This window comes from Peromyscus maniculatus, chromosome 19 (genome assembly GCF_049852395.1).
Source record: "Peromyscus maniculatus bairdii isolate BWxNUB_F1_BW_parent chromosome 19, HU_Pman_BW_mat_3.1, whole genome shotgun sequence".
NCBI classification, from domain to species: Eukaryota; Metazoa; Chordata; class Mammalia; order Rodentia; family Cricetidae; genus Peromyscus; species Peromyscus maniculatus.
Genome location: NC_134870.1, coordinates 35,455,753 through 35,599,931, shown reverse-complemented (window position 1 = coordinate 35,599,931; position 144,179 = coordinate 35,455,753). Strand labels below are relative to the sequence as shown.

General features: G+C 37.7%; 3 protein-coding genes and 1 pseudogene across 13 annotated transcripts; all 4 read right to left on the bottom strand.

Annotated features, from left to right (window-relative positions):
• Positions 1-9,037: 9,037 nt before the first annotated feature.
• Positions 9,038-22,797, bottom strand: LOC102922557 (serine protease inhibitor Kazal-type 6). Of its 2 annotated transcripts, XM_076555192.1 has the most exons (5): positions 21,665-22,797; positions 18,966-18,988; positions 12,653-12,727; positions 10,314-10,429; positions 9,038-9,269 (listed from the first exon to the last, which is right to left on the bottom strand). In XM_076555192.1, exons 1-5 carry the CDS (start codon positions 21,720-21,722, stop codon positions 9,224-9,226), a joined length of 318 nt encoding a protein of 105 aa, XP_076411307.1. In that variant the 5' UTR covers positions 21,723-22,797; the 3' UTR covers positions 9,038-9,223. The 2 variants fall into 2 exon arrangements, with proteins under 2 accessions (XP_076411307.1, XP_006977738.1); XM_006977676.3 differs by lacking the exon at positions 12,653-12,727.
• Positions 22,798-45,197: 22,400 nt separating this feature from the next.
• LOC143269576 (heat shock protein HSP 90-alpha pseudogene) lies at positions 45,198-49,325 on the bottom strand (annotated as a pseudogene). The gene has a single exon (XR_013046073.1). The product of XR_013046073.1 is annotated as a heat shock protein HSP 90-alpha pseudogene (transcript).
• Positions 49,326-58,511: 9,186 nt separating this feature from the next.
• Spink14 (serine peptidase inhibitor Kazal type 14 (putative)) lies at positions 58,512-64,360 on the bottom strand. 7 transcript variants are annotated; one of them, XM_076555189.1, is made up of 5 exons: positions 64,251-64,360; positions 63,248-63,370; positions 62,361-62,404; positions 60,645-60,781; positions 58,512-58,835 (listed from the first exon to the last, which is right to left on the bottom strand). In XM_076555189.1, exons 2-5 carry the CDS (start codon positions 63,315-63,317, stop codon positions 58,790-58,792), a joined length of 297 nt encoding a protein of 98 aa, XP_076411304.1. In that variant the 5' UTR covers positions 63,318-63,370; positions 64,251-64,360; the 3' UTR covers positions 58,512-58,789. The 7 variants fall into 7 exon arrangements, with proteins under 7 accessions (XP_076411304.1, XP_076411302.1, XP_076411305.1 ...); XM_076555187.1 differs by lacking the exon at positions 64,251-64,360 and adding an exon at positions 64,216-64,238 and having other exon boundaries at positions 63,248-63,367; XM_076555190.1 differs by lacking the exon at positions 64,251-64,360 and adding an exon at positions 64,181-64,200.
• Positions 64,361-78,427: 14,067 nt separating this feature from the next.
• Positions 78,428-136,983, bottom strand: Spink5 (serine peptidase inhibitor Kazal type 5). 3 transcript variants are annotated; one of them, XM_076555182.1, is made up of 32 exons: positions 136,845-136,983; positions 135,644-135,669; positions 131,431-131,555; positions 129,676-129,757; positions 121,020-121,147; positions 119,185-119,248; positions 118,395-118,522; positions 117,056-117,122; positions 113,733-113,860; positions 112,087-112,174; positions 111,050-111,177; positions 109,736-109,814; positions 108,309-108,436; positions 107,578-107,626; positions 103,965-104,092; positions 101,721-101,808; positions 100,771-100,898; positions 100,182-100,245; positions 97,091-97,215; positions 94,640-94,733; positions 93,328-93,455; positions 90,421-90,493; positions 89,607-89,734; positions 89,366-89,444; positions 86,933-87,060; positions 85,767-85,839; positions 84,791-84,880; positions 84,555-84,682; positions 83,878-83,977; positions 83,053-83,183; positions 80,437-80,528; positions 78,428-78,717 (listed from the first exon to the last, which is right to left on the bottom strand). In XM_076555182.1, the coding sequence occupies exons 1-32, from the start codon at positions 136,897-136,899 to the stop codon at positions 78,665-78,667; spliced, it is 3,105 nt and encodes a 1,034-aa protein (XP_076411297.1). In that variant the 5' UTR covers positions 136,900-136,983; the 3' UTR covers positions 78,428-78,664. The 3 variants fall into 3 exon arrangements, with proteins under 3 accessions (XP_076411297.1, XP_076411299.1, XP_076411298.1); XM_076555184.1 differs by having other exon boundaries at positions 78,428-78,720; positions 80,438-80,528; XM_076555183.1 differs by having other exon boundaries at positions 129,676-129,754.
• Between the last annotated feature and the right edge of the window lie 7,196 nt (positions 136,984-144,179).

Here is a 144,179-nt window from a genome sequence, read left to right as displayed (position 1 = left end):
CCTCTCTGAAGACTCTAGATAAATTCTACCTTTTTTGTGTTATTTAATAATATATTTCTCAAATTTAATTTCCCCAAGTGTGTTTAATACTTATTCCTCTTGGGAGTTTTCTAATCACTCTTTGCATGTGAAGGTGTCCTCTCTAGAAGTGATGTCTGACCCTCTAAAGCAGCAGTTACAAGCTGGGTAGTCATGGATTGGACTCAGCCCATAGCTACTCCACCTTATCTTTGATGCTACAGTTTTGTTTTTATGATTAAAAAAAAAGCAACCTAAACCCAATGCTAACAAGAGAGGGAAAAAAAACATTAAAATTTTAAGAGAAATATAAAAATAGAGATAAACCAAGTAATACAGATAAAAAGTAAAACCCAAACTTATTTCTCTGAGGTGAACAAATTGGTAAAGAGTGACTAAAAATAAAAAGAGAAAATCTAAAATCAGATTTAAAAGTGGAAACATTCCTACTAATTTATAGAAATGAAAACATTATAAGAGACTATAACTATATTCTAACTAGTATATAAACTAAATGAAACATGTAAGTTTCTAGAAATACATAATCTACCAAAATTGAATTATAAAGAAATAGAAAATGTGACTGAAGATATTTCAGTAAGCAGATTTTTAAAAAATATTTATTTATTTTATGTGCATGTGTGCTGCATGTATGTCTGGTGACTATGGAGATCAGAACAGGGCTCTGGATCCCCTGGAACTAGAGTTACAGGATGAGCTGCCATGTGAGTGCTGGGAACTGAATCCGGATCTTCTTGATAAGCATCAAATGCTCTTTACCCCTGAACCATCTCTCCAGCACTGTGAGGAGATTTTTAACCAACAATTGAAACCTCCCAATAAAGAATAGTTGTGGATCAGATCACATAACAAAACTGATTTAACTATGTAACTTTAGATAGTTCTACAAAACAGTTCAAGAAAAATTAACACTACCCCCCCCAAACATTGAAGACGAAACAGAGTTATTAGTCTGATACTAAAAATGTGTATGGATAGTACATAAAGAGATTCAAAAATTATTCCATAAAATACTGAAAACCATATTCAACAGCATGTTAAAAATACAAGCTCACATTTTCTATTTCAAGGTCAGCCTGTGCTGCATATGACTCCACAAAGAAAGTATATTGAAATTTAACTAATGACTTTTATGAGTCAAATGCATTTTCTGATTACATTCTACTAAGGAGGCATATATTATTAACGGATTTTTATATACTAAACGTTCCAGTATTCATGGATTAAACCCCTTGAGAATGGGAATGTTTTTCATTTTCTGTCTTGGAAAGTTTGTTAGCATAGACAAGCTGCTGATTTTTACATGTTCATTTTGTGTTTTTTTCTTCATTTTTGAGATGAGAATATAATTACACCATTTTCCCCTTCCCCTCCCTCCCTCCCTCCCTTAAAACTCTCCCATATACCTATCCTTGCTCTCTTTCAAATTCATGTCCTCTTTTTTCATTCATTGTTGCTACATGCATATATGTATATGTTTATACATAAGTATTCCAAAATATAACCTGCTCATTCCGTAAAATGTTACTTATATGTGTGCTTTCAGGGCTGATCATTTGCTATTGAATAGCCAATTAGTGTATCTTTCTCTGGAGAGGACGGTTTCTTCTGCTCTCAGCATTCCTTAGTTGCCTGCAGTTCTTATGTAGGGTTGAAACCTCAATGGGCCTTCCCCTGTCTATTGATGATGTCCTTATTCAGGTCATGTTTAGGCAGTTATTTTAGTGAAAATTTATAGGTATGGCTTCTCACATTACTAGAAGATACAATCTCACAGCAAGTTCCCTGATTTTCTAGTTCTTACAATCTTTCTGCCCGCTCTTCCAAAATGTCCCCTGAGCCTTACTTGTGGGAGAGTTTTGTGAATGTATCCTCTGGGACTGGTCTCGATAACTCGGTATTTTGATGGTTGTGGTTTTCTGTAATGATCTTCATCTGTTGTAATGAAAAGTTTTCTTGACAAAGAGTGAGGATTATACTTATTTGTGAGACTAAGGACAAATATTTAGACTATAGTTAGAGATCCTGCTGATTTAGTAAAGTGGTGGAGGCAGGTTCTTCTCCTAGATCCATGATGATTCATTAGTCATTGGAGAATTTTATACAAAGTGTTTTGATCATATTTATTTCCCTCCCAACTCATCCTAGAACTTCCTTCTCCCTATTCATTCAACTTCATGTTCTCTCTCTCTCTCTCTCTCTCTCTCTCTCTCTCTCTCTCTCTCTCTCTCTCTCTCTCTCTCCTTTGCTTTGGGGCATGCCTTGGAGTGTGGTTGATATTCCAGGCACTATAACATTAAAGAAAATAGGCTTTCCCTCTTCTATCAGTAGTAATAAAATTCCAGTCACTCCCTTGTTAAGGGTGGAACTTCCTACTCATTTCCTTCTTCCGTGCTGCAATTTTGCCTCTCTTGAACTTATGCAAGACTTGCTCATATTGGAACCATCTCTGTGAGCATTCATACGTGCAATTACCCTGTTGTTTCACGAAAACACTAGTTTTCTTGAAGTTAGCTACCACGTCTGACTCTTAGAATCTTTCTGTCCTCCTTTTCCACTGAGAGCCCTAAGCCTTGAGGGCAGGGCTGATACAGATATCCCACTTAGGGCTGAACATTCCAAAGTCTCCTATTCCCATACTGACATGTTTTGGTTTTCTGTGTTTATTGCCATCTACTGCAAGAAGAAGCTTCTGTTATGAGGGTTGAAAGATGCCATGGGTATAGCAATCAGTCATTAGGAGTGCTTCCAAAGTTAAGTTTATATAGCACAGTGTTTCTCAACGTTCCTAACGCTGTGTCCCTTTAATAAAGTTCCTCATGTTGCGGTGACGCCCCAATCACAAAATTATTTTTGTTGCTACTTTATAGCTGTAACTTTGCCACTATTATAAATATTAATGTAAATATTTCTAGAGATAGAGGTTTGCCAATGTGGTCACAACTCACAGGTTGAGAACCACTGAGGGCCCATGACCTATCCAGTCATAGGTTTGTGGTCTCATTGACAGAGTCAGGGATGGGTTCCTTTTCATGTAGCAAGGTCTTAAAACATAAAAATGAGCCAGGCGGTGGTAGCACATGCCTTTACTCCCAGCACTCAGGAGGCAGAGGCAAGTGGATCTCTGTGAGGTTGAGGCCAGCCTGGGCTACAGAGTGAGTTTCAGCACAGGCTCCAAAGCTACACAGAGAAACCCTGTCTCGAAAAACAAAAAAAAAACAAAACAAAACAAAAAAACATAAAAATGTAGTTGGTTACACCCTTAATGTTCATGCCACGATTGCACAAGTAAGCATATATTTCTAGGCAGGTCATTATTGTACCATGCAGCGATCACAGCTGACTGCTCTTATCCTCTAGTAGGGTGCATAGCATCTTACAGCATTATGAAAGTTGCCAAGAGGAGATGAAGCTTCCAGTTGAGTACTAGCTAGATTTGTCTATGTTCTATGACTTAAGTATATGGGGACTTCAGCAAAGTGATATAACTATCAAATTCTGGATATTGCATTAGTAATATTCTGTAATGTTGGGGCTGGGGGACTATGAGACCCCATTGTCCAAGAACTGAAAAAAAGGCAATCATTCCTGGTAGTGAGGGTTTTATTTGGGATTTTTTAAAAAGTATGAATGACTCCCTAGAGTTGAGATATAGTAATTAAATCACCCAGCATTATAAAATGATCTATCTGAATTTTAAGTCTCGTTGATGTTTGTTTTGTGAAATTGAGGTCCCTAATATTTGATGCAAAGATATTTGCAATTGTCATATCATCTTGATAGAGTGTTCTCTTTATTAGTAAATTTTGTCAGTCTTCAGATCTTGCAACTAATTTTGGTTTGAAATTTACTTTATCAGCTATCAGAAGAGCTGCAGTAGCTTGCCTTCAAGTTCCAATTTCTTGATAGTTTGAATTCACCTTTGGAATCTCAAGCTATGGGTATCTTTCCAGGACAGTGGATTTGGAGAAATCACAAGTTGGGTCTTGTTTTCAGTCTGGTCAACTACTCTTCATCCTTTAAATTCTATGTTCAGATTGTGTCTAGTTAAAGTTAAAGCTATTATTGACAAAAGTTTGTTAAGTCCTGTAATCTTATTGTTTTTCTGGGTTGGGTTGATTTTTGTTTGTTCCTTTCTATATCCTCTGTGACTATTAAAGTTTTGCTTATTTATTGTGTTAGATGCGATGGTTTACTTAATAGATTCCTATGTCCCTCTATTCCTTTCACAAACTTTATTCTGGTCTTTTGTTTTTTTTTTTTTTGGTTTTTCGAGACAGGGTTCCTCTGTGTAGCTTTGCGCCTCTCCTGGGACTCACTTGGTAGTCCAGGCTGGCCTCGAACTCACAGAGATCCACCTGGCTCTGCCTCCCGAGTGCTGGGATTAAAGGCGTGCGCCACCACCGCCCGGCTTATTCTGGTCTTTTGTAATTGAGATATTCTCCCTCTTTCCCTCTCACTGTTTTTGGCAAATAAACCAACAAACAAATAAAGTGTCTTTTATTGTGAAGACCAAGGCATCATAATGGAAATATTTTGTTATGTTTATCAAAATACTCCAGTATTTTAACTGAATATAGGATTGTTGTTTCATTACCTAATTTCTGACCAGCAGGGCAGACTTCTGTGTACTAGACTTTCTTCTTCTGTACATAGATAGCATTCTTTTTCACTCATGTTGTGACATTTCTTATTTATTCTACTGACTTTGTCTTCCATTGTTTCTCACCTTCTCCTCATTGTCCTGGATTCAATCCATGTTTGTATTATTTTTTTTAGACTATTGATTGTTTCTAAATAGAAAATGTTTGAAATCTTCATTTGGCATATTTGACCTATTATAGAACATTTGAGTTCATCAGTTGAAGATTTGTGATCTTTTTAAAAGGGGGTCATGTTACTTTGTGTTTCATTTCTCTTGATTCCCATGTGGTTGTTGGCACATCTGTTGATTAGAATGCCTCTTCTGGATTTTGAAGGATTCTGTTCTTATGGATCAGTTTACTCTTCAATTTTAAATTCTCAATACCACACAGCAATGAGGAAGCACAGTGTTCAAGAGGACTTAGTCCATCTTGGTGGGGAAGAAATGGCAGTAAGAAGATGGAATAGCTGGATATACTATCTTCACAGTCAGGAGGCAGAGTGCTAGTGCTAAATTCATATACATATAATTTTTAGTAAATGGATTGGTTGCCATTATTAATAATGAGTTATTTCAAGCTCTCTTTTACTATTTTCTAGGACTTTATTTTCTCATATTGCATCTTTTTTTTCTTATGCTTGTGTGTATATTTCCCTTTAAAAAACCATTAAATTGTTAGGCTCTGCAACACTCCTACACTAGAGCTTAATCATTGACATACTGAAGAGATTTTTTTCCATGTAGTTATGTTAGATAAAACTGATAGCTGAGAAAGATGTGACTTGGCAACAATGGGAGGGAGTAATCAATATGCCCAAGAGCAGTTAATGATCATGAGTTTGGCATAATCTGTTCCTGACAATGTTCTCCTTCTGATTTGATGGTATGGTGATAGACACGAGAACGGAGAGCAAATGAATTAATTATTTAGAATAGGGAGTACAAGTCATACTTGAATGAGTATGCTTTGTCCTGAACATCACAATAATGGAAGCTTTTTTCCAGCAAAACAAACTGATGTATCTTATCCTAATAGCTGAATCTGTCTTGGTGTATAAGAGAGAGGTTGTGATTTTCAATTTGAATATTTTTAATTAAAGAATTAAAAAATACAGTAATAATGAAGTAATTTAAGTTTTTAAAATTCTTTTGATATTATTCAGTCATGAAGTAATTTTTGTAGAGAACATCCATGCATGTGGATTGTGATAACATGCATTTATTTTTAACTTATTTTATAATATGTGTTTAAGACATGATATGTCTTCATATGCAAATGCATAGAAAAACAAGAAACTACATTGAAAGATTATATATGAGCCACTCTCTATGATTACATGCATGTATAAGAATATTTATAATCCATTCTTTCAGCTAATTTTCACTGTCAATACAAAGTTACCACCACAGTCTATATGAACATTAAATCCTTAGGATATAACTCATCTGCACAAGCAAAATCTTAACCCTTTGATTTCCTTCCTCCTGTTTTTTCTCCTTCTTAACTCTAGTAAGCCACTTTCTATTCTGTGTTTCTACTCTATGTTTCTATTTGCTTGAATTTTCCTAAGAATCCATTTGGATATTTCCTTTCATCTGTGGCTTAAATTAAATGACAGGCATCCATGCCTATGCATGTCATAGTTAAGACCATTAAGTGTTTATATTCTTAACATAAAAACCATGAAATTGATAATGTATACAACCCTTTATTAAGGGTTAGCCAACAGAATCACAGTGCTTCTATGAAATGCATTTTCTAAGGAAAATCCATGTCTGTCTCTCATTGGAACCTTCCCCTCCAGATATTACAGATCTGTCTCAGTTATCCTCACACTGAAGACTCCTTCCATCCACCGACATGTCCTTCCTGAAACATTTCTCACATCATCATCTGCTGAACAACCTACTTCTTCTCTCACACAAGTTTCTCGCCTGTTTTAGTTCTATTACATATCCTATGGCACATTTCATAAGCTGTGTTTGAAAATAGGGGGGAACATTTACTGTCTGGTTCTAAACTATTTTTGAGGATGTAAAGAAAATATATAAAAACAAAAGCAGAAGATGAGAAATTATATTTCTTAGGAGGAAAAGGCATCAAATATTAGCAATCAAAATTTTTTATGTTAGAATTTTACTGAGTAAAATTAAAGTAAGTAAACAGCATGATTTTTCATGAAAAGTTGTAGTTTAGCTTACAGACACCAAGGGCAAAATAGTTATAAAGAGTTCCAATAGTGGTATATAAAAAGATGATAGATATTCTAAAAACTATTACATCATGTATGAAATAAAAATTCTATAGGAATGTAAGTATTACTATGCTGTAAATGGTGACCAAACATAATAATCGCAGGCACTGTATATTACCTCTGGTTACATATAAAATGTTAAGTGAGTAGCATGCATTTTCTTATTCCTCATAATATAAGGAGGAAATTTGTCTTCATTTTGTAAGTAAAAAAAATAATGATAAAGAAGCCAAAATGTTTCATCTGAATCTAACCTGGATCTTGACTAGATGTAGTGTTTCATGCCTATAACCCTAGCATTTTGGAGATTGAGGCCACACATAGGTAAATAACTTTATAATTTTTGTAAGAGTCAAGATCATATTGTGTTCCATGGACTGAAGTCCCACTTTCTTATTACTGTATCCCAATTATACTTATATAGTTATTTTTATGTATCAAGGGGATAATATTTAGACATGGAAGCACATGCTTATATGCTTTTCCTTGCACAATCTAAATCATTTCTTGGATCTTTATCTAGTCCCTCGTAACATTCCAGTCTGGCAGGATTTTCTTTGTCTATATTCATAAAGGGTAAACATCTACATGTCTCAAAGATATTTGGAATTTTAGTTGTACTTATATACTTATTAATTGTGCTGGAGAACAAACACAGGGCCTTCTTCATGCTGGGCACGGGCTCTACCAATGAGTTAAATCTTCTGATATAACTAGTCATAGTTTAAAAAAAAATCTCATCCATCAAAGTCAAAGCCAAAGCCTGGAAAATAACCACCATGCAACACAATTTGGGCACATTATTCTCTGCCCTGGTCACTTGCTGTTTGTCTACTCAACAAAATCTTCCTCAGCCCCATTGTATCAACTAGAACAAACTAGGCATTCATCAGCCTTAAGGAGTGTGACATAGCTTCTCCCTTTGCTCCTCTTCAAGACATTTGCTTGGGCAATTCTATCATCTCCAGGTCTTCCCAGTAACAGTAAACATAATATTGCCATTTGCTACCATTTCTCCCTAAGAATTTTTGTACCCACATTAACAGATTCTTATGTTTTTCCTGTAGCACATATTGCATCCTATCTTACTACATTTTTATTTATATTTATTGCCTCTATTTTCACTTTATTTTTCCATTATTAAATGTAAATCCAATTAGTTATTGAAGAAGTATTGGTTCTTCTTACTTCCATTCATAGGTGTTTTCATAACTTAGGACAGAGTCTATTCTAGACTAGACACCCAGGAAAAGGTTTTTAGAAGTGTGACAGTCATTACATGGAAGTGAATCTTGATATGTGGTTAAGTGATTTTATCCTCAGGAGGGCATTGTTTATAAATATCACATTCTAGTGGATAAAAGTATCCAAGTGACTGGTTTCCAAGATTTCCATGCTGATTTCTCAGAATGAGACGAAAGTTACGCATGAAGATTGTGGGTTTTCATAGAACAGAGTAGCTACAATGACGTATGGCTAGCTTATCAAAAGGACTCTTGTAATCTTCAGTTTTTTTCTAATTGGAACTGATTTCTTTTAGTAAGTAACTAAATTACTGTAAGTCTTTGGATTCCTAATGATTTGTACATTTCCCCCATTCTACAATGAAGTTCTCTTTTCTTTAGGAGATTTTTTTCACATATTCTTTATTGAATAACAAACATTTGTTAAATATTCACTGTTCATTTTGAGCCTTTCTTTACTTCTTACTCAGAGGCCCTCATAATGTTTTCAGGAGGCCAAATACTTTGTATATTTAAATATTACACAGTTCAAATACTCTATTTCAAAAGTAGTTGAAAACAAACTCCATAGATGATCCATGTTTTGCTTTTATGTAAAATATCTTTACTGAAATTGAGAAGCACCAATATTTTGTGATCTATTATTATATAACATAATATAGAATAACATTGATATTAGCTTTATTATCCACGAGAATTCCAAAAGTGAAACAGCTGAGACATTTTTGCAGGACGGCATTGTGATGGATAGTGTATTTTGATGAGGGAAGCAGGGTTTTTCCTCAAATTAATGAATCAAGTGCAGTATACACTGCTGTAATAGCTTCTTATATTAATCCCAGACCAACAGGTAATCAGTTCTGCAGAATTTACTTTATTGAAAAAGTAAAGGAAATAGACCTACTGACCTACGTAAGACCCACACAGAGAAAAAGTTGTTTAATTTTTTTTTATGAATTTATGGGATTTGCCAGAGAAAAGCAAAAGCAGAAATCAAGGGTGAGAGGATAGGCAAGCTGGCACTAAACACCAGCTCTAATTCAGCATTTCCCATGATGTTTCAGGTTGATCTTCCCAGAACTTTTCCTGTTTAAAAAGAAAGGCAAATATACACTTAGTGCAGTATCGTCAGTGTTTGTCACATAGCCCACGGCACTTTTCAATATGGCAACACCCACCAATTATTGGTTTCTGTTGGTATCTATACTGCTATTTGCACAAGTTAATTGAATCCCCCTATCTAACTGTGAAAGGAATGACTCTTAGCTGAATCTCAGCTGTTAATCCTTAGAACTCTCAATACCCGTTACTCATAGTTGAAGAGTGGAAAGTAGATGGGTGGAGAAATAATGCCAATAAAGAATAAATCATAGTTCTGTCCTGGCGGAATATTTAAGAAAATGAATGAAAACTTGAAGCATTTTGCATTTTATAGCAGACTGCAGATGCAGGTTTTATCAGGTGTATGTCCTTCCATTCATTCAAATCTCATCCTAAACCCCAAACTTATGCTGAGAAAAATTTGCTATAAATCGCATAGATAGGTTACACATTAATGTGTTAATTACATATTGAAATAATCGTTGACATTTTAAACTATTTTTTTAAGTAAAAAAAAGTAGAGCTAAAAAGATGGCTCAGTGTTTAAGAGCACTGGCTGCTCTTGCAGAAGAGCCAGGTTTGAGAGTCCCAGAACCATGCCAGCTCACAACTGTTTGTAATTCTAGTTCCAGGGAGTCTGATAACCTCTTCTGGCCTCCCTGGCCACAAGGCATGTACATGGTGCACAGACATACAGGCAGGTAAACACCATAAAATAAAAATGAATATTTAAATAAAATGAAATGATAGAAAGCATAAGTATTATTAAAGATAAATTGTTATATGCAAAACGTATTACAAAGAAATCCCCAAATGCATTATGATAAGTACAAAGTAGTTAAAGTGTTTTGAAATAATATGTTTATTCACTTTTGAGACATGTGTTTTTAATCCATTTTCTGAAAGTAGATTTTTTTCAGTCTTCACAGGAGATATGGATAGAAAATGCTGGGCTAGCTCAAGAAAATATTAGTCTAACTCTGGAAGTTTATGCTCACAAGACATAGGTGTGGTGGGAACAACACTTACACCAATGCTTTGCAGAAGGCACATTTATTTCCATATGTCTGGCCATCAGAGCCACAGAGTGGATCAGATTCCCGAGTGCAGAAGGTCTTGGGGTCACGGAACTCACCACAATTAATCTACAAATGGAAAAAGAGCATCACTAATATCATATCTAATAGACGAGTGACTTGGCCAGAAGCTTAACATAATGCATCCTGAAACAGGTACTTAAGTAGAGCGTTTTATTTCATTGAGACTCTTTATTAAAGATATAGGAACTTGAAAAATACATTATTATACTTAAGAGTAGATTAATAAGGTCTAATGCTGTAAGACATTTTATTCTAACATTAAATTGGTGTTGTTGAGAGTAGTTTTGAATAATATATGCCATTTCTTTCATAACATGTACTGTGTTAATGTACTCTAATAGTATGTCTGCATACAATCAAAACATGATGATCCTTGAAGTGGAGTTTATAGGCAGTAATTGAAGTGTCTTAGCTTTTCCTGTGAGTGCAATACCCTTTTATATACTGAAAACAAAATTTGAATGTCTTTACACTAACTTCTAAGAATCTGTTTGTAGAACTTGAACTTTGCTGACTACTATAGTAATTTATTAATGGTCCCCCTAAACTTCTGTGTTTAGAAGAATCTTGAGGTTTCATCAGACTTATGAGAACATTTGCTATGTCTAATTAAGAACAGCTATCACAGAAATGATGGAAGTATTTACGTTAACAACATATCCTATCCATTACACTAATCAAAAATAATTTCATTAGTAGCAGCAAGGTGATTGTCAATGCAAGAGTAATAGAATTAATATTTGGTGTACTTTCATTTTCAGAATATTAACAACATGATATCCATCGAACAAAACTTCTTCAAATATCAGGAACAATGGAGTGATATTTACAGATAAACAGAACTAAATCTTGTTTTACTTACACTGAAATAATATCCTCAAGCTCTTTGATATCTCCATAAAAGTTAGTCACTTTCCAAGATAATGCTTCATTTGAACCTGTACTATCACTGAGAGCTATGTTGAGTTATATTGGACAGCAGGGAAAAGAGACTAGAGTAATTCTGGAATTGAGGGCCTTACCCATGCTTGAACATACCACTTCTCATTTTGGGGTCCAGAATTTCCAGTAATCTATGTGGTTGAGTAATAATACATCCTTATTGAAAGAATTAGACTCAATGTCACTTTGTACCCTTGACTACACCTATGACCAGGACACACAGATTTCATTAATATTGATTATCAGTTTTAATGAACAATATAAATGTTATAGGTACTAAAATTTTATTGTATGAGAATTCCAGTTAACTGAGTATATTTTAGCTGTTATTGCCACAAAACAAACAATGGCTAACTATTTGAGGTAATCGGTATATTAACTTCACCACAGTAACATTTTATCTAAGTTACCCTATAACTTCATGTTGTATACCTTATATACAAATTTATGTTTTAGAAATAGGATAGAAGTGAAATCTATGAGGCTTGACAAGAGAAATCCTTTGTTTAAGGTGGCAGATACCACTATATACTGACAAATTTGTCTGAATTTCACATGGGAAAATCTTCAGTGAGATAGTCATACAATTGTGTTTGACAAATAAACATATACATCAAGTTTAAGGTGCTTGAGAGTATCAATTGCATATTTTTGTTGAAATTTGGCATCTTATTATATTGTTGAAGCGAGAGAGTGTGGTGCTGACTTTCCTCTCTGTGCTGAAATACAAACTCATCTTCTTATGTTCCTTCCACATCAATAATCGTTGTTTTAAAATTTCAAATGGAATTAAATCTAGAAAATTTAATTTTCTCAACACACATTTGTCTCAGAACTTTATGTCATTTAAATCATTATCATACATGTTCACAGCTATATCCTGTTATGTGAATGTGAACTGCGGTGCTGTCTTTGATATTTCATTTGTTCCACAAATGCTCAATGAGTAACCGAAGTATAGAAGGCACAGCGCTGGATGCTGGTCAGAAAAGGAAGTGGTGATAAACAGTCTTTCAGCAAGCACAGCATTGACTCTTCATTAGATAGGAGAGAAGAGATGATGTAATTGCAGCACCGTGTGGGGCAAATGCCACAGGAGAAAAACACAGCTTGTGTACAAGTTGAGCAAAAGGTAGCTCAGCTTTTTGCGGTACTAGGTATATTAACGTTATCATAGTAACATTTTTATCTGTGTTATATAACTATATAACTTCATGTTGTATGCCTTATGCAATAATTTGTGTTTTAGAAATAGGACAGTAGTGAAATAGCTGAATCCAGGATCTTAGACACGAAGAGAAACAAACAAACAAAAAAGTCTCTTACTTGAAAGAGACGATGCCTCAACACACCTTTCCCTGGCAATCGGCTCTCTGATTTTGTGATCCAGCCTCTTTTGTCCTTTGGAAAGCAGATATAAAGACAGGTACTTGGGGAGAGTGTTCACTTTGAGTAATTCTCATCCCCCCAGTCCTCCTCACCTATCACCTTCTCCTGCTCATTGGAAAAAAAGACTAGGAAGAGCAAAGGGTTTTAATAAACAAATTCACACTTATCAGCTGGCATGTGAGCAAGCTGCCTCAGAACAGATAGCTCTCACACTGCTAATTAGTGGATGCTTCAAGAGCCCTGCAGTGAGCTGAGAATCATGTTCTAGAACTTTTTCTATTGTTCGTTATATTGTCTTAGGTGAAACAATTCTTGTGTTTTAAATTACTTCAATGAAGAAAGCATGCCTTAAACACCTGCCATGACTTGTTCTCAGATTCTCAGGGTTGTCTTAGAGACCAAATATGGCACAGGAATTTGTATTGTTATGGTGGAATGTTCAAAATGGTCCTGGACTGCCTTTTTATTGGAGGCTTCTTCTTAAGGAAGCTTGGAGATCTGTTTCCATTCATATAGTATGATCTTTTCCATCACTGGTACTCTCCAGTGGCCTTTCTAGCTTAGATGGTCTGAGAAGTAACTAGGACTTCTTTCAATAAAGCTGTTCTGTCTTTAGTTCTTTAGCTGGATGAGAAATATGATCCTCCTTGCCTCCATGCTTCTTCTAGATCTAGAGAAGCCTCTGCATTCTCTGAAAAGTTTAAACCAGATCACTGGCATCAGAAGAACCTAGGGATTACAGAGGCACCAAATGATAGTGTAGTTATCAGGAAACCCCTTCTATAAGACAGCATGGAGGGAATAGGAGGAGACCATAGCTCCCACCCCATGAGGAAAAACACTAAGATGTATTTATTATTGGCATGCCTTTCTTTTGCCTGAATTCCTTCTTTTTAATTTAATTGTAGAGTCTTGAATGACATTCAACCGATAGGCTTCTTAGTGGAAGTCAAAGCAGACCTAGATTTGGGGAGATGGTAGGATTATCTTCTCTCCACTTAGGTTCCATTTTTGGAGCATTGGGGGAGTCAGGAGAACTGAAATGCCCTCTGGATCTAATGAAAATACATCCAAAGAGTTGTGCTTAGGAGGTTGGGCCCCCAAATTGAATTAGGCTGAGTTGGACTTGAATTTTGCTTCTCATACTTATTAGCTGCATTACATTGAGTTTAAATTTCTAACATATGCATCAAGAGGCTGGTAATACCTATCTAGTGGGATCAATGTAGTAAGTCTTCCTACAAAAGCACTCTGTAAAGTATCAAGTTCCACGTGAAATAGTGTTACAATGAACAACAGTCAGGTAAATTGTATCCTATCCCAGAATTTTATTTTAATGTTGTTTGGATTGCTTTCAGATTTAATAAGAAATACCATTCAATCTTCTTTGATATTTAAGACTTCTATGCATCATTTATCCCAGTATTTTCTTCCCTCCTTCTCCCCAACCTGATCCCTCCTGTTTCTAAGACTGGAATTGGGGGAGGGGGGGCGGCATTTGGGATGAGGTAGAATCCTAGTGCAATGGAAACTTCATGAAATCTATGAGAGTAACCCTAGTCAAGACTCCTAGTATTGGGGGACATGGGAGCCTGAACTGGCCAACTTCTTTAACCAGGGAAGGTCTCAAGTAGAGGGATTGGGACACCAATCCCACCACAAAATTTTCCATCTACAGTTTATCCCATCTGCAATGTTCTGGGCCTAGAACCTAGCAGAATTATTATCAATGAGACCAGAGAGACTTCATCCAACAACTGAGGGGAGCAGATGCAGAGTCCCACAGCCAAGCATTAGGCAGACCTTGGGGAGTGCTGTGGGGAGGGGGGAGAGTGGAGGGGGGTGGGAGGAACCAGAGGGGTTATGGACACCATGAGAACATAGTCCTCAGAATTTATTTATAGGGACTCATGGGGGCTCGCAGAGATCAGGGAGCCTGCTAAGGGTCTGACCTAGGTCATCTGCATATATGTTATGGTTGTATAGCTTGGTGTTCTTGTGGGATTCCTAACGATGAGAGTGGGGACTGTCTCTGACTCTTTTGTCTACTTGTGGGACCATTTTCCTCCTACTGGGTTGTCTTGTCCAGCCTTGATATGATGGTATGTGCCTGGTCTTACCGTAGCTTCTTATGCAGTGTTTGGTAGATCTCCCTGGGAGAACTGATTTTTTTCTGAGGGGAAGAGGGGTGGTGGATCTTGGGGAGATGGTTGGGGGGGTTGAGAGGATGAGAGAGGGAAACTGCGGTCGGGATGTAATATATGAGAGAAGAATATATATAAAAAACTACCAGGGCCTTGGATATCAAACTGAGTATCGGCCTGCCCTCTTGTGGTTCTTCAAAGAACTGTTATTTCCTAAAAAATTTGAGGAATGGTATGACATTTTAGTACTCAGATTTATTTGCTGAGGCAATAGAATTGCTTACTTTCATTGAAATTTGAGCACACATGCTCATAAAGTCAACTAAAGACTAGGGATGAATAACATTCTAATCATTTTAAGTTTACAGATCAAGCCAATCTAGAAAATGGTATCTTTTCCCCTTTGCTGAAACACATTTCCAGACAATTCCAACTCCATCCTTTTATCAACTCCAGTCTTCTTAACCCATTACTCTCTAGACCAGTGATTCTCAACCTGTGGGTCATGACCCCTTGGGGGATAAAATGACCTTTTTACAGGGGTCACCTAAGAACACTGGAAAACATAGATATTTACATTACAATTCATAACAGTAGCAAAATTAGTTATGAATTAGCATTAGGAAGGTTGAGAACTACTAGTCTAGACTAGCCTTCCACTTTTATGTGCCTCTGTTCTCTTAGAAGTGATCTCCAAATATAATAGTTATGGGAATACTTACTAGCAATAAAATTTATACTAGTCCTTATGATATGTACAACTCTTGATCACCAAAATCTTTTTAAAACTTCTAGATATATATAACATTTCCCTTGTTTTTCAATTGTTCCTTTTGCTTTTTCCCTCCTTAATATTCCCTCTAAGAATATATATATGTATATATATATGATACTATGATACACACACACACACACACACACACACACACACACACACATATATATATATATATATATATATATATATATATATATATATATATATTCTCAAATAATATTGATTCATCCCAGGCTTTTACTTTGGAATTTTCATTAATAATCAAATTTCTAATTTTCATAAGTCAGAGGATTAAAACACCCCAATTACTAGTTTAATTCGTAGTTAAGAATTGTTTATTTCTAAAGCACCTCTTCTTTTCCTCTCTACTAGACTTATGTTCTAATTGTTCCATTTTCATGAAAGTGCCTTTCTTCAAATTCCTCAGCCTGCTCTCTGACTGAAGCTGTCATTTTTTCCTTTAAAATGTCCTCTTTTCTTTCTTTCTCAACCTCACTTCTTTGCTAATTCCAATGTACTTCCTGTAAAAGTCCTTAGCATTTCCTATCCAGACCAATACCATCAGTTCGGATCTATATAAGAGATTGCCTACTGGTATCAAATAATTTCTACATATGGAGAAATGTTATTTTAAACTATAGTGTTCATCATATGTCTTGCATAAAATAGGATGACAATAATCATCACATCAGATTTGCTAAAGAATAGTACTACTTGAAGCCTTTTACAGAGACTGCATGGAGGCTCTGTATTGCTAATTACAGCTAAGTCAATATGGACTCAGCAGTCCTGGGACTTGATTTCACCCACTTCCTGATGCTGAGAGACTTAACCCACATTCTCTTCACCAAGCTTGAAAGTTTAGTTCCACCTGTGGTTACATTGTGGATACTCTCTAATGCCTCCAAACTGCATTTACGTATTGTCAGTACATTAATTTTAAAACAAAGGTAATTGGGAAGATCCAAGAACATCAAACTCATCTTAGTGGTAGAATGCTGTGTTACAAATGTCCTAAAATGAATCAGTCTTTATCATAAAATGCAATAGTTATGCCAAGGAGCACAACAGAAAAAACAGTTCCTAGGGTCACATGTTTAAATGGCTCTTTAAGGGTAAAACACCCAAACTTCCAGCCTGGAGAGTGAAAATAATAGGAAAGTAGAAAACATCCCTTCTTTCTGGAGCTTAGGCTTGTCTGTCTGGTATGGTATTCATTACATAAACTAGGTTAGCCTTAAAATTAGATGATCCTCCTGCCTCATCCTTCCCAGAGCCAAGGTTACATGCCTGGGTGTGACAAAAAAACACGACATACCATGAAGAATGGTTGTAGAAGAATGGGAAATTTGTAAAGACCTACAATTAGGAGTGTGCACTATAATCTCCCAGAAGATGCGTCATGGACAAAATTCCTGGCATGGGAAGAAGGACTTGAGTGCTGGAGGAAACCCGCCTTCCCTTTGGCTTGGCTGGGTCTGACTTGAGCCAGCGTGTTCCTACCATCAGTAATTCCTTCTGCCCCACTCTCCCTTTGGCCATGAAGCAGGAAGAGTAAGTCCACTTGGGTGTGGTCTCAGAGGGCAGAAACTTCCTTGTATTTTATAGTTCCAAGGCAGCAGCCTTGGCAGTGCAGGTGTGGTTCACAATGATTCAAATATTTAGTTCAGGAAGAGGCTTTACATAGCACTGGACTCAACCTTCATCTTAAAATGTGAAAACGGAGGTAATGATAAGGGAAAGATATCAACCAAAGCACATAATGAATAACTGTCAATTAGATTTCATTCACCTTGACTGTCTTCAAAACGAGTATTTCACAGTCTGGCTTGGTTGCTGTTATTTTGTTTAATTGCTAGATTTTGTTCTGTGTTTGTATCATCTATCATCTATACAGTTGTTTAGAATGCAAAGTCAAACTCCTTAACAATTCAACTGTTACTGACTGTCCTACATGAGGATCTGTGTATTTAGAAAGCATGCCAAGTGACCTTAAAGCAAGCAGACCATAAGACTTTGACTAATGTAAAAGAACAGGATAAATAAATGACAGATATTACATGACCAATACAAAACACAATTAAACTCTCAGAAATGAAAATCCCAAGAAAGAAAGTGACCTAAAGGTTAATGAGAAAACTGGGGTTAAATTTCAGATTCATGTGCAATGCTTCTATTATCTTATTTTATAGCTAAATGGAATATGAAACACATTGGCTGAGTCTTAGGACCTTTGGGTTTGCTTCTAAGTTTAGTATAAGCTGTAGCATGACACTTATTTGAGTATATACATTTTAGGATATGCAGTTTCATAGAAGAACACAAATACATATGAGTTGGCTATATAAATTACAAGACACAATCACTTTTAGATGAACCTTAATTTATCAGATGATAAAATAAATTCTTACGAATACAATGCACACAACAGAGTTAAAAGTTAATTTTTTAACTTTTTTTTGCATGCCCAGTCAGTTGGCAACACTGTCTGAAAAATTTGATCCCAAGAATTCTTCGACATGCAAGAGCTAGTACTCAAATCAAGTTGAAATGCCCAACAGATGGAGAAGGACCAGCAGGGCAAACAACACTTGTTCGTAGAAGTTTTCAATAGTTAGATTAAAAAAAAAAAGTACAGAAAAATTGCTGTTGAATAAATCTAAGAGAAAAAAAAAACCCTTATGAAGAAAATCTATGCCCAGTTTTAACCCCAACTTGCATTTAAATTTGAATGCTGCAGACTGTGTATCCTTTATACACAAAATTTTGGTCATTTCTTATTTTAGTAAACACGAAACAACCAAACAAACAAAAACCCCAAAGACCTCTCTTCTAACTCTATTCGAGTGAGTTAATTACAGATCAGAAACTAATGTATATAGAATGCTTACAATTTTCCAAATGATTTGCCTGGCTTCTGCAGTTTAATGATAACTGTAATTCTATGGGGTGAATTAGTGCCTAATTTTACAGCCATGGTATTTGTAACATAGAGAACTGAGAAATTCTTCAGCTCAACAGCCTGGTTGCGTTGCAGATAGAACATAAACTTTCTGTCAGACCCATCCCATATTTGTGTATAATCACAGCACCCTAACAATGAATAAAAATACAGCTTTAAGCTCCTTTAAACTTAAAATTGTATACCATGAGAAAATGTAGTTGAAAAATCTCATTGCTTCATCTGATATCTCAATTTGGCCTTTCTGTTCAATCCCCCTCCCCCCCCCCCCCGCTTCTTTCACAGCATAGCCACACCTCTTTTTAGCCATAGAATAGCAGCCATATTCTACTTAGGGCAGAAAAATACAGACAGACGGGTACTCACCTTCCCTTCTTGACCAAAGGCACCTGAAAAAAAAAAAAGCACAAATTCCAATCACTGTAATTTCTGAATGTGTAGAGGTCATGTACAAATTTAGCCAAAATATGCACACATCTTTCAGGCTGTTGGCCATGTCATGAAGCCTCAATATGTCTTATTTTCATGTCCGTTCACTTCTTCAGGAGCAGTAGACTATGAAGGAACACATATGTTGGGGGTTAGGATTAAGAGAATGATGAAGGTTTAAGAACTAGAGATCAATGTCACAGGTTTGGCCTCACTTTTTGTTTACTATGGGAATGATTTTATCATCTTTGGCAGCACATCATAGAAGTGGAGTTGGAAAGAATCCTTTAACCAATATGCCAAGATGCAGTCCTTGTCTTTGCTGTCAAAAGCATGTGTCATGGACACTGGGGAAGTTAGCTGTTTAGTGAACTCGGGATTGCTTTTCTGTCCTTACTGAAACTCAATTTTAAATATATGACCCAAATACAGATCGTGAAAGACCAATCATTCCTCTTTCCATGACTCATTTTTTTTATATCTTCTCTATTTCTCTAAATTTCTGAAGATGGGTCCCTATATAGTCTCCTCATGCTCTTCTTCCTTCTTAACATTAGCATCCATGGTTTTAGATGTGTGATGTTTTTGGTGCAGCTGAGAATGTATCAACACCTTTCATGTATGTAAGCCCAAGACTTATTCAATGAGGAAGAGGAAGTACAGACAGATGCTACTGCCAACATAGGCCAGTACTCAGGCATGAAATGCAGATGTTCTTCCAAATGCAGGGTAATAATGGTTGTAGGATAATTCGCAACTTGTAAATTTTATATGGGCCTCACTGTCTCTTTATGAGCTTTACCAACAGCACTGATTCATAACTGGCACAGTAAGTGATTATTATGAGTACAAAACCTTCTGCTACACTCTTTGAAAGTTATGTTATGAACCCAGACATGCCTAGGACTCTGCATTTTGTAAATTCTGTCAGTGATTTTTATGGTCTTGGAAAATTATTACAATATTCAGTCAATGTTTCACTTTGAAAAATTTATACTGGGAAGAGGAAGGATTTGCCTACTGTTGCATATCTAGGAAATGGCAAGGCAGGAGCAAGATTCATATTGACAATACTTAAGAAAAATTACTTTTTATTGTATTTTAATTATGGCATTAATATAAGACAATTGTTTAATGTTTATTATGTCTCAACTACTATGTCAAGCTCTTTATATCAATTTTCTCATTTATTTCTCCATATAAGAGTAGTTATTCTATATTTTCATTTAACATATGAAGAAAAGAAAACTCAAATGTTAGAGGTGAATAATGGAAATGCTAGGACTTAAATTAACTTTCTCAGTTCCAGCATTAGCTTCCTTGAGCCTGTTACTCCCATAAATGACATCTGCTGTGTCTAGGAAGCATCCATGCTCTGGAGAACTCAGTACATTTGTACACTAGATCTTGTTAAAGTAAGTTCATCTCTACAAAGATAACCTGCAAAGGATGACAATTGACTTCAGGGGCTAAGTTTTGACATAAGTCCAACTTTCTGCTGCCTCACAAAATGTTTTTGAGTAGTTTAATTTTAAGTAAGACTTACTCAGCAATGTTACAGGAATCTTTCATCTACTTTTAATATTTTTTTTACAAGAATTTGTTTCTGTAAATATGACTAACTTGAATGAGCTTTCTCTATCAACTTAATTTCACTGCAATTAAAAAAAACTTCATCAACTTGAAAACTTTGATGGCAACAAAGTTTATCATCTACTGTCCCAGAAAATGGAACATCATCCATGGAAATCCACTCCTTACCTCAAGCCAAGCTTAGTCGCATCTCTTTTCATTCACATAGCAAACAGTATCTAAGAGGATATATAGGACACCAATGGGAAAGGTAGGACTGACATGGGTCAATTTACCCACATGGACACTATGTCCACTTACTGACAGATAAAGAAGATTCATCAAGGATTCCTTTGGCCTAGAAATGTAGTCTTTTCATTTCCAGATGAATGTTACTTTACAGTGTGACTTTGAACCATCTCAGGTGATCAAATGCATATCTGTTGCTCATTCAAGTGGTCCAAGATATTGCCTGCTCGAGGAATAATTTTCGTTTCTTGTTGCATATGCTTCTTTTTTCCAAAGCTCCATAACTTCTTTTAAAAGCTTTCTATACTGAGTTTTTACCCTCCCCTTCCTGTTTCAATTTCAATTTCTTGAGTCTCTTTGAAATAACAAAAAAGAACAGGAAAGTTTTTCTGAAAAGCCAAGATTAGTTTTAAGGCCACTTATTCATCTTCTAGATTGTACTTACAAATAAGCATCAACTGTGATGTCTTTAGGACCTCAATAAAAATTATACATTTCTATTGACTTGGTATAATTTCCTTTTCTGCATAACAGTTTATTACATGAAGAACAGGGTTATGAACTCTTTATAGGAGAATCGAGGTGATCTATAGCAGTCCTTAGTGCAAGCCTAAAGCAAAGCATATGCTCTGGGAATGACACTTATCATCCTTACCAGCATCATTATCATCATTACTACTGTTATCATCATCATCATATTCTTTCTTAACTGAGTTCATATAAAATCATTAGCATCTTGAAATCTAAGGAAGATCTACACTTCTCCTTGCTGGTTCCATGTAACTATGGGATATTAATTCTAGGGAAAAACTTACCTGAGAAAAAGCAGAGAAGAGCCAGAGAGAGGAGCAGAAAGACACCTGCTGTTTTCATGGTGTCAGTTAGCTCACTCAGATCAAGGCTGCTTTGCTCAGCTTAGGTTCTCTGTCAAGACACTTCCCAAGAAACCTAGAATAAACATTCAGACTTATATATATATAGAGAGACAGCATTAAAGGAGTTGGAATCTCCACCTTCTTTATAAAAATCACCTTCTAAAACCATGTGCAGTCCTGTACACTTTAGGCGTTTATGAGGATCATCACCAGCTTAAAGAAATGCCTCATGTGGCCCATCAATCTTAAGAAGAAAAACAATTAGGTGAGTCACACCTTAGATCTTATTAGTGGAGGATGCTATTTTCTTTCAGTAACCTACATTTTCCTAGCAACCAATACATCCCCCTGCTTATTCCCCGCAAGGCTCCACTATATTAAAAGGGATGACTCACAGATGGCATTCTACTTCTCCTTATGTCTCTTTCAGACAGGTCCTATGTGTCTGTGGTCCAGATGAGTAACCACAGGGGAATGGAATTCCTGGGTGTAGCTTGGATTTTTCCAAGTCTTCAAGATGTACTTGAAGGAGAGAGGTATTCTTCATTGTCGCCAGAACTTTATCAGAACGAACATTTCAGAGCAGGAATAAGCTTGTCAGTTTAAAAATCACTGCTGCAGCCAAATGGCAATGATTTCCATTTTTTAGTTAAAAACAAGTCAATGTATTATTTTCATTTTGTTAAAAATATTGAGAAGTTACTACATTGAGAATTTGAAATATAGAATATTGAATATTTTCTTAATTCTTCAAAGTAAAAGTGAAAGTTATAATGGATAGCCTTGAGTTTAAAATCTTTGGTAATATGTCTTTAAATAAGTTAAATGAATTTAGTAAGCATATGACATATCAAATGGTAAGATGCCATTGAGAACAGAAATATGAACAAAGAGAAAGTTATACTCATAGTTGGAAATTCTGCCTTGAAACATTATGTACTATTTAAAATACACTGAGGTAAATTATAACAAAATAAAATATAGGAAAATTATGTAAAATGTGGCCAGTTGAAACATGGGGTATTGGTGTAATCTATTCAGAAGTAAGCTATATGTTGTATGTCAAATAATTTCTTTTCTTTTCAACATTTAAAAATGTACATATCACGTGTACCATTTACCTCAAGACATTTGATTTTCTTTTGAAAATTACTTGAAAATTTGAAATTGATAACTTCAAAATCTAAGATAGATCTTATGTCTTTCAAAATCATTGATGGAATCTATTGGATTTGATAATCAGAATATTTGATCAATAGGAATTATAATTGTGACAAAAGTAATTATTTTCATAGCTTTTCTAGTAGTTATAAGAAAAGAACAATGAGGATGAAAAAAAGTCAATTTTGGTACATAAATGTTACCTTGCATAAACTTTGACCTAAGTTAATATAATAGTGATTCACCTAAAATGTGAAATATAGCTGCTTGAATTGTTTTTATTTTTGAGACAGGGTCTCGCTTATGTAGCCCTGGCTGGCTTGGAACTTACTATGGAGACCAGGCTGGCTTCGAACTTACAGAAATCCAACTGCTTCTGCCTACTGAGTGTTAGGATTAAAGACACTTGCCATCATGCCTGACTGGATTATCATAAATATTATTTTCTCTATTTTCCACTCAACCCAATTACACAGTGTTTTTATGCTTAATAACTCCATGGTATAAAGTGCAAACATAAGTTTTGCTTCTAGATATGTGCATGCATATTCTTATACCATATATTATATGATTTGAGGAAGATTCATTGAAGCCTCAGTCTTAACATTTCCTGGAAGAAAGATCTAGATGTGTAGCACAGACAAGCCTCAAATTCATGATCCACTTGCCTCACTCTCCTGAGTGCTTGGGCCCTAAATAAGTGCTATTACACCTTGCCATACTCTTTAATGGGGTTCTGAGTCACATTCAGGTATCTTATGCATCTTTATTTGTTTGTGACAGAAATGCCTATAGGTCTCTTTGTTGTTTTTGTTTTTCTGTTTTTCATTCGGCCTTTTAATTTGCTTAGACTTGATCAAGGTGAGTGATCTCTCCTGACTTTGTATGAATTATCTATAAACACAGCATCTTGGAAATCATCAATGTCACTTCAAAAATATTGAAAACAATGAGTATTCCATTAACTTATCTTCAAAATTACTATTGATATCTATTTATATCAATATTCATTTTTATGACATAGCAATAAGATTCTCACCTTTGAAAAATGTTTGGCATGGATATGTTTTTAATAAAAAGTACATGGATTACCTGTCACTCTGATCATTTCCCCCTGTTTATTACCATATGTTTTGATCCTAGCCGAGTAAGAAATTCTCCTGAAATAAAAAGGCTTATAGTTTCCCTTTTATTTATATTATATCCCTATTCACCAATTTTAACCATAGTGCCATCTTTGCTTGTAATATTGTTCTTATTTTCTTCAGGATAGATGAATGACTTCATTACATAGGAGTAAAATGACTTGCCACTGCCAAAATGGTCAGATACTATTATAAGAGTTGACACAGTCAGTGGGTCAGAACAGAGCATCCAAGAAATTTTCAGTAGATATAAGAGAACTCAACACACACACTCTCGCTATATATATACAATATGTATATACAAACATGTACATACATGTTTATTGCACATATATGTATATAACAGTGGGGCCACACCCTAATAGAAAATTAGCTCTCCTTCTCTCAGCAGTTATCAATTACCAAAAGCTCCTCAGCTAAAGCTGGGACTTGCCCACTTCACCTTCATGCTGATATTTTGTCTAATTTGAGTTTGCCCAGGTCTTGTGTCTCCTACTTCAAACTCTGTGCATTCATATGTGCAACTTCCCTGTTGGGGCTGAAAAAATATACTATTTTGTTGTGGTCGTCCACTGCCTCTTGTTCTCATAGTCTTTCTGTCAACTCTCCCACAATGTTTCTGAAGCCTTTGGAGGAGGTAGTGTGATTCAGCTGTCCCATTCAGGACTGAGAATTCCACAGCCTATTATTCTTTGCCCCGCGACCAGTTGTGGAACTCTGTGTTAATCTACATTTACTTCAAAGAGAAGCTTCTGTGACGAGGTTCAAGAGATGCACTCATTTAGGAGTACAGTGATAAGTTAGTGAGATGAAAAATGACACAAATGCTGGTGTGGATTTGAACAAAAGAGAATATTTGTTAATAACTGGTAAGATTATAAGCTCATGCAGCCACTGAGCCAATCAGTGTAGTAGTTCCTTTTCTAAAAGTTAAAAATACATCTACCAAACAGCTGTACCATTCCTCAGCATATACCCCAAAGACTTTATGTCCTATTGTAAAGATACTTGCTCATCCATGTTCACTGTTACTCTATTTAAAATAGCCAGAAAATGAAAATAGTCTAGATGCCCATAAATCAATGAATGGATAATAAATATTTGGTACATTTACATAATAGAATATTATTCATCTGTTAAGAAAAGCAAAATTATGAGACTTACAGGTAAATGAATGGAGCTAGAAATAGTCATTCTGTGTGAGGCAACCCAGCTCAGAAATACAAATACATGTTTTCTCTCATTTGTGGATTGTGGGGCGTTTACCCACCAACCCCACAGCTCCCCAGAGTTTTCTTGAGTGCGAGCAGCAGGAAATATTAGATAGAAGGATTTATTGCCGAGAAAATTGCGAAGAGAAACAGACAGAAAATAAAGGATAGCCTTGAGAGGGCCTGGAACCTTTTCCAACGGGCCCTGACTGTCTCTGCCCCAGGGTTTTTATAGAGACGCCAAGGGGTGGAGCAAAAGACCTCCTCCCCCAGCACAGCCAAGTGCAGACCATCTCAGACACCTACACTCAGGCCTGTGGTCCTGATCACCCTCTATTCAGACCTGCTGGGTAAAGCCACGAGGAACCCAAGAACAGGCTCCCACAGTTGATGTAAGCTTTGAATGTTTCAATATGTGTGTTTCATTTGGAATACTCACAGAGGATAGGAAACTAGTAAAAGCATAGGTCAGGACTCAAGGGAAGAAAGCTAGAACAAGTGATATGAAGTGGTAAGGAGTAATAATGGAACAGGAAGGGTTAGGTGGGATGGGGGATGGGAAGCAGAGTACAGTAGAAAAAACAGAGAGGAATAAATAACACTAAGAACCTTCTGGAAAAGTCATATGAAAAACTTCTATGCAGAAACTATAAACCAGTACAGGTATAAAATGTGTCAAACTAGAATTCCTCTATAATAGGGAAAGAATGTTACAATTAGACACCACAGGATCACAGATAAAAAGTTCACTGCCAGTCCTGGATGACCTCTATTAGAGTTGTTGGCCAGTGAGTTCTCATAGATCCCCAAATCTTGCTGGCTATTGCTGTTACTCTTGGTTACTCTCCAGAATTGATGGTAAATCCCTGTTGCTGAAGACACCACATACCTGAGTCATAGAACATGGAGAAATCAAGCTGTTGCTGTCTGAAAGCTTCATTGCTACTGGCTAGCTTTCCTAGTGCTGGAATGTGCTATTCATACTATCAAGAGAAGAAAAGTAATCATCACTCTTATCGAGCTGTAAACACTGTGAACTTCAGTAATGACCGGCCTGGCAAGGTCTATCTGAAGCAACAGTGGCATGAATATCAAGGGAATGAACCACCTTTTGGTTGGGTTTGGAACCCACACCTGGCACCATTATAGGTGTCAATATCCTGACGTTCGATAGGTCATAGGCCTAGTATTAAACTAACTGCCTATGCTATTCTTTACTTTAATCAGTGCGTGCCTAAATTCTGCATACTAAACGAACCAAAGTTTGTATTACAGTACTTTCCTTAGAACATTTATTTTCAAAGGCAAATATTATGAAGTGGTATTATCAAACTTAACACTGGCTTAATAAATCTTATTTTACCTACAAAATGGTTTTAAATTATTTCAAAATAGCCCATGCCTTGGCCCTGGTGTGGTGGTGCATGCCCTTAATCCCAGCACTTGGGAGGCAGAAGCAAGCATATCTCTGGGATTCTGAGGCCAGACTGATCTACGTAGCACGTTCCGAGACAGAAAACACTATAGAGTATGACCTTGGAAACAGTAGATGATGACTTAAAAATTTAATATAAATATATAATGTAATATTAAGAAACTATAAATAAGACAGAAGCATTCCTAAAAGTATTGGAGTCCTTAACTGCAATAGCAAGAGTCAGCTGGTGGTCAGGGGAGCCTGCCTCTTTTAAGTCTACTTTGGCTCCATTTGCTTGTCTTATTTGTTACAGATCACCGAAAGACTGAATTTGACATTCCCCCCCTAATTTTCACCTGTTCTCATATGTGAATATGTAGGCAACTAAAGTCAAAATTGAAGGTTAGCCTTTTACAATTTCTGTATTTTCAGATTACAATTCTCTCTGTGTCTAATTCCTGTAACCTATAGCATTCATTTCTAATCCTTCCCTCCTATCTTCCCTTCTGTCCTATTTCATAAAGATCAAGGTATCATATATTTCATTACTTTATCCATAGTAGTAGAAATCATGTTACATCATAAAGTTTTCTGTATGTAGAACTTCTAGAAATTACTCAATGTCTTGAAACAGCATATTCTGAGAAAAAATTCTACTTCATACAACCATCTCTTTTGTCTCAATTTATTTTGTTTTAATTTTTATGCTAAATTGTTTTTATGTTTTCCTATTTATTCTTGAATTTACTTATTTATATAATTGAGATAGATTTTCATTTTATATTCATACCATCTAACTAGGCTTTACTTATTTTCTTCCTTTTTTTTTTTTGGTTAGGAATTGAACCTAGTATCCTGTGCACATCAGGCAAGCTCTCTTATCAATGGACTACATCTTCAGCCTTTTTTTTTTTTTTTTTTTTTTTTTTTTTTTTTTTTGGTTTTTCGAGACAGGGTTTCTCTGTGTAGCTTTGCGCCTTTCCTGGAACTCACTTGGTAGCCCAGGCTGGCCTCGAACTCACAGAGATCCGCCTGCCTCTGCCTCCCAAGTGCTGGGATTAAAGGCGTGCGCCACCACCGCCCGGCATCTTCAGCCTTTTTAAAGAACTTATGATTTGTTGCATTGTTACTATTAACATTTTGTTGTACTGGGGATTGAATATAGGGCTTGAAAAGACTGAGCATGTACTCTATCACCATACTAAACCTCACAGCATCTATCTATCTATCTATCTATCTATCTATCTATCTATCTATCTATTTACTTATCTCCATACTTATTTATGTTGACATGTTAGCTATTGAAGCCAGGAACTTGTGCATGCTATCCAGAAATTATATATATATAATGCTTAAATTTCTGATTTTTAAATCCAAATATTTCAGTTTGGCATTAATTCAGAATATATTCAAGAAAAGACTATTTTAATATAGGCTTAGAAACATAATAAGGGGATCCTACAATCTTTAGATTTAAAAAAAAGTAGGTAAAAGTATTTTTTTCTTTTTGAATGAGGTAATTAGACTGGTAGACCTGTATAATATAATAGTTACATAATAGACTTGACCTTCTTCAAGGCATTAGATAAGGATTCCCATGATATAATTGTGAGTGAACAAAGATAGATAAGGTGACTACAATAAATAATAAGAGCACTGGGTCAGTTACTCCATTCATTACTAGAGTAATGAATGAAACTTGGAGGAATAAATGTTTGAGACAAGTAAATCCTTTTAGCAGACTTAAATGAAGACAGAAATCAGGCATTAAAAATCTCCCTTTATGGCTTGTTTTCTTGACTTAAATGGATAGACTTTAACTTTGTTTTCTTCATTTTGTGCAGTCTCAGTACACAGAGGTCTTTTGGACTGGACATAGAATCATATTTTTGAGCTTTGAGTAAAATTTATTAATGAAAATTTTCAACAGAGTGAAGGCAAGGGCACCTACATTGCTATAAAAATAGTCTAGGTAGACTTCTGGGAGCACACAGAAAAGATTTGAAAAGAGGATCTCACACAGATATTTACACAACCACACTCATGACACATTTAGTCATAATAGCTGAAGCACAGAAGAAATCCAAGTGTCCTTCAGTAGATGAGTGGGTAAGCAAGATGTATTGTATATGTCCCCCCCCCACCACCACCACACACACATACCCACCCACAAGGGACACAAAAAAGGGATGGTATGATTCCACTTTTAAGAAATAGTTATAATACCCAAAAAGCACATGCACAGAAAGTAGAAGAGTGATTTTCAGGTCCTTAAAGAAAGAGTAATGGGGCTTACTATTTGATGGGTATAATAGCAATTGTAGGATGTGAAAGTTTTCCAGGGACAGTTCATAGCAAATGCCCACATGACAAATATCTGTGAAGACAATGAACTAACTGTTAAACTACAAATTTAAATTGGTTAAGATGGTGTATTACGTGTTACAAATATTTTTGTATAAATTTTGAAAGGTCCATGTTGGGAAGTAGAGGAGGTTCAGGAGGATGTGGCTGGATCCACTGTCATGGCCATTCACTTTCCCCTTTCTAGAATTTTCATCACCAGGATCTACAGAGGCTAGTTCTGAATTGCTTTGATGCTATTTACTGGCTGCATCATGTTTGGTAGCTTCATTTACAAGATAAGACTAATGATTTGATGGGGGATTGTCTTTCTACATACTGCAAATATGTGTTTCTCTGATTGGTTGATAAATAAAGCCGTTTGGCCTATGGCACGGCAGTTTGGAGGCAGGCAGGAAATTCAAAGAGAGAGACAGAAAGAAGGAGAGAGGAGATGTCAGCGAGCCGCCCATGGAGCAACATGTAATGTGACACAGGTAAAGCCATGGAACATGTGATGATAGTTATGGGCTAATTATTTAACATTTGAAAGGTAGCTAGGCTTGAGCTATGGCTATGCAGTTAGAATTAATATAAGCCTCTGTGAGTTTACTTGGATCTGAGCAGCTGCGGGAATACGGGGTCATGGGGCCCAGGCAGGACTGGAGAAACTTCAAGCTACAATGATTTTGACAGTAAATTATAAATTTGTATTATTTTTTCTTTTAAATTCTACCAATTTACCCAAATGATTTATGACCATCAATGTTATTGAAGCAGACATGCTGTCTTTTAATATGTCTTAATTTGCTAATCTTTTGATGAACTTATCTAAAGCAGTCCTAATTTTATATACTGTTCTTTGAAGACTGGGTGGTTTTTATAGGTTAGTCTGGGTTCTATTATTCAACATCCTCACACTAATTTGCGCATATGTTGGATGTTTTACTTATAACATTGAGTTATTCCATACTCAAGGGATCTCACAGATTAGCAAATCTGGTATAGACAATATGTACCAATATAAAGCAATACTTTCAGAAAAAAATGTTTTTCAAAATGCCATTTATGTTTTATGAAAACATAAAGAACTAATTATTTTTGCCAAAATGGTGCCCAGAGATAAGGTTCAATTAATAAATAAGCAAAAGACACAGTTGCACAATTGTCATTTTTGAAAGACATAAGGTTCTGTGTCAAAGTGAGCCTGGAGTAAGTAAAGATGATGGATGACGCTGAAGAGGAGGGCTAACAAGCTAGAACCATGCGGGAGGCATGCAGATATGGGGAGACTCATGGTTACATGAACACCAAATAGTTCAGCAGACTGGAACATAGGATACTTGGCAACAATGAAAAATCAGTTGCCACTAGCCAGGAGCAAATAGATTCAGCATGCCATGCCAATCACAGAGTGGACATTAGACCTCAGTAAAATGAGAGACCCCTTGTCATCAGAAGCACTAGGAAGTCTTGCTGGCATTCTGATCTGCCACCCTGAGTTGTAACACTGAGTCAGACTTTGGAAAGTGTGATGAGGATAAACAAGAGTAAATTGCACAAAGGTAACAATGTGGAAAAAAGGAAACAGCCCATTTAAATGACTGGCTTTGCCCAGTCCCTTTGAAGCTTAATTATAACTATCAGAGGAAGCCTCTTAAACGCTTGCTAAGACACAGCAATGTGAGGAGGGAAAAGTTTGCCAAAGGATTTTAAAGTCTCCGGGAAGCAGTACTGCCCCTGTCAGGTGATTTAGCTCAAACAACTCTTTAAGAGGTTTGCCTGAATCTTCAGAAAAATAAAAATAAAAAGATACTGTAAGGATTTTTAGACATAAGATCTTAAAAATCCCATTATGTCTTCCATACAAATATTTTCCCAAGCCTGTCAATGCTGGTCCAGCTAAGCTGCCCCAGGAAACAGTGGAAGTGCTTCTCCAAGGCTTGACAGAGCACAGACAGTGAGACCAGTGAGCTTTGGCTTGAGAGTCATGTTTCTCTCTGATCCTGCACATTCAAATCCAGCCTTAGCTCCTGTTTCCTTCCAAACACAGAAGCTCAAACTAGGAGACTTCTGAGTAAGCTCGATTTGTCTCTTTATAGACTTTTGCTCATTTATATTTTTGTCCATCTAAAGTACATTTTATAAGGTCTAACTGCCAGATTCTGACTCAATTTCCTATGTACTACAAAGCAATGCGTATTCTAAAATGAGTCCCACAATTAATCAAGGTGGGAGGACCAACAATCTTTTTGACTTAAACATGTTTCATTTCACAGCAGATGGGAGCTCCAAGACAAAGAGCTACAGAGAGAGGGAAAATCAGTTCTGCATCCCCAACATCCCAGGAATGAGCTCCCTAATTCCAAGTAGTCAGACCTAAATACATGCATATATGAGCACACTAAATGCACTCAGCAGGTTTTACATATATCTGTATATGTATATGCATGTGTGTGAAACCCAGCAGATTTTAATGTATATGAAAATAATAAAATATAAGTATATGTGAGTAATACATAAAGACAAGATCACAAATGTGAGAGGAAGTAGGAGGCATGGGAGGAACTGGAACTGAGAGAAGGAGTTAAAATGATGTAAATACCATATCATGTATGAAATTCTCAAAGAAACAAGAATATTAAGTAAAAAATTAAAAAAAATACTTTAGAGTGGCCTTCCAAGGCAGTATGATTAAATAGAACTAATTTGTGGACAGAGCTAGGAAGGTTTCGAGAAAACCCTTAGTAGAAAGCCTGACAATTTTGATAAGATTATTGGAGAGAAATTAAATGAGAAGGATGACAATATCACAGGAAGCTGGAGGAAAGCAGCCACCTTTTCAAATTAGTGGATAGAATGTTTAACAGCACTGAGGTTCTGCAATGACTTGGAAAATAAGAGCATTCATAGCCAGTGAAGTGGTAGATATTGATGGTGACATTTCTTTGTCAAGTGTTGGAGGGATCACCTGATTTCATCATCCTATAAAGTTCTCAATCAGACTCTAAAGAAAATGTGGAGGACCTGTATTTTCTGGGGTTGAAAGCATCATCACTTCACAACCTTAATTAGGCCCCAACCAAAAACTAGGTTGCTGCCAGAAAATATATTAAGGTAAGGAAAAATCCATACTTAGAACTACCAAATCCTTTTAAACTTTAGACCAGTGGTTCTCAACCTACCTAAAGCTAGGGCCCATTAATACAGTTCTTCATGTTGTGATGACCCCTCAGCTACTTCATAACCATAATTTTGCTGCTGTTAAGAGTCATAATGTAAATATCTGTGTTATCCTATGTTTTAGGAAATTCCTTTTGGAGGTCAAACTACCCACATTGAGAACCACTGCTTTACCAATTTAATATGCTTCCTCAAGGACCTTTAGGACTAGACAGAATATCATCTAAGAATTCTGATTGTACCATTTAAGCCTTTTCTCTGAAGTACTGCACATTTTATACCACAGCACCTGCTTAAATAAGAGAAAAAAGTCATGCAAGCTACTCAACAAAGCCCAGAATAAAGTCTGCGTGAAATTGACAGCATGGATTTAGTCTTGAGAAGGCAATAGTGGAGAAAACAAGGTCAGGCTATAGTTAGCAGTTAGTTTGTTAAGTATAATCTCAGTAACTTCATTATTATAAACTTGACCTATGACAAGCTATGCATAATTCAAATGTGCAATTTGAAAAATTTAATGCAGCAGCAGCAAAATTAACATATCCATCATTTTTCATGTTCTGTAACCCTCACACAACCATTAATTCACTTTCTGTGACTCTAAGTTTGAGCTTTTAAGAACTTATGTGAGTAGAATCACATAGGATGGACTCTTTCTTGTCTGATTTCTTTCACATAGCAAAATAATTTTGAGACTCATCTCTGTACATTTCAGGGTCTTGCTATACATGTATACTTTTTTAGATGGAGCATCTATTCAAAATTGTTGTGCATTTGTGGCCAGTTGATAGTTTTTTTTTCTCTTTAACTTTTGAAGGGATTATGTCCAAACCAAATGCAAGTTCTGTTTTATATTTGCACTAAAAATTTATAGTTTTAGAATTTAGTTATGAATTTAAATTCATTATTTAAACCTGTATGAGTATCATTTTTCCAACATTTATTGAAGATTATCTTTACTTCATTGAATTACTTTTGCATATTTTATTTTTAAAAAGAGATACTTTCATGTACATAGATCTATTGCTGGACTCTGTCTCTTTGGTCTACTTAAATATCTTGATTGTAGATCCACACCCTCTCAATTACAATGGATTTTTAATTAGGTCTAAAAATTGGCAAATGCTTTAAAACTTACTTCTTTTTATCAATGTTGTTTAGACTATTGTAGAACTCTTATATTTCCATGTGCATGTTTCAATGGATTGCCAACTTCTAAAAACAATAGTACTGGGATATGAACTCAGATTGCAATGGCTGCATAAATTGAGTTAGAGAAATGATATGTTGGCAATAATAAATACTCTTACTCACAAATAAAGAATATATTCTCATTTAGTTATATCATTAACTTCACTATAACTTATTTTTAATATATAGGACATGTACAATTTTCAACAGATATGTTCCTGGCATTTTATATTTTTGATATTTTAAAGACAGTGTCTGAGAAGCATCATTCAGCAAATGATAGGAGCAGATAGCAGATACAGAGACCCGTAGCCAAACACTAGGCAGAGTCAAGGGAACCCCACAGAAGAAGGGGAAGAAGAATTGTAGGAGTCAGAGGAGTCCAGTACACCATGAGAACAGGGCCCATAGAATCAACTAAGCAGAGCTCATTGGGGCTCACAGAGACTGATGTAACAAACACAGACCCTATAAGGATCTGAGCTAGGTCCTCTGCATATATCTTAGGATTGTGAAGCTTGGTGTTCTTGTGGGACTCTCAACAGTGGAAGTGGGGGCATGTCTCTGATTCTTTTGTGCAGTGGAATAAGCCTTCTGTACACTGTGAAATATGTATTACTCTCATTGTTAATGAAAAGCTGATTGGCCTTTAGCTAAGCATTATTTTTGGGAAGAGAGAACGCTGGGAAGAAGAAGGGTGGAATCAGAGGAGTAGTGAGCAGATGAAGAGAGAGGCAAGGTGGACATGCCATCATATTGAGAAAAGTTACCATTGAAAATGTAAGAGTTAGCTAGTAACAAGCCTGAGCTATTGGCTGAGAGCATTTATAATTAATATTAAGCCTCTGTGTGGTTCCTTGGGAGAAGCTTTTGGAAAAGAAACTTCCTTCTACACTTTTGACTGTGCTTGGGACCTTTTTCCTCCAACTGCCTTGCCTAGTCCAACCTTGATATGAGGGTTTGTGCCTAGTCTTACTGTAACTTGTTATGCCATGTTTGGTTGATACACCTGGGAGGCTTGCTCTATGTTTTTGAAGGGAGATGGAAGAGGAGTGAACTGGGGGAGAGGGGAGGTAGGGCGATGGGTTGGAAGGGTTGGAGGGAGAGGAAACTGCAGTCATGATGTCATGTATGAGAGGGAAAAATGATAATCAATGTTTTGCATAAACTTCTGATCATTTGCTTTTACTGAATAGAAATTTGACTTTGTTTGAGAAGACAATAAATGGTACACACAGAAGTCTAGGATGGGGGGTGGTGTGTGATAAGACTGAAAAGGTTAGCGAAGGATTATCTTCAGTTAAAATGGAGGCAGAGTCTTCAGTGATCAATCACAAAGCCTGATAAACATAACAGATAACCATACATTACACATTTTAAATTTTCTGGAAAAGTAGATTATAAATATTTACAGCATGAAAAAAAATACATCCTCTATACCCAAGTTTCATGGAGCATTGAAGAAGAGGAGTGGAAAGATTTTAAGAACCAGAGGACCAGGCTATCTGCCACAGTTACTGCCATCTGTATATAATAGGGAATTGCACCCATGAAAACTTGCCAAAGTCCAGATCCAGCGGGGTTCTATGTAGCAGGATAGATGTGTGAAGTTGGTGAATAAAGGAAGAGTCTGATAACCTTTCAAACTCTCTGTCCAGTCTTTCAAACTGAGGGCTCTGACTATCTCAGGCCGTCTTTATTTATACAAGTTCTAATGCACTCAAGCATAAGCAAGTTTCATGTCATTTCTCTTCGATTTTTCCCCAAAGATCATTAATACTTATTCATTTTAGTTTCTCTTCCTTTTCCTTGACATCATTGACCTTTACCCCATATCACTATAAGGCAAGCCAAAAGCTTATATCCAGCCAGGCATCTCTTATTCATACGGTGCCCTGGCTGGCAGTAAACATGCAGTTACAAAGAGATTTTAGCCCTGTGATCAGTTTTTAACAATATGATACTTTCATATTTTTGTAATCAGCTGAGTATATTGTCACTCCTATGATATCATTTTCAAGTGTATGCCAGTTTCTAAGTAATCTGTATATCACTTTTATGTGGACTACAGTTATAATCCTATTCTTTATAAGTTCTCAAAATAGTAATGATTAATACCTAACTCTTTAATTGTTGGAACTAAATTTCTATTCTTCCTGGAAAGTTATGTACTGTTCTTTTAAGGGAACTTGGAGTTTTAGATTCCTTTATTGATATTTTGACATTGGAAAAATATCTAAGTATTCACATCCCGGTGCCAGAGAGATCTCTGACCTTTCATGCCTGTATCTTTTCCTTATATGTTCCTGTAAGTTTTCAATGTCATCTTTTATGAAACCATTTTGCAGTTCTTAAGTTCTTTGGAGTATATTTATCTCTTTTTCAAATAATTGAATAAGCAATCACCCTTAACCTTAGTGAGTTCCTCCTGCTTACTCAAGATGACTGCAAAGGCAGCCAGAGGTAGCTGGAGAAACTGAATTCTGTAACAGATCAGAGCTTTTGTTACCAGTAAACTTGGGCATAATCGAGACTAACAAAGCAAAACTAAGAGTTACCATAAGAATAAGCATAGGGCAAGTTAGAGAGGTCTGGAGCCCATAAACTCTGTAGGATCAGAGCAGGGGTCGGCAGTATTGTTTCCACAGGTTCCTGCCAAGTGGGTGGGATTCTCCAAAGGGCCTGGCTGTCTAAGGAGCTCCATATGTGAAACATTTATGTGCTGTTCCTGGGGGTGACAGCATGGCTTCTACCAAAAACTTAATAATACGACTGCCTAGCTAAGACCTGAACAATGATAATACCAGTTGACCAGCTAACATAGATGGGAAAATCTTACAAGGCCTCACATGTAAGTGAAGAGCTATTGGTAATTAATGACTCCTTAATGACATGGATCAGTCTTGTCCAGGGATAAGACCTTGTTAGATTACCTAATCCCAAGTGGTCAGCCCTAAACACATATTAGTAACATTAAATAAATTCAGTAGGTTTTCAAAAAAATTATTTATTTATTATGTGTACAATACTTTGACTGCATGTATGCCTATATGACAGAAGAAGGCACCAGATGTCATTGTAGAGGGTTGTGAGCCACCATGTAGTTGCTGGGAATTGAACTCAGGAACTCTGGAAGAGCAGCCAGTGCTCTTGACCTCTGAGCCATCTCTCTAGCCCCCTCAGTAGGTTTTATTAGTAAATTTGTGTGTGTGTGTGTGTGTGTGTGTGTGTGTGTGTGTGTGTGTGTGTGTGAAGGAGAGGTAATAATTTCAGAGGGTGGCATAAGACGGGTTGGAGGGAGAGAGGTGGGGTAGGAATAAGGTAAACACAGTATTCATGTACAAAATTCTCAAAAATAAAACTAATATTCAGAACAAACAAACAAGCAAACAAACCGCTAAAAAGGAAAAAATAAACTAACACTGATAGTACCTAGGTCAGGACTCATACTGAATCTCTCTGTCTTCAGTGGAAGCATGTTTTTGATAAGATTAGTCAATGATTTTAAGTACATACTATGTTAATCCTTATATTAAAAGTACAGCAGCAGCCCCAGGGCACATTCCATGTTCTTCCCCCTCCCATCTCAGTCCCAGCAACCAGATAGCCAGTTAAGAGTACTAGCCAGCCTGGTCTCCAAAGCAAGTTCCAGGAAAGGCGCAAAGCTACACAGAGAAACCCTGTCTAGAAAAGCAAAAACAAAAAAACAAAACAAAACAAAACAAAAAAAACACAAAACAAAAAAACAAACAAAAAAAATTGAGTCCTGCCAGCAGGCTACTTCACCACCATCCCTACACACTGGACACTGTAATCTACAAGACCCACTCCACCACCCAAACACAGTGAACCCATCACCCTTCCCCTGACCAAACATCCCCCTCAAGATCAGCAGCCCCTAAGTATACAAGCACCACCTGCAACAACAATTGGAAGAAGAGATGGATAGGTAGTAGCGTAAGAATACATTCAACAACATCAAGAGGGATATGGCCCCACCAGAACCTAGTGGGTCTACAACAGCAGGACCTGAACATCCCAACACAGATTAAGCAAAAGAAAACAGCCTTAAAAATAGCTTTATGAAGATGATAGAGGTCCTTAAAAAGGAAATGAAAAATTTCCTTAAAGAAATATAGGAAAAGACAAACAAAGAATTGGAAGAAATCAATAAATCCTTTAAAGAAAGCCAAGAAAAAAAAAACAATCAAACAGGTGATAGAAACAGTTTAAGACTTGAAAATTAAATTAGAGGCAATAAAGAAAACACAAATGGAGGGAAATCTGGAAGTGAAAAATCTGAATAAATGAACAGGAACTACAGATGCAAGCATAACCAACAGAAGATGGAAGAGAAGAGTCTCAGGCATTGAAGATACAATAGAGGATATAGATTAATCAGTCAAAGAAAATGTCAAATCCAACAAATTCTTAACACAAAGCATCCAGAAAATCTGGGACACGATGAAAAGACCAAATCTAGGAAGAACAGGGATAGAAGAAGGATAAAAATTCCAGCTCAAAGGCACAGAAAATGTATTCAACAAAATCATTGATGAAAACTTTCCCAACCTAAAAAAAGACATCATATGAAGATAAAAGAAGATTACAGAACACTAAATAGACTGGACAAAAAAAAGTTCCCTCACCACATAATAAACAAAACAGTAAACATACAGAATAAAGAAAGAATACTAAGAGCTGCAAAGGAAAAAGGCCAAGGAACATATAAAGGCAGACCTATCAGAATTACACCTGACTTCTCAATGGAGACTATGAAAGCCAGAAGGTCCTGGACAGACATTCTGCAGACACTAAGAGATCATGAATATCAGCCCAGACTATGATACCCAGTGCCTTGAGATGTCTTTCTCTATGCTGTGAATATGTGTTGCTCTGATTGGTTGATTGGTTGATAAACAAATCAATTGGCCTATGGCAAGGCAGCTTAGTGGCAGGCAGGAAATCCAAGAGATATATGGAGAGAAGAAAGGAGAGGAAAGGAGATACCAGCCTGCTGCCCAAGAAGCTAAAAGATGCCCACAGACCAGTAATGCCACAGCTATGTGGCAATATTAGATTAATAGAAATGGGTTAAGTTATAAGAGCTAGCTAGCAAGAAGCCTGCCACAGGCTGTAAATTAGTAATTAATATTAAGGCTCTGAGTGATTATTTTATAAGCAACTGCAGGACTGTGGAGCCGGGTGGGAGAGGAGAAACCTTTCAACTACAACCCAGCAAAAATGGCAATCTCCATAGATGGAGAAAACAAGGTGTTCCATGACAAAACCAGATTTAAACAATACCTATCCACAAATTCAGTCTTATAGAAAGTACTAGAAGGAAAACTCTAACCCAAGGAAGTTAGCTGCACTAATAATAACACAGGCCAGCACATTGTGATAATCCCACACCAGCAAATCCCAAAGAAGGAAAACACACACATACTACCACCACCATCAACTAAGCCGAAAAATAACAGGAATTAACAATTGTTGGTCATTAATATCCCATAATATCAATGGACTCAATTCACCTATAAAAAGACACAGGCTAACAGAATGGATATGAAAACAAGATTCATCCTTCTGTTGCATTCAAGAAGCACACCTCACCTTCAAAGACAGACATTACCTCAGCATAAAGGATTGGGAAAAGATTTTCCAATCAAATGGACCTAAGAAACAAGCTGGTGTAGATATCCTAATAGCTAACAAAATAGACTTCAAGCTAAAACTAATCAAAAGAGATGAAGAAGGATATTTCATATTCATCACAGGAAAAATCCATCAAGATGAAGTCTCATTTCTGAACATTTATGCCCCAAATACAAGGGCATCCACATTTGTAAAAGAAACATTACTAAAGCCTAAATCACACATCAAACCCCACACATTAATAGTGGGAGACTTCAATACTCCACTCATACCAATAGACAGGTCTGCCAGACAGAAAATTAACAGAGAAATAAGGGAACTAACAGATGTTATAACTCAATTGGATTTAACAGACATCAAAAGAACATTTCACTGAAACACAAAAGAATATACCTTTTTCTCAGCACCTCATGGAACCTTCTCTAAAACTGATTGCATATTTGGTCTCAAAGCAAATCTCAAGAGATACAGAAAAATTGGAATAACCTCCTGTATCTGATCGAATCATCATGGCTTAAAGTTAGAATTCTACAACACAAATTACCGAAAGTCTATCTCATGGAAACTGAACAACACTCAACTGAATCACTACTGGGTCAAGGAAGAAATAAAGAAAGAAATTGAAGACTCCCTATATTTCAATGAAAATGAATGCACAACATACCCAAACTTATGGAACACTATGAAAGCAGTGCTAAGAGGAAAGTTCATAGTACTAAATGCCCACATAAAGAATTTGGAGAAATCTCACACTAGCAATGTAACAGCACACCTGAAAGCTCTAGAACAAAAAGAAGCAAATTGACCCAGGAGAAGTAGATGGCAGGAAATAATCAAACTCAGGACTGAAATCAATAAAATAGAAACAAAAAGAACAATACAAAGAATCAATAAAATGAAGAGTTTGTTCTTTGAGAAAATGAACAAGATAGACAAATCCTTATGCAAACTAACCAAAAAGCAGGGAGAGAATATCCAAATTAACAAAATCAGAAATGAAAAGGGGAACATAACAACAGACACTGAGGAAATTTAGAGAATCATCAGATCATAGTTCAAAAACCAATACTCCACAAAACTGGAAAATCTAAAAGAAATGGAGAATTTTCTGGATAGGTACTACATACCAAAATTAGATCAAGACCAGATATACAATTTAAATAGCCATATTACCCCTAAGGAAATAGAGCAGTCATCAAAAGTCTCTCAACCAAAACCAAAACAAAACAAAACGACAAAAAAACAAAACAGAACAACAACAAAAAAACAAACAACAGGGCCAGATGGTTTCAGCACAGAATTCAGAATTCTACCAGAATTTCAAAGAAGAGCTAATACTAAGACTCCTCAATTTGATCCATACAATAGAAACAGAAGGAACATTACCAAACTCTTTTTGTAAGGCTACATTTACCCTGATACCCAAACCACACAAAGATGCAAGAACAAAAGAGAACTACAGACTGATCTCCCTCATGAACATTGATGCAAAAAATACTCAAAATACTGGCAAACTGAATCCAAGAACACATAAAAAAATCATCCAACATGACCAAGTAGGCTTCATCCCAGAGATACATGGATGGCTCAACATATGAAAACCTGTCAATGTACTCTACCATATAAATAAACTGGAAGAACAAAACCACATGATCATTTCATTAGATGCTGAAAAAGCCTTTGACAAAATCCAACACTCCTTTATGACAAAGGTCTTGGAGAGATCAGGGATACAAGGAACATATGTAAACATAATAAAAGTAATATACAGCAAGCTGACAGCCAACATCAAAATAAATGGAGAGAAACTCAAAGTGATTCCACTAAAATCAGGAGCAAGACACAGCTGTTCACTCTCTCCATATCTATTCAACATAGTACTGGAAGTTCTAGTTAGAACAATAAGACAACAAAAGGAGATCAATGGGATACAAATCGTAAAGGAAGAAGTCAAACTTTCACTATTTGCAGATGATATGATAGTTTACATAAGGGGCCCCAAAATTCTACAAGGAACTCCTACAGCTGATAAACACTTTCAGTAATGTGGCAGGAAACAGAATTAATTAAAAAAATCAGTAGCCCTCCAATATACAAATAACAAATGGGCTAAGAAAGAAATCAGAGAAATAATACCCTTTACAACTGAGAGGAATTGGGGGCCAGACCAGAGTCATGATAGGTTTCTAACAGCCCTGCCAGGGTCCAGGCCTTAGTTTCAGTTTACTGGAACTGGCTGGAGCTGAGCAAGCAGTTCTCAGGAAGACCACAACTCAGGGGCAACCAATCAGCAGGCATCCCGAACCTCCTTCTGCTGGCTCAGCAGATGTCCCTCAGCCTTCTGCTAGCTAAAGATAGCTTTTCCTACCCTCCAGTTAACAAGTCCATAACCACTACAGCCTATAACCAATCAGCTCCCAGACTAATCTTTGCTCCACCAATCGGCACCAGATTAATCTCTCCTCCCTGGAATTCCCCTAACTCAGCTTCAAAGGAGCTTGTGACCTCCTTTCTGGGTCACTTTTTGCCACCCCAATATGCTGGAAATAAATGCTCTTGTTAAATTGCACACGTGACTGTTGGTCTTTCTTGGGGGCTTCTCTTGGACTCTAACAACAATAGCCACAAATAATATAAAATATCTTGGGGTAACTCTAACCAAACAAGTGAAAGACATGTATGACAAGAAATGTAAGTTTTTAAAGAAAGAAATCGAAGATGTCAGAAAACGGAAAGATCTGCCATGCTCATGGATAAGTAAGATTAACATAGTAAAAATGGCATTTTTTTCCAAAAGTAATCTACAGATTCAGTGCAATCCCCATCAAAATCCCAATACAATTCTTTAAAGACCTAAAAAGAACAATACTCAACTTCATATGGAAAAAACAAAAACGCAGGAGGGTGAAGATGTAATTCAGAATGGTTTTATTAAATAAGAAACACAGAGCCAAATGCAGAGTTAAAATCCCCAGAGGTCAGAGAGCAGTAGCTAAGAGCTGAGACCAAGACCTCCTTCTTACCCCTCACTGCCTCTGCCATCCTTCCCCTGAGAAAGAGACCTACTTCCTGTGTGTCTGTCTTTTTATTGACTTTCTGTTCTGCCTTCTCATTGGTTGTAAACCCAACCACATGACCTCCTCATCACTGCCTGTCTACACAGACCTCCAGGTCTCTATGGTTGGTATTGAGATCAAAGGCGTGTGTCTCCAAACTGGCAATGTCCTTGAACACACAGACTCTGCCTGCCATGTGATTAGGATTAAGGGTGTGTGCTACCACTGTCAGACTTCTGTTAAATGGCTTGTTATTAGCTCTAACACCCAGGCACTTTTATTTATTAACATACAAATAAAATCTCATTTCAGCACAAATAAAATATCACCATAGGAGAGCTAAAACAATTCTGTACAATACAGGAACCTCTAGAGGCATCAGCATCCCTGACTTCATGATCTACTATAGAGCTGCTGTAATAAAGACAGCTTGGTATTGGCATAAAAATAGACATGTGGATCAACAAAATCAAATTGAAGACCCTGACATAAATTCACACACCTATGAACATTTGATTTTTGACAAAGAAGCCAAAGTATACAATGGAAAAAAGAAAGCATCTTCAACAAATGGTGTTGTTATATCTGGATGTCTACATGTGGAAGAATTCAAATAGATCCATATCTATTGCCCTGAACAAAACTCAAGCTCAAGTAGATAAAAAACCTCAACATAAATCCAGTTACAATGAACCTGATAGAAGATAAAGTGGGAAGGAGCCTTGGCTCCTTGGCATAGGAGACTACTTCCTGAATATAATACCAGTAGCACAGGCACTGAGATCCACAATTAATAAATGGGACCTCCTGAAACTGAAAAGCTTCTATAAGGCAAAGGACACTGTCAATAAAACAAAATGGCAGCCTACAGAGTGGGAAAAGATCCTCACCAATCCCACATCTGACAGAAGGCTGATCTGCAAAACATATAAAAAACTCAAGAAGCTTAACATCAGAATGCCAAATAATCCAATTAAAAAGTGGGGTACAGTTCTAAACAGAATTCTCAACAGAAGAATCTCAAATAGTCAAAAGACACTTAAAGAATTGCTCAACATCCTTAGTCATCAGGGAAATGCAAATCAAAAGGACTCTGAGATACCATCTTATACCTGTCAGAATGGCTGAGATAAAAAACACTGGTAACAGGTTATGTTGGAGAGGATGTGGAACAAGTGGAACATTCCTACACTGCTGGTGGGAGTGCAAACTTGTACAGCCACTTTGGAAATTGGTATGGCAGTTTCTTAGAAAATTGGGAATCAATATACCTCAAGACCCAACTATACCAATTTTAGGTATATACTAAAGGATGCACAATCATACCACAAAGACACTTGCTCAACTATGTTCATAGCAGCATTATTTGTAATAGAACCTGGAAATAGCCTAAATGCCCCTCAAGTGAAGAATGAATAAGGAAAATGTAGTAAATTACACAATGGAGTACTACTCAGCTGTAAAAAAAACGATGAACTCATGAAATTTGCAGACAAATGAATGGAACTAGAAAAAATCAGTCTGAATGAGGTAAACCCAGACCCAGAAAGACAAAAATGGTATGTTCTCACTCACAGGTGGTTATTAGGGATAAAGTATAGGATAACCAACCTAGAATCCACAGCCTCAGAGAAGCTAGATAACAAGGAAGGCCCAAAGAGTAATGTGTGTATTTCCCTGGGAAGGGTAAGTATAAAACATCTCCTGAGTAAACTCAGGGTGGGGGCTTGTGGCGGGGAGGAGTGGAGATAATCGGGAGCAGGTTGGCAGGTTGAGTGCCTGAGGTGGGTTGGAGGCAAGATGGAGGGGGAGAGTAACAAAAGAGACTGCTTGATATGAGGAGCATTTCAGGATTTGGGAGAAAACTGGTGCTGTGGATATCACTCTATATAAATAAAACACTGATGGCCAGTGACCAGGCAGGAAGTATAGGCGGGACAAAGAGAGAGGAGAATTGGGGAAACAGGAAGAAGGGGGGAGAGACACTGCAGCCACCGCCAGGATAAGCAGCATGTAAAGACGCTGGTAAGCCATGTGGCAAGGTATAGATTTATAGAAATGGGTTAATTTAAGATATAAGAACAGTTAGCAAGAAGCCTGCCACGGCCATACAGTTTATAAGTGATATAAGCGTCTGAGTGATTATTTTATACACGGATTGTGGGACTGTGGGGCTTGTTGGAAGCTGGAGAGAAGCCCTCCAGCAACAACTGGTGCCAGGGAAACCCCTGGGAACCCACAAAGATAACCCTAACTAAGAGTCCTAGCAATAGTGGAAAGGATGCCTGAACTGGCCACCTACTACAAGCAGATTGGTGACTTCCCTAATTGCCATCAGTGATACTCTATCCAGTAACTGATGGAAGCAGAGGCAGAGATCCACAGACAAGCACTGCACTGAGTCCTGTGGAAGAAAGGGAGGAAGGAATGTACCAGCTGGGGGTTCATGATGGGGGAACCCACAGATACAGCTGACCTGAGTTTTCAGGAGCTCATGGACCAACCGTCAGGGATCCTACAACTGACCTAGGTCCTCTGCATATGTGTGACAACCGTGTAACTTGGACTCTTAGTAAGACTTCTAACTGAGAACAGGACCTCTTCCTGGTGTTTAGATGGCTTTTGTTAACCTGTTCCCCAAGCTGGATTACCTGGCCCTGCCTCCACAAAACAGGAGGAGCTCAGTCCTGCCTCAACTTCATATGCCATGCTTTGTGCAAGCCCTTTCTGAATGGGGATGGAGGAGGAGTGGGTGGGGAGAGGGGTAGATGGGAAAAGGGAGGGGGCTGGAGGAGAGGAGGGAGGGAAAACTGGTTAGAATGTAAAATAAATGCAAAAAAGTTATTTAAATAAAAAAGTACAGCTGCTAATGAAATAAAACATTTCAACTGATTCAAAAATAACAAATACATGAGGATATAGATCAGCTTTTTAATTTAATGATTCTACAGTATTGTAAGCAGGTATGCATTGCTGCTCATAAGTCTGTATGCATTATCTGTTAACTAAACTTAATAGTTCAATATAATGCAATTTATTTTGCACTTGACATTGTAGCTCTCAATCTTGTTAAATTCACTTACTGAGTTCCTTTTTTTTTTTTTAAAAAAAATAGTTAATTAATTTCTTTACTTTACATCCCAACTGCAGTCTTCCCTTCCTCCTCTCCTCCTTTTCCCTCCCTCTGCCACCCCCCTCAATCCATTCCTCCTCTGTGGCTCTTGGGAAACTTTTCCAGCCTTAACACAAGGGGAAGGGCTTAGTCCTACTGTAACTTGATATGCCATGCTTTGTTGATAGTCATGGGAGGCCTGCCTCTTTCTGACCTGAGTTCATGTTTGAAAAGTAGATTTCATCACATTTCCTCCATAGAACACCATGCTACCTTCAAATAGAATTTCACTACCTTTTTGTCTTATAATATATTTTCTCTTCTTTTCCTTCTTTCTTTTCTTCCTGCTTTGGCTAGAATTTTTAGTTCTGTAATGAATGAAAAGATGTACAAAGTGCTTAGTTCACTATGTCAGTCACTCTTATTAGTATTTTATATCTTTGTATTGTTTCTGATTGACGAGATTAGAGTTGTGACAGTTTTACTAATTGTAAGTAAGTTGCTTTTACTTAATTTTTAGATTCCCTTTTTCCCCTCATGCTTTCTTGTTTTTTATTTTTATTTTATTTTGTTATATTTATTTTCTATGTTTATTTGGGCTTCATTTCCTTTTTCTTTTCTAATTTCTTAAAATGGAATTTATGGTCATTGTCTTGACATTTTTCTTCCTTTCTTTTATTCTGTAACTTATTTAGGACTTTTTTTTTTCAGGCAGAGTATTGTGTATTCCAGACTGGTCTCTTATTTTCTGAGGCTGGCTTTGAACTCCTGATTCTCCTGTCTCTTGATTCTCCTGTCTCCAGCCTTCAAGTACTGGAATAGGTGTGTTCCATAATGCCTAGCTCTCAAGCATTTGGGTTGCAGGTATAATCTGCCAAGCCCAGACAATGGATCTTCTTTCTACTAATAAAGAGAAAAAATGATTTGTCTTTGTTAGAAAGAGAAAGAGTCTACATACTAATAGTCATAACTAGATTGGTAGGAGCCTACTATAGATCTTTTAGGATTTATTCTCATGTCTCATTTAAGTAGGAAATGTGTTTGAGAATGAGGATTCTCAATGTTTTCTGACTCGAATCCAGCTCTGCAATTAGTGCTGAAGAGCACTGTATTACCCTTGTCCTTTGCTGTATATTATTATATTCTATTTGTTTTTAATGTAATTTTTTAAATTTTAATATAGGTTTTGAACAATTCTCATGTTCTTGTAGTAGGAGAGATTATAATGCTGTCCATTGTAATGTTTTTTGTTTGAAGTACTTGTCCTTTGGGGATTTTTTAAAAATATTTTTATTTACTTATTTTTTTTTTTTTTTTTTTTTTAATCTCATCTGTATTTACCTTTTCAAGTAGAATATGACCAAGCACTATATTTCCATTCAGACTTGAAGGGTTACAAGACCTAGGGAAGCGTAGGGTTTTGTTTTCGGTACTTTGGAAAACAAGCCACATGGGGAATTCTTCTGTTTTAGCTTGTGTTCTTCTAAGACTACAACATGCAGAATGACTACAGGGGATGAAAAATTTTAAGATGAAACTTAAGCCATCTTAATTTTTTTCCTTTTAAACATGAAGCTAAATCTCAGAATACTCCCAAGTGACAAATTATTTGGTCTACTAAGGAATCCAGCTTCTGAACAGCTAAACACTTCAGACCACAAAGTTAATAGGTTACATTACGTCTTACAACAAACGTTCTACCAACCTGTTGAATTAAACCTATAGTATCACAGTATCACAAGTAGAAAGAAATTTTATCTTCCTCTTAGCTTACATGCCACACAGATGTTTTAAACGTTAACAAAAATAAACAAAAATCCTGGAAAATATATTATCAGAGAAGGAATGAAGGTAAGCGTCAAAGTTCTGGTGAAGTTTAGTCTACTTCTTCCATGCGCGATGTGTCGTCATCTCCTTCCAGGGGTGGCATCTCTTCAGTTACAGCAGCACTGGTATCATCCACAGTAGGATCATCTTCATCAATACCTAGACCAAGCTTGATCATCCTGTAGATCCTGTTAGCATGTGTCTGAGGATCTTCCAGACTGAAGCCAGAAGACAGGAGTGCAGTTTCATACAGCAAGATGACCAGATCCTTCACAGACTTGTCATTCTTGTCAGCCTCCGCCTTTTGCCGTAGGGTTTCAATAATGGAGTGATCAGGGTTTATCTCCAGGTGCTTCTTTGCTGCCATGTAACCCATTGTTGAGTTGTCTCTGAGGGCTTGAGCTTTCATGATTCTCTCCATGTTTGCTGTCCACCCGTATGTGCTCGTGACAATACAGCATGGGGATGTCACCAGTCGGTTTGATACAACCACCTTTTCAACCTTTTTCTCCAAAATATCTTTCATAATTTTGCAGAGGTTTTCAAATTTTGTCTTTTTCTCTTCCTGTTTCTTTTTCTCCTCTTCATCTTCTGGGAGTTCCAGTCCTTCTTTGGTAACTGACACCAAGGTCTTACCCTCAAATTCCTTCAGCTGTTGCACACAATACTCATCAATGGGCTCAATCATATAGATTACTTCTAAGCCATGCTTTCGGAGACGTTCCACAAAGGCCGAGTTAGCAACTTGGTCCTTGGTCTCACCTGTGATAAAGTAGATGTGCTTCTGGTTTTCCTTCATTCTGGTGCAATAGTCCTTGAGAGAAACCATCTCATCTCCAGAAGCAGATGTGTAGTACCGCAACAGCTCTGAAAGCTTCTTCCGATTTTGAGAGTCTTCATGAATTCCAAGCTTTATATTTTTTGAGAACTGCTCATAAAACTTTTTGTAGTTTTCTTTATCTTCTGCCAGTTCAGTAAATAGTTCTAAACATTTCTTGACCAAATTCTTTCTGATAACTTTCAAAATTTTGCTTTGCTGCAACATTTCACGGGAAATATTTAGAGGAAGATCCTCAGAATCCACCACTCCTCTAATGAAATTCAGATACTCAGGGATTAACTCCTCACAGTTATCCATGATGAAAACTCTGCGCACATACAACTTGATGTTGTTCTTTTTCTTTCTGTTTTCAAACAGATCAAAAGGAGCACGTCTTGGGACAAAAAGAAGGGCCCGGAATTCCAATTGTCCTTCAACAGAAAAATGCTTCACTGCCAAATGTTCTTCCCAATCGTTGGTTAAGCTCTTGTAAAATTCTCCATATTCTTCATTAGTAATGTCATCAGGATTTCTGGTCCAAATAGGCTTAGTTTTGTTGAGTTCTTCTTGATCAATGTACTTTTCTCTTATCTTCTTCTTCTTCTTGTCACCATCTTTCTTTTCTTCTTCTTCATCAGAACCAACATCTTCTATTTCAGGCTTGTCCTCTGACTCCTTTTCTTCTTTTTCTTTCTCTTCGTCTTTATCTTCTTTTTCTTCAGCTTCATCATCACTGACTTCCTTATCACGTTCCTTCTCCACGAAGAGAGTGATGGGATAGCCAATAAACTGAGAATGTTTCTTTACAATCTCCTTTATTCTCCGTTCCTCCAAATACTCGGTTTGGTCTTCTTTCAGGTGTAAGATAACCTTTGTTCCACGGCCCATTGGTTCACCTGTGTCAGTCCTCACTGTGAATGAGCCCCCTGCTGAGGATTCCCAGGCATACTGCTCATCATCATTATGTTTGGTGATCACAGTCACTTTCTCAGCAACCAAATATGCAGAGTAAAAACCAACACCAAACTGGCCAATCATAGAGATATCTGCACCAGCCTGCAAAGCCTCCATAAAGGCTTTGGTACCAGACTTGGCAATAGTACCAAGGTTATTGATCAGGTCAGCCTTGGTCATTCCAATTCCTGTATCCACAATAGTAAGGGTTCGATCTTGTTTGTTGGGAATAAGATTAATGTGCAGCTCCTTCCCAGAGTCTAGTTTACTAGGGTCCGTCAGACTCTCGTATCTGATCTTGTCCAGAGCATCTGATGAATTTGAAATCAGCTCCCTCAGAAAGATCTCTTTGTTTGAATAGAAAGTATTGATGATCAAGGACATCAACTGGGCGATTTCTGCCTGAAAGGCGAAAGTCTCGACCTCCTCCTCCTCCATGGGTTGGTCTTGGGTCTGGGTTTCCTCAGGCATCTTTGCGGAGTGACCGCGCACGGGACGTGACCGGCTGCACCACCACACTGAAGCAACTTACTTATTTTTTGTTTGGGGATTTTTTTTAAAGAGCAGATTTAGTACTTAGTTATCACAGAATAAAGCTTTGGATTTAGTATCTCAAAGAGGAGTTTTGTCTCAGTTCTCAGCCATGCTTTGGAACTCTCATGAAAAGGGGAGAAAGTAGTGCATTTGACTTCTTGCCTTTTCGTGAGTTGGCCCTCACCTCTTTTCTTGAGCATGTCCTTTGAATACTGCATTTGTTGTGATATTAATCTTTAATGTTAAATTATGTGAAGTGTTGATGAAGTATCATATCATTTTATTTGTGAGAAAACAGATACTCAGCAAGGTTAAATGAATTCTCCACAGTTGTGCAGCAGTGGATAAGGAGCTGGAACAGGATCATGGTTCTTTGTGTTATACAATAGTTGGCTTTCAAGCTTATAAATTGCTTAATAAATACATATAAAACACCTACAATAATCAGTCCAAAGGGCACCAAGTTGACACAGGATCAGCAAGCAAATAATTTACAGTTCTTTGTGAAAGACAAAGAATTAGTCACTTAATCAAATAGATCCAGGTGTGTTAGGGAGGTGGCGTACAAAGTTGTCTCAGTCCCAGGCAGTGATTTATTCCTCTCTTAGTCACGAGTCCTTTTGTAACAGTGAGATCTATGGGGATGTGACTGACAAAGAGACAAAGGTTTTGCTTCAGGTTCAGATGCTATTCTGCAATCTGGGCATTTCCCCTCTTAAAATTTAGTCATGATGATAATATGACCTGATCTCCATTGGAACAGTGATATTGAGTAAGTGTGTATTCACAGAAGCTGTTATTACAATACATAGTGGATGCTTTTGACATATTCATCTTTCCATGTCCCATTCTCTCTGCTGGAAAATGTGCAGCAAGCTGAGGAAATTGAGCAAGATACTCCCCATGGCACTGGAAGGATTCTATTAGTACTATTTTTCAAACAGATGTTACATCATAAAGAGAAGTTGACAGTTCTTTCTTAATCATGTGCACGTATATAGACTTTCCATTTGATAGTTGCAGAGGCTACTCTTCCACATACTTTATTGATGATGATGATGATGATGACGACAACTGTGGTGTTCAGATTTGAGATCTATGACACAGTCTACAAATCGTTTGGTGCACAACCATGACAACCCAAGCTCAGCTATGCAGCACCGAAATAAAAAGCCTGGGTGTGGCCGAGAGTACCAGCAAGCCCAGCACTGGTAGAAAGAGACAAGAAATCTTAGGGGGTTTCTGGCTATTCAGTCCAGCCAATCCATTAGCTCCAGGTTCAAGAGAGATGCGACATCAACTACTGTCCTCCACACATGCATGGAAATCCATGTACCCATCCCCCATGCACACATGTGCATAGAGCACACGCATTCACACACGCACCTCCCCACACACAAAAAGAGCCCAAAATAACGTCATCATACATCGATGCTCTTTATCTCAGAGTTACATTAAATTGATATCTCTAGATAAGGAACAATAGTTATTTGACTGTGTTTGGAAAACTCCGATGGTCAGAAAGAGATTTTTATCTAAGAGGTCACAAAATTTAGAAATTAAGAATAAAACTTTTTTGAAAGGATGTTTGTATGGAGTATAAGATAAGGTGCTGATTCACCTTTTTGTTTGAGTAAATTCAGCCTTGACAACTCAAGGAAAGGCTATGATTTCCCATTGTGTCCTTTTGGTTCTGGGTTCTGTATCTGTTCCTTTGACCTCATGATTTTCATGCCAGTAAAATATTGTTTGATAATATAGCTTTGTAACATAACTTAAATCAAGAAGTTGTTCTAGTCTTCTTTTTTAAAATTTCTATGACTTCTCAGAGTCCTTTATGCTTCCAATTTTTAGTTTAATTTACTATATTTCTGTGAAGAATGCTCTAGGGATTAAAACAGTTGTAATGAATCTTTACATTGGATTAAGTGCATGGACATTTTAACATAATTCTGTGATCCATAAATATGGTGTATCATTCTGTTTATTTTGGTCTTTGAATTTTTTCTTATTCTTTTTTTTATTGTTTGACAGCTTTATACATTTATTGAGCAAATTTCAATTGTTTGCTTTACCCATTCCTTTCTCGTTCCCTTCCCTCTCCAGCTGAAGCCCTTTGTTCCCACAATGCTTCTTTATGATTTCATGATTTCTTTGTGTGTGACCCACTGAGTTTCACCAGGGCTCCTTGCCCAGTGTGGGTGGCACATTATTCACTGGAGCAAAGTCAACTGGCAGTGCCACACGAGTGGAGAAAATGACACGTCCCCCCAAACTCACTTAAATGCTAATCGTCCCTGTCAGAGTTTAAGATTTTTTCACTGATACTATAGTTTTCACTACAGAGATTGCTTACCTCCTTGGTTAAATGTTTGGTTTTTTTTTCAAGACAGGGTTTCTCTGTGTAGCTTTGCGCCTTTCCTGGAACTCACTTGGTATCCCAGGCTGGCCTCGAACTCACAGAGATCCGCCTGCCTCTGCCTCCCAAGTGCTGGGATTAAAGGCGTGTGCCACCACCGCCTGGCTAAATTTATTTTTAAATATTTTATTTTAATGACTCAATATATATATTTCAGATTTGACTTTTGAAGGTCATTATTCTTTTTCGCCTGACTTTTCTATGCTGATTTTATATTCCAAAAATTTACTGACTTCATCATTTATTTACTTACTTTCATTTTGTGTGTATGAGTGTTTGAGAGTCTGATAGCCAAGGAAGTCAGGGGAGAGTGGTAGACTCTCTGGACAGGGTTTACAGATGACTGTGAGCAACCGTGTGGATTCTGGGAACCAAATCCAGTTTATTACAGAGCATCATGAATTTATACCCCCTGAGCCATCTCTCCAACTCATCCTCATCCAGTGTTTTGTAGAATAGCAAAGGTTTCCTGCATATGAGATTGTGTCATTTTCAAATATAGATAATTTTATTTCTTCCTTTCTGATTTTTGATTCTGATTTTTTTTTCTCATCAGAGTGTTATTGCTTGTGCTTCTGGGTCTATGGTACTATGGAAATAACAAGATTATGCATCTAATCAACAAAGAAATACTGAAAGTCTTTCCTTCTTAATACAGAACAAGGCAAAAATGGATATTTCTTTGTTGACTATGATGTTAGCTGTCAGTTTTCCATAGATGGTCTTTTTATGATAAGTAACTTTTCTACTATTATTAAAGTGCTCTGAGATTTTGTTCAGAAAGAAGGTTATGATTTGAAAATGTTCTTATTATATAAAAAACACAGTCATTTCATTTTTAATTTTCTTTTTCATAACATAGAGAAAACATTGACATAATGCTAAAGGCTTACATGCTATAGAAAAAACAACTATATTTAATAATAATGTATAATCTGTTGATATTTTGCTGAATTCTTTTCTAGTATTTTATTTGGTATTTTGCATCAATGTCCATCAGAGTTAGAAACCTGTCATTTCTGTTTTTGAAGTTATGTATCTGCCTGGCTTTATTGTTACCATACTGGTTGTGTATAATGTGCTTAGAAATAATTCTCCTAGTTCTATTTAAGGAGAGGAATTTAAGAAGTAGCAGAATTAACTATTGTTTGAAAATATTATAGGTTTCAAATTGAAAATGAACTCCTCCTGGTTTTTTCCTGTTGGGAAAACTTAATTTCTTTTTTATTATTATTGAATTATTTTTCATTTATTTTATATACCAATTACAGTTTTCCCTCCCTCCTCTTATCCTGTTCCCTTCTCCTACCTGCCTTTTACTCCCCACCCCACCCCCCGCCACTCCTCCTCCATCATCTCCTTTCAGAAAGGGGCAGGCCTCCCATGGGAGCCAACACAGCATGGCACATCAAGTTGAGGCAGAGCTAAGCTCTTCCCCCTCCATCAAGGTTGGACATGGCAATTCAGCTTTGGGATTGAATTCCCAAAAGCCAATTTAAGTGCCAGGGACAGGTCCTGATCCCACTGCTAGGAGCCCTACAAACAGACCAAGCTACACAACAATCACACACATGCAGAGGGTCTAGGTTGGTCCTGTGAAGGCTCCTTAGTCCAGAGTCCATGAACCTTAATTTCTAATTTAATTCTTTTGTTGATTGGTTAAACTTTTCTAATGCTTCATAGTTCAATATTGGCAGGTTGTACTTTTCTATGAGTTTAATTGTATTTAAAATTTTTGTTGAATGGGTAGACCTTAGGTATTCTTGCCTCTCAAAAATAATAAATCATTCTGAATTTGCTTGACTTGCTTTTGATTTGATTTGTGCTATATGACTCGTGGTCTGCTTCTGGGCATGCACTCAAAGAATGTGAGATAATCAGTTCCTCAAGTTACACACTCCTATGTTCATTGTAATTTAAAAAAAAATCCAAGTTACAGAAACAATCTTTCTGTCAAATGACAAATGGATAAATAAACTATGATAGATATAAAATGACATTGAGAGATCTTACCATTCACCACAATATGGTTATGCTTGGAAAACTGTGGACCAGTGATCAAAACCACAAACAGAAGGATAATATTTCCTAGTCTGACATATAAGTGGTCAAAAGAGAAAATGTCAAGCATTTAGAACCAGAGAAACAATAGACTAGTTACTATGGTAGGAATGAGTGAAGGAAGAAAGGAGATGTAGGTCAGAACAGCAGATATGGTGAGGCCTATTGCTTAACACACTGCACAGTTGGGTCAGATGATATGGAGAAATCAAGATATTTCTTAGATATATCCTTTCTACTGGCTAGCATTCTTACTTTCAGAATGTACTGTCCTTGCTACTGATGGAAGAAAAGTCATCAAAACTATTACCCTGTGAAGAACACTGTGAGCTACAACCACCATTCTGGCAAGACATGCCCATGGGTGCAATAATGATGTGGTCTTGGAAGTGTTTAAGGGGGAAGGGTTAGAATGATAATGCATTGAATACACATGTGGAATTCTCAAAGAATGAATTACAGGATACAAAATACGATACACATACACAGTATACTACTCAGCCATAAAAATAAGATATCATTATTTACTTTACCAATTAACCCAAAATTCATTACATTAGCTGAAATAATTCAGACATAGAAAGAAATACTGTATGATATCATGCACATGTTGAACTGACACATACAAAAGTTCCTTTCATGCAAGCTGAGGATAGAATAGTGGTTAGCAGAGTGTGGAAAGGCTGCCTAAGAGATCCAGTGCTAGATGGGAGGAAAATATTCTCCTGCCTTATATGAAAATAGATTAAAGTGTAACCTATGAGATCTGAAACTGTAAACCTAGAATAGTCACAGGGAAAAACTCCATGCTGTTTGCCTGGGCCATGATATTTTTGAATGGGAGCCCAAAACACAGGTGACAAAGTCAAACTAGAAGATAAGACCTTGAGGTCTCCAGATATAACACAGTGACAAGTAGTGTTTTCTCTGAATTATTAGTATGAATAATTAGTACAGATATATGAATACACTGAGTAGTTTCTATGCATTGCTAAAAATGCTGAGTGTATAAGGAGATAGAAACAGTACGATTTCTGTAATGTTAGTCCCAAGGGACAAATAGGAAATAGACCTCAGAGCTTGTTCACCAATGGATAGGTAAGCACTAAACAATGGAGAATGATTTTTTTTCATAAAAAGGAAATTCTGTCATTGGCAACATCATAAAAAAAAGCTAGAAAAATGAGTGAGATTAGCTAGGTAAAGACAAACAAAAGCTGCCAGATCTCACTTACATGTGGAGTCCAAGCAGGTCAAACTCATAGAAGAAGACAGGAATATGCAGGGTGGAGTTTGGAGGGAACATACGTTAGTCAGGAGATACTGATTTTAGTGTCAATGGAGAATAATAAGTTTCTGAGGTCAGTTTCACAGCAGCCTAATTTAGTTACCTTCCTTTGAAACATATGAGAAGAAATTCCAATGATCTCACCACAAAATACAGTGCTCAGAACATCACATTGTGCCTTATAAGTATATACAATTATGAGCTATCAAATTATCACATAAACAAATTTTAAGTTAAAGGAAATTAACCACTGTGTGGGTTTTTGGTTGTCATCTGAATGGTATTTTACTGACAGTGGATGTTCTTGTTTGTTTAAATAAGCCCAGGCCCCCGTCATTCCTAAATCATGTTTGGAAAATGTATGAGAAACAGTTTATTCAGGTCTGTGTCTTGGAATTAACTTACCGAACTTGTTACTAACAATAACCTAAAACTAAAAGGAACTTCACAGAATTAGAGGAGCAATTTTAAAATTACTTATAAACATGCCATTTGCTAGAACATCCATTAGTTAGAATATTCTGCTACAAACTTTCCCTAAGTGTGTCTGGTCCCCATTGTGAGACCTTAGTAAAAGGTAAACATGATGTATATCAGCCCCTGTCACCTTTCTGGGAAGAAGAGCATTGTCCTGTGAAGTTAGGAGACGTCTGTATCTTACAGAGTGTGCACAACTCGATCTGCTCCAAGATACCTTTACTGCACAGCATCAAGCAAATGTTCTCCAAGGTGTTGGTCTAAGTTGCAGTACTTTACTGCCACCTGATGGCCAGATAGAAGTCGGTCCCAGTCCTTCAAGGCTTCTTCACAATTGACATTCTTGATAGTTACTGTAGCAGAGCAAGCCTTACATGTGTGTTGCAATTCACAACTGATTTTTAACAGATTGTTTAACTGCTCATGCAATGTTAAAAGAATGATTGTTTGATGAATAAGATGGAGGCTGAAATAAATAAGAAGAATACCAAAACCTACTAAAACACAATAGTTTGAATTAAATAAATACTTGAGGATATAATATAAATAAATACTTGAAGGTATAATATTATCCATGCCTATGATGAAATAAGAATATGTAGACATTATGAAGTTCAGCTTTAGTATTAAGGACTTCAGAGAGAACATTTAATTTACCTTCTATTGTATGAAAACATGAAGGATCAAATTTAAAAGAAGAAAAAAAGGACTTAAATTTGTATGAAATGATTAAAGATTCCATATGTCAAAGAAATGAAGACATCTAGTATCTGGTGCTCGGATGATGGTGTGGTCTCATGATGTAGATATTTAAGGTACATAGACGGTAGGATGACTATCAGTCCGAGGTTATGGGATGGGTAACATGAAAACAGGAAAAGCCTGGCAGTGGTTAGGAACTACAGGATTAAAAGTTATATGTAGCAATGAAAACACTTGGTCTTGGAGATAAGGCTGAGAAGTGATATATTTAAAAATTTCAATCAAGGTCCCAAACAGGAAAGTAATCATCTAGTAGCAGATGAGAGACAAGAGAGAACGTGAGAGGAAGGAGGAGGAGGAGGAGGAGGAGGAGGAGGAGAGGAGGGGGAAGAAGAGGACAAGGGGCAAAAGAGAAGGAAAGAGTGAGTGTGGGAGGGGAAAAAAGGGCATAGGGCAGTGACTAGTGACTACTAGAGCTAGGATTCTGAAGGCAGAGATCGCTTTCTGTGTTGTAGCCTTGAGAGATGTAGAGAGATCATCCCTGAGTCACACTAGAAGACAATCTCACATTTAGATGCATGCTGATCTTTTTTCTCTCTTTAGAAATGTCTACAGAAAAAAATAGCATCAAAGCCTTTTACCAGTTATGTGTAGCATATTTTTACATACACAAGTTTCTGTTTGCTAAAATCACCTGTATTCTTACGGAACAGTCTTGTTCTTTGGGATTCTTATGGAAAGGAATGGCATTATATTCTAGTGCAAACTTTAGAAAACTCTGGAGGAAAAATAAGTAAAGTGGCATAATAAAGACATTTTATTTTCCTTTCTGACAATATGTTCTCAGAGAAACTATCAATGATGTAGTAGGTAAAAACTTAAGACAACATTAGACTAAATAGCACAAGGCATTGAAGGACATTGTTTTTGAGTGCCAAGTTATCTGTATGGTTGGTGTAGGCATTCACATTATGGACGATTTTAGGAGTAAGAAGGAGTAACCCATTTGGTATTACCCTGAACTGAGGACACAGAGCTGAGAGGAAGGAGAGACAAAAGTGCCTAGCTCTCAGAGCCATGCTATGGAAAGGGTTCAATGGATTGCAAATTGCTACCTGTTTTGGAGAGAAATAAAAAGATTACAGAACCCAGATCTTACACAGAATGCCAACAGCGCCTACTTAAAAAATTCACTGTGTGACCTTAATGTGGGATTTGGACTTTTAAAGAAGAGATTCATGAAGCTGATATAAAATCAGTAGCATTTGGAAACAACCATTCCTAGAGCTCTTGATGTTCCTGTCCCGGGTACTTGAAGTAATGGGAGTTGGCATGCTATGAAGGCAGAATACCTCCTTTTCCCCCAAGGCTCTTGGCTTTCAAATTCTAAAGATTAAATATCTGGGGTGATTTTGTTTTCACCGTACCCCATCATGCACCACAGAGCCACCAAACTGATGCAAGCTTACAGAGCACTGACAAGTAAAAAAGCCTTTTTTCTCCCAGACCAGATGTGACCAAGCTACTGAAAGAAGATAGCACTTGAGTGCATACCAGTCTGATGACCATATTAGGAAATATGTCTACATACACACAAATGAGGTATTATGACTGGGAGAGACATATATTCTTACATACTCCAGAGGATAAAATGTGTCTTCAGAATTTAAGAAAAATGACCAATTCTGGGACATTCATAGATATGAATGATGTATGCTTTTTCTATGGAGAAAAGTAGGGCTATCGAAGACACATGACCACATCAGACATGTAAAGATGTTTATGTATCAAGGCTCAGACCTTGTTACAGCTGGTACAATGACACACTCTGGTAATCCCAACTGCTTGAGAGGCTAAGGCAGGAGGATTTCAAGTTTGAGATCAGCTTGGACATAAGACTGACCGGGACAACACAGCAAGACTCCATATCAAAAAAGATATAAATAATGAAAAGTTTAAATATTTAATGAGAGATTTAAAAGCTGGACAACAGGGATTGATTAGGAAGACCACCATGATCTATAATTTGATTAATTTTTAAAATGACAGTGAAATCTAGAATAATTTGATCTGGAGAAGCCATAGAAGTTTTACATAAATAAGGCCACTTGTTGAAAATGTTATGAGAGCTGATAAAATGTACTATTTGTCTTTGACCTAAGTTTCAAATGTTCAGTCAGCTCTACTATTAAGATATGAGACACAGACACATGACACCAGTCAAGATGTTAAGGCACGTTTGCTTGTTTATTTGTAGTGGTCAAATTGACCCCAGAGTCCTCCAACCTGTGAGATGGTGATTTACAAGTGAGCTACATTTTTCAGGCCAGAATAGTTGCCAGATCAAGGAAAACATAGAAGGACCCTGGAGTCATCAGCTTCCAGCAGGACTTTGTCACCAAGAATCTATGCAAGGAAAGGCAGAAGGGTGGATAATGCATAAGAAGGAAGTGGTTGTGCCGGACGGGAGTGGAAGATATCTTCTTGCACATCCAAGTTCACTCACCTAGCACCTTCCATCATGATAAAATCTAATTCTTCCATGAGATTTCCTAAGTGGAGGCATAAGAAGCATTTCATCAAGACATTTTTACTTTGGGAAATTAAGATACCAACTATAAAGGGAATTGCTTAGAACAAAGGCCAGGGCATTTGTCACTGAAGATACTTAGAAGCTCTTTGGAAATAATCTGTCTGGTTGGGCCTGAGTCTGTGATGTATGAGATATAAGTGCTATCAGCTATCATCCAACACCCTCATCCTGTGGCTAAATTAGTAATTAGTGGGATGCCCGGGGGCTTGTGTGGTCTCTTCTTTGCTCCTTGCACAAAATTACTGAAGGGTTGCTGGAGTAAGGGCTCCAATCTGACACCACAAGAAATGGTTTTCTTCTTATAAAATATACTGCTTCACGTAGATCACAGCTAAAATCACGGTGGCATTGCAATCTGGGTGTCTAATGACTGATTTCCTCTCATGTAAATCCAAATATCTGTGTAGCTCGAGTTTTCCTGCTTTGCCTACAGTCAGGACAAGTCTTTGTCACCTGCCAGTCCCACAGCCGCTCAGACCCAACCAAGTAAACACACAGAGACTTATATTGCTTACAAACTGTGTGGCCATGGCAGGCTTCTTGCTAACTGTTCTTATAGCTTAAATTAATCCATTTCCATAAATCTATACCTTGCCATGTGGCTTGTGGCTTACTGGTTGACTTTATATGCTGCTTGTCCTGGCGGTGGCTACAGTGTCTCTCTCTACCTCAGCCTTCTGCTTCCCAGAATTCTCCTCTCTCCCTGTCCCACCTACTTCCTGCCTGGCCACTGGCCAATCAGTGTTTTATTTATTGACCAATCAGAGCAATTTGACATACAGACCATCCCACAGCACTTCCCCTTTTCTTTTTTTAAAAAGGAAGGTTTTAACTTTTACACATCTCCAAAGCCAGCTTGGTATATTTGGGAATTTGGGCGTAGCTTCTCTTACTACTTCCTGCTGGAGGGGGGGGGCGCTGTATCTTATGGGGACACAAAGAAAATTTAAGGATCATAGTGCTGTGGCATGGTCTGTATGTCAAATTGCTCTGACTGGTGAATAAATAAAACACTGATTGGCCAGTGGCCAGGCAGGAAGTAGGTGGGACAAGGAGAGAGGAGAATTCTGGGAAGCAGAAGGTTGAGGCAGAGAAACTGCCAGCCACCACCATGACAAGCCACATGTGAAGACACCGGTAAGCCACAAGCCACGTGGCAAGGTATAGATTTATGGAAATGGATTAATTTAAGCTATAAGAACAGTTAGCAAGAAGCCTGCCACGGCCATACAGTTTGTAAGCAATATAAGTCTCTGTGTCTACTTGGTTGGGTCTGAGCGGCTGTGGGACTGGGGGGTGACAAAGACTTGTCCTGACTGTGGGCAAAGCAGGAGAACTCTAGCTACATATCTGAGTAATTGATCCCAGGCAATGGACCAAAGTCGCTGTTATTCTAGTATAGTTGGAAATGTTAGACATAGAAGCAGCAGAAAATATCTAACAGAAGGTAAAAGTAAAATTGGTTTTAAAATCAAAGTGGTGAGGATTGAAGGTGTTTTAGAAATTCTGTAGGGAATCCATCAATTACGGGAATATTAGGACTCAGAGAAAGCACCTAAGGAGCACTGTTCAGTCTAATGAGTCTACCCTATATGCCAATAAACCTTCTGTTACTATGGTTCTTCTAAGTGGGGACCAATTGCTGTCTCCACAAATGGGAAAGACAGGCTTCATGGCTGCTGGCCTTGGTGGTGGGTAGGATAGACAGAAATCCCAACCAACAAGCTTAGTCTTAGTTCTCCCCCTTACCCCGGTCCCAAATACTCACAAGCTCTCAAAACATAAGATGCAGGGATTATCATAGGTTACGAAATTGGTGCCACAGATGGGCTGCTTTAAGTTGGGGCAAGGGTCCACTGTTTTATTAAACCAGCTCAAATTTACTTTCTTGTAAGGACACTTGATCTGAAATTGAGCAGAAAACAATATAATTAGAACCATGCTGAAACAATAGGTCACTTGTGGACTGTACTAGGGTCATCTGAGCAAGTCTGAATCCTGTTCCAGTGTCACGAGGCTCTCCTACTCAGTCCGCACAGTGCAATGCCACTGGAATCTATCTCCACATTGTAGGTAGGTATGTATCTTGTTCTGTGGTCTGATAAGTATCATGGCTTGTGGTCAGGAACTCCTACCAGCCTGGTAAACTATAGTGAGGGGAAAGAAAACATCTAAATTCACGAAGGAAACCAACCTCAAGGCACAAGTACTTTTTTTGTTTGTTTGTTTGTTTTCTTTTGTTTTGTTTTTCGAGACAGGGTTTCTCTGTGTAGCTTTGGTGCCTGTCCTGGAACTCACTCTGTAGTCCAGGCTGGCCTGGAACTAGCAGAGATCCTCCTGCCTCTGCCTGTGCTGGGATTAAAGGCTTGCGCCACCACCGCCCGGCCTACAAGTACTTCTAAAGTGAAAGAATACTATAAAGCAAATCTATAAAAGCACAAAAGAAATGACCTTCGATTTATCTTTTATTTCACTAATCAAACATATGTTGGCCCCGCAATGCACACAAAGCTGAGCAGGATAGACAAAAAGAAAAAGAAAAAGAAAAAAAAAACCCTCCATTCTGTTTCACTCATACACAAGCTGCAAACACAATGAGCTTATGCCCAGAGATTCTTTTACATTTTCTTGCTTCTAGAATCCAAGAGATTGCTGCTTTCCATATTTTCAGCCTAGAAGAATGTGCTTTGTTCACTCTCTGTACAAAAGCACAACTCCTCCAGAGCTTTGTGAATGTTCAAGTCTGTGGGTCCCTCACAGCTGGCAACTGGAAGCTGTCACCATTGAGAAATAGTTAAATACCTTGGGATGTTCTCGTGTGTGTGTGTGTGTGTGTGTGTGTGTGTGTGTGTACACATTTGACTTGGTTCCCAGTTTAGATTACTCTATTGTAGACTCTAACCAACTGAGGGCCTGTAACTCTCATGTGCAGAGACCTTGAAGAATTTCATATCTGTGCTAAACTTGTAAAATGACAGATTTTTAAAAAAAATAAGATTCACTGGAGCAGGGGCAGTCTATGAGTCATATACCGGTGCACTCATGAGCAGCAGTAGTTTGAGTTAGTGGTTTTTGAAGAGCAAAATGAAAAGATAGGAAGTTAGTAGGGGAAAGTAGGGGTCTAAGAGAAGTAAGAGAGGGCACAGGAGTAGAAAAATGAAGCCTCATAGTATACTTGTATGAAATTCTAAAGAACAGATATATAAAATAAAATAAAAACAATTTGATTCAGAGCCTGGAGAGATGGCTCAGTGTTTAAAAGCACTGGCTCACTTGCTTCTCTTGCAGAGAACCAGGGTTCAGTTCCCAGTACCCTCACAAAAGCTTATAACAGTTGGGAACTCCAGTTCCACACCGTGGGCACCTGGCATATATGCAGCACACTTACGTAGAAACAGATACAACGCTATACACAACTTCTTTCAAAAAACATTTTAAAGATTGGATTCGAATCTGAGTCCTGGAAAACCTAGTAGGCAATTACCTTAATAACTCCATGTGGTGGCCACCAAACACGAGCACCTGGAACTGGAGAATACGTACATATGTTACAGAATTTAATTTCTGATAAATCATAGCCTAATCTACTGACTGAAGAAAAATGCTCTACTTTCTTACTAGGAAATCTTGAAATAATTGAAAACACTATATCATTTATATGTTTATCACCCCTTTCAAAATATGGACTGGCACTCCTGCTGCTATAGATAGTCAGCAGAGGGGACCAGGGTGTCACCACTTCAGGAGGTTACCATGCCAGAGAAATGCCTTCATTGATTAATACTAGCCAAGCTGGAGTGGATTCAGAGCTGGTGTAGCAGGTAGTTGAGAAAGATAGGGGAAACATTAGAACTTGATAGTTTTTTTCGTTTGCACCCTGCATTTTGCAGGGAAGGAAATGACACCTCGTTAATACTCAGCAGTTCATGGTAGATGTGTGAAAAACTGAGAACTCTGTTCTTGTGATTTTCAGCATGATCTCTTCTCTAGAAAGACCACAGAGGTCCTGAGCCATTGGAGATCACTGTGGGGCATTTTCAAATGTTTTCGAGGTATGTGCTGGATGAAGACATACTGCTGGCCACTTCCCACTAACTACCTCCCTGAATATCAAAGCCTCCTTTTCCCCATGCAACAGGTCCCACAACCTGCACATCATAGCCAGGAAAACCAAAACTTTACCTCTCTGACCCAGATTTCACTGTCTCTCTAAGCATATATATGTGAATAAGCATGTATGTAGGTGTTTATACCTGTATTCACATACATTTTTCATTAAAAAACATTTTTAATTCAAAGTATTTTCTTTCAGATTACAATGTTAGCACCCACAAAAATTTATATTCCTAGTGGGAAAGCTAAATTACTCACCAGACAGGAGCGCCAAATGTAGCATGATGAAGAACAAAAGTGACCATAGTACCTGGGAATATTTGACCATTTTTCCTTCTGGTATATATCTTGGAATGCTGAGATGCTGGTTCAGGATACCACCTTTTGATAAAATTACCCCAGGAGACATCATCACAATGCTAAAACAACTCTTGAAAGACCAATCCACTGCACACTCCAATTTAAAAGCCTGTTCTTCCCCACTTCAAGAATAAATAAATGTATAGGGAACGTTAAACCTTGACTAATCATTTAAAAGGTCAAAAGATTAAGATTATTGAGTTCAGTGGCAGACCTGTGAATACTCCGGAAACAGGGAAGCAGGGAGAAGATGCTTCTATTATGTGTGAACAACTGTACTATTCTAGTATGGAGGCATTTTACATCTCTTGAAAAAGAAACTCCTTACCCCCAGTTCCACCCACATTTATTTCTTTGAAATGGTAAAAAACAAAAATGGGGCATTATTGGAGAAATGGGGAGAGTCTATATTTTCTCATGAAATAGAGATGGAGTCTTTGATTCAAAATAAAGATAAGTGACATTACAGGCAAACTTGGCTATGTTGAGAATCTTCTGACTAAATATTAAACTCTTTGGGAGGGTATTCTGGGATATTGAAAAACAAGAAAACCAAACCAAACCAAAGAAAGAAACAAAAACCTTCATCATGTCCCCATATCAGGTCAACTGAAGTTCTATTATCCAAGACATAATACTCTCTAGAGAATAGCACTCTCCACGATGATTGGACATTTTTGTCAGAATATTCAGGACTCCTGCCTTGCCTGATGTTGAGACAACCTTGGGCACCATGGTCTTGCTAAGCACATCACTATCTTATCTTACTATCTTTTCTAATTCTTCAGGAATGGGGGGGTGGGAGCAACAGTCCAAATCACACCAACTCACTCGGACCCTTTCATGCCCTACGCCACAGGTGACCCACCGTAGAAGGAGGAGACTAAGTTAATGAGCTCACCTTCGCTGTTACCTCTTCTTTAAAGCTTAAGTTTTGGGACCTCCTGAGAGGACATTAGCTGCGTAGGAAAAAGCACTGAGGCATTGTGTGCTGGGCTGAGCAGGCCCTGGTAGGTCCATCATGATTCCACTTAGGTTAAGGTCAGATCTCAGCAGGGGATGTTGAAAAGGACTTGAGGCGGGTGAGAAGTGATTCCTGGATAGGGCAGCCAGGGTGGCGTGTGAGCATGGGTGCTACAGTTGGAAAGAGCATGGCCAAACAGAGTACACATCCCCCAACAGTTAAGACTTCTCAGGCAGAATGAAAAAAACAAAAAAGCACACACACACAAACATCTGAGATAGAGAAGGCTGGAGCGGTGGTGCATGAGATCCACTGATGCCATCTGCAGTGGGCATAGCCTTGTCCCTTAGGCAACCTGAGCCTTTACACTGTTAATGGGGATGGTGTTAGCATGATTGGGCTCCTTTGGTGGCCTGAGTTTTCTGCTTCTTGCTGGTTTTCTATAAAGAACATTTTGTTTCCTTCTATGAAGGCAATACATATTCACTTAGAGAATTTGGAAGATAAACTTTAAAAAAAATGACATGGAGTCTCACAAGTTCAAAAGAAGTGTTAAAAATGTTGACTTAATTATTCCACTTTAAAACTAAACAGATATACAGATAATGACACACAATACACTGTTTATTCCAATATTCAATCATGTTTTTCAGTATACATTGTTTTTTTCTTTTTTTCCAATGAAAAATGAACTGCCACATTTTCTTAGTTTCAAATAGTCATTTAAAGCTTACATTTATATGCATTAGACTATAATCCATTACATATGTGAATGACAATCATATTAATATTTTTCAATTGTTGATAATTATGGTGATTCTGAATTTTAATTGTTATTAAAATTCTTTAATAACAGATTTGTATTTGCCTTGGTTCATGTATCTTACTCTGTTTTAATATTTTGATATGCTTGTCTATAAATATATTAGAGATTCTGTAAAGAATATGGGCCACCTAAAATATGAAAGCTTTCCATATGCAGAAAGCTAAATTAAAGAAATAAAGACAGGAAAGTAGAGGGTGGACTATTTGAGGTGAGAAAGGGCATTAGAAGGTGGGTGACAAGAGAGGGCAATGGAGGGAAGGAATATAAACACATTATACACATGAGTGGAACTGTTGTAATGAAACACATGTCTGTAAATCCAGTATTTGCCAATGATGTTTTTATCTACTGCGCGTGCCATATTAATAATACAGGCCACGTTGACAATAATGTAATAATCTTAGGTGAATGATTTACTCCCCAGTTCATAAAGAAGAGGCATTTCACTATTTATGAAGGCTTACAGATGTAGAAACACATCTGGCAACAGTGTTTTGCCAACATGGAAAGTGATTTCCCTGTGCATTGTAGAAATTTCCCTGTGCTTTTATTCTGATGGCTTTTTATACATGGCTATTGGTACAGGTGTCATAGGGTCAGAGCCATAGACTCATTCATTGTTAAAAATACTCGTGAGGGAAGATGGGGAGAGGCCACCCCAAATGAACATCTTGCATCCCCAAATGAAGGCCCCAGTTCCAGGAATGAGTCACATCTAATTGAATTTTTGGTTGAAGGGACCCCATGGGAATTCCCAAACAACCAATGTGGTAATATTTTATTTGTATGTTAATAAATAAAGTTTGCCTGGAGATCAGAGGAACAAAAGTCAGGCGGTGGTAGCACATGCCCTTAATCCGATCACATGGCAGGCAGAGTCTCTGTGTGTTCAAGGACACAGCCAAGTGTGGTGACACACACCTTTAATCCCAGTACCAACCATAGAGACCTGGAGGCTATTTCCAAAAAACCAAGGCTATTGCCAAGGCTATTGGTTGCTCCTCACAAACTGATGGCTAGGACGATTCCTGAAGACAACACCTACGTAAATCATTAGACATGGAGAAGCTGAGCTGGTGTCTACATGGGACCTTCACCCCTACTGGTCAGTGCTCATGGTACTTTCTCCCAAAGGAGAAAGGAAAACTCTAATCCAGCTACAAACCCTAAGATCTACAATGGTGACCTCACTGCAAGATGTGTTATGGCAATCATGGCTCCAAGCCTCTGGGACTAATCAACCAATATCTGATTGGACTTAAGGCCCGCTTCATGAGATGGAACTTACCTGATGCTGTTTGTGAGGCCAAAAGACTAAGACTAGATAGGCCAGGGACCTTAGGGAAAACAGAATACTACTGTTATGCTGAAGAAACACAGCGATAAAATGACTCTTAACAACATCCTGTGGTACTCAGATCAGTGTCATTCTGAGCCATCATCAGAGAAGCTTACTCCTATAGTAGGTGCAAATAAATTCAGAGAGGCACTGCTGGACAAGGTGTAGAGAGTGAGAGACCATCCTAAATGGGATGTCTCCATCAATCCCCACTTTCAGGCCTTAGGGAAACCCGTGGAAGAGGCAGAAAAACTTTCGGAGTCAGAAGGGGTAGAGGACACCAAGGAAACAGTGACTCCTAAATGACAGCAGGATGGTGCAAATATGAACTCACAGAGACTATGGCAGCACACACAGGGCCTGCACAGTCCTTGGCCAGATGGGGTCCCAGTGCTGAGAGGGGAAGTGGACCTAAGCCCACATCCTTAACCCAGAAGCTATCTCTGACTGATAACCACTTACAAATGAGAAATTGGTTTCCTCCAATAGAGTCTAACTACACATACATACCACTAAGGCAAGGCCCCGTGCTCACCAGTAGTTGGCCAAAATGAACTCAATGGCACTTTTGGACGTTCTTTTTCTCATAATGCTTTGTTAGGGCTTTCTGTTGCTTCGTTGTTTTCAACCTTGCAGGTCCTTTTTATGAATCCTGGTTTTGTGTTTTTATGGGAGTTGTGCATGTGCAAACAAATGTGTTTAACTCTGTGTCTAAAAACTAATAATAATACTGAATGTGAAATTACTTTCTACTTGAGAATAAATAATTAAACATTTCTACTTTGATTTATTGCAATTTTTTATTTTATTTAAAAGGTTTTTAGCCGGGCGGTGGTGGCGCATGCCTTTAATCCCAGCACTCGGGAGGCAGAGACAGGAGGATCTCTGTGAGTTCGAGACCAGCCTGGGCTACCAAGTGAGTTCCAGGAAAGGCGCAAAGCTACACGGAGAAACCCTGTCTTGAAAAAACCAAAAAAAAAAAAAAAGTTTTTTTTTCCATGTTACATATGACCCACAGTTCCCCCTCCCTTCTCCCACTCACCTCCCCCACCTCCTCTCCTCCCAAACCCCCATCCACTCCTCAGAGAGGGTCAAGTCTCCTATGGAGAGTCAACAAAATCTGGAACATTAAGTTGAGGCAGGATCAAGCCCCTCTCCCCTGTATCAAGGCTGAGCAAGATATCCCTCTATAGGAAATGGGCTCCAAAAAGCTAGTTCATGCACTAGGGACAAATTTATTAACATCTCACCACTGATTGGGTGGGTCCCATAGGCTTTGAGGAGTCTGGGATTTTGATTGGTCAGAACCAGGAAGGAAAACTAGAAAAACAAGGTTGAAACAAATGGCTTATCTATCTCTTTCTCTAATGTAGCCAATGCCTCAGACAGGAAAAATCACTAAGTAAATAATTATGCAAGCCCAAGGAAGTAACTTTCAATACTTGAATTTTCTGAGTTTTGTGGCATTAGCGTGTTAATGATGGCCACTGTATTTCTCTCATCAGATTTGAGAAATGAAACAATAAAACCCACAGATCCAGTGCATCAACTATGTAAAAGTGAGTACCAACTTTATAAGATAAAGAGGATTGTGTATTGCAACCACACAGCTTCATTCAACAGATGTAAACAGTAACACTAGTCTGTTAACATTATTTAATCTTGAAACTCTCAAGAAAACAAAAACAAAAACAAAAACAGATACTATGTGGAATAAAAAAGGCCAAAATATTTTTAGCATTTCCATACCCTTCCAAATCCCACTAGAACTAATTTTGAGAGAATAGAATAGATATTGATTAATGATCATACCTGTACTGGGGAACCCCAATCTATACTTCTTATCATCTGTTGTATTAATTTTAAAGTGACAACATAAAATTTTCTCGTTGGCTGACATGATCCCACTGTTAGCTATGAAATAATTCAGTTTCGTGGTTCCAATGTCACTTTGAATCAACACACCCCAAAACAAATCCTTCCATTGCACAACACAGGTTTCAAGGATGTGGAAAACTCTAGTAATCCAAGATTGATCTATGACTCTGTTGTCGTTATGCAGAAGCTCACTCCTTTATTGCAGAGCCAAAGGACTGTGGTGGGACGGCCATTCTACCACCACTGTGGTCTTCCTTCCTTTAGATTCCAGCAGATGTTTCTCTTCCCCAGAAAAGTCGTTGAATGCCACACAATTGTTCTTTCCACCATAGATTAGAGGATGAAGTGTTTCCTTCTATTAGGTTATCTGGAAGTCTCAGGACAGCATTAGCCACACTTGCCCAGTCTCTGCTCTTGACCAATGATTTGTGTAACAAAATCTGTGATCTATTTTATTCCTCTGGACTGGACATAGCCCCATCTGCATAATTGTATATATTAATATATTCTTTATTAAAAGAGCAATGAAATGATATTTATGTCAATGTTAATAAATATACATGTAATTTTTACAATATAAAAATTAAATTGTTAAAAATATGTAATGGGAATTATCAAGATGGGGGGAAATAAAACAAGCTATAACCTACAAATAAGAAGGAAATACCTAAAAAAGTCCTTAAAATGTGGCCCTGATGATTAACTCACTTAGGTCTGTCTGATTGTCCAGTCAATTTTTATCACTTTTCAAAGGCTGTCTTTCACTTGGGACAACAAACTCCACTTACGGAATGTCTTAATGGAAAGGCTTTGCCACTGTACAGGGGAGGCTCTGCCCTCGTTTGCACTGTTCTGACATGTGGGAACTGATGTATGCCTGCTTCTGTCACTGTTGGAGCTGATGTACAAGTCTGACCACACAGTCACAGACCCCCTCTCACTTGCTAAAATGAAGCACTGATGTTGAGACTGAACAGTGAAAATGTTTGTTTGCAATCTGTAATTGTAATTCTCTAAGGAGCTGCAAAATTTGTTTTATACTTCCAATATTTTTAAAACAAACCCTAAGAAAATAGCAATAAATAGAATAGAATAAAATTATGGTACAACATAAATCTGTGTGCCTATTTTAAGTAAGCAAACATATACATTAAGATGTAAATTTGTGTTACTTTGTGATTCTCGAATCAAGTGCTACATCCTTCCAGAAAGCAGAATAAATAGTTCTGTGGGCTGAGCCAAGGGGGTTGTATGTTGGTTTGCCTTAGCTGTGAATCACAGTCAGGAAAGTTTGAAAGAAAGTTTGAAAGAAAATTTTGCTCTCTGCAAGCTGAGCTCCTCATGCACAGACTTTTTTCAATCCTAGACTAAATCTTCAAGTCTGAGAGCTGTCCACTGTTTCTAAGGCAAAAAATAATTTGTTTTCATTTAAATTTTCAGATGAGCCCTTACAGATATAAGGACACATTTCTTTCTTTTTATTATTTAAAACAAATTTAAAATTTAAATGTATTTTGATCGTATTCTTCCCCTTCCTCAAGTGCTTCCAGATCCTTCCCTATTCCCTTCCCACCCAACTTTTTCTTTCTCAAAAAAATCAGAAAAAAACCTAATACAGCATAAAATCCCCCCAAAATGAAGAATAAAAAAAACCCCTATAATAAAGCACCCCAAAAGAAAAGAAAACAAACTGTAATCAAATAAAAACACATGATAAAAAAACTGTGGAGCCCATTATATATTGATCAGCTGCTCCTGAACATGAGGCTTGTCCTGGAGAGAGGTTGATATATCCAGTGTCACTCTATGGGAGAAACTGATTTTCCCTCTCCCAGCAAGTATACAAGAGAATTCAGTTGTCAATCTTTACCCTAGTGTCTAGTTTTTCATTAATTCATTCATTCATTCACTCATTCATATTTTAAAATATAACTAAACAAAATAGAGTAAGTTAAAACATAAACTATCACACTGAAGTTGGACAAGACAAACCAGTTGAGGGAAAAAAGCCCAAGAGAGGGCACATGAATCAGAGACCCACTCCTTCACATACTCAGGAATCCCATAAAAACACTAAACTGGAAGCCACAATAGAGTGCAGAGGACCTGTGCAGACCTGTGCATGCTGCCCCAGTCTTTGTGAACTGATATGAACTTTGCTCATGTTGATTTAGAGGGCCTTGTTTTCTTGGTGACTTCCACCTCCTCTGGCTCTTACACCCTTTCTGCCTCCCCTTCCCTGAGGTTCTCTGAGCTTTAAGGGAAGGGTTTTGTTGGAGACATCCCATTTAGGGCTGAGTGTTTCAGGGTCTTGCACTCTCCATGTAGTCTGGCTTTGGGTCTCTATATTTGTTCCCCTTTCCTGCAGGAAGAAGCTTCTCTGATGACAATTGAACAAGGCATCTTTGAGCATAATCGAATATCATTAGATGTAGAAGGCATGAGGTCCACATGCTTACAGACTGCAATAGAGAAACCAGAGACGTTAAACACATGTGCTCTTCTCCTCAATGGAAGGGATGTGCCTACCTGTTTTCTATTCAGAAGACTGGGAATGAGTGTGTTAATAACCTGGTAATCTTTGCTATTCTATAGATCCATCCTTCACCAGATCCCCTTTATCCTGAGCTTTTTCCAGTCAATAGAATCCATCGTTATGCGTATTACAAATCCTTTCTCTTTAAGCCCTTATCCTGAGCATTGTTTCTCAGGCAATAGAACCAATTCTTGTGGAAGAGGTCACATTTACTTTGCAAAAGACATGTACTTTTCAAGGGAATTTTATATAGTTATGCCTTCACCTTTATTGTGATAATTGTCACAAGGAAACTTTCCCCAAAGTTGTACTGTGCTTAAATATGTGAAAAAATAAAGTAAGCCACAGGGGGTCAGACTCCAGGACTTTGAACTGCCAGGCTAACTAAGTCATGTTAAACCATATTTCCTTTTTGACACCCCTGGTTCATTTCTCTGAAGGCAGTAGAGCTTGCAGGACCTCCCCCCACCCCCCCAAATTATGAGTCATGTTATCAATATATATATATATATATATATATATTAATTTCTTAGACCAATATTATTTGATTTTTGCCCTAATTCCCTGGTCACCCAAGCAATGTTGAGTAAGTATTCCATCTCGTGGAGCGGGCCTTAAGTCAAATTATTTATTGTTTGGCCACACCCACAAGCTTTGTGACACTGTTGCCCTAGCCTATCTTGCAGGCAGAACTCCATTGTAGATCAGAGGGTTCGTGGGTGGCTTGGTGTTTTCTCTTTTGATAGCATGGAGAGTCTCTTCCTGTCCCAAAGATGTTGGGACATGGGGTAAAGGCTGTATGCAGGCACTGGCTGGACATATTCACGTTCAGTGACACATTTCTTTTCTGGTAAGTTTTTATTGTTACCTCAATCCATTCCCATAAGTTAGCTTTATTGCATGATTGCTCCTAAATGGTGCCATACTTTACTCACAGAAGAAATCTGTATCTTTACTTCTGAGGTCTTGGGCCATGAGTTTGTCAAGATTAGCTGAAAGATACATGAATGTCTGCTGTTTCATTTTCTCCTCTTGTGCATATATTTAAGACTTTCCATGTGTCTGAAAATGTGAAGAACTAATCAAGTTGTAGTTTTGAAAATAATATTTATTACTAATCAAAAATTGAAGTTTGTGAGGCAAAATCTGAGCTTTGCTTAATCTTAATCACACTTGGACTCAGTCAATGTGTTCAATGCTCTGTGATCCCATGGCCATTAAACCTTGACTCGTGTAAATTATATCCCTTGTCACTTTTCAGAGGTCTGAAGTTTAATGGAGCAGAGCAATTGTGCATGACAATTACTATAAATGAGGCTAATAAGATATTAAGAAAAGAATGCTTTATATTTTGGATGTTTTTCATTCCTAAAGAAAAAAATAGCAGAGAAGCCCAATGGGATAATGGTTACTCAGTTTGGAATGGTATTGCTTAAAACCCTACTTGTGCAGACTGGATAGCCTCAGGCAAAGTTCTTTATAGGTATCCATCAGCTTCCTGGTTATCTTTGATTTCTTCCCATTATTGAGATTTAGGAACCTTACTTTTTCTTTTTGTAATCACTTTCTTCCTGAATACTGAATTCTTGCCATTTACAAAGAGGATGGGTGACAACATACTCAATAAGACCTCATCAATCTTTAATTTCTGTAATTATATTAGTATATAACCTTTCATATCCTGAGACCTTATTCTTTTTATTAAATATTTTATTTCACATTCAAACATGTATATGTGTTTAGATAAAATCCACTCTATTCTCTTCTTTCCAATTCTTCCCCTACACCCTGTCTTTGAAACCACAAAGCTTGCCCCCAGTGACATAACTTCTTCCGCAGCCCAAACAGTTTCACCAACTGGAAACTAAGCATTCAAATATAAGCCTATGGGGGCCATTTTCCTGCAAAGAACCACAGTGTATAAGTATTCAATTTCATTCTTCCACACTTGGATATTTAGTATTCTGGAAACAAATTGTTGAAGAATGCTGAGCAGTGCTGATGACCAATACTGAAGCTCAAACTGTTGTCAAGCTACTGATAATATAGCTTTGACCTTGATTTATACCTTTTTCCTGTTTGTAAATAACTACTGGTGCAAAGTTCACAACTCTTTCTAATATATGACAAGAAGGGAAAAACGACAAGAAAACTTAGTCACTAGTTTTAGGTTTTTTTTTTTTTTTTTTAAAATCATTGCTTTTTAGGCCAATGTAGCTGTTTGATATGTTGTATTAAAATGACACAGTTGTCATTTATACCTTCTGGGAGAGGGGAATCAGTTTTCTCCACTAGAGTGACACTGTGTTTATCACCTGCTCCAGGACAGGCCTCATGTTCAGGAGTAGTTGACCAATGTATAATGAACTCCATACAGGTTTTTTTTTTTTTGTTTGCTATTGTTTTGTGTGTGCTTTTATTTCATGCTTTTTTCTGTTTAGATGTTGTTTTATTTATTTAGTTTTGGGGGAATTTTGGGGAGTTTGCTGTATATGGATTTTGTTTGCTTGTTTTTTTTTTTTTAAAGAAAGAACTAAAAGTTGGGTGTGTAGGGAGGGGACAGGTATCTGGAAGGACTTAGGGTGAGGGAAAGAATATGATAAAATTTATTTAAATTTAAAAATTGTTTTAAATAATAAAAATAAAAAATATATGATTCAGCAGAAACAGCTAAGTAAAAAAAAGAAGGTGCGGTTGAAATTCTGTTCTTCTCTAGAACTTAAAATAAAAAAAGCACTTTAAAGATATATTGAGTAACCAAAGAACAGACAAAGAAAATGTGGTACATATACACAGTGGAGTACTACTCAGGTGTAAGAAACAATGACAGCATGAAATTTACAGGTAAATGGATAGAACTAGAAAATATCATCCTGAGTGAGGTAACCCAGACGCAGAAAGACAGACATGGTATGTACTCACTCATAAATGGATACTAGATGTAAAGCAAAGGATAACCAGACTACAACCCACAGCTCCAAAGAAGCTAGGAAACAAGGAGGACCCTAAGAGGGACGCATGGATCTCACTGGGAAGGGGAAGTAGATGAGATCTCTATGAATAAACTGGGGGTAAGGAGGCAGCAATAGATGGGAGGGGATGGGGGATGAGAACAGAGGGAATGGGATAGTTGAGCTGGGGGAGTGACAGAGTTGGAGAGCAATGAAAGAGATATCTTGATAGAGGGAGACATTATAGGGTTAGGGAGAACCTGGTGCTGGGGAAATTCCAGGAATCCTCAAGGATGACCCAACTTAGACTACTAGAAAAAGTGGAGAGTGTGCCTGAACTGGCCTACCCTGGTAATCAGATTGGTGAATACCCTGTCACCATAGAGCCTTCATCCAATAACTGATGGAAGCAGATACAGAGATCCACAGCCAAGCACCAGGCCACGCTTCTGGAGATCAGTTGAAGAGAGGGAAGAGGAGTTATATGAGGAAGGGTGGTCAAGATCATGATGGGGAAATCTGCAGAGACAACTGAACCAAGCTCATAGAAACTCATAAACTTTAGACTGACAGCTGTGGAACCTGTACTGGATCGGACTAGACCCTTTGCATACAGGAGACAGTTGTGTAGCTGGGTCTGTTTGAGGGACCCCTGGCAGTGTGATCAGGATCTATCCCTGGTGCATGAGCTGGCTTTCTGGAGCCCATTACCTATGGTGAGAGATGCCTTGTTCAGCTTTGATGCAGCGGGGAGAGGCTTGGTCCTGCCTCAACTGAATGTAATAGGCTTTGCTGACTCTCCATGGGAGCCCTTACCCTTTTGGAGGAGGGGATGGAGTGGGGAAGGCTGAGGGGGAAGCTAGGGGTAAAAAAGCTGGAGGAGGGATGGGAGGGGGAATCTGTGGTTGATATGTAGAATGAGTGGAAGATTTTCTTAAATTAAAAAAATAGATATATTGAGAATAATACCAGTTTTAAATTCTGCCATTTGGTTAAATAGACATTTTCAAACAAAAACTAAAATCCCATATTGCGTAGATAATGTGGGCAGAAAGCAAGCTCTTGAAGTCTCCAGCTCCAAACTTTGGTTCATTTCTTATTGCTTGGATTTCATCTTAATTTCTTCTTGTTGGGTGAGTAGACTAAACCAAATGATGATAGTATCAGTCAGTCAGCATTGACTCAGTCCCTACCCCTCCAGTTCAGCCCCAGTGGGAAATTCATTCACTCTCCATTCCTCTAGAATATTTACCTTGTGCTTCTTAGTGAGGCCAATTTGAGGGTGTGCAACCCCACCAGATGCCCTTCAGTAAGCCTATGTCAGGTGACTCTCCAACTGCAGATCCAGGAAACATAGGTGGAGGATTGGGGTAATGGGACCTTAAAAAGGAAATAAACACATTCATACATAAAAAAAATCCTGAGTAAAGTGGTAGGAAATATCAACTCAGAATAGGGAAACATTGAATTTTGCAAGATGGAAGAGGAAAAAGAAGGAGGGGGGTAGGGTGTCTAATGGTCTTGATAGTGCTGGAGGTAGACTGTGGGGCAGCATGTAAGCATGGGGCCCTAGTTTCTCTAGCACTATGAAAACTTCTTTTTAGGAGGATAAGACAGTCAGGAACAAATTGAAGGAAATTATGTTCCCAGAAAATCGAAGGAGTAGAATGCAAGAGTTGAGTGAAGCTTGAGGCAAATAGAGGCTTTGCATGTCAGGAGGATTTGGATAGTTCATCTTGAAAGGTATAGAAGCCATTCGAAGGCTTTCCCCTGATTCCAGGTATCTTTCGACAACTATCATGTTCTGCTTATAGGTCATGCTTAAGGAGTTGTTTACAACCACATTTTACTTAGATAAAACTCCCAACATTTATTTAGATAAACTGGAAGGCAAAAGGCATCTATGTGCCAGTGAGGTACAAGGGAAAAGCAGGACATTCCTTGCTTTGTTTGTTTTTGAAATTTTGAGGTATCTGAGAACACATTTGTAATATAACTGGGTAAGAAACAAGAGTCACCTTAGTCAAAGGGAACTGAAAAGGTCACATAACGGAAAGAACACAACAAAATACCATTGTTACATAGCTCACAAAAATAGGAATTTACTTTCTCATGCCTTTAGAAGCTATATGTGCAAGATTAGGGTCCCTTAGCCTGTGGATTCTGAGAGAATGCAGCAGAGTTCACAATATGCTTCACCAGCGCAGGATACACATTCAAGCCTTTACAGCCACTTTTCTCAGTTTCAAGCAAATATTAAGTATTCATAAGTATTGTATTTTATTGTTTCCTATTACAGAGTGCAAAGAATCAGAGGGTTGCCTGGTATTAAGTGGAATGGAAGGTGGTGGAGTGAGCACAAGCACAGAGAATAAGGGAGATGAACATGTCCATTGCTGTGTTGGTCTATACCAGGGGCACTGAAGACTTACAGTCCAAATTTGACTCACTTTCTACTGTTGTTAATACAGGTTGCAGGCTATTCATTTATCTATCTATCTATCTATCTATCTATCTATCTATCTATCTATCTATCTATCATCTATCTATCTATCTATGTATCATCTATCTATCTATCTACCCATCTATCTATCTATCTATCTTTTATTTATATTGAAAAAGCGAGGGAGCAGAGTGTTTTGGATTTCTGTCTTTGTTTCCTTTCTTTTGACATTCTGGATCATTTTCCTAGATAATGACATATCTTGGTGGTTAAGATTTAGCTTTCACAAGCTCAGAGGAACTCATGAACTTTAGAATGACAGCTGTGGAACCTGCATGGGACCAGTCTAGACCCAGGAGACAGTTGTGTAGCTGGGTCTGTTTGAGGGCCCCCTGGCAGCGTGATCAGGATATATCCCTGGTGCATAATCTGGCCAGCTTTCTGGATCCCATTACCTATGGTGGGACACCTTGCTCACCCCTGATAAAGCAGGAAGGGGCTTGATCCTGCCTCAGCTGAATGTACCAGACTTAGCTGTCCCCCATGGGAGAGCTTACCCTGTTGGAGGAGGGGATGGGGGGTAGGGGAGGAAAAGCAGGAGGAGGTATGAGAGGGGAATCTGTGGTTGGTATGTAAAATGAACAACAAAAAATTTAAATATATAAAGAAAATTAGGTTTAAATTCTAAAATCACATTTTTTGTGCCTCATGTACTGCTTAGAGCCTAATGCAGCTTCATACAATATTTTTAATGAATTGAACATGAAACAAAGTTTCATGATGATTATAAAGGGTTGGCTAAATCAAGGAGTTTTCGTGCACATTATATTAAAAAAGAATAAGTGGAATATAAAGGATTTCTTGATTAGACATCAACAAATTATTGAAAATGACACGACAAACATTTGTTTCTCAACAGTTCATGAAAATAGAGTCTCCAGATTTCATACATATGAGCAAGAAAGAGACATGTGAGAATCTCTGAATTTATCTTGTTCATACCAGAATTACCAGGAAAAAAGTCCCAACAATGCTTGATAAATGGTTGTTGATCATTGTTTCTTGATGACACATAAAAATATAGCGTGGAGACTGATTAATTTTCATTCAGTTATGAAGGACAGCAATAATAAAGTCCCATTGTATTTAGCTTAGTGGAGATTTATTTATAAAAACAAAGGAGCAGAGAGAAAATACAAAATTAACTTCTTAGGTCTAAGCACGTCAGTCACACTCGGAACATTTTTTTTCTGTAGCTAAGAGACATGGAAGATTCTCTATGTGCCTTCTGGAATTTGTCCTGCCTCAGCCTAGAATCATAGAGTGAATCTGGTACCTACTGCTACCAAACAACAGCAGCAACTACAGTCTGAGAAGAGCAGCGTTTCAGCAGAGAGCCTGGAGCCACCCCTATCTAATGTTTGTTCTCCTCAGATGTCCCTTGTCTATTGTACGGTGTAGCTGCATTCTCCACTACAGCCACCTCCATCTACATGTGGCCACTGAACACTTGAAACATGACTGGTCCAAACTAGAGCTATGAATAATGGAAAATACACATCAATATCAAAGGTTTATTAAATAAAACATTTGTATTATTTTAGTTAATACGTGATATATTGGGCTAGATAAGATACATAATTAGAATTAATTTTACCTATTTTGTTAACTACTAAAAAATTTAAATTATATATATGGCTCATACAACATTTCTGTTGGAGATTGCCACTGTGGAGATTTACATACATTGTAGATTCATTTCCTTAGTCTTTCTCAGACTGTAGGTAGAAAACCTTGGCATAATCTCAAAAAATAAAAAGGAAATTATCAAGAGGTAAATAATTATGCTTGAGAAATTACTAGATTGTGTCAATTATAGGACTTATGTAATTGAGATACAGTATTTATGGAAATACAGATACTAGGTAAAGTGTCTGATATGGTGGCAGACAGTTTTACACATGTATTGGCTGCCTGAGAGCCCATATTGCTCCTCCTTTCATTCTAGGGACTTATTCCCAATGATGGCAGCAAATTATCTACCAGTGTAAGTCAAAGGGCATCATATATCCAGCTTCTGTTTTTTTTTTTAATTCCTATTATCTAGCAGTGAGAAACAAATCCCAAAAAGGATGTTCTGCTGAGTTTCTACTTTTATTAAACAGGCAGTTGGGCAGACAACATTGTGATCAGATTTCCAGAGCACAGACTGAGTGGACATATCTCCACATCCTCCGGTCACTGAGTCTAAAAGGAAAGAGATGGAAAGACTGAAAACCAGTGAGTCCAATACCAACAGCTCTGTGTTGTTTTCTATAGTAAAAAGATGAATGAAGAATTCTTTATATACACAGATGGTGAAGGTAGGCAGTTCAGAATCAAGGCATAGCTTTTTCCTTGTGACTTTTACCAATCATTGCATCATTTTTTTTTCCTGGAAAAGAAGACAGATAGGTTAGATGCTAGAACTCATTGAAACTACAGGGATATGGTCTGTACCATAAAGCAATGCACTAATAATTCATGCCAAAACCTAACAATATTAAATCATGCTCACATTCTATATGCTATGATGATTATTACCTGAGAAGCTACTATGAAACAAATGTTGAGGTGGACACAAAAACAATCATGGCTTAACTCTGCTATTGATTGCCTGCTCCCTCATGATGATGCTGTCACTAGCAGCATCTCACAGATAAGGATATTGTGCATCAGAATTTTTAATGACTTTCTATATTCTCCAGTTAGGTCATGCCTTTGGCACAATCCTTCATTACTTAAAGAAATCCATTTTCGTATGATCTTCAGGTAAGTTCCACATGAAGTAGTTTTTGTTAAGTTACCTACACAAGATTAGAATTATAGGAAAGTGTGGTCCAAGGCTATTCTATTACATTGAGCTTTCAGAAAATTACTGAGATCTCTTTGCCCTAAGACATGTATTTAAGTGGGATTATGAGGAGGTGGAAGATTATATTCATCCAATAAAAACGGGAATCAAGCCAATAAGAATTTGTATGCAAAAATAACCAAGAATAGTGTACTAGAATTGGTTAAGCCCTTTTTTAACTTACGTATGTGTAAAGGCCTAGAGTAAGGAAATAGGTTGCAAGTTTACATGGGAAGGGAGGTGAAAGATTCCAGCTCTCAGCCTATTACAATGTGTCTTCCCACTGTTGATCTGGAACCAAAAATCTCCCAATCCGTTTTCCCTCACCAGGCAACATGGCTTGATTAAGATTTGCAAATAAAGTGGAATATTTATGGTCCAAGTTTTACATGGCATCAAAATGGAGTATAATAACTAACACAGTTATTTCTAGTAACAATCAGCATTAAAATAGTAGTTATTAGATGTAAATAACATGTAAATATATTTCTTAAAAATACATTTACTTAAACTAATTTATTTATTCAAGTTAAATAATAACTATGTCCATATTTCTTTTTCTTCTAAGTTTATACTTTAGAATTTTTTTTTAAATTCCTTCTTAGGTTGATATAGGTAATGATGATGATAATGATGATGATGATGATGATGATAGTAATAGATGCCATTAATTTTTAGACACTGTGACAAATATTCTAATGTTAGTGTATGTTGAATGTTTTCAATAATTCATTAAAAGATTAAGAGTATGTATGTGATTCACTAGAAATATTCTATATGAAAACCATTAAAAACCAGAATTCAAACCAAGTCTTCATTAAAGGTTTCTGTATTATCAAGTTCTATGTCATCCAACCTGGGAAATGGACTTCAGATAGAGTCACCAGGGAGAATTTCAAAGCAAATAATGCATGTTCAAATATCCTGTTAGGAATTTAAATAAAAGGCCAATTTTTGACACTGAGGGAAATTAAATTCTTTGCAATATGCAAAAACATAAGCATTACCTAGAAATGGTTTCAATTCAGCTGTTACTATCTGCCTCTCTTGGCCTTCGTCTCATCTTATGATCGGTATATGCTCATTACCACATGCTTCAATAATTACTTAATCATCCTGGTAGTAAAGTGGCTAGTTCTCAAGTCATCTGATCTAGAAGTGTGACTTCTCTGGCCCGACAAATTCTCATTTCCAGGTGCAGAGAACCAAAACATAACCCATAGCAACTACCACCATCACCCAAAGGCCAGTGTCTCACAGATGCAGGTGTGCCAGCAGGTATTGCTTCCAGGTTGCTGCTCTCCTCACACTTTCCTTGACTACGTATTTGTATATTAGTCTGACGCATCCTAAAAAAGGAGAGATATTTCAATGATGGGAAAAATACTTAGGAAGAATGAGAAATAAATGTAGATAATATTTGAGTACCAAAAATACTGAAATGAGCCAGGCGGTAGTGGTGCACGCCTTTAATCCCAGCACTCGGGAGGCAGAGGCAGGCTGATCTCTGTGAGTTTGAGGCCAGCCTGGTCTCCAAAGCGAGTTCCAGGAAAAGCAAAGCTACACAGAGAAACCCTGTCTCAAAAAACCAAAAAAAAAAAGTACTGAAATGAATATAAAAGTCTAGAATATTCACAGAACCATTTTCTAGTTAGCATCATCTAGATTTGGCCTCTCTCTTCTGTTCCTAACCTATCCCTTAGTTCTAAGCTGATTTCATCACACTTCAAACAAGACAGACTCATTTGCTTCTTAATCCGTAGCTGTTTTATAAATTTAATTTCAATGAGAGAGAGAGAGAGAGAGAGAGAGAGAGAGAGAGAGAGAGAGAGACTCTGCATGTGTGTGTGTCCATATGTGTCTGTGTATCCATGTGTGTTTGTGTGCCCATGTGTGTGTGTTATGAACACTGGCACTTATGTACTGTAGCACTGATGTAGAGGTCAGAAGACAACTTTTGGGAACCAGTTCACTGCTCTCACTGTGGGTTCTGGGGATTGAATTCAGGTAGATAGATATAAGCAGTCAGTGTCCTCGCCTGCTGCACCACCTCACTAGCCCACATGACTTTACTTCGTAGGTGAGAAAATTAGATCCCAGAGAGAAGTTTGGCTATATAAAGTATCTATAATATAACTTTGGGGATAGACAATAGAACAAAATATAATAATATAGAATTATTTCTAGAACCTGAAATTATATTTGAGAGAATTTTAAGACCTTTAACATAAGAAATTTTGTAAAGAAAGATCCTGCTTCTCATCTGCAGTGCTTGGGGAGGATCCATTGTCTATCACAGAAGCAGAATTGGCTTAATTTGAAGTTGCTCTCCTATAGCTTCCTCTAACCCTTCAGTAAATATTGGTTCCTCTTCCATGGGAAAGCCTGAGTCTTCTCTATGAGGTCTAGTCCCACCTTCATTAGCCTTGGCACGCACCCCCCGTATACTACATTAACCTTCTTCACTTGAGCTTCTGGGAAGCTTTCTTGATTAGAGTTTACCCTGGGCTGGCATAGTTAATGAAAAAATTTAAACAGTATCAATAATGTAAGGTCCTTAGGTTTATAATAAAAAAGAATCGAAGGATTTAGGTGTAGAAGATACTGTGTATATACAGTAACTGAATTCCTAGAAAGGTTAATTTATTATTTAAACAAATATTTTATTTCTGCTGATATAGTCAGGGATCCCATGAGTTTGTAGATTTTGAGTCCACACATTATGCCACATCTTTATATTATCAAAGGAATTTCTAGTCTCACAAATGGTAGTAGAACCACTACATTGGAGATAACAATAGTATAGTAAAGCAACTAAAGTTAAACCTCAATTATTTAGACTCAGAAAAAGCAAAAGTAAGATATTTTCTAATTTTTGTGAGTTTTGTGACATTCAATAAACTAATGGAACTCTTTGAGTATCACGTTCACCCATGTACTAAGATAATAACAGGACTCTACATCAGGTTATGAAAACTTGATGTTGAAATGGGAAAATGTCTTATCACCACACCGTACCTGCAGGTACAATGGCATGTAAGTACACAGTTTACAGTTCACATTTCTAGTTATGAAGCATTGCCAGCATAGGTCTAAGGAAAATTGGCCACAGGGAGGCTAGGAGATGGTGAGTGATATGTATACGAACAATGAGGAGTTTTTGCAAAATTGGTATTTGAGAAGACAATCAACCAAGCTAAAACAAATAATGAAAGAATTAAACAGCTCTTTGCACTTAACCTATACTTTCATATCTAAGTTCTTCTCAGTAATCAGTGAACTCAGCAGCTTAAGGAGTGGTCTCCACTTTCTTCCAAGGAAGATATTGAGACTCCACATGATGAGATAATTGCCTAACACATACAAGCAGTAATAAAGCTGAGAACAGACATCATACATGCCATTGATCCAAGCATTGTTTCTGTTGGGTGGTACTAATTCCTTCAAGAGGAAGGCTTAGAGATGATGGGAAACCAATGGCTGTCTTACAGTCATACAATCTTAGATATTGCGGGTGGTATAGACACCACATATGTGGTGGTTCTCAACTGCTTTCTCTTCCTATGTGCCCGATGGATGATGGTCACACTCTCACCATCTACATGAGTCTACATAGTCTTACATAGATGTTCTTCAATCATTGTGAGCTCATCACCACTCTTTCCTCTTTTCCTACTATTCTGAAGTATGAAATAATAGAGACAGACAATTATATTAAAAGGATACTATCATATCCTTTTTATTTTAAACAAACACATTTTGAATTTTGAAATGCTGATGAACAGATAACAGATATTAGAACCCTATGATGGGCAACATTGCAGTTGAAAACCTCCACACTGGAAGATGAGATGGTGTAATATGGGTACTTACAGGTTTTCGTGACAGAGCAGGCAAGGGTTGGCGTATGTTTGGCCATCATCCCCACAGACAGGCTGTATATTCTTTGGGCAAAGATAACCCATCCTGGGTAATATTCGATAGTGTTTGCACATGTCAAAGTCCTACATGGGTCAAGTAGAGAGCATAGTTGCTTAAGACTTTCAAGGGATTGTATGGGATTGGAGAAACATTGGTTTTCCTAATTGCATCTGAGTCAACTATTAAGAATAGGACTGTGATACATTTTTCAAATGCACATATTATTTGACGTCAGATTGAGTTGGCATAACTTCCTGGCTTTGGCTTCTTTTAACTAGAGAATATTAGTAAGAAAAAGAAAAAAAGAAACCAAGAATGAAGCAGTAAGTGAACTCTTTAATGATCTGAAGCATAACAAGCTGGGACATGTTTCTAGGATTGAGTCGAGAAAAATAATCATGCTAGAAACAATATTCACTCTTAAATAATGAATTTCCTTTGCAATGGACATTGGTATGGGCTTGCCTGTTTAAGATACTGGTCGCTCTAAGAGATCAGATTCCAGTCTGAAAAAATTAGTACAAACGTCCCTTGCTAACTCTGGTCTCTGTTTCCCTAGGAGACTCTCTGGCCTTTATCTTCTGTAGTGGCAAAAGAAATATGTAAAAATTGTCCTTCTTTATCTCTGCCACACTACCTCCCACATGTATGGCAAAGACTTGTAAACAAATGTTCTCATGGGGCCACTCCAATCAAACAATTAGGATGCTTGCCAGGCTTCCCAATCCCTGGAGGACAAAAGCAGCTGACCTGATAATCCAAGGAGAAACTTCTTACCTCAGAGGAGCTGGAAAATCCTGGACCATCTTCTTCTTTAGTAACCCTAATGTGTGATGGATTTTCTTGAAGCTCCGACCTTTCCAAAGCTTCCTTTTCACTAGAAGAAAAAAGAAAGAAAAAAACATTAAAAAAGGATATTCACAAAACCTCTGTAACTTCTCATGTAAAGACAGACAGTCCCAGGAAAAGATGAGGGAACCCTAGAACAATCCATCAGGATATGACCAGAATGAGATCTATTAAAACACACACTGAGCGGCACTGATAATTCATCCCTATCTCAAGAACATTCTTTATGAAAAACTACAGAGTATTGATGTTGTCTTCATGGGTGCTTTAAACCAACTCAGAGTTCACTCATCTTGACATGGGTTTGTTCACCGGTCAAATCATTTAGCTCCTGAGACCCTTATTTATGCATTCTAAGGTATAAAACTTAGTATTTTTTTATGACTATTCTTTCAGCTCTGACGTAGTTTTGGACCAAGGATTTGGAATGAGTGCTCTGGTAAGGACATACACCTCCACTTCCTGTCTCCAAACCCCTGTATCTTAATCTTCATCCTTTGGCCATATCGTTTCTCTTGGGCTCATGAGCACATACATGTATTCAATCAGCACTTTGTAAAAATGTGCATTCCCTGCTGGTTGCTGAGCACAATGAGCTTACTCACAGGACATCTCTGCACATGTGGCACTTGTTTGGATAGACGGTCCCATCAGCATCACGCACTGGGTCATCCTTTTGTGTACAGAGAAGCTTGTTATTCCTCATAAGCTTTCGGAACTCACTGCACTCATCCTAGGGAATGAGATAGGGGAGGTGGGCATGAGCTTTCCTTTTGTTGCTGGGTGGTTTTTATCAAACTCGGCTTTAGGAGATATCTTGTGGCTCTTGGTTGGTACTCACTTCACTCATCCCAGCGACAGAGGGCAAAGAACTCCTGGCCTGCCTAGGTTTTGCATCCTCTGCTGTGTTGTGAACGTCTCCGCACTCGTCCTGAAAGGTAGGGAAACATAAGAAAAGACTTGACAGGCACATCTCATCTCCTACTAATTTGCCTACCCATCATCTGTCCTCTCTCTTTTCCATGATCTTAAGCCAAGGAGAATCTCAAAGCACTCTGGGCTAAAAATGTGATGATCACTGTGAAATGACTAAGTGAAAATGCTGCCTTCTTTTCAATATTGGGAAGTAAAGAGAAGCGGGGTGGTGGTGGTGCATGCCTTTAATCCCAGCACTTGAGACACAGAGGCAGGTGGATCTCTGTGAGTTTGAGGCCAGCCAGGTCTACAAAGGGAGTTCCAGGACAGGCTCCAAAGCTACACAGAGAAAACCTGTCTCAACTCCCGCCCCCCCAAAAGAGAGAAAAGTAAAGAGAAATAGTATTGTAATACATGCATGCTATTGATTCATGGATGCCGAGAAAATCATCTGGAGAAAACAGAAGACATCATCAAAGACGAGCCAAACATGAGTCTTAGGATGTCTGTTTGTTACAGGAATCATTAAAGTCAACATCAACAAGCTACCTAAAGCCTCCTTTCACATTTAAAGTGTCAACTATAAGCATGTAGTTGAGGTGAAAGAAAGCTGGGTCCTCTAGTTTTCCAATCCATATTTCTGTTAAGGTAGAATGACAAAAATTGACATAGACTATGGGAGAATTCTCTAAGAATGTTTTAAAGGATTAACTCCGTGTGTGTGTGTGTGTGTGTGTGTGTGTGTGTGTTGATATATCTTGTATTGTGACTGAAAGTGAGATTGTTGTCAAAATTAAAATTTTAAGTATAATGTTAGTATCTTTCTCACTTAAAGACTACACGGGAAGGTAAAATTCTGAGGGTGAGTGGTAAAGCCCATATTGTATCCACTAAAACCCAACCTTTCTCTCATTTGCAGGCTGAGGACTTGAGTTTTCTTCATTCCTCATTTTTCTTTCACTAGCTTCTCGTTCACTGCAGAATGAAATAAGGAAAACCAATAAAGAAATAGCTCTAGGATCATGCTGAATTGTCTTTAACCAAGTATTTTTCCAATACCAAACGTTAATAAATATAACGCTATGGTCCTATACCTTAAAAACATCTAGACATACATTTTTATCTGTTGTCTCTGATGGCTGGACTGTTCATGGTCTATTGTGGCAACATGCCTAACGTTTACTGATTCTGTTGCTTTACTATCATCCCGATTCAAAGGAAGCGAAAGGGCTGTTGCTTCTTAAGAGAATATGTTTATCTTATTCTCTCATCCAGGCTATAGATTCATTTCTCCTTTTTTTTTTTTGGGTACTTTTAAAGTTGCATTCTGCTTAAACTCTGTTTTGTTTCTTCTTCTCATAGTTACAATGCTTTAAAGTTGATGAGCATTCTAGAAAACGCTGTCTCCTTGGATCTCCACCAAAACTGTATGTGTGGTCCTTGTAATTCCTTCACATACACGATGAACTGAAGTTCGGTGAAATACGTGCCTCTCATCAGTGGCTGAGCTTTTTCTTTTAAAGACATTGACTGCCACTGATGAGAGCTGTGTTTTTCACAGAACTTCAGTTCAGTTCTGGTGTCTAATCCCAGTGCTCAGGAGCCAGAGGCAGGCAGATCTCTGTGAGTTCGTAGCCAGCCTGGTTTACAGAATGAGTTCCAGGACAGCCAGAGCTACACAGAGAAACCCTGTCTCAAAAAACCAAACTAAATAAGTAAATAAGTAAATAAATAGATAAAGAAAGAAAGAAAAAATAGATAAATAGATAAATAAAAAATAAATAAAATAAACAGATAAATAAAGTTAATAAATAAACAAAAGATGCTGATTTGTAAATGTATCATGATGGTTTTCCATCTCAGAAGACCTAGGTAGGATTATGCTTCTCATCTTTTAAAAGTATAGCTCCTCCCTGAGTGCTTTGAAAACTAACACTAGTCTACATACACAAGGAGATGTATTTATCTATAATGTATGAAACCAAGTGTCATAGGCTTTTAAGTGACTAATTCTTTTCTGGCAAACAAGCACAATTTATCAAATTCATCAACAAGCCTGTTAACGTACAATATACTCTGACACATGGCACACTTGTTAACATGCGTCTTGCCATCTGGGCCTCGGATGGGATCATTTTCTCTGGTGCAGATCAGCAGCCCATCTTTCTGCATGCTCCGGAATTCATGACATTGATCCTGACAAGAGCACATAGACACATATTACTACCTTACCCTAGCATTTGTCGTCTGAAATCACCAGGACAGAGAGGAAGAGACATATCACTGTCTTACTCTAAACATTTACCATCTGAAAGCACCGTGACAGTTAGGCACGGACTCATAATCCTGGGAGGAAAATAGAGAAAAGGAGGTGTATGTGGGCACGCTTACCATGTCACATGTGCAGAGTCAGGGGATCTGCAGAGAAGTTGGTTCTCTCACCTCACTACATGAATTCCACGGATCAAACTCAGAGTTTCACGCTTGGTGGCAATTGCCATTTTACCTTATGAGTCAGCTTGTCACACAATCACATCTTTAAAATATTTTCTATCATGTGAACTACATGTCAGCTCATGTGATGTGCAACCATTTTTCTCATTTTACATTTTAGAAAAGACTCAGAAACATTAAATGATCAAGGTAAACATTGGGTTGGTGACCAGGTATCTACTGACAGAGACGTTCCTCATTTTTATTTCTTTGCTTTTCCGTGACAGAGAATAAAGCCATTAATTTATAAGAAAATAGAGCTGGGTTTTTTATGTAAAAGAAATCAACTTTAAAACAATGTCAAAGGAACTGATCCCATGAGATCTTACCTTGAACTCCCTGAACTCCAAAGAGACCTTTGGAGACACTGTCACTAAAATACTGACAGAGACTTAAAGACTTAGACTGAGTTTTTGTTGTTGTTTTTTGGTTTTTGGTTTTTTTCCTACAGACAGTCTCACACTTACTTGTACCATGGAATTATCAAAATTATCTCTGGACTTGAACATCTCATCACTGTATTATTTGTCTCACAAACATCATTTTCAGAAGCAGCTGGAGGTATTTTCTTTCCCAGGTGCTCACACGACTGCACACATATATGTGAACAGTAACGCTCATCATCATCGTACTGTTGGCCTTCAGGATTTGACCTCCTGATCTGCTTATAGTTTGTGTGAGAGCCTCCTCTCTCTTGAACTTTTCTCGGTGGTAAAACCAGAGATGTTCACGAGATAGATTTTTTCAAACTGTTTGGACCTAAGTTTTCCAATCTTAGTTTGATTTGATCATATGAAGAAATCTATAGCTCTCTTTTGACACACTTCAAAGCAATATTCAGAATATTATATAGAGAGAATTGCAAGTTTGTCTTTCTAATTGGATTTCACATAATAATGGACATTCGGTGCTGTCGTTGTGAAAAGAGCACTAGTTGTAAAGCCCCAAGTTGAACACCAGGTGGCAGTCAAGTGCCATCTGGAGAAGTTATTGTGCACGCTCCAAATTGGTTTCTTTTCCTGGCTGAAATCTTTGGTGCTTACCTTTTCCTCCCCCACGCCCAAGCCCAACCCTTTCCCATGGCCCAATTGCTTTTTAGAACTTCAAATGAAATCCACTGGGCGGATAGTCACAACACTTTGATAACTGCTGCTGGTCCTGCCAATGTGGAGTACCCATGTTGGAGCTGTTTCTAAGAGTGACATGCTGTTTTGGGCAGAGCTAGCCATATCTTTTTCTGTTTATTATTACATCCTCAATGATTGGGAGAGAATGGGCATTTCAAAAGTGTTAGTTACATCGATTCCCTTTACAATGAAACTTTAGGTGAGCCTGTGGCTTTAAGGTGTTCACTGCGTTAAGTGCTTGAGTCTCAAAGATCCGAGCCTAGCCAGAAAGAATCAAGGCAATCCTCCTTTGCTAGCTCAGGTCTCCAACTCCCCTGAGGCTGCTTGTTCCTTATCTTCTGTAGAGGCAAAATAAATGTGCAAAAAAAATGTGTCTCTTTATGTCTGCACACTGTCTCCTGTGCATACGACAGAAACTTGCACATACATGCTCCTATCTGTGCCACTTCAACTAGACAGCTCTGATGCCTCTCCTGGAACTGGCTTTGAACTTTAGCCAGGCTCCCCAACCCTAGAGCTCTCTCTACCTCACTGTCTCTCACCCTCACCATCTTTTTCTTGTCATTCTCTCAGTCAGGTATCTCTCCCGTGCAGTCTATTGTAGCTTTTTCTCCCTAAACTGATCTTCTTAATGATTTTAGAAGGTCTATAATTTTCTTCCACCTCACAGTCCCATTGTGCTGCCTCAGACATGATGCATCATCCCTCATAATATTCACCTACTTCACCATGGCCCAATCACGCTCCCATGGGTGCAAGGTCACCTCTCTTAATAAAGCCCATCTTCTGAAAGGTAATTTCATGCTGGCTCCGAAGCCATCACCTGCCTCTCCTTAACATGAACCCACCAAATTCAGGTATTAAAATGTCTGACATATTACCTCTTTATCATTCTTGTTTTTCCCAGTGTTTCTCTTGTCTTCATCCTCTTTCTTTTTCTTTTCAGCGGCCTCTCTTTCCCTGAGAGAAAGGATGGGAAAAAACAGTTCTACCAAAGTGGATAAATATCTCTTGTGTATAGGACTCACTTCCAAACCATTTGCTATTCTGCTCAAATGGCTGCAATGTGATTATTATGCTATCTGGACTCCCAGCCCAAATACTGTTTGGAAAAACACTTACAGTCTTTCTTTGCACATGGCACACTTGTTGCCATGAGTCTTGCCATCTGGACCCCGGGTAGGGTCACTTTCCCGAGTACAGAGAAGTTTCCCATTTTTCATTTGACTTCTAAACTGATCACACACATCCTGAAAATAAATAAGGAAAGATAATCAGAAATGCTGTTTCACATAGTAATTGACTGGGTTTGGAAAGCTGAAGATTTCCATTTAAATGCCTGGCAGTCATAAAACCTTACTGAGGTAGGCAGCATTATGGCATAAGGGCATCGATGTCTTCATGTCTGAAGTATGTAAATATGTTGCTTTATCAATTAATGTAATCATTTAAATGGAGAATTAAGAGCACCAATCAGTTGTATTTGAAGTAGGAAGGTTATTTGGGATGAGTGGAGAGAACTCATTGTAACCACGAGGGTTCCTTACTCAAGCAGAGGAATTGGTACAAGAAGGATAGAGAATCAGACATGAGTAAGCATGCTGGACAGAAGGCAATCACAAAATCAAAGAAGGCAGCTGGTTCTTGGAAGTCCAGAGTCAGGGAAGAAACACCCCGCCCTGGAGCTTCCACAATGGAGCTATAGGTCCACCAACATCTTGGTTTTAGTGGGGTCCTTTGGAATGTCTGACCTCCATGAACATAGGATAATAACTTGCAGCACTGTGAGGCAGTGTCTATAGTAACTTTTTATAGCAACAATATAAAATCCAGTGTTAGTGTTGACAGTCCAAAGGGAAGGTCTCCATTGACCACATCGACAACAATCTCGTTCCACGTTTTTGATGGCTTACACCAAACCTCAGCACCGACTTACCTTTTTTGTGGCTGATCCAGTCTCATTTGATCTTGAGGCAGAATATTTATTATTTTCCTCCATTTCTCTCTGCCTATGAGAGAAGGGGTCAATAGTCATCTGTTTGGCACAAACGCAAATGCAGGAATGAAGGGGTCTGAGGGCATTGGTTCTAAACCTTCTCTTTCACAGTGAGTGTCTCCGCTCTTTGAGAGCCACAGACTACTCCATTACTAAGATTCTAGGGTAGGAGCCTCCTTCACCACAAAATACATTATCAAATCCTTTGATTACAGCTCTCATACTTCCAATCTAAACATATCTCCAGTGTTAGTCCACATTCCTAGAATGGTGATCCATGATTTTGAGGTTAAAAAAATCAACCATTGTATATTATTTCTTAAAGCATGGCCCTCAATAATTGTATAAATAGTAAATTTAAACAAAAGTAAGTCATAACATTCTAACCAATTTAATTATTGAAAATAGAGGGTTCCTGGAATGCCATAGCATGACAAAAATCTAATTATAGTCATACCTTTAGCTATAAATCTCCAATAATTGCCTGGAGAGATAGCTCAGTTGTTAAATTGTTTGCCTCACAGACACGAGGATACAAGTTCAAATCCCCAGCATCCATGTCAAAAGCATATGCATATAATCCCAAAGATGGAGATACAGAGACAAGAGAATCTATGAAGGCCACTGGCCAGTCAACTCCAAGTCTCCCACCCATAATAATACATGATACACATGCTAATAATGCAGAGTAAGCTCTAGGTTGTTGTACAGAAGAAATGGACTGTAACTAGAGCCCTCAAGACCATTTTCCATGAAACCTTTAAGAAAACCAATCTTATAGAATGTCAGCATTTGGATAAGAGTTCATCACATAACCTTCAGAAAAGTAAGGAATGAGTGAATTATACTTTGTGGGATGAAAGATAGATGCTACATATTTACTAATGGCACTACAACTAAATGCCACGACTAAAAGCTCCCATAAATGCTGAAAGCCACAATAATATGAAGTAGGATTTCAGCTGACTGTAGGATTTTACCTGGAAGAAGCCAAAGGCCTTCCAGAGGTAAAGCCAAGGCTTAAGGAGTCTTGGCAATATTTGATTTTTGAGTATCAGCCATTTCCTACCATGAATTTCTTGTGTGCTATTGTAGCTTTTCCATCATTCATTGGGCACAATTTCCCCTCTACAGATGGAATATTTAGATAATCTTCTGTGCAGTAACTCAGCCAGGATCTCTAAATTCAGGCCTTTCTGCCATTATTGTCATTACTGGCATCTGTCCAGGACCATCCCCAGATGAAGGAAAGTATTTTATGACAGATACCTCTGTACTCTCTAAGAACAGACTTAAGCATCTAGACGATCTGTTTGAGTAGGTCTGGCAGATGAGCTAATTAAGCTTAACTTTCTCCCTTTCCAAAGTCTTATCTCTAGTTTTAGATCTACCTTAAACTATTAGCTCAGAACTGAAGGGTTTCTACTTACAGGTACATCAAGCTGACTCAGGCTGCCCAACCACCAAGTGTACTCCCCGGCCCTGCCAGAAAACCTCAGTAGCCAAGATAGCTTGGACAGATAAGGGGCCAAGGAAAATAAGGCAGTTTTATTTTCACTCATCACTGATAGACTCCTAACACTTTAACTAACTGCTTCTAAGAATATAGTTGAACACATAAAATCCCCCTTGCTCAGATATTAACCAAATTTAGCCCTCAGTTGATTCTATTACTCATTAGTCACTTCCCTTTTGGGTTGCAGATGATGGCTGGCAATTACTTCTCCTTTGTGTGGCTTTCATTGCCCCTCCTTTTGACCCTGAGGGAATTCAAGCCTGGTGACCCTGCTTTACATGGATATATAACTGTAAACCTCAGAGACTTGGGGGACTAGACAGAGAAGAGAAAAGAGGATGAGATGGGTAAAGAGAAAAGAAAATGTAAAAACTAGATGGGTAAGAACTGGAGAGGAATGAACTGAGATGGGAAAGGACCAGATTAGATGGCTAGAAGAGAGTACCAGAGGAATGAGATGGAAAATGAGGAAAAACCAGATGGGGAAGAACAAGATGAGAAAGGAGATGGGAGAGGAGCTGAGATGGGAAAGAATTAGATGGATGAGAACCTAGATGGGGCAGAAATAGATGAAGGAATTAAGATAGAACTTAGAGGGGACAGCAGATTAATGTAGAGAGAGAGATCAGGCAAGAAAGGAGCTAGGCATGAGAACAGAACTGAAGCTGTGTAGATAGGATTTTATTCCAGAGGAATAAAGTAAATGGACAAAAGAGCTCAGTGTACTTAGATTCTTTTCCTGAAAACAATTCATGCCACTTTTAGCTTCTCTTCTGGGCCCCTGAGAAGAAGATTATTCAGGCTGGTCCTTAATAATTTTCGAGACATTAATGTTTAGGGTCATCTAGGACTGATTCAATTTACAGATGGCACTAGCAATAACTGTGTTATTGACCCTAACAGGATGAATCAAAGTGGCTGAACTATGTCATGAAATACTCTAATAATTCACCAATGGAAAATAAAGAGAAGTTACTACTCCTATTTCTATAGTTAAGTATATTTCATACACATGACAAGAAACTAGCTCTCTTAAACAGTGGTCAGCTACTCCAGAGGACTATCATTAAATTTCACTAGGTAGGTCAAGGCAATGAACAACTTTCTGTCACAATGACACTCAGAGGTCACAGAATTACAGTGACAAATGAGGACCATCAGTCACTTGATTAACTGCCACCTTGAGCTTATGTTCCTGAGGAAACATTAAAAAAAGACCATTGGGATTAATGAAAAGAACTTTCACAGAAGGAGCCATAGAAAAGGAGAAATATCATTCACTCAGGAGAAATGCATGTCTTTTAGAAACACTTGCTATGAGAAGCACTTACAGTAGCTCTTTACACATGACACATTTATTGTTGTATGGTTTCCCATCAGCACCACGTACAGGGTCACTTTCTCTAGTACAGCTGAGTTCTCCATTTTTCATGCTTTCCCAATATTGAGCACATTCTTCCTGAGAAGGGAGAAGAAAGTAGGCCACATAGTTAGTCTATTTTATTATTGCCAAGTTCATGAAGCAATCACTATCAGAAACATCCTTTCCTTTCACCCTTGCAAATATTTCATCACCAAGTGTTGCAGTCTATAGAGAAAAAGGGGCTAGAATCCTCCATGTTCTAATGATAAAGGGTCAATTTCATATCCCTTACTGTGTTTAAATATTTGCACAGGGAAATCATACAGTGGCTAAGGTCTGATGGCACAGATAAAAGGTCAGAAAAACAACAGACTAAAGACCAAATCTACATTCCTGCTTGTTCAGATGTATAATGTTTCAATGAAACAATCATTCCTTCATTTATTTATTTAGGCATCATTTGGGATTCCTTCTCCAGCATAATACAACATGTTTACCAGACAGGTTCACTGTCTGAAGAAGACAGACAACCAGATTGAACATGTCTACTTCCTGAGAGTGAGAATTCATCGTCCTAAGGAGAAGCGTTAGGGGAAAAAAAAAACCTAGAAAAGATGGATTTTTATCACAGGTAGTGCATTTGGGAGCCAAGAGATGGCCTTGGTCTCCTTGTGGCCATAAAAAGGTGAATAGGCGTCAGAATTCTCATGAAATGTTGCTGTACCTCATTCAATAATGCCATGCTCACGCTGTAAAATGTCTCAAATGTGCTCAAGGTACCTAAATTATTTCCTCTTTCTCTTTAAGAGAACTTTGAGATAAGAGAGAGGAAGCAACTTATTCAGAGTCTCACAAGTCCATATGGTAAGGGCCAATGGTGCAGGCTCCCCTAGTTTTTTCTCTTTTATTATACTGTCCTGCTTTGGACAGTAGAAAAGATAACTCAAAGGCTTAGCCTCATCCACAGTGATAAAGGTAGAGTGAACAAAGTGAAGATGCTGATGAGAATCAATATTGACACAAGATTAGAGTCCTAAAAAGGGGTCAGGAGACTGGGAAGGTTCACTGTCTCCAATTATTTCCAGATCTAAAGAAGCCAAGAGTCACACAGCAGCAGAATTTGCTAATGTCTTCCCAAAGGCCGAGATGAGATGTAAGACTGTCCTTCCAAGGACCTGCTTCTCTTGGCACTCTGCCTTTCCCCTTACCTCGTGCCCCATCACAATCCCACCAGCCATGAGTTCTGCCTTCTCATGCAGTGAGGTAGGGCTTCCTCTCACCTTAGCCTTCTGTCTTCCACCACCGGAACCATGACCTGAAGTGATTCTCTGACTTTCCTCTTCTTTCCTCATTCTTTCTTCATGTTCTTTCTTGCTGAAAGTCAGAAAGTGGAAGGAATAATAGCTTACTGAATGAAGAACGCATTTCTATGAGCCTATGAAATGTCTCAATTGGATATTGATGGAATATATCAGTGTTTATTTAACATCTGTATTATAGGCTCTCTTCTCAGAAAAAAAAATACAACAGATGGATTATGTGGGAATCTTTGTTTGGCAAAGTTTTCATCATGCTAAGAGAAAAACAACATATACTTAACCACCAGCTAATTAGAGCTTCCTAAATGTTTGCTCAGAACCTTTGGCTTTATTTCTTAAAGTTGTTGCCTGTTAACATCTTTCTGTCACCCATCTTCACCGTGACCACAAGTGTTTTCCTTCTTCCCTGTAGTTGCCCCTCACTGGGTAACGGCACCCATCAGTCCCCTCACACCAGCAGCACAGGGAATGTTAGATTTTCTTCTATTGATTGTTGCTGTGTGCATTTTTCTAAATGAGCCATATTTTTACCATTTCCTCGCCTAACTGAAACATTTCTGCAGCCCTCACTACATGTAAAATTGATGTCCAGGTCCTTGGTTTGACACTGAAAGTTGCTGAAGTTCCTAAGTTCTAGATGTTTGTTCCTTACACACCACAGTTTTCCTAATCTGGACCTTCTGCAGTTCTGCTATTCTCTCACATGGCCCCGTCGTTTATATCTCTTACCCAGATTATAAGGTTCAGGTCTATTTCCACCCAAAACATTGTATTAGCTGTTCCCTCACTGAAGAGCAACATTAAAGGTTTCTGAATGTGCAATGATCAAAAATTAATTTCCAAGCTGGGTGCTGATGGCACATGCCTTTAATCTCAGCACTCTGGAGACAGAGGCTGGTGGATCTCTGTGACTCTGAGTTCGAGGCCAGCCTGGTCTACAGAGTGAGTTCTGGGACAGCCAGGACTGTTTCAAAGAGTAAGACTGTCTCAACATATCAAATTTCCAACGACTTAGGCAATGGATCCCTGTCATTGCCTATGTTACATCGTGGAATTTCACTGCAGCATTTGTTTTGAACACACAATGCGCACACTTTCCACTCTGTGAGCTGGCAGCCACTCAGTGCCATAGAAAATTGCCTAAGATCTCAGCTCAGGTTCAAAACTATTACAAGTTAGGAATTGCAGTGATTTCATTTTTCTGTACATTACAAATTTTATGTTCATACAGGGGCATAATGACTTAATTGTGGGAACTAAAGACTTTTAATAATCTTCTATCATCATTCTTCAACACGGATGGAGCAAGCTAGTTCCTCTTTTGATCACATTATGTTAGAGTATTTGATTTTAGAAATTGCTCTATGAGTTGCTGACTTGTATTTCATAAAATATTTTTTAAATAAATTTTGTCTTCAGATTAGGATAAAATTTCAAACAATTTCTGAAATGACTTTAAGTATACTTCTGCCATTTAAGATGACATATTTATGCAAAATTACATTCTCAGCATTGATGATTATAAAGTCAAAATATTAATCAACTTTGAAAAAATTTGAAAATGTTTTGTGTCTTGCAGTATGAAATATTCAGGCAAGATTTAATTTTTAATTCACAACTGAACAGTTGTAAATTTCATTTTCATTTGATTTTCCCTAATTAAATATATAGTAAATAATTATTTGATTTAAAGTTCTTCAGGATAGTTACAAGTAAGTGTTTGATTTGAAGTGCTTAGTAAGTAGAATAACATTTTCTCAGGGAAAATGAGTTGTGAGTGGCAAAGGTTTAAGAAACCCCAAATTGTATGATCTCTGAGAATTCATCTCATTCATCTTTGTCTAATGATTACACATACTGAATACTATAGGTGCTCAGTGAATGTCTCTTGAATGACTTGTGTATTTTAGATGTACTTCCAAACTCTGTGTGAGGCATTACTTATCTTTATTTCCTGAAATATATTTCCCATAATACGGTACAGAGTGATAAATAAAATCTGGGTATTTTCTTCCTAATTGAATTCTAAGATAACGAGTAGAAGAAATATATTCGACAATGGATAATTTTTTTATGAGCAAAGATGTGATTATCTACTGAAAGAACTAATAAAAAAGGTAATACTCTAATAGTATACTGTTTGTTTCTAGAATTATAAATATTGGCGATGAATAATTATAAAATGAATGATGATAATAATTCATTTCTTTCATATGTAAGTAATGTCATGTACAATATTATACATGTGTAAGTCTGCCCGGATTATTGCTTTTCCCATTTTCTTCACTCACAGTGGGAATTGCATTGTGTATCTCTTGTCTGCAATATTATATATGTGTAAGTCCATAGGCTTGTTGCCTCTCCTACTCTCTGGACTCACAGTAGGAGCTGGAGTGTGGGTCTTGTACTCACAAGAAAGCCTTGCACATGGCACACTTGTTCCCATGGGTCTTGCCATCTGGGCCACGCACAGGGTCATTTTCTCTTGTGCAGAAAAGTTCCCCACCGTTTAAAAGACTCAGAAATTCACTGCAGTCCTAAGAGAAGAAGGGAATTTCAAAAGTTTAAATATTGTCTCAGATATATCATTTTGTTGGCTTCTTATTTGCCAGAGAGAGAGAGAGAGAGAGAGAGAGAGAGAGAGAGAGAGAGAGAGAGAACCAAAGAATTTCCCCACCTCTGGTGATTGTATTATTCTATTCTTACCAAGCACATTGGACCCATAAAAGGCTTTGTGGTTTTTCCATTTTGAAATTGAGTCTGAATCCATATGCATGTAAGATTCTCTTAATAAACTGTATTTCCCTTTACATTTAAAAAAAAACATTTATTTCTTTAGTGTGTGTGTGTGTGTGTGTGTGTGTGTGTGTGTGTGTGTGTGTGTGTACCATGACTCAGGCGTGGAGGTCAGAGGACAGCTTGTGGGATCAGTTCTCCCATTCCACCACGTGGGTCACGGGGATTGAACTCATATTGCCAGGCTTAGTGGCAAGCACCTTTGATCCCTGAGCGATCTCACTGCTCTTCAACCACATTTTTTGAGAACTGGGCATAATCCTTGCTCGGGGGCTTATTGCCTATCTCTATTCTGTCATAATGCAATAAAGATAGCATACAGATAATATCAAACACCTCCGTATTCTGAAGAAAAACCTCCAAGTTCACCTATCTTCCATACTCTCTTGATTCTTCTTGCATGATACATAACAAAGGTATTTTCCAGTCTCTATTTATAAAGACCTGTGGCTGTTCCATTACCTTTCCAGATGCTTCATCCCCAAATGAAATTTCTACCAGATAATTCCAACAAGTTAGCTACAGTGCTACTTTGAGGAGTATTGGAATCTTAACAAATCTTATAAGATTCCTATATTTAAGGCTTATTTTCCTAAATTAATAAAATATGATAAAAATGTTCCTTGAGAGCAGTATATGAAGATGAAATATTAATAAATACTCAAGAAAAAATTCCTTCTTCCAAATTAGATTCCTTCCAATATTTGGGAAAAAAGCTTTTCATTTTTCTTCAACAACTGATAAGTCAATTTATTTAAATAGTTGACTTTGGCATCTGCAATAGTGGCTTCAACTTCTACTCCTACAGGGAGTCCCTTATAGATTCGAATCAGGAAACAACACCCTGTCTTAGACCCTCCATACAAGCTCTTTCCTTGTACTGATTCTCAGTGTCTGGTGGGCCTGACAGATGGACCTCTTAGCTTCTTTTGCTTTGAGTCTTTGATAAAGTCAGTGCATATCTCCTCCAGATTCTTCATACTGAGGCTGGAAAGGGTAATTGGAATTCAGTGAATTCCCATCTCTTTTCTACGAATGCCTTTTTTTGTATCCCTGAAAGCTATAGCTACATTGATGTTCCTTGGCTAATGTGCTCCCAGCTAAGCAAATGAGGTTAAGGCAGGATGGAAGTAGACTGGAACAGAACTCTAAAGCACCAGCAACTGCATATTAAGAATGCCTCCCCATATTCTCCCTCAAGGGCCATATATGCCCAGACACTGCAGTTTTTCTGCGTATGACAGCGTTTCAACAACATCTGTTGCATTCGATTTTCTTCCTTCTCTGAAGAGTTTAGAATGATGTCCCAAGTGTGGTCCACAAGCACTGCTCTGCTCGTGGTTATGTTACATTGTTAGAATTCCAGTTTCCTACCAAGAAAGCCTAAATGAGGTTGAATTGCCTTGCCTACACAATGGAAATAAGAATATACTTCATAATTTAATAATGGACACTATGCAGTCATTATTTGTAAATGCTTAGTGTCTAAAGTCTAGAAAGTACCCAAGAGATGCTAGCTCTAAAATATGAACACGCGAGAGAAAAAGCAAATCACTTAATAGCAGAGGGTTACTTACTGGTGGCAATTAGGATTGATTTTTGTGTTTCTTCTAAAACCCTCATCTCCAGTTAAAAGTCAATAAGGATAGAGAACACATCCCCACCCATAGTTCTTCTTCTTTCTTGTTTATTCCCAGATCCCTTGATTGCTCACAATTAGAAACACGATAGACCTGCCAAAGCTAATGTGATGGCAGAAACTGCATTCTACTGAAGGACTTTCTCTTGAAGACATTGGAAACTTAAAACACTCGTGTTGTTTTTAATTTCAGATTCATACTTGTCTGCAATTCAAGTGTGTAAATAAGTCATTGTTCAGGTTCAAAACTCAGGGGTTCTTCAGAGATTTGATTCTAGTGCTCATGGCCTTTGATGGGTACAGAGAAGTTACCACAGTCTGTAGTAAGTTACCTTGAGTCAGTCATTCTGAACCACCAAAAGTATTTTTTAGGGATGCTGCATTTATAAAATCCACCCCTCCATTGTTGACAACCAAAAAAAAAAAATTAAAGTGAAGTGTCTGAGGAAGACTTCTGGGTTTGGGGTCAGGACCCCTACATTTAAATTGTATTTTTTCTTTCTACTTTATTCCTTGTAAGAAATTTAAAATATGGGTGCTAATACCAATAAAACACCAGTTTTGTAATTACATCCTTCTCTCGAGGCTCAAATTTCCATCACATCATCTGAGAACAAAGTAAATATGAAGCTGTGTACTGTGATCAAAGTTTGGCCATCTGTCCCCCACAACCCTGATATTTTCTAATAAAGATTGAAGAGAATCTAGACACACTAATGGGTTTGTGATTCTGTTTTTCTAGCGACAGCTGCAGAGTTAGTAGTAGTGGCAGAGACAGCAGGGCTACAGAACTGAAATAATATACTCCCTGGTTATTAAGAATGGGATGTGGTGGCTAGATAGTTAACTAAAACTAAGGATATATGATTAAAGTTTTATGGAAAACTACTGCTTGGTAAGTGAATTTAACTATGCGGTCAGAAAAAAATTATTGTCAAATTCTGCACTATATGAACCCCATGTTTCCTCCCAGCCAGAGTCTTCAATAATTCTGTGTGATGTTTACAGCAAAATGGAAAAACTTGACCTTTCTTTCTATTGTGCTCGGAGCATCACGGGGATAATTACCTTTGTAATGTCTCTTTTAGCCCTTACTCTGAAACCAGCTCCATTTTCCTTTGCTTCTTGCTGGCTGCAAGAGAAGGGTGGGCAAGAATCATTTCTAGAACCAATCCATAGTATTTTAAAGAGAAAAAAAGAAAATAAATACTCTCCTCTATATCTTTCTTCTTCCTTTTAACATTGCTTTAAAAATAAAACTTTAAAAATAAAACACAAATATTGTCCCACAACAGCAAATACATCTCCCACTACGTTTTTGATGAATAAAGAGTTGTCTTTCTTCCCAGAAAGCAACTAGAAGAATAATTAAGTATTAACAAATTTTCAACATGTTGTATTAGTCACGGTGGTCACCTCAAAGATGGAGAAATCATTATGTCATCAACTTTGGGGAAATCTTGGTATTAGCACATGACCCTACCATGTGCAGTGCAAAACAGTACAAAGAAAGTGCTGTCTGTGTGTGTCTTGATGAAAATATATCCCCCAAACTCAGCACAAAAAAAGACAGGCTTCCTTATCAGTGTTTTGGTGCAAGCTGGTCGGTCCACCCCCACATTTGACACTCAGCTGTACTGGCTGCAATTGTACTTACAAGAAGGCCTCACACATGGAGCAGGTGTTTTCATGGATCTTCCCATCCAGGCCCTCAATGGGGTCATTCTTTCTGGGGCAGGGGAGCCGACCATTTCTTACCTGGGGACGGTATTTGCTACATAACTCCTGTCAAATGAAGAAGGGTTTGAGAACCAAATCACTACTGTAAAACTTCCCCTACCTTAGACGCCCCCCCTCCAAAAAAACTGTGATGTCTTGCAACAAAATGTTACAGATGCGCAAAGTGATGTCAGATATCAGTTTTAGCTGATGTCCTGTTCACAAACTTAAGTAACACATTATTTGGAACATAAGATTGTTGCTATTAAAATGATTATAGAACATTAAACATTATTTTGATATAGTTACTATGAGAGACAAAAGGCATAACAATTTAGTATCTTAGATTGGTAATGAAGTTTGTGGTATGTGGAATAATAGATACTTTGAATCCTCAGCTCTCACATAAAATGCTAAGCATGGCTGTGTGTGGCTGTAACTCCAGTATTGGGGAGTGAGCATGGAAGTCATAACTAACTGTTCCTCTCTGGCCTCCATTTCCCACACAGGAGATGCACAATCACACTCTTACAAATGCACCACACACACACACACACACACACACACACACACACACACACACAGAGAGAGAGAGAGAGAGAGAGAGAGAGAGAGAGAGAGAGAGAGAGAGAGAGAGAAACTACTACCATCAGCACCACATACACAAAGGAGAGCTTCCAAATAAGGAAATACTAGAGGAAAGGAGTATATGAAAGCTTTAAGTCCAGCTTCTAGAACATCATCAGAAAATAAGGATAAATAAATGTAATAAGGAAGACAGACAGTTTCTTAGACAAGGATTCAAATGTATGCTCCCAGTTGGCAAAGTCGTTGAGGATGCTGAGGCTGGCGATTTGGCCAAAGAGAATGATGACCTGGAGCAGATACCTGTATTGCTTCTCTCTTCGACTTTCCAGCCTCAACCTTCGCCTTCTCTCCTTGGTCATCTTTTTTCTTCTCTTCCTCTTCTATTAGGCTACAATAAATGACAAGAGCTCAATTCATTTCTCCAATTACTCTGACACATTTCCAGAAGGAAGAGAATGCCCCCAACCAAATCTCAGAAGTCTCCTGGACACTGGACCAGGGAGTAGCTCAGCAGGTACAAGTGCTGTGTAAGCCTGATGACCTGAGTTCAGTCCCAGGACCCCGTCATGGAAGGAGAGAAATAACTCCAGAAAGTTGTCCTTTGAGCTTTATTTGTTTACTGTGTCATGTGCACACACACAGAGGCACACATGTACTGATGATGATGATGATGATGATGATGATGATAGTGATGATGATAAAAATAAATATATAAAAGTTTTCGGGACAAAAGGATCTTTCCTAAGAGGTTTGATTATTTTGGACAATATGCAAAGAAATCCATCTATACTACATTTCTTTAAAAGCAATAACAATGACAAAGAAACACATTTTTATAAGTTTGCAAGGACCTTTGCTACCATTATTTTCTGTAGGTCACTAACTTCAATCTATAACAAGCCATAATTATCTTGATTCTTTTCTAAATTGTGAAATTTTACCCTCCCAAGTAACTATGGTATCATTGATAAAAGCAAGGAATGATGCCAAGTCAGATGATGAGCCCATCATGACACAAACAATCCTTCACTATAAAATAACAATTTAAATATTTTAACAGAGATAATTACATTACAATTCAAATTCTAGTTGCAGTCATGATAGAAGCCCAGTAAGATCTGACAGTTAGCTTTATGAGGCCCACCACAAGCCTATGATTCTAGGTTTTGCTTTTGCATTTGCTGTTGTTTTGAGACAATGTCCTGCCATGTAGCCTAGGCAGGCCTCAAACTCACGATCTTCCTGCTCTAGCCTCCAAGAGCTGAGATCCAAGCGTAAACCAGCAAGCCCACCCTCATTCTTGCCATGTTCTACTGCCATACAACATTTCAAAACTCACAAATTATTAGCATTCCCTATATCTGACCATCACCATCAATGAGGAAAAATGAGTCAAGCCTGCTATTTCAAGAATCTTAGGCCATTCCTTATCCTATTGATCTACTTACACTATCACTTTTCTTAAGTAATTATAGGCATACACTTAAAGATGGACCAATTTCTGAAGACTGAGATGATCAATAGCTTTGTGTTTTACGTAAATACAATCTGAAGATAGATAAGGGTAGCAGAGTAATGCAGTGCAAGAATTCTAGGCCCATAATTTGAAGATAATTACCCAACACTTATTTTGAGGTTACTTTCAGGGGGAGCTTAGTCTTATTACCAGCCTCAAGAGGTAGCTCCTGAATCTTAGTGGCTGGAGTCATGGTTGGAGTATAAACTAGAATGGGACACCTTCCATATTGTCCCACATAAAAGAACTCTGGCAACAGGTTTACCCATATCACTCAGCAAAAGGAAGTCCCAGAAGGCCTCAACTAGCTGGACAAACAGATGTTTTTGTACATTTTAGTTCATGAGCTTATCTTTTAGGGCCTTTGCCCTCCACTAAGGCACTTACCAAAGCATGCCTTTCACTGGCAGAGAGTAACATTATCCCTAAAAGGGTAAATACAATGTTCTATATTCCACTTCTTGGTCAAGTATTTTAACAGTCCTTGTATACTAGCCCCACAATTCTCCACCCAACTAATTTCCTTCCTTCCTTCCTTCCTTCCTTCCTTCCTTCCTTCCTTCCTTCCTTCCTTCCTTTCTTTCTTTCTTTCTTTCTTTCCTTCTTTCTTCCTTTCTTCCTTCCTTCCTTCCTTTCTTTTCTTTTCTTCTTTTCTTTCTAAAACCCATATATGAATATAGTCACAGAATCACAGACTATCAGAGGCAGGAGAGAGGCCAAACAAAACACCTGATCCAATCTGAGACTTGTGCTTTCTTTTTGTTATAAATGAAGACAATCAAGTATTACAAACACTTAGTGATGAGTCTAGCCACTTGACATAATTAGAAGACAATAGAAAAGTCTATTCAATTAGAAGTGAATAGAAAATGATGTGACTTTATTATTCAGTATTGCTTAATATCATGTCCATCTGTTTTTAAGATTTTTTTCTAGCAAACAACCCATGGTACATCCTGGAATCTCACACCCAGGGAAGAATAATGGTGAATGATTAGATGGAGAAATAAATGAGGGTGCACACTCACAACACACTCGCACACATGGCACACTTGTTTGCATGTGTTTTTCCATCTGGCCCAACAACAGGGTCATTTTCCCTGGTGCACATGAGCATTCCATCCTTTGCTTGGTCCCGGAACTCACTGCAGATTTCCTGGAAAATGAAAAAGATGCATCTTAAGGCAGTTACTACTCTTCCTGGATGTTTTCTTACTGTGAGTAATAAATAATGCTCAGTGATTCAGAAAAATTAAAAGAGAAATAATAATGTTGCAATAAATCATCAAGAACAAAGTGCTCATCGAGAGCTCGTATGCACAATGGGCTACTCAGCCATACAGAAAACAGAAACATGAGGGTAAATGACAGATCAGAAAAAATTATACTGAGTGAGATAACTCAGAGTCTCAAAGACAAAGGCTACATGTTCTCTCTCATGTGAGAATCTTAGGTTCAAATACATTGTTTCACATGTATAATCAAGTTGGATCAAAGAAGAAACCAGGTAGACAGAAAGGGGCCTTTTTGGGGGTAGTATAGATTGAAGGAGGGAGACTACAGATTATAGGTAACACAGAAACAGAATGGTTGAACACTGAGGGTAAAAAGACTTTATCAGGATAGGGCACAGGTATATGTGGGAAACCAGGGAATAAGGGGAGGACTAAACCCAAGAAAAGTTGTGTGAAAAGCCATAGGGAAGCCTCACAACCCAATTGAACCATACAATTGGAGGGATAATAGAACACATGAAATATTAGAGAGAAAGATGGATTAGTTGGTGTTAAAGAATGAAGCAGGCATGGGGGCTAGGGATGAGGCTGGGGAGAGGAAAGTGTAGTATGTAGGTTAAGCACAACTAAATATGCATGAAAAAGCTTTCTCAAAACCCACTAGTGAGTAAGTTAATTTCAAAATACATTTTACAAAAAGAATTGGAACAGAATTATCCTGCATGGGCACACAATTTTGTTTCCATTATTAAATAAAAACTGCAGTACAAAGCATGGGGCACCTTTCTATGAATTACTGGTCAGTGAAGCCCCAGAAGTCTCCAAAACAATACCAGCTAGTGCTGTTGCTCTTAGTTAACTATCCTAACTACATAGCAAGATTTTTGTTAAAAAAAACCCCACATACTTTGGCTATAAGAAATAGAAAATTAGTCTCAAGCTGACTTGGAAACTACTTTCCTGCTGCTCAGCTTTCATAGTACCAGAAGATGCTGTCTAGATTACTAGAAGAGAAATATCAGTGGTCTTACCTAGTGCTCAACTCACATCCTGGGCTACCCAACTATCAGGCAAGAAGGACACATGGGTATAGTAGTGGCACAACTGTTATGGAGTAACTAACTGCTTTCTTATAGCATGTGAAGCTTGCTTAACAGGAGGGAATTTATGCCTGGTGCTACAATTCTGGTCCCAAAGCCCATGGCTGAGGAAGTAACAGGACCCAAGGTAGAATCTGCTTTTGTTATTTCAGCAAGTGGCCACATTGTCAAACTGGCTTCTAAATAGTTATGCTTATACCTACACACTCAAGCTGACTTCAACCTTGGTAATAGAAACTCCCTTTTGCAGTAGGCATACATAACTGGTCAAAGTGCCTAAAGGAAGAGTGTTTAGTCCTAAATGGAACATCATCACCAATTAGCTTCCTCCCTGATGAGGGTTGGGGCACAACACCAACGAGGAGGTGGAAAATTGTAAGAGCTGTAGGATGGGAAGGACTGCTCTGAAATGCTGTCTGTTGGGATATGCCATGGCCATCATAACCATGAACTCATAGCATCCGTGGTTGCCTGCACAAAAATCCAGCAGAGTTGGGCCAGGTTTTCTCTAGGATTCATCCTTATTAAGGAGCTATTGGCAATGGATGGTTCCTAAGGGAGAGATAATCACTATTCTTTGATGATCTAGCCGCTGGTAGGTCTCATGCTGTTGTCAGTGGTCCCATATCCATGCATATATTGGCAGCTCTAACTGGATTAGTGGGTTACCAGAAAAAGAAAAAGAAAGACATGAAGCTGCAAGAAGGGTGTGTTAGGCAGGATAGAAGGGGAGGGAGAAATAGAGAATGGATAAGATCACATTCCATTGCATACTGTATGAAATTCTCAAGAATAAAGGGAAATTACAGTTTTTTTTTGTTTTTTTTTGTTTGTTTTTTTTTTTTTTAAGAAGAAGAGAGTTCTTGAGAGTCCTGGCATTTGCAGCAGAAGTATAAACATGTATCAGCACTGAAAATGTTTATAACTGGGCTTTAGAACAAGGCAGAACATTTTGGTAGGTACCAATAGATACATCTGTATGTGTGTTGTACTGCATGCTGCAGCCTGTAAAGCTCATGAAATATCACAGGGGAAGAGATTCAGCAAACAAGCTTCCCTGGACAAACTGAAGTTATTTCTGAGCTATCATTTGTGCTCAGTATTCTGAGAAAGAAAAGGGAAATATATGTTCAGCTAAGGAATTAGTGTTTGTATAAGAAGGAGAGAGCAAGCCTGAAGTCTGGGGATTCTGACATATTGTCAGGAGGGGATCCTCATCTAGGAACGGAGCATGTGGATGTGAACCAGAGCAACACAATCAGAGAGGAGAGAAAGAGGAGTGTATTAGGAGCATTGGGGGTACTTAACAGGGCCCAGTAGCTTGTCATATACCATGTATACGTCAAATTTTCAAATCTGAATTACTAATAAAAAAGATAGTTCTAGCTAACAAAAGAGTTATTGTTTAAACTATGTCAACTTTCCCCAAATAACGATTAAGTTTGTCCATTCAAGGATGTTGAAAATTCACATTGGGTAAATCTTGTAATTGGCTATTGGGTGGAAGTAACCTGTCCTCTACACAGACATACTTGTCTTAGTGATCTACAAAACAGTAAAATTGGAAGAAAAAAAAGTAAGTAGACTAAGAGTGACTGGAAAGTCAAAATAAATAATATTGGTAACCGGGGCTAAGAAGGGTAGCACTTTCCCCATGACGAATACGACAACATACACGCATGATATTGTAAATTAGAATGACTGGAATCTTGTACTGTCCACTTGATGCACTTTAAAGATATGGATTATGTAAATTAATCTCAGAAAATAGCACATGTTAAGTATTAAATGCCTAATGAACTAAATCTAATAAAAGGCAAATGTATGAAAAAAATCCCTTACAAAAGAGTGGACCCTCTGAATTTTCACTATAAATGAGCCTCAAAATTTGAACAATAATGAAATAAGGTTGATATTTTGGAAGCATCTAATCATGATCATTTTTGCATTAAGTGTTCTCTCTCTCTCTCTCTCTCTCTCTCTCTCTCTCTCTCTCTCTCTCTCTCTCTCTCCTTCTTTCTCACTCTCTGTCTCTCTGTCTCTCTCTTCCCCACTCATTTACTAGCCACTGGTCTTACTTGTTTCAAACTAATAATAAAGACACCTCAGGCTTGTCTTTAACTTCTGGGCGCAAACCAGCCTCCCATGCATCTGGACTACGGTGTGTGTGAAAGTTAAAGGTTTCATTTGTTTCCATGAGGCATGAAGTTTAGACAGCAACCACTCTGCTAGTGGGACAACCAAACATCATGCCACCGTGGAACCCAAACTGTAGGGCAGGGCAGCAGCGGGTCTAAGAAAATTACCTTTGCAGCTTCTCTTCTAACCTTTGCTCTTGCTTTGTCTTCTTGAATACTATGAGAAAAGGGGGAAAAGAGACTATGAAGAAACAAATCCTATTCCCATAGCAAAGATCCACTATACTCATGGGCTTATGATTCAATGTTTTCACTTTTCTCGGGCAACCCCAAAGCCCTGCACATTAAGCTTGCAGTATTATCTATCTATCTATCTATCTGTCTATCTATCTATCTATCTATCTATCTATCTATCTATCTATCTATCTATCTATCTATCACCTATGAATTTGTTAGTTAATGAATTAGAATAGCTCTGTTTTCTCAAGGACATGATATGTAAGAGGAGACTTTCCCACCCAACTGTACCCTTCGTTCAGCATCTCCTCACCCACACTATACACCCTTTACTACCCTGGACACTGGCAACCATGTTCTGCTGCCTACTGTCATCTGGATTTTTTGAAGTTGCACATACAAGTGATTTCATGTATTACTTCTTTCTCTGTTTCCTGACTCGTCTACAGCTGTTTCCATCATAATAGTTACAATCTGAAAGCTCTCCATTTGTTTTTGCTGTTGATTGTCGATGTTTAAATGTGACCCTCAAAGCTGAGAAATACCTAGATGAGGAAAATGCATTTTTTTCTCTCCACTCAAAGACCCTCCCTCCAAATCTTCCCATGATAATTCCCATGCCCCAGAACCCCTATAAGCCCTGGGGCCCCTGCTGCACTCACAATAAAGCCTGACACATGGAGCATGTGTTGCCATGGACTTTCCCATCTGGGCCCCTGATTGGGTCATTCTCTCTGGTGCAGTATAGCACTCCATTCTTTCTGACCTTGCGATATCCATCACACAGCTTCTGTAAGATCCAGGAGGAAAATGGAGGGAATGAACACATGTTTTGTCAGAACACAAAAGTCACTAAAATGTGGATATTTATTTCTTAATGGAGATGGTTTCTTTAATTTTAGGGTAAGTAGTGGCTTACACTAGAGTATTTCTAAACTTTGAAAAAGCATAAACATTGCTAAGTAATAAAACTGGAAGGGAGGTGAGAATATTTAAATAGGGAGCTGAGGATATTTAAATATTTCCTGCTATTGATGAACTCTGTGTACGTGTGTGTGTGTGTGTGTGTGTGTGTGTGTGTGTGTGTGTATGTGTGTGTGTGTGTGTGTGTGTGAAGGTCTCAAGGCACACATCACCGAGGTCACAGGAAACATTCAGGAGTTGGCTCTTGCTTCAGTCCACCTTTCTAGGCATGGACTCTCCTCCCATCTTGCTATAGGAGTGCTGTGATTACAATGGACCGCATCCAGCTTTACTTTTTAAAATATAAGTTCCAATGATTGATCTCAAAGTGTCAAGTTTGTCACCCAGCACCTGTTCCTGTGAGTCATCTCTTTAGACCTACAGTGTGGGGTTTAAGCAAGACAAGCAATATGCAGATAGTTTCTGTATTATCTCAATGGTAGTGTAAGGTAAAGGATAGTCTAAATGTAGAAGACTTTTATCGTTGAAACAATAGGTGATGAGAAGACATGCAAGTCTCTGAAGATGACTATTGCAACATTTCAGACTTAAAAATCATGCTTTTTTGGCCTGAGAGAATCTAAGCAGGCAAAGGCAGTTGTCACCAAGTCTGATGACCCGAGTTCAATCCCCAGAACCCACGTGGCAGATGGAGAGAACCAACTCCTCCAAATCGTCCTCTGACCTCTACCCTCCACATGTGCTCCTGGGTAACCATGCACCCACACATGCACAGGAACATACATGCACACACACATACACACACACACACACACACACACACACACAAACACACAGGCACACACATAAAGTAAATGCTATTCTTTCAAGCCATGCTTTTATGAAATCAAGTTTTTAAATCTTAACTCGGATAGGAAGTTTCAAGAATCCATCACAAGAAGCATACATGGAGAGATTCCCTGGAAAGCGGTTTGTGTATAAACTAGGAGTAAAACTCAAATTCTTACATTCTAGTTTTCACTTTCCACTGTGTTTCTCTTGAAAGGAAGAATGTATCAGTTTCATATAACATTCATGTCAACTTCATTTCAGACTGAAGGATTATGACTTTCAGCTAGACCCTAGCAAATGTGCCCAGCACAGTGACAAGGTAGATCCCACTCACGGCATATGTTTCCGAGTCTTCAGACCCTCTTCTGTTTCTGGTTTCAGCTTCAGCCTTCTTTTCCTCAGCTTCTGCTTCACTGAATGAAAAAAAAAAAAGTAAAAAAGGGGATCCGCTGATTTTTGCACATTGATCATCTCTTCTTCCTTCTCAGCCTGGGGATGAAGAGTTTGCCCCTTTATCACTGTGTAATAACAAGAAGTAACAAAACTGCTTGCAATATTCAATGATCCTATAATGTCTTCAGAGTTTCCCCATCAAAAGAATGGTGGCAGTAGTAGGTCTGTAAACTTGCTTTCTATGAACCGTCTTTCTGTTTGTGGTGAGAAAAAGATTATCAGCATCCATCAAAGAAGTATCAACACTGGGATACCAGTGGCCTTGTACCCAGAGGCTGAAAAAGACCTTAGGAAAGCACACCGACACATCTGCTCTATTGTCAAGGAAGATGAGAGGTAGGCTGGCCTCAGCCACGCTCTCAAATCAGAGTGCACCAATGCCTTCTCCCACATTTTTGGTCTATCTCCTACATCATGTACTTTTGCTTTTATTTACACTTAAATATATTGCTCATGCATGGCTGCTTTATCTAAAATACAAAAGTTAGACAGATGGATATAGCCCAATGATTATATATATTACATATATGTGTGTGTGAGCATATGTATATATATATATATGCATACATACATATATATCTCCATACATTGATAAACTAAAATAATGCAAATGGCTTCATGAAACAAAATTATATTGTATCTACAGGTAATTGGTGGCATTTAAAATATATATGATTATTAATGAAAACAAAAATAAATTTTTTATATTATAAATATAATCAAGTACTTAATTTGAGTTCAGTGAAATAATATGAGCAGTATTCTAAATTGTGAAAGAGAGATAGTAGCTCTAAGTTGCTAAGAAATTTCACAGCATGTAAAATACCACTTAAGGTCATTTCATAGGTGTTTGTGGTTGTGTATGGTATGTTTACTTGTGGGCAACTTAACTCAGTTAAATCATAGTGTTGGAACTTAACCCTCTAGATGCTTAGATGGGTCGCATATGAAACCTCCAATATTTATACAGGATCATTTTGTAACATGGCTCCAGATTAAGAAACAGAAAATAAGGCATCTCAAAGCAAGTAACTGGAAGCATTTACCCCTAGCTCTATATTATTAACATTCTCCATGTACCTTACTCAACTGCCTTGCTTATTTTGAGTCAGTTTCCCATGAATGAAACAAGCTGGTCCTAGTAGGCCATATGTAAGGGTCTTCTTTCTTTGACACCTCAAAACTCCATACTCACAAGAAAGCTTGGCACATGGAACACAAGTTGCCATGTGTTTTTCCATCCAGACCTTGAATAGGGTCATTTTCTCTGGTACAGAAAAGTGTTCTGTTCTTTGCACGATCCCGGAATTCACTGCAGCGTTTCTGAACAAGGAAAATTAGATATTTAAGGTGCGGGACTATGCTCTACATCTGTATTTCTCAGCATGGTGTATAAATGTTACTTGACAAGAAGAATCAAAGAGGAAAACAAAGAATTTAAAGATTTTGGCCATTAGAAAAGTTGTAAGTCTATCCTTGTAATGTTGACATGCAGCAAGTGTGTTCACAGTCATACATACTTAACAAGTATATTCATAGTTATAAGTATGAATATGCCTTAGTTTCCATTTCTAGACAACTGGGAAGAATTAGTAATTGCCATATACAAACTTAAGGTCTGAAGTAAGTATATGCTAATACAAAAAAAAGAATGATGCATAAAAGTTCCAAGAACTTTTGATTGAGCTCTATTTTGAGGATATTTTCAGGAAAATCATAAGGAAAAATTTTTCCAAATTTTAAAAAAATTATCATTGTCATAGTTATAGAGGCAATGACTAGCATATTTTCTTGAGACAATCTAACATTTCAATGAATGTGGCAGTTAAGAATTAGTTGGGTAGTGATAGGAAGTATTTGAAAGAGCTGAAAAAGGTTACCTTGAAAACCAGTTATAACACACACACATTGAGGGGGAATTTAGGCTTTATTCTTATGAAATGAGACCATGATAAATATTTATAATAAAGCATAACATAATTAAGTCTTTGTTTTAGAAACACTAACAACCAGGTCTGTGGAGAATATGAGTGAATAGAGATGAAAGTTAAATAAATTAATTAGATTATTAAATGGGAAGGAAGGAGTAAGGGAAGGAGGAAGGTAGGGAGAGATCACAAATGAAAAAAATCAAAGAATAGTTCAACACATTGACAGTGCGTTCAGAAGTAGCGTGCTTGTACACATCTTCACACACAGAAGTCCCAGCTAGCTTGGCTCACTAATCCTCACCTCAATTTCCAGTTTAGCTTTAGCCCTTTCTTCGCCATCTCTCTGTTTTTTCTCTGCTTTACTTTTTTCTTCAGAAAATTGTCTCATGCTGGAGAAAAATAAATAAATAAAGAGAAAAGGTTTTGAATCTTCGTGTTGCACAATATTCACTAGACATAGACTGAGCAATGGAGTTTTTAAGGTACCTCATATTTCCAAAAAGGCCTTTTCATTTTGCATGCATATATATCTACATGTGCACACAAGTACATGCTTATGTGCATAAACATTTTTCTTTCTCTCTCTCTCTCTTTTTTTTTTTTTTTGGTTTTTTCGAGACAGGTTTTCTCTGTGTAGCTTTGCACCTTTCCTGGAACTCACTTGGTAGCCCAGGCTGGCCTCAAACTCACAGAGATCCGCCTGGCTCTGCCTCCCGAGTGCTGGGATTAAAGGCATGCGCCACCGCCTCCCGGCCATTTTTCTTTCTCTTAAACCTCCCCATTTTAAATTGTGCTTTTTAAAGGAGATATTCCAGGCTCTAAATAGAAATAAGCTTTATATCTGTGTTTTTATTGTTGAATTTTATTTTGCTGAATTGGTTTCATTCTGTTTTGAAGTATGTAAATGTATGTACACAGACCCATGTGTTGCTTCACTGGTAGACTTAAGCTTATGGGCAGCAGGGTCTTCATTCATGTACACTTTTATTCACTCACTCATCATTCAGTTAGTACCTACTTTGGGGACAACAATGCCCTCAGCCTGGGAAAACACTAGAAAAACAACACCAACCTATCCATTGTTCTCTTAGAATTTATAGCCTTGGAGAGAAGTAATAGTCAACTAATAATTTTAGAAATAACTATGTAATTGCTGATTGTGATGATGGTTATGAAAGACCATAACTAAGGATTGTGAAGACTGATTTTCTACTAGGAAGCAAAAAGCTTTATCTAAGGGAGACAGTCTTAATGCAGTCTACAACTTAATTCATTAAGACAACATGTAAAAAAGAGGTCATCGAACTCAGCTCAATGTGGTTGCTCACCCTGGTAAGTCCAATATTTTAGAGGCTATGGCCAAAGGTTTGTCATGAGTCTGAGAATAGTCTGGGCTAGAAAATGAGTTCCAGCCTAACCTGGGTTACAGACTTCTCTCAAAAAAGTAAACAAACAGCAAAACATGAGTTTTTAACTCATAACTTTGTTCATAAGTTCATAATTCAGAGGAGCTGAAAGTATAATGAGGCCTGTATAAGTTGTATTGTGGGTTAGGTCTTTGTCTGTGACTTATATTCTCAGATGATAACATGAGTGTAAAGAATTTTTTTAAATGCCCTATCAGTCCTGACACACTGACTTTAATTACTGATTATAAAATCTTTCCCCATTCTGTACTATGACTAGTTCACTAAAAGGTCACAAAGGCACAGGACTCACAGGTGTTACCGAGGATGTCCACCTGCTTTCCAACTGGACAATGGAATTAGTTTACTCAGACACACCGACATATAACATTTGACAGATGGGTTTATGGTTTTAAGAAGATGTAAATCTGTTCAAATACATCACAGTGGCAAAAAGCCTGACCCAGGACTGCTGTCACCCATCCATCACTGTGCATCTCCACCTTCTCAGTGAACTGAAGAGTAGCTGATTTATACTCACAAAACATCAGCGCACAGAGCACACTTGTTCCCGTGCATCTTGCCATCAGGGCCACGGATTGGGTCACTCTCCCGGGTACAAAAGAGTCTTCCACTTCTCACTTGGTTTTCAAATTCCTTACAAAGTTCCTTTGGGGGTTGGGGGGAAACAAACAATCGTATTTGTCATTTTCTGGTCTTCAATCTTGGCATTTTGAATAATAGATTTGTAATCACAGAATGACAATTCTGGGAATGTTGATTAACATAACACTATCTAAATGAGAATTATCTAAAAGTGAATTATTTTAGCAAGTTAACTGATATTTGTAGCATCTGTGTGGTGCACTTTTTTTTTAAAAGGAAAAAGGGTGTGGAAACAGTAAGGCTTAGCATGCATTTCCTAAAACTAAAAGCAGTTCTTATTTTTTCAAATATTCATGGAAATAAAAAGGTCTTTCATGATATTCTCACACAAGCCCAACAGAATGAGAATATTGAACTTTTGAAAATAGTTGTTTTAATGTATTTTCATAGTCAAGACCAATTTAACCTCATCTGCAGAGAGACAGAAGCAAGGTGGTATCTGGCCATCATGTGTACATTGCTTCAATTAACCATATCCATTTCTGTCTCTGTAGGTGATAAAATCTAAGAGAGTGAATGGAACCCCTTTACCCTGACCTATGTGAACTATACTTACCTAGAAATTCTAAAAAATAACTGATACTCTCAAAAAAGTACAAGAGATTTGTTGCCGGGCTTCTTGATAATTTGGTTCTGGACTTTCAGAATTCTATTTGGTAAAGATAACACACACACACACACACACAACACACACACACACAAGCACATGTGCACACACACACCCACTACTAGGCTTGAGAGCCTCTATATGAGCTAGTATATATTGTTTTACTGTAGCCTAATCTATAAAAACAGTAACTAACTATGCCACCTTAATCTTTCTTATTGTAATTGTAATTCTTGCTTGATAACTGTTTTGTTATATATAATTTTACTATGTTAAAGCTAAAACTTTCCTTTTCAGTTAAACAGAAAAGCAGAAATGGTGTGGGATAATGCTTTTGTACACTGGTTTAATAAAATGCTGATTGGTCAGTAGCCAGGCAGGAAGTATAGACGGGATAAGCAGACAAAGAGAATTCTGGAAAGAGGAAGGCTGAGTCAGGAGATGCCAGCCCACCCTCCAGGGAGCAGCATGTAATGGCACACAGGTAAAGCCACAGAAAAGATGGTGACATATAGATGAACAGAAATGGGCTGAGTTTAAGTGCAAGAGCTAGTCAGTAGTAAGCCTGAGCTAATGGCCGAACAGTTATAATTAATATAAACTCTGTGTGTTTACTTGGGTCTGAGTGGCTGCAGACTGGATGGGACACAGGAAAACTTCCAGCTACACTTTCCACCTCAGTGAAGACAGTGTAAGCAGCAGACAGGGCTGCTGAGCAAGGGTAAGGTGACATTGGCAAGTGTGCTGTGGATCTAACTCAGTAAGTGACTCTAGGAAAGTCATAGTGCCTTTGGAACCTTGGTGTTCCCACCTATACAATAAGATTTTTCTAGCTAAATATTTTGATTTGTATTTGAAGTTCAAATTTCTTCCTGAAGATGCTTTTTTTAAATCCTTTCTGCACTATAAGAAGATACTCATTTTGAAAGGAGAGATGAGGATGCCCTACACTTTCTGGGTAATAAACTTGGAATAAGATTCAAAAAGCAGCCACCTGATCACCATAACACGGTCATATAAATCAGTGCTCCATGATTTCCATAACAGCAACAATGATAATTTCAGTTTATAACTTATGATTCATTCAAGAAGGCTCTGAAGAAGCACTTTTGTGAGCAACCCACTGACAGGTTAATTACAGGGCACACATTGAGCCATCATTGAAAAGCAGTCCTGCTCAGCCCAGTGGTGCCTAATGACCCTGGCCACCAAGAGGAAGAGGCTAGGATGCTCAGGGCTTGCTGGAAAACAGCCCTGTTTACATATAATAGATGGGAAGCATGACAGGCTAGCCCAGAGTTTCAGGATGAGGTACACAAACCCTACAAAAGGCATTGTATTCCATCTTTGGCTAATGTTGAATGGTCTGTGGAGGGTTCTGAGTATCAGTGGTGAGAACATGACACAACCAGAAGGTAAGATTGAGGTCTTTAACCAATGTCCTTATTCTTCTGACAACAAAATTGGGGCCCAGAAAGGAGGTGCTTTGCTTATTCTCAATGCCCACAGCATGGCAGGATGAAACCAAAATCCAGGTGTCTCCTCTTTCTAACAAAAGGACAGTCATTCAGCTAAGTCACTGCTATCCTTCCCACTGAAATAGGGGTTTAATAACCCTGGTGATTTAAGAAGCCAAGGCTGAATTTATAACATCAAACAAATGGGACAAAATGTGATTTTAAGAGTATTTTTTAAATTACTGTCTCAATATTTGAGGTCTTTATTTAAGCAGAGCAAGTCCTTTATCAAGAAGGGTCTTACTGAAAAATGGCCACAAAGAAAAGTGAATAGCTCCATTTCTTTCAACAGAATTTTAGAGTAAGCACCATTAAATATATTGCCTAAGAAACTTAACTCTTTAGAAATTTTCCTATCCAATTTATGCTGTGCTTGAAGTTTAAAAAAATGTATTCAAAGCAAAATGGTTGTACCGAGAGAAAGAAAGAGAGAGAGAGAGAGAGAGAGAGAGAGAGAGAGAGAGAGAGAGAGAGAGAGAGATGATACAAATGGACAGAATGACCAAACACAAAGTATACTGGTACATATGGAGGAAAATGCCACCATGCAATCAATTTTTTTGTATGCTAACCTGAAAAAATTAATAAACGGAAAAGAGATCAACATAATTTTGTGTGTATAAGATTTCTTTTTCTTTCTTTTGTGAGGGGAAAAAGATAAAAGAAAGACTGATAAGTGTTGAACTTTAGATGAGAAGAGCTGGTTTCAAATGACCCTATTGATAACTATACTAAGAAAAGTGTATTTGGCCGGGCGGTGGTGGCGCACGCCTTTAATCCCAGCACTCAGGAGGCAGAGCCAGGCAGATCTCTGTGAGTTTGAGACCAGCCTGGGCTACCAAGTGAGTTCCAGGAAAGACACAAACCTACACAGAGAAACCCTGTCTCAAAAAAACTAAAAAAAAAAAAAAAAAAAAAAAGAAAGAAAGAAAGAAAGAAAAGTGTATGTGAGGAATTTTAATTAATATGAAATATTATAAGACAATGGCATTATTGTGTTCCTTCAAAGGTACAAATCCAATTTTGTCCACAAGTACAGGCCCACATGCTACACTGTAGCAGTAAACCATTTACCTTCTCAGCATCTCTCCGAATTCTACTTTCTCTCTCACGCGTGGCATTTTCTTGAGCTTCTTTTAAACTGTCAAGGGAACAGAATCTGTTTATGGTCCAGTCATCTTCTCACTGTCCACCCTGTTCTAAGCACTAGGGGCTTCCACGTCCTTTACTATAACCTGTTGAAACCGATCCACTCACAGGAGGCAAACACTTCCCTGTCCTGGATGCTGGCGACCAAGACATTGCCAAAGATAAGGAAGGGTGTGAAGCTGACTCATGGCAAGTCAATTAGAAGCTTTGTTCTGTAGAGCCAAATGGGTGTGCCACCCTGAGTGACAAACAGAAGATTGCCAGGAAAATTCCCTCTAACAGGCAGAACCAAGAGCCTTGAAACAATGCTATGACAAGGGTGAAACCAAGCTGAGCCTTTCAGGTATTGCCATACCACACCCTCCTGTGCAACGTTCTAAACCAGATATTGGTTTGCCTTCATGTCAAAGCAGGGTTATTGCTAAAAGCTAAACTTGAATTGAGCTTTTTGGACCTCATCTGTGACCCATTAGTAGACTCATTCTGCTGTCCCAGGCCCATGCTGTAGGAAATCAGTTTAGAAAAGGCAGATTCTCCTTTTCTGTTAGGATAGAAAATGACGAATAAATGGAGCAAAAAAGCTACAGAATTTGGGGCAGTTTGAACACTGAAGACTCGTGCCTCCTAGGTAAGCAAGTTTCAGGCACCCAGGGAAAAATTAAGCCAATAGATCTTGTTTTATATGGATTTACCTTCTACATTAAGAATAAGTCCAGACATCATATTATCTTCATCAATCCTCATTATTATTGATACCACTTTATGATACTATTTTAAATTAGGTGTCATTACTCAGGGAGGGTCCCTATATGAGTCCAAAGAAATCCTACATGTCAAATGACCAATTTTGATTATCCAGTGCTTAAGTGCTTTCCAAGTCAGTCTTTTTTATTTTCAAAAAAAAAAAAATCAGTGTATAAGGCATTAGATATCATTAAAGCACATTTAAACAAAGTATGTAGGGAGTATCAATTCTCGCTCCTCTTTATTTGCTCCAACCTTGCCGCCAAGTCTTAAAGTATTATATTATAAAACACTGTGTTTTTTAAAGGAATTATACATTTTAAAATGAAGTTTCAAATTTTTCTTTTAGGAAGATTGCAGTAAAATGAAGAAAAAGACAAGAAGCCCATCTTGGAGCTAGACCTATCTCACTTAAAAAGACAAAAGATCACATGCAACATGAAGAGGACTTTATCACTCTGGGGCTCCCAGAGAAGGAAATAAGGGCATCCTCATAAGTCCACCTGGGGAGGCTACTTACAAGAGCTCAGCACACATGGCACACCTATTGCCATGGGTCCTCCCATCAGGACCACGGACTGGATCATTTTCCCTCGTACATCCGAGTCTTCCATCTTGCACATAAGCCCGAAAATCACTGCACACATCCTAAGGAAGAGGGAAGGGAGATGGCGCATAGAGGTGTAATTGGGTGCTTGCAATTCCACTTTCAGAAAATGCTGGTCACATAGAAACAGCTTTGGGTGTCTGTGTAACTCACGTGTAAGTCCAGAACTGTTCGCTTACACATTCGCTTATTAGAAAAACAGTGAGAGTTATGCTAGAACCCAAGTGGATCACTGTCCTCACTCTCAACCTGTTCACAGTGTCCTAGGTGATGTAGACAAAGAGGTCCTTAAAAACAACATATACTGAAAGACTTGATGGAGGCTGGTAACTTCAGGGATGAAAGTATCAAACTATTAAAATAAGGATAGGTATTGAACTAGAAAATTAAGTGTGAAATGTATGGTACTTTTCATCTTCCCCTAACATCAAAAACTCACGGAATCTTAGCTAGAAAATATTTATTTAGTCTAAATCTCATTTCTGTAAGGATTCCTGACAGTGAGAGCCCAAGCTGAGGTTTCTACCAAAGTAAACTGGCCACTCTGGTTCTAAATAACTGTATGGTTGTGTATGTGTGTGTGAGGGTGTGTGTGTGTGATCACAACATGAGGAAGTGTGTTCAAGGGTCGCCGCATCAGGAAGGTTGAGAACCGTAGCTTCACATTGAAGCCAGTGTTCCCCACACTGGCACTTGTCCTTACCTTCTCTAAAGTGCTGCTGCCACATTCACCTTCACTTTTTATGTCAACTTGGTTCTTGCTTTTCCTGGAATCAAAAAGTGCATTGACACAGGAATCCACATGATAGAAGTGCCCATCCTGTGCACCTTCTCGTTGTATTCTAATTACTCTATAGCTGAAAACCGTGTCGTATTTTATTCTTTATTTAGCTTGCAGAGTCAGAGCCCCTGTTTATAACTTTAAAACATAATAAGGAAATGGAGTCATGTTGGACGGCTACATTTCAGGCTTATAGTAGATGGTTGGTACCTCTCCAAGAACTTTGTTGTTTGTGGTTGCCATTGTTAATTTTTATAAAACGTTCAATTTTAATTTATCTTTTTTTTCATTTTAGGACTCTTGTGCTACCTTATATTTTATTTTTCATGGAATGTACGTAAAGTCTTATGACTAACTTTGCTCAAACTAGTAGAACTTTAAAGAATATCAAAAACAGAAGCATAAGTGTAAAATAATTTCTACTTTCTATAGAAGAAGTTTATAATTCAGCATGTGTGTAACAGTTAAAAAAAAGCTTAGAACAAAATTAAAAATGGAAGGATAGTAGGAAAAACAGATATTTTCAAGGTATGAAGGCTGATAGAAAGTATTCAAAGTAACCTGGAATATTATGTGAAGTCTTCTAGAAGTCAGAGCAAGAAGCAATACAATGAGTCATATGGTATTCTGGGAGAAAATATCACATGGATCAGAGATTTAAAAATTTAAGCTAGGAACTCTCAAGATATAGTAAGAATTAAATGTTCAGTATGTTTAAAGTAGTATCATAAGATGCATGCCTTATGAAAAAGTGGAATGTTCTTTATTTGCCTAATTAGCTTTTCTATTTTAAAATTATATTGCTTTATTTGTCAATTTATTTATTATTTAGTGTGAGAGGCAGGGTGTGGGTGTTCTTGCTACATCATGCAAGTGGAAGCCAGAGTATAACCTGTTAGAGTTAATTCTCTCTTCTGCCATGTGTGTCTCAGGGATGGAATGTAGGTTGTCATGCTTGGTGACCACCTGCACTGGCCCTGGGTTTTGTATTTCTGTATATTCACTCTTGGTGACTGCTGAGAGCAGTCTGCAAATACAATCATGAATAGATCAGAAGGCCTAACTGCAGTTTTGTTTTGCTGAGAGCTTTATAAGAAGGAACAAAACACTCAGAATCTCAAAGAGTAACTATTGCCCTGCTAGCCTTCTTGAACATTGGTTATTGTGTTTCCAGAAACAAAAGAGCAGTTCATTCAAGTCTGAGGTCATAAACAAAGGCTGCAAAGCAGGTGTGCATCTTATTGGTAAAGAAAATTAATAACCATAACAAGCACTGAGGGTGGAGGAAGAACACAGGGGATAATGTAGGCCAGTAAGATATGATATCTATTTGGCAAAAAGTTCAATATTCAAACTTCCAATTACATACTATATGATATTTTAATTTCTTGATTATTTAAATGTCATTTGATGATGATGACACTCTACACATAAAAGAATATAATCAGAGAATAACAGACTGATAGATGAGGGAAGATAGATATGCATAGCATATATATGTGTAGCATCTATATATGTGTATGCATTTGTATCTGCATGTCCTGTTTACTTCACAGAGACTGTGGTAATTGCCAAAACAACTGTACTCTGTAAGATATAAAATGTTTTACTATGCACATTTCCCTGAAAGAGTAGGAAAAGATGCTGTGCAAACAGTCTATTGGAGATTAATTTATAGCAAATGAATTACAAATAATACAGAGGAGAACATGTCATGCAACTTCACAGACATCATGTCTTTTTCATAGATTACTCACTCATTCTGGGCACACAGCTCACATCTGTTGCGGTATGTTTTCCCATCTGTGCCACAAACTGCAGAAGCATCAGAGGTACAGGCAAAATCTCCATCTTTTCTTCCTTGCTTGAATTCTTCACAATTCAACTGCAAGAGACACAAGAATGTCAAAAAGTCAGAATACTCCTTAGACACATAAATAGATTAGTATGTTAAACCCAGAATGTAACTCACTGCAGAAAAGATAAATATAGAGATCAGCCAGCTAATAAAATTGTGGACAATGAACTGTAGTGTGAAGGCAGATATAGGATTAGATTTGAAAAGAAAAGATTTGAATATGGTTTCAGCCACCTGCTGTCTGAGTGAGATAGGCCAAGCCCTCATTAATGAAATTGAGCACACTGTGTCGTAGCCAAATTCTGCCTGTAGCCTCCATAGAGTAATAATGAGCCTCAGCAGATAATGGACATAGAAACCCTCTGAAATTACAAACTAGAGAAAATGTTCCATTATGATACATTAGGATAGTGATTAAGCCAGCTTCCCAGCTTCCCAATTCTACTGCTACCACTGTGTGATCTCTGCAGGTAATTTAACTGGTCTGTACCGATGTGTTCTCATTTACAAAATGGGTATAATTTTACCAACTGTTGATGCCACCGCGATATTTAAGTTTTTAATGTAGGCACCGTAATTAGAATGCTCTGAATGCAAAATGGTTTGTGATCTTGTTGTTATTTAAAATGCTTTGTCTAGGGCTGGAGAGATGGCTCAGAGGTTAAGAGTACTGGCTGTTCTTCCAGAAGTCCTGAGTTCAATTCTCAGCAACCACATGGTGGCTCACAGCCATCTGTAATTAGGTCTGGTGCCCTCTTCTGGCCTGCAGTCATACATGCTGCATACATAATAAATAAATAAATCTTTAAAATAAAATAAAATAAAATAAAATAAAATGCTTTGTCTACTCACAACCACGGAAAGAGGACTAAACATCCTTCCAGGATGATGACAGAAATCTCCAGGTCACTGCTGTAATAGCATGGCATATGCTTACAGACAAACCAGTATGGTGAGAAAACTACTGAAGACAAGTCTTCCAACTTCTGATCTGCTTCCCACTCACTTTACCTCTTGGAACCTCACTTTCTTCATGTGAAAAATGGGAATACACACCCAGCCCACATTCTACATTTATGGTAAGGATCAAAGAAATAATTATGAAACATGATTTGGAAAGAACTATTGTGAAATAAGCTAACACAAAATATGCAGTGTAATTCGAGTTTAACTTCCATCTAAAACCAAATCCATTTAACTGTCAGTATCACATTGAAAATCAAATTTTGCTGCCATTAAAGTATTTCAGTACTGTATATGGAACATATGATGTATGCCAGTGATGATTTACATAGTGCAGATGTAAAAAAGTAGAATGTATGTAATAATAGTGAATTTATCAGTTAGAGGGTCAGATTGGAGCATTCTGGAGGGAAAAAGTTTAAAGAGGTAAGAAAAACTACAGCATGATCCCACCAGCTGTACCATGCTGTTTCACAATAGTTACAGAATGGAAATAAAGTCACATATATGTCATTTCAATCATTTATTTTCTCATTTGTACTAGAAAATTCATTACATATTTGTAAGACTTTGGGTAGTTTATTGTTTTGTGAGATTGCATTGTAAGCCGAGTTAGAATACTGTTCTGAGGAGTTTATAGGAACAGGAAAATCACAACATTATCAACAACAGTTTTATGTCATGGTAAGTGCTACAAAAATAAGCCAAAGACAGTAACACATCTACCATACACTCCACTAAAATGTCATTGTTCCAGAAACATCTTTCCAAAAGGATTGTTTCTGTGGCGAAACGACATTAGTGAGAAGGAGCCAACCCTTAGAGAGTTGCGGGGAGAGCAGGAAAGGGCAAAGATTTGTGGGAGCTGGATGACTGTGCTGTTCAAGCAGAGAAGAAAGCGGTTGTAACAGAAGGAAAAGACAGGTGAGCTGCTGACTTTCTTTAAGATGTCATTTGTAGAAGATGTAGAAACATCCATAAGAAATTGTGGATCAAAGTGACTTGACATGGGACCATTGTGGCCATGGCCCTTCCTCAGAAAAAGCAAGGGCAGCATACTAGGTCACAGGTGTCGGCTGGGGATGACAGGGTGAATCAAAAGGCCAGCTGGGAGGTGAGAGAACAGGTGCAGGCATTTGTTACTCCACTTCCTCGCCCTCTAGACTCCAAGGGTGGTGAATCACGACCTACAGAAAACACCTCTTCTTAATGCTGACAATCACTGAGTGCTCACAGATGGATCCTGACCAGGAAGAAAGGCAGAAAACTGGGCCAGGTTCCAGAACTTTCAGCTTTTGCTCTTATTCCTTGCCCTAACAATCCATTCACCAAAAGCTTGATCAACTGTATAATATTCATGTAAAAATAATCATGGCTATATTTTGATATATGTTGAATTTGTAGATTTTTTTAAAAATTAGTATCTTGAAAATACTGACTTTTCCAAATAATGAAGAGAATGGATTATTTCACCTTCAAACTTCATAGCAATACATCATTTAATGATGGGAGCATGTACTGAGAATTACATTGCTTAAGTGATTTTTATCATTGTAAAAACATCAGAGATATAATCACAAAAACTTATATAGTATGGTCTACTACTCACCTCGATTAAACTATACAACACATACACATGCATACGCACCTATGAGCACACACACACACACACACACACACACACACACACACACACACACACACCTCTACTGATTCCAGGACCATTATGAGCAGAACAACAGAAGATTAAATCAAACCAATAAGATGATGTAATCAAGAGACACAGGAATGTATGACTCTGGCTTGTATCACATGCCACTCTTTTAAACTAAATTGTTTTTGTAAGTAGAAGTACCTCTAAAATAATTAGGAAAATTGAAGCATATTAAGTATGTAAACTAGCAACATTTACCTAACACCTGTTGTGAAGTCCACACACTTGCACACAGTACAGCTTTACATGACTGACAGTGCAGTAGGTTTGTTTAGGCCAGTATCACTACAGACATACGAATATAACATTGAGCTGCAATGCTGGGAGGCCTATGAGGTCCCTAGACAGCTCTTTCTGATCTTGTAGATCCTCATAGTTCCTGAACATATGGCACATGACTGTTAAATCCTTCATTACTCTTTACAATGTTTTGTAGTGTGAGCCACACACTTATTATTATGCATTTTATGTTCTGAGTAATTAAACGAATCATTTAATTCTTGAATTATTCATTGCTAGTGCATAGAACTACAGTTGGCTTCTACAACTGAGCTTATGCACTGAAACAATTCTGTACACATTTGCCAGCTCTAATGGTTTTTCTTTTGTGTGAACTTAGTAATTTACACGCATATATATCATATCACCATTCTGCAATTGTAGATATGTTGTTTACAAGAACTGTGTGTTTATTTAGATAAATATGTCTAACAATGACTAGAAGCTCCAGTTCAATGTTGACTAAAAAAAAGAATAAACTACTATTTTCTCTCATTAATTTTCAGGACAAACTGTTTATGCTCTGATCTCTAAACATGATGGCAGCTGTTTTCGATAGTTGTTCTCCATCAGGAAACCTTTATATACACACAGTTATTATCTAAGCTACTAGATTTTACCAACCCCCTTTCAGCATCTTTTACATGGTTTTTCCCTCTGCTCTTTTTTAGTTTGTTTGTTTTTGTCTGGCATTCTTATTACACAGCTCTTGTTCCAGAAAAACTGCAAGTCTTTTCATTTTCTAAGCAGCTTTCTCCCTGTGTGTTCACTAATTTTATTTCTTTATAATTCAATAATGAATCTGCTTTTATAATGAAATAAATTGTATTAATAATACATATAGTATATGTTATATATAATATACTGCATATTAAATGTTATATATGATATAATATACAATATAATAAATCTGCTTTCATATTTTTCAGGTAAGTCTAAGAATATTAACATTTCTGTTTTTAAAAATAATTTGTCTTTCTTCTTATTCTTTCCTTTAAAGTTACAACATGATTGATTCAATATTTTGTGTGCATTTTAAATAACTACTCCAAATATTTTTTTGTCAAATTGAACAACTGTATACACTCAGAGACATTTTATATTGATATTTCTCCTATATATTAAACTTATATTCTTCATTTTAAAACTGTGCACAGTATAGAATATACTACAGAGACACAATTCTTAGTTCTCCTCAAAGTTTACTTTTGTTCTACTTCTTTATACTTTGATTATATTAAATATCTGAAATTTTCCTTCACATGATTTGTGGTAGCTGATATGTCTGCTAAGAAAATACAGGTAGCTGTTATTTGCAAGTCTAGCTTCCTTTTTTTAAAAAAATCCCTTATGATTTGGAGCTTAATGGTCAGCCATTGAGTTGACATAGTATATGGTTGAATAATCTCTGCCTAAAAAGACTGCTACCTTCTGCAGAGGGAGCTTTGGGTAAGGGGTCAGCATTACATTGCATTTTCATATGTGTGCCTTGTCTTCTGAGATCTTACATTAATTTAGGGTTCACTGGGGGGTGAAGTATTGGGATCTTCTCTAGACTGAGGCACTTCTTCACCCAAGCAGGACTGTAACTCCAGGTACATCCTCTTTGCTCCTGGAGGAGATCACCACATCCACCAAAACATGTCTGAGTGGTGCAGTTCCATGATATTCCCTTTTAACAGTGCTCTGCAGCTGCCAATGCCAGGAGTAGCCTGGCATAGAGCCTCAGTAGTAACTGGTAAGGAAAAGAGATGGTCTATTGCTAAGTCAAAAGAATCCCCCTTCCCACTTATCAAAGTGCAGCAGTCTCCAGAACAACGGCATAGACAGTAGATAATTTTCAGAGCACTAAAGAGATGTTTGATTAAATTTTTCTAGCCTGGTGGGGCGGTGGTGGAGCACGCCTTTAATCCCAGCACTCGGGAGGCAGAGGCAGGTGGATCTCTGTGAGTTCGAGGCCAGCCTGGACTACCAAGTGAGTCCCAGGAAAGGTGCAAAGCTACACAGAGAAACCCTGTCTCAAAAAAAACCAAAAAATTTTTTTTCTAGCTTATATCTCATTTGGAAGAAAATTTCTGGTTTCTACATAGCCTGAAGTCTTACCATGTAGGATATTTTTAAGTATTGATTCCAAATTTGATAATAATTAAAAACAAAAATATATAGCTCCTTTGCCTTATATACAAAATTGCAAAATCTATTAAAGTATTACTATCTAAAAGTACATAAAAATTTATTCTGATTAACTATGATATAGCTTAAAACAATAGTCTCACAACAAGAAATCTTGTGATTATTATATTAAAATCTTGTGATTATTATATTAAAATCTAAAATTAATTTAACAATTATGGAAAAGTCATTTGATAATGACCAACGCACATATTCAGCAGATAAAATCAATATAGCTTTCTGAAAGTTGATAAAATTCATACTAACCCCCCCGCCTCAGAAGAAAAATATAGTTAGCAGCTAAAACTGTAGAGGTGTTCCCTTTAATATGAGGAAAGAGGGAGAGGTTTAATATTTAGTATCATCCAGTTTTTAGGTGTTTAACCCAAAATCCTTGCCAGTGATGTAAGGAATGAAAGAGAAATGAAGAATTAACTAATACTGAAAGAAAATAGTTAAACTATAATTTACCCAGATTATATTATCAATTGCTCAGAAAAAAAATCATCACAATCATCTAAGTAAGAGAATTAACATATCAGACAGAATTCCATCATTTTATATTTTAAGATTCCCACTTATATTTTAGTAAATTTCACTCTACAGGTGTAAACATTCACGTAGTAGTAGTCTTTAAATATCTAATTCTCCCCATGTACCTGCCCTGAGGACAATTCTCCCAGAGTCTGGGGGAAGACACTACAAGTGGGTGGGAATCTAATCTGAGGGCTATCACATGAATCTAAGCACACTGAGCTCTTTAGTCTATTCACTTTATTCTTCTAAATCAATTCCCTCTACACAGCTTCTTTTCTGTTCTCACACTTAGCTCCTCTTTGTCCCTTTTTCCACTGCTCTCTCATTGTTCTATCTTAGTTCCTTCCATCCTTGTTCTCCCTCAAGTCTCTGAAGTTTCCAGTTTATATACACATACAATCAGCAATTCTCTGGCCAAGGCAGGATCACAAGGTTTGAATTCTTTCAGGGTTATAAAGGCAGATAAGAGTTTACACCAGGCAGTGACTGTCAGGCTTTCTTTTACAACCTAAAAAGGGGAGTGACTAATGGGAGTTCTCTGGTAAGGTCAACTAAGGGCTAAAATCAATTAAGGGATTCTAATAAGGAATTTATGTGCTCAGACTATAATCTTAGAAGTGGCTGGGTAAATAGGTTAGGAGTTTATGTCAGTATAAGTCACTAGTAAAGTAAAACGTCTTTTATTCCTTTGGTGCCACATTTGTCCCAGCTTTCTTGGCTGCTCAACTTTCTGGTAGGATGGGAGAAGTTTATTCAGTTGCTAGGCAAACTGCATCACAATATGTAGTATTCGGTTAGTAAAAGCACTTTTGCTCTGAGTTAATAGCTAAGGGGGAAATCTTTAGAACTAGGAGTAACACCTGGGCTGAAATAAAAGGAGGAGGATTAATTTGCACAGCAAATGAACCTTGGCACCTATCATCTGCCTGGCCTGGTCAGCAGTCTCCTTGGGTCAGTGGGAGATAGTTGCTTTTACTCAATAACTAGCAGATGTCCAAAACACCATCCAAGAATAGTAAGCGGTAAATCTCTTAAATTAAGGTCTTGCGTTAATAAACCAGAGTGAAGGTAAGGAGTTAAGGATTTAATTGTTAGTGGTTATTTTCTCTTATCAGTAGGTAAGATGAGCTAATGCTTATCTATCTGCTGTCTGTCCTTGGATGTAGGAGAAATATCTCAGACGAAATACTTTTGTCTGGAGAATGGCCCTGGCCAGATATTTCCTAATGAAGAATAAACACAGCTGGGGAATGTTACCTAAAATATCCCAGAAGCATAGGGGAAGTTGTGACCAGTAAATGGTCAAACACATTGTTAGAAGTTCTTGGGAAAAGAATCAAATAAGAAAGCTACAACAGCACACAAGAAATTCACTATACGATACAGCTAATGTAGAGAAAATCCAGCATCACCAATACTCCTTGAGTTTTGGCTTTCCTCTATAAGAGTACTTGACTCTTCCAGGTAATTGCTTTTGCCATAGTCAGCTGAATTCCTATTTCATGTTTTCTGCAGCTTGTAGCATTTAAATAGATTTGTTAAGACTGGGGTGTGTGAGTGTGAGTTTCTTTTGTTTATTTTGTTCTCATTTACTTGTGTTTTATATTTTTGAACAACAAGGGTTGACAAAAGTTCTAATCAAGGAGACATAAGGAATAGAAGAAAGGAAATTACAGAGTGGTCTTATGACAAAAGAGTAACTCAGATTTCAAAATAATAAGGAGTCCTCCTCACTTTTATAGCTTAAAATGTAGTCCCTTTAATTATAGACAAAGGATTTGTAGGTATTGGCTAGCTGAGTGGCTGGCCTGGTATTGTTTTAAGAGTGAAACTGACTGAGCCCTGAAGAAGAATTCAGTCAACTATGTTTATCATGGAGGCAGAAGTTCTCAGACATTCCTGGGTTGCTGTGCCAAGGAAGACGGTAGCTGGGTTAGACCATGGATGATACAAGTAATTAGGGTGTGTCTACCTTGACTGATCATTTTAATTATAGGCTACAGCCAAAGGAGGAGGAAGAGAAGGAAGAAATTAAAGAAAAAGCAACATAGGGGACCTGGAAGTGATGTGCTTGTCAGGCTAACTGGTAATAGCCTATGTTTGGTCATCCAAAATTGTGAGATTTTGTTAGACATTTCCATCAATGTGGAAATGTTTATTTTATTGATTAATATTTTTAAATTTATTTATTTTTCTCTAAAAGACATATTGTTCCAGTGAAATGATTGTGTGATGCCTCTTAACTGTTCAGTGGTTCTTTTTTCCTCTTTGATTTTACAACTTGTTTTTCTTTTAAGCATTGGACACTAAACTCATACAAAATGTTAACTTCAATCTCAACCTGCAAAATAGACACAAATGAGTCCAGTTGAATTAGGAGAACACTCCAGGTGTTATACACAAGAAATAGAAAGGAATAAAACAGGAAAAGAAAATTCAAAGAGACTGCATCAAATGCCTGCTGATACATATTAAACACTGTAGCTGGCTTTTAAATTTTAGTTGATAAAATAATGACACCCAGAGATACACAGATTGTCCATATTACACAGACAATACAAGTTCTGAGATGTGTAATTATCTCTGTAGTCCTAGAAAGATTCTTACAGGAACTAGACAGGCAGGAGGTAAGAGAAATAGTCCCGGAAAGCTCACACCATCTGGCTTGCTCCACCCCTCAGCATCTGCCAGTGTTTTCTGAGTTGGGTCATGGGTTGGGCCTATGGACAAGCTGTACCAGATACTTAGCCCACCCTTAGACTAAGCCACATTCCCTCCCTTCTAAGTGGTTGGCTTCACAACAGGTAATTAGGAAACAAACAGATAACTCTAAATGGAGTCCAGCATCTTCTCAAAAGCAAACTGATTGGTTGACTCCAGTCAGGCTCACCTTTGCTGGGACAGTCGCCCTGGAGGCTCTTGATAAATCTCCCACTCTGCTAGTCTTGGACTTTTCTTCTTCTTCTTCTTCTCTGAGAAAAGAACAGCATAATTTGAAGTTAAAATTGCTTGCCAACCTATAGGAATAAAAGTTTCCATGGTCCAGTTGCTTTGACTATTTCCTGAGCCCCACCTGACTGCCAGAAGTGGAGGAAATAGACTGTGCGACTATCCTCTCTGTGCTCAAAAAAGTCTCAAATATGGACAAAGAGAGGCAAAAAACTTGGTTTTTAACTATATACCTGACTTAGAATATGTCATGCAGCAAGATGAATATATTGCTACTCTAAACACTGTCTGTGTCATTATTTGCAACATTTGAAAGACTATGTACATTGAATTCAACAGCCCATTATCAATGGCAACATAACTAGCAATCCATAGTCCCCCTCTTCCCTGGTAAGTCAACTATTTTATTACACAGGTGAAAAAAAAATAACAATTTAACAAGTGACTCTAGTAATAAACTATTTTATTCTTGTTTAAAATTATCAGGAATATTACTCTATGTATAGATTTGATTTCACATATATGACAAAAGGGAATCTTTGTTGTGAACAAAATGCTTGCTGGTTCACATGCACCTTTCAAAAGAGTGAGAAAGTGTTGCACATGCATGGCCTCCCCTCATCCTAAGTCCTGTCCTGTGTGTTTCTTCATCGTTCAGTCCTTTCAGTAGAAGTAACACATAATTTTAGTGCTTTGTTATATCAATATTATTGAATATGTCACATTAAATCCTTGACATAGACCACCGTGACTTTTGAAAAACCAATTATAGGATAATTGTCTTAAATGGTTAAGTTTAACATTGCCTGGATACCAGTGTTGAAGTCTTGACAGTATTCAAAAATGGAAGATGTTGAGATCCCTGCTAAAAAAACTGATTGGGACCTGCAGATGTATGTCAGTGGTATAGTCCTTGCTAGCATTCAGGAAGCCTTAAGATCAATCCTTGACACTAGGAAAAATATCCAAAAAGAATCCTAAAATGAATCGTGATACTCTGCTTTGAGGATTTAGAATCGATAACTCAAACCTCCTACTGTCTTCTGTTTGCCATTGATAAGAAAGAAATCAAGTTAAGGGACATTGGATCGATGCTGAGATATTGAGTAACATCCTGGTAAATTTCCAGTATTCTTTCTGAGCATGGCAGTGAAAGCTACCGTCAGATCTTTAGTCCACCACATCCCCATGCAATCCCAGCAGATTCTCCCTGGCACCTCAACCGGTCGCAAGGCATTCTGCATAAATCTCTCTGCTGGCTGGCCGCCACCAGACAAGTCTGCTTTCTTCCTTGAGAATCTTCTTAGCCTCTCAGCTACAGCAGAAGCAAGTTTCAACAGGCCCAGGAATCTGACTGTCTTAAGTTCTTTTTATCTGAGAAGCAGGAAGCTCGAAGTGGAACTACATCCTGAGAAGACTACAGAGTGCTGGTTAAGATATTCCCATGGGGCTCCCTGAAAGGCCTTTGAAATCCCATTGAGTGATCATTAAAGTCTTTCTGCATGGGTGACAATTATCCAGTTTTATCTGATGGGAGGTGTCAGAATGGTCTGCTCAGCGTGTGTAAAGTTTACTCTTCTAGCTTGAAAGGAAAATTGACTTGAAGAAAAATTGCAAACAGACCACTGTCATGCCTCCATCATTTCAGAGCCTAGCTGGTGATTTGAACAAGTGGAAGACAAAAAATTTTACTCACAGTATCCGTTTGCACAAGATACATAGCTCGTTGTTACTGTCGTTGGGGTTTGGAATATGTTCGCTGTCTTCGGAACACAACTGCTTATTAATTTCCATCAATGCTCGAAGTTTTCTACATACACCCTGGAAAAATATAGTTATATCATTTAAGAACTTCATAAAATAACATTGTTTAATAGTACTATGCCCATGTAAAAAAAAGCCATGTAGTCAGTCCAAACAACACAAAAATAATGATTCTGGCTTGTCCATTAAAAACAGTAAACTCACCTAATAAACACTTATCTAATGCAATTGATTAAACAGAAAAATGTATGGAGACAAAGGATCCTCCTTGATCTTCCGTGGTTATACTAGTGACCTCACAGAATCGTTGACATGTTATAAATACTCAATTAGTAAAATGTCTTCCTTTCTTACTACTGTTATGGTGACACTGGCTATTGTAATAATAATGAGCTAAGCTGATATATTAAATACTAGTGCACAGTGAAACAACAGTAAAAAGCTACTAGAATGTGAGAGAATCGCTACAAAACTGAGACTCAGTGTATGAGCACTGGACACTACCAAGGGGCCCTGTCATATACTCTGAAGTGTATACTGCATTTCATATAGCAATATTAGCAGTTATTAAATGTTTACAAAATGTTCCTTCGTATTTGGAAGACAAGCTTCTATAATGATTCATTCTCTGGACAAATTCCAGATCCTTTGGCACACCATTGGCCTTGTGTTAGAGGCTGACTCACTTCAGAGCTAATGGGGCTGAAGACTCAGGACTCTTCTCCCAAAGGCTTAGGATAGGCTAAGGTACTTGGAATTCCATTTTAACCTTTGGCACACTGTCTAGTACTACTATTTATTATCTGTGCAACATCCCTCAAAGACATGTTGTGATCTTCTTGATTTGGACTTCCTTTTGGTAAATGCCACTGGTCCCTATTTACCACATTTAAAAGGGTGTGTGGAGACCATTTTGAATTTTAAAATCAACACTAAAGAATAGTGGAAAAGTCTCTGAAATAAAGAGAATCTGTTTTCATTCCTGTGCTCAGTATGTTTGATTGACAACCTGCTCTCTGTGTCACTTCGCCTTTCCTAAGACTGAAATACATTTGAAAATCAACAGTGCATTTGTGCTGTGGAAGTGAGCAGTGATTCAAAATGCTATCTTCATTACTAACAGGGAGTGTTTACTAGACCCTTAGATCAAACTTGCCAAATCTAAGGTTAATGCTTCCTTTAGATTTCCTGAAAAACAAACCCTGCTCCTACATGCTTCCATCAGAAGACAAGTAATAAAGCTTTAGTTACACCTATCAAACATACCTCTTTCATGGAACTGATCATAGGAATCTGTGGACTCTGCAAAAGCTTTACAATAATTTAGTCCATCAACAATCATTCATTATGAGATTACTGTTAAATTCAATATGATAATACATTAGTAAAGTAGAGGAAGGATGCTGGTCTGAGTAGCTCATAGAGACTAATGGACACCACTGTATCTAAACCAACTTCTTAAATATGTTTGGAATTTACAACTACCTACAGAATGATTAGTAAGGAGTTAAAAGGGCTATCAGCTACCAGTCCATCATGGGGACATCTTGCTAAGGGTCATCTGCTAAATCATCTTGGACTGTTATCATTGCTCAGTGATCTCTAAGAGAGACAAAGTAGCAATTTATGGTAACAGACTAGAAACTGGCCATCTTGAGATCTGGTATCTGGTTCTTTGATGTTTTATGCCAATTTAGAAGCTAACTTCCTAGATTGTAAATGGTTCTATAGAGCTTTTAAAACCTTATAACAGAAAGGCTATATAGCCTAGTATCTTTGCAATAAAAACAACTCTTATGAGGTAGATATTGAGCAACATGTTTACAAAAAAAGTCATGATAATATTAGAATGAAACTTTAAATAATTTTAATAGTTAAATCATAAAAAAGCATCAACCCAGATCAGTTTTGACTGGACTTCACAGTTAAACTTCATAATGTCACAATTAGATGTAATTCCTTATGAGATCCAGCTTTAAATACAGCAACATCAACAACAACAACAAAACCAATGGGAGTCAGAGGTTTAGGGAGTGAGTTAAGAAACTTGCTCACAGCGTTCAGTGTGCTCAGAGATGGATCACTGGTGGTTTTCTGAGGTTTAAATACCCCAGCATAGTTCCCTGGGATGCAGTGAAAGACCATAGAAATGGACAGCATTAGCCATGTTTCTCTCTGGGGAAAACTGAGTGTCCCTGAAATTATCAAAGAACAGTAGATTGACCCTGGAGCATCTAGACTGAGACATCATCCCTCAGAGCCATGGGAGATGATTCTGCAGCGTAACTCCCAGCCATCAGCTTGCTTTTGTTTCACTAAAGTTGCTCTCCATTTCCACATCTCAGAAAAACACTGCACCCTCCACCTCAGGTCACGTGCTCCTGTTGTTGTCTTCTGTCCACAGTCCACATACCTTGTAATCAAATCCTCCAGGAGCTGGCATTGCTCCCATTTTCACATCACAATGCTAACCAATTTGTTTTGGCTTTACAATGACCCTTCTCTGATGACAGATGGCAGCCTCTCTGTAAGCTCCTTTCTGGTGGTGACAGTGCTAGTCCATGGTGTTCTGGCTCATGTTTAAAATACTCAACAGGGTTCTATATTGCTAAGACCTCAAGTGAATGAATTTTCAGAAGGATAGCAAACATCCCAGCATTATGAATAGTTTTCTTTGGGGGGACAATATCCAAGGAGTATTCTTGGAAACTTTCCCAGAGTGATGACTGTTTTCTTGTGTGCATCTTGCCTTTTAGTTATACCTGTGGTTTTCAAGAAAATTTTCAGTACAATAGAATTTAGTGATATGAAAGAAATTCAATGCAAGAATTTTCAACAATTGCCTGGGATCTGAGATTTCAACATGTGTCCAGTTCTCTAAAACCAAGACTCTACCATATTTTATTGAACTCTCATTTATTAGCCAAACTTGTGTGAAATAATAGAGGCTCTACATAGTGAAATACTGTAGAATATTCATGTGACAATGTTTCTTTTCTTAAAAACAGTTACAGTAACATACAAATAGTTTAATCATGTCTTTAAAGAAATTTGGTCTAAAGAAAAGCTGCTTCATTTCTTTATTTAGTATTCATGGCCTTGGAGAGATGTAGCAAATTTTGCTACACCAGCAATGTTGTTTTAAATGATACACCAGTGGCATACATAGCAGCCTGTGGATAAAAGTAAAATATGTACATGACAAAGACATAGCCTTTTCAATTATCTTTCAAACAGATATAAAATGTATTTCTATGCAAGATGATTCTTTTATTTTTCAATAACAGGCCTGTCATAGTTGAATACCTTCCTGTATCTAGGGTTCTGCCCTCACAGGTGCTTCTACCCGGACTGCTGCAAGCTGCTGATCTCTCTTGGTTTTCAATCCTTGTTCCCATGTTTTCCCACCATAGAAAACTCTATATGTTTATCCCATTTAGAAATGGAGACATCCATCTAGTTCCTGGAATATTCTATATCTGACTCTTTTTTTCTTCCTAGCATTATTATTGGATGTGTTGAATATTTTTGTAATTTGCCTATTAGTTCCTTTGTTTACTGTCACAAAAAATAAAGTTTCAGAAGCACGAATGTTATATCTTTTGTTTACTTTAGAATATCCTGGCATTTCAAATAAGATCATAAATATAATAGACATTAAATAAATATGTATTTAACTATATATATGGTGTGTGTGTGTGTGTGTGTGTGTGTGTGATGACTATGTAATGTCTACAGATACATCTTTCTTTGCATAATGACTACCAGAAAATGCATGTGTTTTATCTTGGCTACTTCACTTGTTGAATGGAAAAATAGTAATTTCTTGGTTTGTTTTTTTTTATATCTATGGAGTTGTCTATGGAGTTTTAAAGTACTTTTTTAGCATGGCAGATTGCGCCTTGCAAACACCTTATATCAATGATACATTGAGAAAGAAAGAGAAACAGGAACAGAGAGACTGAGAAAGAGACAAAGAGAGAAGTACTCATGTTTGATCCATAGAGACTTATTACTGTGTCTTTAACAAAAGTTATTAGTACCTGTCAGTATACTCTCTGTGTTACTACCATGAAGGTGTTAGCCACAAATTATTTTTCTTTTGGAAACTTGGAGTGAATTCAATGAAAAAAAGCAAGACTGACCTGAATTGTATTCCCACTGGCGGCATCTGGGATAAAAATGCAGAAACCAAAGTTAAGAGGATGCAAATTATTTAATAAATTAGACATAGGATTCACTCAATGCAAACCTCTTATTGCTTTACTGGCAATGTATTCTGAAACCACAAATCATCTTGAATGTATTAAGATTTGTGGTGGCAAATCAAATGATGGCACAGTCACAAAGGCCCAATCACTTAGGAAGGTCCATCTACTTTGGAAAATAATGCCCCCATGGTCTCTAAACCTACCAGTTTATCTACTTCCTAAAAACTCATTGCAGAGTGAAGCACGGCATTCTACTTTGATAGATGATAATATAGTGCATATGTCACATACACAAATAATTTGAATATAACTTAAAATATCCAGATAATATGAAGTTTAAGTTTTATATATATACATGAAATTTCATTTTCTGAACTCTGGCTATTCTACTTCATTATTACAGAGGCAAAATCAGAGATCTGTAAGAAATTAAGATTAATTAAAGTCACAAATTATTACATTCTCATTGACTTACTCTCTTATACCTATATATTTATTTTAGGAAATGACATCATTTGTGTATAATGATCTCAATAGCTTTATATCTGAGGTTCAGTGTTTTAAAAGGGACCAGTCAGAGAAAGGTAAATCTATGTAGCCCATGCCACCCTAACAATTAAACACAAAACTAGGAAATTTATTTTCTAGCTCTCACAAAAGTCCTTTGTTCTTCAGGAACAATATTTTCAATTCATTTTGAATTTTAAGATAAGATAAATACATAAATCATATTGTTTTAAAACAGGAACAGTCACTATAATTAAATTATAATTAACATATGATTAAAATATACATAGTAATTACATGCCAGTTTTAAGTGTCTTATATCTATAGGTAGTATAAACTGGATACTTGGTGAAGAAAAGATACAGAATAATATCTTGACTTTTCAGAACTAGTATGAAATTATTAGAATGGCCTCTCATAGATAAAAGTTCAATTGTTCTCAAACTACTTTCATTTTTAAAGATAGTTCAAGGTTTTAACATTATATATATATATATATATACATGTTATATACATAAATATATTAGAATATATAATTCTTTTCTAAGTGGGGGATGGGGAATAAAAGTCCCTTCCCCAGGGTCTGAGATGTATGGCAAGAAACTTCTAATGTGTTCAAATTGCTCACCTTGTGTGAGATAAAGTGCCAGGGTCAGAAGCATTAGCACTGTGGCTGTCTTCATGCTGAAGATGATGTAAGTTGGTTACAGGTCTGCTCTGTGCATTGCTCAGCTGGTGCTCTAGGACTGAGCATGTGAGCTGCAGCTCACTTTTATACATCCTGGTGACACACACACACAGAACCAGTTGTTCAGGCTCATGCTAGACTCCTCAGACAACATCAGTTTAGTTTCCATCTTATAAGGTCCTGCCATAGTATCAGATTCAAGCAGATAATGCCTATTTCTAAAACAGTCATATGTTTTCATGATACCCAACCCAGAAGGCTATAGAAAGGACCCTACCTACAGCCTATAATTTCTAATCCTATGTGAGCTCCCCTGTGATGCATCAAACGTGTCTCTCTCTAACTGACGTCCCTTCCTAGTGAGAAGGAAAGGGAAAAGTAGACAGATTGGCTGTCCTACCCATCAGGAAAAATGTAAAGATTTCCACATCTGGGGAAAGTTGTGTATACTGAGAGAACCTAGGATTCCCATTGATTCCATTGGTAGATATTCTGAAGTAGGACTTACTGGCTATATAGGAACTACAAAGTTGGGATTCTTTTCACTCCACACACAGGTAAAGCAGAGACTTTGTGAAAATATGTCTTGTACATAACGACTTTTTAAAACTTCTCTTGGGCTACTGATATAGTTCAGTGGTTAAGTGCTTGTTTAACATATGAGAAATGCTGAATTTCATACCTACTTAGAACCACAAAAACAATTCTCAATCAAAAGAATAATGTATCTTAGCCAAATACTGCACTCCTCCTAAATATTAGAGATTCAGGGTTTAACTTTCCATAGCCCATACATATCTAAATTATTCTGTTTCTACTAAATTAAATTTATTCTATTGTTACTTGGCCATTTCTGCAAAGAAAAAAATAGTAAGTTATTAAAGATTATAAATACAGAAATGTGACCTTTTTCTAATACATTGTTGATTTGTTTTTCCTATTCTACAAGGAGTACATTCTGTAAGCCAGATCATCTTTCACTCTTGGCTTAGATTTCCCACCTAAAGGATATTGGGAGTTTTCATTGGACTTTTAACAATTGGAGTAGGGGTATCTGTCACTCTTTTACCTGCTTGTGGGAACCTTTCCCTCCTCCTGGGTTGCCTTGTCCAACCCTGATATGAGGGTTTGTGATTCATCTTATTGCATCTTGATATGCTGTGTTCGGTTGATATCCCTATGAGGCCTGCTCTTTTCTGAAGGGAAATGGAAGAGGATTGGATCTGGTGGAGAGGGTACTGGGAGGAGGGGATGGAGGAAAGACTGAGGTTGGGATATATAGTATAAGAGAAGAATAAATTTTTAAAAAATCTCATGAGCCAGATTTTTGGAGCCCAGTGCCTATGGTGGGACACTTTGTGCAGCCTTCGTGCATGGAGGAGGTGCTTGGACCTGCCCTAGCTGAGTGTACCAGGCTCTGCTGACTCCCCATGGGAAACCTTGCCTTGGAGGAGGTGGGAATGGGGGGAGTGGGTTGTTGGGGAAGGCTAGGGCTTGGGAGGAGGGAGGAGAGGGGAGTCTGTAGTTGGTATGTAAAATGAATAGAAAATCTCTTAATAATAATAAAAAAGAATCTGAAGCCACAACCAAATAGTTTGATTTCAGTAGTTCTCAGGGTCCCCACATACATAAAAGAAAGTCCTGAAATGAAAGAACTTGTTATAATCTCAGCAATATCAAAGTTAGATTCCCCCCTTTTCTTTTCTCTCATAACAAATAAATAATTTATTACACATAAAACAACCATTAACTACTAATTTTGTAATACTTTTCTCACATTTCAGTGGCCATGGAAAGTAGTGAGCATGGAGAGCAAAGTCTATGCATTGCTGTTATAGGTTAAGAACCCAGAGTCTGTCACAACTTAAGTGGAAGGAAAACGGACCAGGGAGACAGGCAGTCTGTTGCTATTCCTGTCTGTGTGACTACAGCATAATGGAAATGAACTAGCTTTGGAACAAGGTCTCTCTGGGTCCAAATCTTGACTCACCAGTTACTATGCTGCCTTGGGCAAGTCACTTCCTTCCTCTGAGACTCAGTTTCCTAACATGTAAAGCAGAGTAAATAATGCATGGGCTGTACGATTGCATTGTAAGGCTCCAATGTTACCCAGGTGTTGTGATTGTATATGTATCTAACTTTATGACTCTAACAATACCAGGAATATGTGGTGAGCTTTACCACTACTGAGAGCTGGTCTCCCAGTACTGTGCCTGGACTAGATAAAGTAGGTTCTTCAGAAAATTCAACCTGCTTGAATCTGGATCTCAACAACAGTTGCAAGTTTAATGAGCATCTACATTCCAAAGTTAAAATGAAAATCTTTTCATTTCATAATTTTGTTCGTAGGAAAATCCTTGTGTCAATAAAAGCCTTTTAAATATTCATGTACACATAGTAATATATTTTATTTTGCATTTGCCCAGTCAGGCCACATGAAACCCTCTCAGCTTGATAGTGGGCAAGTTAGTACTTTACAACAGAATTAGTGACTGTGTAAAATGACCGGATGATGCCGACTGTAGACAAGGTGAATGCTATTCTCACGGGTGGATATAGAGCCAAGGAGGAACAAAAGAACCAACAGGTGAGTCTCTCTTTGAAGAATCTCTGCTATGAGGAAACACGAAGGAGGTGGATTCCTCCCTCCTGGCAAAGTGCTCCTCACTGACAGCCAGCGCTTCCACTCCCAGGAGGGGAAGAACACCCAGTTCCCCCAATATTGAAAGATCCCATTAGCTGCCTATGCCATCAGGGCTTTCCCTCCAGTTCACTTCAGGAACGTTGCAAATCTGGAAGGGATTAATCACATGCTCTGTCAATCACTCTTTGTTTCTTAAAACCACAGTTGTTAAATTCAAATGAATGAGATTGGAGTTGGGCTTAGATTACTGCTAGACTATCAGAGAATATCTCTCAGATCCATGTCCTTGTCTTCCGAACATTCAGTTTACTCATCAAAGATATAGAACTCTATTTCCTCTTTCTAGAAAGGGAAAGGATTAGATGGTAAAAAGCTATGAACTTTCCAATCCTGTTCATTTGTCAGCCAGATTCAAATCTGAACCCACGTGAGAGGTACTGACAAAGAAGAAAAAAAATAGGCAGTATTTTCATAGACCAGCAATGTCCCCCAAAACAAAGGCTATTTCTAAACATCAAAGTTAGTTTTCTCTTTTCCTATGCATTGAGCTCCTTGATGTTTCTGGTGTTTAATTAAAAACAACAACAACAAAAAAAAAAAACCAAACATAAAGCTATGATCTTATGTGACTCCTGAGCTTTCACAACTGTCTTTTATTTAATATTATGTTGATTTGCCTTTCTTTTGTTGATTTTATATGATTTTCTTTACACACACACACACACACACACACACACACACACACTGATATATCTCAATAGTCAAATAGATGATGATGAAGAGCATTGTCCTGGTTTGCTTTCTGTTGTTATGAGAAAAAAAAAAAACAAAAAAACCCTAAGACCAAAACCAACCCGAATAGAAGAGTCATTCAGCTTACATGACCCATTGCTGACCATTGTGAAGAAAAGTCAGCATTAGAATGTGGAAGGAGGAACAGAAGTAGGGGCTATGGAAGAGTATTGCTTACTGATTGGCTGGCTGAGGCTTCCTTAGCCTCCTTGCATATGCCACCCTGAACTTCCTGCCCAGGGGTGGCACTGTTCACATTGATTAGGCTCCCCACATCAATCATTGATCAAGAAAATGGCCCCACAGACTTTCTCATAGGTAGTCTGATAGAGGCAATCCCTTACTTAAGGTTCCTTTTTTTCTTAGACAATTGTAGCTTGTGGCAAGTTGGCAAAAATCAAACCAAAACAAAAAAACAGCACAAGCGAAAGGTCTTCCCCCAACTTAAGAGTTTTGACTTGCAGTTTTCAGCTGTAAAACAGACTATAATTTTGCAGCCAATCAGCTTGTACTTTCAGTAGACTGTTGAGTACACTACTGGGGATACTGACTGCTTCGTTGTTAAACAGGCATGCTGTTAGGTTATTTTCCCATAATAGTGTAATGGAAGAACTCTAAGAACCTTTAAGATTGTCTAGGGTATTGATGCCCAGTAGGTTAGAAGTGTTAAATGAATTTTCGGTGGCAAAATATGTAGCTGGACTTTCTTTGAACTGCCAGCTACCAAATAATGACACAGTGATTTATTATTAATTATGAAAACTTGGGCCTTAGCTTAGGCTAGCATTTAAAACTTTTTTTTTTTTTTTTTTTGTTTTTTCAAGACAGGGTTTCTCTGTGTAGCTTTGCGCCTTTTCTGGATCTCTCTCTGTAGACTAGGATGGCCTCAAACTCACAGAGATCTGCCTGGCTCTGCCTCCTGAGTGGTGGGATTCAAGGCGTGCGCCACCACCACCCAGCAAGCACTTAAAACTTAAATTAACCCATTTATATTAATCTACCTTCTGCCACATGGCTTGTCACGTTTGCTCAGTACTGTGGGTCCCACTTCCTTTGTGTCTGGCTGGCAAATTTCTGTCTCTTTGATTCCTTCCCCCAAGTTCCTCTCTCTCCCCAGAAGTCCCACATATCCCTTCTTGCCTAGCCATTGGCCATTCAGCTCTTTATTAATCCAATCAGAAGGTACCTTGGCAGAGACACATCTTCACAGTGCACAAAAAGATTATCCCACAACAAAAATAGGCATAACAAAATTTACTAGCCATTGTAAATGGTAAGTTAGGGGACATCAAGTACCTGCACACTGCTGTACAATCTTTACTACTTACTATCTTCCATATTTTTAAAATGATATTTTTATTAATTCTTTGAGAATCTTATACAATGTATTTTGATCATATTCATCCCTTCATCAACTCCTTCCACATTCTACCCACCTCTTCATCCATCTACCTTCATCCCTCCATCTCTCTATTTCTTTTTTAAGCTCACTGAGTCCTGTTTGTGTTGGCCAATTACTTCTAGGCATTGTGCTTGTGTCCAGGAGTGTGGGTCGTATCCTGGTTGTTACACTGCTAATGAAAAATGACTTTCCTTCACCCAAAGCTATCAAATGCAAGCAATTCTTGAATTGGGAGTGGGGATTCTTTTCCTCTCCCCTCCTGCATGCTGGAATTTTGTCCAGCTTGAATTTGTGCAAGTCTTTTGCAATTACAATATGAACTCACAGTCTCTGTGCTTTTGTATGCACAGCTACTCTGTTGTGTCTGGAAATCATTGTTTTCTTGAAGTCATCCAGAACCTCCAGCTCTTACAATCTTTGCACCTTCTCTTCTGCACAGATCCCTGAGATTAAGGGTGTGGTGTGATATGAACATCTTTCTGTCTGAGCATTCAAAAGCTCTTATTCTCTGAAAACTGTCCAGGTGTGAATCTCTTCATTCATTGTCATCCACTAGGGGGAAAAGCTTCTCTGAAGAGGGTTGATCAATGCACTAATCTGTGGTATAGTGATCCATTGTAAGGAATTGTTGTAATGCTATGACTATATAGCAGAATAATAGTAGTAGGTTCCTTTCTAGAGCCCATGACCTATCAATGACCATAGTATGTTCTTGGCTTTGTTGACAGTGTTTGTTTGAGTTCCATTTTTAAGTACAGTATTCTCAACAGTTTATGGATTTCTTTGGACCCCAAAATTTATTAGTTGAGGAGTATGTATGTTTCCTAGAATACCTTAGAAGGCAAAATCAAATATTTATTTTCTTACTTTTAATTCCTTTCTCCTAGAATTCTATTAATACCTCTATCTGTTTTATGTCTTGATACTTCTTTGGAAAAGATACACACTGGAAGACAGCCTTTACTGAACTTGTTATCTCAGAATGCTTAATTAACAATCCACTTCACTCCCTCTTAGAGAATTCCTGTCTGTTTACCTGGAAAGACTTAGAATGAAAGAGATAAGAATCTATTTGCATCTAAGAATAGAACGAGAAGGTTATTGTTTGTTCAGTGAGTATATAGACAGCTATTTATAGACATAATTATTGCTTTTATTAGATTAAGGTTAAGAAAACAGGAAAGACTCAATGTCTAATTTTTTTTTTTGAGATAGGGTTTCTCTGCAGTTTTGAAGCCTTTCTTGGAAGACTGGCCTCGAACTTATAGAGATCTGCTTGCTTCTGCCTCCCAAGTGCTGAAGTTAATGTCTGCCTCCTAAGTGCTGAGGTTAAGGGCATGAGCCACCACTGCCAAGCTTCAATGTCTAATTTATAATGCATTAAATATTACCTATGAAGTTGCATGATTTGCCCTTAAATACAACATCCAATTTCTCCCTACAGTTACTTTACTTGAATCCCTTCAGTGTCTACTATGTTAAAATGTTGTAAATTTCAGTTACTACTAGGATTTATTCTAACAATCTGAAACAAAAGATTTGTGGAGCTGTCCTCTTTAAGTCAAAGAACACTAATAAACATAACATATTCATTCTGAAATACAACACATGCAGTGAATAGGTGTAAAAGAACACCGTATATTTATGGACGTAATTTTTGTGTGTGCATTCAGCAAGAATGAGAACAACTTCTTCTGGCCTCTGCAGGCTCCAGAGACACATGAAATAAAATTTTAAAAATCATATTAGGTAAATACGATTTGCTGCTTTTCAAGAAAATATAAAATTTGTTAACATGTATTGTACACTTAACAGATAAGACAATAAATGTAATGGGTTTATATAATTTGATTCTTTTTTCAGGAAACTGTGGTTTGGTGAAGTCCTAAAACTTTCCTGAGGTCATTCAACTTATAAGTAGTTGTTTTTGTACATGGCATCATGCAAGCAAGACAAAAACTCCAGAAGCCATTCTCCTAAGCATTATAAGCATACTTATTCTGCCTCTATTGCACTGAGCATGTGCTATAATTGCTTCTGTACAAATAGTTATAACATGTTTGGAAATAATTGACTATAGGTATCTAAAAATGCATGCATCATTGTTAATTAATTCAAGCAAAAGCAAACTGTAAACAACCCTCAATTTGTTATGGACTAGATGAGTTTGTGCCATATCTACTTAACAAATAAGATGTAAATTGAATTTAAAAACCAAACAGAAAACATAAATATTACATGGCATAGTAAACATTACCACATCTACACTAATGCAGACATTCAATGTTTTGATCTGAATTGTGTCCCACACTCTGATTTAAAGCACATGTTGAAGCTCTATGCAGTGGCGTCTTAGAATTAGATTAAAGTGAGGCCACTGGAGTGGGTCTTAAGCAAAACTTACTGATGTCCTTACAGGAAAAGAAAAGTTGAAACC

Excerpts from the sequence above, each read along its gene's own strand:
- LOC102922557 (XM_076555192.1), bottom strand. The coding sequence starts at position 21,722 with ATGAAAACAGCAGGTGTCTTTCTGCTCCTCTCTCTGGCTCTTCTCTGC. Across the intron at positions 18,989-21,664 it reads TCTTCTCTGCTTTTTCTCAG|GTGCCTTTGGTCAAGAAGGG; the intron begins GTAAGTTTTTCC and ends TTTTTTTTTCAG. Across the intron at positions 12,728-18,965 it reads CCTTTGGTCAAGAAGGGAAG|GACAAAAGAGGCTGGATCAC; the intron begins GTGAGTACCCGT and ends TGCTTTCCAAAG.
- Spink14 (XM_076555189.1), bottom strand. The coding sequence starts at position 63,317 with ATGGTCAAATATTCCCAGGTACTATGGTCACTTTTGTTCTTCATCATG. Across the intron at positions 60,782-62,360 it reads CACCACATGGAGTTATTAAG|ATCAAGTGTCCTTACAAGAA; the intron begins GTAATTGCCTAC and ends GCTCAATTTCAG. Across the intron at positions 58,836-60,644 it reads ATCTTATGTTTTGAGAGCTT|GAAATCTCATGGAAGAATTA; the intron begins GTGAGTATTTGG and ends GCCTCCACTTAG.
- Spink5 (XM_076555182.1), bottom strand. The coding sequence starts at position 136,899 with ATGAAGACAGCCACAGTGCTAATGCTTCTGACCCTGGCACTTTATCTC. Across the intron at positions 121,148-129,675 it reads GGGCGACTGTCCCAGCAAAG|TTGAATTGTGAAGAATTCAA; the intron begins GTGAGCCTGACT and ends TGTCTCTTGCAG. Across the intron at positions 108,437-109,735 it reads AAGACTCGGAAACATATGCC|AAGCTGTGTGATGGATATCG; the intron begins GTGAGTGGGATC and ends TGGATCTTACAG.